Genomic DNA, 139,889 nt, shown 5'->3' on the forward strand with positions numbered 1-139,889 from the left:
TCCAGAAATGATGGGTTCCGGGAAACACAATGAAGGATGCGCTCAAGCTGCAGACTGAGAGGAAAATGTCACATCAGAACAGAGACTCAGAGCGCGGAGGGTGCAGCTCAGTGGTAGAGCACGTGCTTAGCATACACGAGGTCCTGGGTTCAGTCCCCGGTAGCTCCATTAAAATAAATAAGTAAATAAACAAACCTAATTACCTCGCTCCTAAAAAATTAAAAAATAAATAAAATATTAAAAAGTAATTTAAAAAAAGAACAGAGGATCAGAAAGATCAGTGAGGAGGAGGAGGAGCACGAGAAACTTTCTAAACAAGCCGAGGGGAAGGGCTGACGCTGCGCTGCACCTTTACCTGCCGACGACAGCTCTGTCAGAAAAAGACACCGCAACCATGGAACAAACTGCACGGAAAGGGATACACGAAGGAAACCGTCCTGAAGACAGATTTGCCTCTGCCTGGCCACCTGTGCACGAGGCAGAGGTTTGTGAGCTACGTCCTGATGAAAATGATGTTTTCAGGAAAAGAGAAAATTCTACCTGCATCCAAACAGGACAACAAACAGCTTCCCTGCAAAGGGCGTTAGGTCGGGCTACTCTTCATGTCTCCGCTGTAATATTATACTTTCAGAAGATGAAGTCTGCACACAGCTCTGGGCCGAAAAGCTCATTGTCTCGGGGAGGAAGTCTCAGTTAGAGGATCTTACTGTGAGCCTGGACAGCTGCCATCAGTCCGCCCCGAATCACAGAGGACCCAAAACTCCAGTGCCTTCCAGGGAAAGTCAGGAATAAAACAGGCAAGTCTTCGACACGTCAGGGACGTCCTAGCTAATCTGACGAAAGAATGAAAGGTGCAAACACTTGCAAAGAGAGAGCCCGAAGACCAAGCACAGGCTGTCCCCACAAAGAGAAACACCAGGTGAGATCTACACACCTGGGAAGATGCGCGACCTCGTAAGACAGGAGGGAAGTGCAAAGGATGAGGTTTCCAAAGGTCAACAGGACCAACCGCATCCTGGGCTGGCCGGGTGGAGGCCTACAGAGGCTCTCTGGGGGGCTCTGGGCGTGTGCGGCAGCGCTCAGGCCCGGCCCCTTCCCACCCCTCGGAAGCTGCTCCCTGGGAAGGCTCGTGCTCGGACGAAGAGGCACGAGCATGGTGTGGGGGAATTAAAAACCAGGAAAGAGCCACCGGCAAGGAGGCTATCAGCGTCCTGTCCCAGGCATCCTGCCCACCACAGCCACCCCGGCCAGGCGCCAGCCTCAACACACAAACCGGGCCCCGTGCCTCATCTGGCCCCACTGGGGTCCACATGGGGCAAGTGAGATCCTCTCTCCCCGGGGCTCGGAGCACAGTCCTGCCCTGCATTGGGGTCGTGCCCCACGCAGCCTCCCGGGAACTCCTGTGCGGCCACCCCCGTGGCCCGGCCGCTGTGCTCAGACCTCAGGCCCTCGCACTTGCTGCTCCCTGGTGTCCCCAGCACTCGCTGGGCAGAGAGCCTGACCATCCTGCACAAACAGCACAGCCTTCTCCCCTCCCCCTCCCCCTGGCAGCTCTGCGTCCCCTGCTTGGCTTTCCGTCCCAAGGCACTGACGCCCAAGGCACTGACGCTGCACACTGACGCGCCGAAGCTCTGAGCTGCTCCCGCTGTACCCCAGGGCCTGGCGCAGGCTGTGGAGGCATAAAACCGGGGACATCTGCACTGTGGAATACTATGTACCCCATTAAATAGAAAGGCACCAGAGACACTGATGTGGGAAGACTCCAGGGCATAAATGGACAAATCACAGAACAGCAAGTAACAATAAAAATGCCAGGCAGTGCGAGTGCGGCGCTCAGCACGCGCCGGCATGGCCCCAGGCCTGTTTCTGTGGATTTGCTTGCTCTCACTGTGCACAGCACTGGGGGCTGGTGCTGTGGCCAAGGACAGGACGGACATTGTTCCTGTCTTCATTGGAGAGGGGAAAACAGACTATCGACAAGGGAGTGGCATTGGAGTAGCGTCTAGCTCAGTAGGAGAACACGTCCTTAGCGTGCACGGGGTTCTGGGTTCAAGCCCCAGTCTCCCCACTAAAAAACTAAGTTGCAAGAAGGTGGTGGCACGTGTAGCAGGCTAACAGTGAATGCTATGAGAAGAAGGCAGAACACAGTCTCAGAGGTGTGAGAGTGGCTGGGCGTGACCTTTCGGGAAGGGTGGCCGCTGTGCAGATGACTCTTGACCTTGTACCTGACCCCATAAGGGGTGCTGACTCAGAGCCCCTTGCCCTCACTCTCCCCCAGGCTGGCAGCCCCCTGACCCTCCACAGCCGCCACCGGGCGCATGCCCATGTGGTCCTCCTGGCTAACACCTGAGGCTGTCTGGAGTTGCTGGCTCTGCCCGCCACATGTGACCCTGGATGAAGTACCACATCACAGGGTGGGTCCTAGATTCCCCAGCCGCTGTAAAGGGCCTGGGGAGGCAGGGGTCCCAGTGTACCCCCTGAGCTGGTGAGCTTTGATCATGGCACCTGGAGGGAGGGCAGGCCCCTCTCCATCCCTCCCTGGAAGGGACTGTTCTGGAGTTTTTTTTTTTTTTTTTTTTTTTTTGTCCTTCCTTCCTTTTTCTGTATGGTTTTTTTTGATGAGGTCCCAAGGGCCTGGGTGTCTGTGAAGCAGAGCGTCATCGCGTGGGTCCCAGCCTTCTCTTCCACACCTTCCTGTCCTTCACTCCAGCTGCCCTGGGAGCACACCTCCCAGTAAAGCACTAGCATTTAAGCCTTGGCCCACACTCTGCTTTTAAGAGAACCCAAACCAAGATAGATGAAGAGAGTGAGAGAACAGGCCAGGAGGATGCTGGAGGAATATTCCAGGCAGGAGGACAGCAAGTGCAAAGGTCCAGAGGCAGGCAGGTTTGAGGAAAATGGACAAGTCTGGAGCAGAGAGGGCGAGCCAGAGGCAGGAGGGTGATATGAGGGCAGAGCCAGGCCATGTGGCATGTCGCAGGGAAGAGCCAGGACTTGGGCTTTTTTCTGAGTGGGATGGGAAGGCTGCAGAGTTCCCTGCAGCAAGACTTGACTTACACTTTAGCGGGGTGACAGGGTCCAGGCAAGGTGGAGACTAGGAGGCCTCTCAGGGGCTCCTCTATGGTTTGCTAGAGCTGCCAAGGGGGCTGCCCAGGGTGCTGGGGACACGCCCTCACTCCTGTCCCCCAGCTCCCTGGACACCACCCGTCTCATCCCACAGTCCTCCCCAGACCAGCAGCCGGGCTGGTCCTTTCTGCTGAGTAAATTATGAAGGTGACAGGGCAGCGGCAGTGGCCAGAGGTCTGCTCAGACCCTGGACAGCGGGGGCTTTGGCAGGTTCTACCACTTCCTGACCGGGTGATCTTGGGCGAGTTCCTGCACCTCCTGGTGCCTTGTTTCCTCATCTGTAAGATGGGGCTAGAGCAGTACTCGCCTCCTCCTCGTTGCTAGGAGGGTTAAGTGTCTGGAATGCAGCAAGCATCCAGCAAAGGCTAGCTTTTACCATCACTGCCAATCACTAGAGGTAAACAGACAGGGTGACAAAAGGCAATTTTATTTATTTTCAAAAAGGAGATATTTCATTGTCATGAGAGCTGTCCCTGGCGGCCCCAGGCAATAAAGACATCCTGTGGAAGGAGGCATCACACTTTGCTTCCACGCACGCCTGGGGCTTGGGCTCAGCTCCCCGCAGGAGCTCCTGGTTTCTACCTGTCCTGGCCCCTGGGAGCCTGAGTAGGAGTCACCGAGCAGGGGTCACAAGATACCTTAGGTGGAAGGCAATTCTTTTTGCTAAGAGAGTAAAGCAATCATGGCAGAAACAGAAAAACCATCTGAACTTCATTATTCCAGAGACTGCGCCGACAGCTCTAATTGACCGACCTCATTTCGCCAAGTTGGCAAAATCAACGTGCCTGTCAAAGCAGACTTTGACTCCTGCCTTCCAGAAATGTTCACTGAGTGCCCACTCATGCCAGCACTGCCAGGGTCCTGCGGAAGCCTGGGGAACCTGGGTTTCCACCCAGGGGGTGGAGGTCCCTGTGAGCCCGGGGTCTGGGGCCCCTGGAGGGAAAGGTCAGCCCTACTGCAAAGGGGCTGCCGGGGAAGCCAGCGGGGGGGGGGGGGGGGGCTCTGGGTGTGAGCTTGTGTGCCTGCTGCCGGGGGCCCCATCTCAGCCACGTCTAAGACGTCCACACACTGGCCCTGCCCCCGGAAAATGGTCAGGAAGGGAGCTGAGCTCAGACTCTTGACTCCGGGCCCCTGACCACACCCTCGGTAGCGAGGGTTGCCCCGGCTGGACAGAGGAACACTTGGAAAGCGCGGTCCTGGATGAGCTCAGCGTCTGGGGTGGCTTCTCAACACTTTGGGAGGGGGAGGAAGTGAGTGGGGATGCGGAAGGAGAGGGACCAAGAGCAAAAACCATTTGAAGCTGGCTGATGGGTTCGTGACGTTGTCCTCTCTACTTTCACATATATTCATGGTTTTTATAATAAATGGTTAAAAAAAATTCAGAACAAAAACACAGCCACAGCCAGGACTGGTAAAGACTTCCCGCACTCAGTGCCCCTGAGTCCAAGATGGATGTACATTTCTCTGTGGAAAACAGTAATCAGTGCATGGTTCAATTACTTACGCAATCAATTTTTGGAAACAGAAGATAAGATACTTGCAAAAGTCCCAAATGGTAAAGTCTTAATGTACATCCGCAGACTGAACACACCCAGGTACTCAGCACCCAGCTTGGGAGGCAGAACACTGCCAGCCCCCAGGACCCTGGTGGTCTTCCCTGGCACCTCGCCACCCCCTGGGCACCGTCAGCCTGGCTTCTCACAGTCTAGTTAGTTCTGCCTGTTTCCAAACTTTATGTAACAGGATCTCACAGCGTGTACTTTGTTTCTGCAAGCCCTGGGTATCTTATCCCAAATATTATAACAGGGTTGCTAGTTCCTGGTAGGAGCCAATCCCCTGAGGCCAGCCTGCTGTAATCTGGAGAAAATGTTTGTCCTGCTAAATAAACACTGGCACTCTCCATGGAAACGGTTGGGTAACCGAGGAAAATGTGACTGCAGCCGTCCAAATATGGAAGGGAAGGTGGCTGGGGAGGGCGCGTCTCACCAAGGCCCGTTCAAGCACCCGCAACTCTGCCTTTAAAAACCTCGACTCTGGAAAAGCACAAGATTTAAAACAACGACAATGTGAAAACGTCAGCTTTCTGGCTTCAGCATCTGGGTGCCTGGGAGGAGCCCAGCTGTCATTCTTTTGTCATCCTGGGAAGAGCATGGGGGCTCTCAAGGCCTCCAGGGGCTGGCAGGGGTCCAGCCCTTGGCCTGGAGTCTGCTCCACCTTCAGAGCTGCCCACCTCTGATAACACAGCGGCCTTGCCCCTGGCCATGACCCATCCCCGTGACCCGTCCCTGCTCACCTGCTCACTTACTGCTTCTGGCTTGTCTAGACTTAGAAATACAGTAACAAACGTGTTACAGATGTGCCTACAAAGAGCACAGAGTTGAAATGAGGGTTTAAGGGAAAAGCTCAGGGGGCCACCCATTAGGGGCCCCTGTCCAGACTTCCCGGTTCTGTGGGTTGGCAGGGGGGCCAGCTTTCCACAGAGCAGGGGCACAGAGCCTCCGCAGAGCTGCCAGGTTGTGTGTTTGAAGTTAGCTTTGCCGAATACGGTAGTTTTCAGCATCACTCTTTCTTCTGACTAAATGCTGAGCAGTCCCGCCAGCCACTCAGTGACCTGCCAGAGCCTCTGATTTGCTGAGGTCTGGGGAGGTTACATCATCATTTAAAAACAGGCGTGCCCACCAGCATTTTTCTGAGAGTTAAGCGTGCATGAGAAATAGTACAAATGAGAGAAACTTTTCCTGTTTCCTTCTAAGTGCGGCAGACATGCCTCACAGGGTGACGCTGTGTGATCCAGAGGCAACTCGGAAACTTCTGTCTCCTGCGAAGGGGCCTGATCTGTAGAGTAACAGGAATCCAAAAAGATACGGACTGAAAGAGACCTCACAGAGCGCCTAACCCGAGCCCCCTGTACAGACAAGCCCAGGGTGGGAGCTGAGTCACCCAGCAGCAGCCTGCTGGCTGGTGACAGGCTTCCCCCTCCTCACCAGCACCCCAGCCCCCACAGAAAGCCAGGGCTGCGTTAGCTCTGCACCAGTGAATCACACCAAGATGACAGTGACAGATAACTGCGAACACCTACGGTACCACCCCTGTTGGCATAACACGTAGTTTCCTTTAAAAAAAAAAAAAAAGTCCCTTTCCTCATTTTACTCAGACGCCTTATAGAAAGTGACTAGCCTTGGATTTAAAAACTCAGTTTCCAGTTAAAGCCTTCAGCTGGAGTCCTGTTCCCTTCCCAGCCAAAGCAGCCCCGGGCCGGAAACTCCGGATAAGGGATGGGTATCTCCCCCTGGCAGCCAGAGAGAAGGCCAGTGGCCCTGCTGCATTAAAAGCGGGAGGCGAGAGGTATTCATGGAGCGGCTTCTGCCATGGTGCTGGTGCTCTTAACGTTTGGGGGACCTGAGGACCCTCCCCTCAAATTCCAGCCCGCTCAAGATTCAGCAGCATCCCATTTCAGACCTTAATAGAACCTCTGAAGCCCATCCAGACCCAGATCAAGACCTTCAGGATGATAGAAAGACCCTGAGGTACCCTGAGCCTGGGCCTGGCCCTGCCATGGGGTGTGCCCAGCAGGTGTCTGGGCCTCAGTTTCCTCATCTGTCAAGCTAAGCGGTTACCCTGGATGATTTCCAGGATACCTTCTGGCTCCCTATTTTCCTGTGAGTATGAATCAGCTTTCCAAACTGGTCTCTTTTGTGTAGGTTCCAGAAACCCTAGCAACTGAGTTGTCATCCCTTACTCTGGCCTTCCTGGAGGGGTTACTTGGCCACCACCCACCTCCTGGTTCTGTCCAGGACTGGCAGCCAAAGTACACCCCAGAAGGATAATCTGATTGCTGTATCACAAAGTTGGACCCCTTACCCCACAACTACTTCCACCCAACCTGGGGAGAGAGAATAAACACAGAGAGGTCCAGGGTCCAGGGTGGGCAAATGGACATCACGTTCTCAGGCCTGGCTTGGCCCTGCAGCTGTCTTGTCTCTCTGCTCACCCACTCTGGTGGACCCAAGGGCTGTCCAGGTAGGGCTCCTAGACCAGAGCCCAGCAGCAGCCCTTCCACGGCCGGAGACTTGGCTCTCTGGACTCAGAGCAGGACGCCAGCCCCCAAGGGGCCCTCCATGTTCTCAGGGACTGTGGCACTGACCCTCGGTTGCCTTGGCCTTTCCAGCCTTCCCCCGTGGGGGTGGGGGAAAAGGAGGGAGAAGAGGAAGGGTTCATAAAAGAAAATTATCTAAAGGACAGTCCAGTGTGGTGGTCACTTAATAGCTCTGTGATTTTAGACATGTGGCCTAATCTCTCTGGACCTCAGTTTCTTAGTCTGCAAAATGGGAGTAACAGTACCCCCCACCTCGCCCCCGCCCCAGCCCCAGGCCGGTGTCAAGACTAGAAGTCAAATGGTCCAGGAAGCTCTCGGAGAGCGCCTTCGAGGGCTAGAGGATCCACCGTCGCTGTCTGGAGCCCGTCCGCCGAGACTCCAGACTGCCCACCCGAGGACCGGGCCGGTGGGCGGCAGTTACGTAACCAGCCAGCCGGCGGCCGGACGCGGGTCCGCGCCCAGGCCGGCCCGCCCTGCCCGCCGCGCAGCGCCGCGCACTCACCGGAGCTGCGTCCTCGCCGGTCCGCCCGACCATCCGCGTGTAGCCCGCTGACCCCACGCCCGCCGCTTCCGCCGCCAAAAGCAGCGCGTAGCCGGCTGGGCCGCCCACCTCCGCCGCCGCCGCGGACTCGCCGCTGTCACATAGTGGAAAACGTGACCGCTCGCCGCGCCCGCCCCCAGCGCCCGCTATTGGCCGTGGTGCTGCCTCATCTGCATACCAAGGGGGCCGGGCCTGCAAGCGCCGCGCGTCCATTGGCTGCGGCGCCCATCGCTCTCTTTACATAAGACGCACATGGAACTCCATGTTCACTGCGTTGGTTTTTCAATGAAGAAGCGGCGCGGTCATGCCCCCCCCTCCTTGTCCCCCCGAGTGGTCCCTTCCACTTCCGGCCTCGGCGCCTTCCATTCAAGACAGCGCCCGTCTGCCGGTTCAGGGAGCGCGGAGTGGCGCGTACCACCGCGGGGCGGGGGAGCTGAGCGCGGGACGGGTAGTGCACCTCGGCCGGCCGGCCGCCGGGAAGCCGAACCCCCGCTGAAGCCGCGGCCCCGAGAGGCTGCCACTTGAGCAACCCGCCAGAGGCGGGCCCCCTACGGCCAAGGCCGCGGGGAACTCCCTGCAGACATCTTTCATTCATTCACTCGTTCACACTAATTCATTTACTCATTCTCATTCATTCATCCCTAGGCGCTGAAGCTGCTCAGGGCAACTAGACCAGGAGGCTCTTTAGGAGCTCCTGGTGCACGCCCACGCAGACCACCGAGATGGACACTTGACCCAGATCTGCCGGGACAGTTAGCTTCCAAGTGGCCTTTCTTATTTTTCAGACCTTATGTCTGAAAGTGTTGGTTCAGCAAATAGAGTCCTTGTTACTATGAGGATGTACAAAAGAAATAAATGATGTTGTCCCCTCCCCCAACCACATCATTAGGCAGAAAGAACCGTCTCATGAAAAGAGAACTTAGTCAAGTACTAAATTGGGCGGTGTGGATCATAAATTAACCAGGGCTAGAGTTATGCCCAGATGCTCCATGGAGGAGGCAGAACGTGAAGGGTGGGAAAGGCGTTTGGAAAAGGAGGGTTTGGAAAAAGAGGAGCCACAGAGACACATGAGCCAGATGTGGGGGTTCTGGGAGAGTGTTGTTCTCTGAGCACCTTGGCTGTGGCCAAATGTTCTTTCAGTAAGCATTGACTGGGGCATGTGAAGCCCCTGCCTTCTGTCTCAAGTGTCAGGAAAGAGTAGAACTTCCTCTCAGACCAGGTAGAGGGCCAAGACTTTCCTGTGGGCCACAGAACAGCCGGCAGGCTCCGAGGCAGCTCAGCTGCAGCGGGCTGAGACTGCGGGTCCGACAGGGGAGGTGAGACTGGTCGGGCTCTGAAGGGCTGAAGGGGTCTGTAGCATCTCCCTCCACTTGTCCATTCTCCCTGGGCTGTCCTGGGGGCTGAGGATGGGAGGGAAGGAAGACTTCCGATCTGGTGGCCTGCAGCAAACTAAGCTGCTAGTTTCCAAAGCCAAACCCACATTCAGGAATTCCTCTGTGCAAGACACTTCTTTCCCTCTCCTTGGCAAGGTGTGTGCAACATCGTGAGACACAGGTGCAAAGCGAGGCAATGCCATGTTCATCAGGACAGTCCTCACCACGTTGGTCCTGGCAGGCCTGCTTCTGGGCTCACACTTCTGGGTGAGAGGGGCCCCTCCCCCTGTTTCTCTGACATTGACACTCCCCGCCCCACTCCCTAATACACACATATACAAATGCCAAGCAAATCCAGGCCCATCTGCACCCTGCACACACCCAAAGGCCTTTGTTTCTTCACATACATTGACGTCAATGGTGAACTCCATTGTTCTGGAAATGAGAGAAATCAGACAGTTCATTCACACCACTAAGAGGTTCTCCTCCTGCTCAACTTTTCTTTGGTCTGGCTCCATATTCAGCCTTCAACCATATATCACATTTCCTCCCTAAATTTAGCCTTTCTATTTCCACCCATGAATCTGGTTAAAAAAAAATAGTGAAATCCATTATTTTAGAAATTATCAAATACTGTGGACCACTAGAACTCTCCGGAATCAAATCTATTTTCAGGGTCTCACGGCTGGTTTCTTCATTCTTGTTGTTGGAAACTTTCACTCAGTCCGCAAACATTTGTTGACCCGAGTGTTGGAGGGGAGGGTGCAAAAATGCATCTCGTTGGATCCTGCTCTTGTAAGGAGTTTGCAGTGCAGAAGAGGGTGATGAGGCAGGTCTGGAGACCATTTCATCTAAGATGGGTTGTAAGTCCCAGGACAGCAGGACAGACTTGGGCAGAAGCCTCCACCCCAGCTCCAGCAGGAGCAAACCCCTAGAACCAGGCCAAGCCCGTGATGACATCCTCACTGAGCCAAGGTGGTGGGTGAGCACGTGTGTGCATTAGTGCCTTCAGGTTGGAAGGAGAGGAATGAATCCTTTCCTGGTCAGTCTACACTGACCTGGAAATGTGTTGGGATTAGCTGTCACCTCTGGCACAGAACTCTTGGCACTGGGGAAGGCAGTTGTGGGGATGGTAAGCCAGGCAGGGCCCCCAGCTGCCTGGGGAAGGCTGTCTGTGGAAGGAGCTGGTCTCTGGTCTCAGCCTTCACCCCGCCTCCCAGCCAAGGCTGCTCTGCCTCAGCCCCCAGCCTGTTTCCTCCAATGGGCCTGACCCAGGTCGGCCCTGCCCACTCATGTCTGGGCCCTGCCCCAGGGTTCCCCTCTGCACCTTGGCTGCCGTGCCCTTGCCAGGACACCCTCTGGCTATCTTGTTCGCCCTTGCACTTGGTCAGCCAGCTGTTTACTGGGCAGCTATCATGTGCCAGCACCGTGCTGGCCACTGCGTTGTCCTCCCCTCATGGATCACGTGGTTGGTGAGTCTGCAAGCTGGGACCAGCTGGGAAGGCAAAGGGCAGGGGGCCAGGAGGAGACTTAGGTCTGTAAATGGGGAGAGGGCCATCGTGTCCTCTCTAAGGAGATGGTGGGGACACTGTCAATCTTTCTGGCTGCAGAGCCCCTTCCTGGGTCCAGGTACACTGGGGTTGAGGACGCCTGACTCTGACCCTGACCCTCCCTCTCCAGCCTCCCTTATGCCGGACGCTGGGCAGGGAGGCAGCTCCTGTCAGGGACAGCCGGCTCCCAGAGGTGGACCCAAGGGCCTGGGCAGCTGTCCAGGGTCTGAAGACACGGGTGAGGCAAGGCCCACCTGCCCCTCATGCTTGGGAAGTTCCCTGAACTGGGCAGTGCCAAGAGGGCTGGTGTTTTTCTCTGACTGTGAGATGGTCTGGGGACCAGTGTACAGTAGGTATCTTTATTGTGCTAGCCACCTACCGAGAGGGTTTTTTTTGGGGGGGGGGTAAATTTTTAAAATTGAAGTATTGATTTGTGGGGAGGGCGTTGTTTTTTAAACTAAATATAGATCCAGGGAAGGTTGTCCTTTGCTTTGGGGAGACCTGTTTGGGTTGTGTGTGTACACGCACATGTGTGCGCATGGCTGGGTTCACACCTCTGCCCCCAGGAAGTCATAGATAAGCCACACACGAGGGGAGCGCAGCCTCCATCTTTTTCACCTCATCCTGGAGAAGAGACTCCAGAAAGGAAATGAGGGCATCTGCACAGTGCGGCTTGGTCTGGAGCATTCGCCTCTGCATCTCCGTTGCCCCTTCACAAAAGACATCCTCATCATCACAGTCCTGATGGCGCAGGCGGCGAGGACCTCCAGTACAGTGTCAAACAGAAGTGACAGTGGACATCTTTGCCCAGTTCCCAACTGGAGAGAAAGTGCTCTCAAAATTTCACCATGAAGTATGATGTAAGCCTTAAATATTTAGTTTTTTATAGATGTCCTTTGTCATAGAAAGTGTCATATTATATTATTATTAATATCATTATTATTATCTATTGTATTATTACTATAAATAGTATTATTTATTATAGTTTGCTGAGAGTTTATCATACATAGGTGCAATGATTTTTAATCATAGCAATTATTATTTAAAATACCTCCTCTCAAAAAAGAACATGAGAAGGAACATGTGTATGTATATGGATGACTGAAACATGCTGTGCAACAGAAACGGATGCGGCATTGGAAACTGACTAAACTTTAATTAAAAAAAATTTTATAAATCTCTTCCCAAATAAATTGAATCTATTTTTGCAGATCTGCAAATAATTTAAATCACCATAACCTTGTCTCTATTATAAAATACTCTGTATAGACTTGATCACTGTGTTATTGTATCTTAAAACAAAAAATATAAATGAATAAAAACATTAGTGCCCAAGACTCTGCCTTTTTTATGTCATAAGTGTCCTCTTTGTTGCTGTAGGAATCCAATGGTTAAATGCGTACCCAACTGAATTCTCTTATTATCAGTTTTACAAATAAAAGGCATGGTTTCAAGTGAAGCCAAAAAAGCTGTTTGCTGTTGTGTCACTTGAGAAAGGATTAGAACCTCAGACTTCCTGGTCACGAGGCCATTAGAAGGTAACCCAAGGATTAACTGAGACGAAAACTGTATGTTGCCGAGGAAGAGGGAGGTGCCAGTGGGTCGGTTGAGTTTCCCTATCAGATTTTTGCCTTGGGACTTTGAGGGCTGATTTATGAGTCAGATGTTCTGGTCTCTGGAAGCTGGAGCCCCCTTCTAGAGCTTCTGGGCCACTAATTCCCCTCACTCTCCTGGAGAGGCCCAAAGAAAGACAGCTTGCCAGCAAGGTCCCTCATGTCCAAGGTGACCCTGATGTCCAAGCTGCCTCCTTGGCTGGCCTGCTGTCCAGCTGGTCTTCACGGCTGTGGACCTGGACCATGCCCTTGTCATCCCCTGCCTGGTGTGTGTCCCCCAGGCAGTCATCCAAGCATGGTTCTGCTAGCATCCCTGGGGTTGGTGCTCAGGGGTAGCCCAGCTGACACCCCCCCAAACATGGATATCCTGGGGCAGTGTCTGGAATGGGGGCCCTGCATGCTTTGGCCAAGAAGGCCCCTTCCTGTCAGGGTGTGTGATCCCTCAGGAGGCTGAGGTGGGCTCCACAAGCATGGATGGGCCTGGACCTCAGGATGCCCCTCACCCTGTGGACCAGCTACAATTTACACGCTCTTACTGTGTTGGCATCAGCCCTTTGCAGGCCTTCTCTTATTTAATCCTTATGACTCTGTGAGGCCCATATCCAGAGCCCCATGGGCCCTTTGCCAAAGGCACCCTGGACGTCATGACACATTAAGGAGCTGTGCAGGGCTGTGTCTGGCATCATCGAGGACAGACAAGCTTGTCTGCAGAGTGATCCTAGTGCCCCATCCCTGCAGAGCCTGGGAACGAGGCGACCGGAGTCCAAACCCCAATGTCCCTCTTGTCCCCAGAGCATCCTCCCCACCCCAACCCCCCGCTGTGCTGCGGCTGGCCAGGCACTCCCTGCGCCCTCTTGACCCCCCTCTAAATATCTAGATAGAGGCTCATGGGAGCAGGGATGGCTGGGGCGTGGGTCCCTCTCGCGGAACACCACCCGCCACTGGTCCACGCCGCTGTGACCCCGCGGCACCTCTTCTGGGTGGTGGCAGGGCCCTGAATCCCCTGGGCCTCTGCCTGTATGTTTTCCCTCCTGGAAGCTGGGTTTTATGTTTCAGCAGGTGTTTCAGCCATGCTGGTCCTTGCTCAGAGGCTTCTCCTTGGTGCCCATCATGAAAAACCGCCCCGTGTGCCTGGACCAAACCTGTATGGAAGCACAGAGGGCTTTGACTTCACTACTCTCAGGGTGGGCAGCAGCCCTTCTGACGTCATATGTGTGTCATAGATGCCGGGAAGGGGAGGGATGCTAGGCCTGGGGGCCCACGTGGTGCCCAGGAAAGGTTGCCATGGTAACCTCTTTCCAGGTTCTTCCCATGTCCCTCGGTGGGACCTCTGAGCAGAACTTACACTCATCAGTGGGTGGCTGGAGGCAAGAAAGAGCCAGCTCATCAGTTCCCCACCTTTGCCCCCTGGGAGTCAAAAATCCCAGGCCAGAGGAGTCCACAGGCCGAGCACGTGAGCCTGCTGACCGTCTTGTGTGTCTCACGAGCTTCATCGGGAAGCAGGGGTCACCATAGAAATGCCTCATCTTGCATTTTCTTCCCCCTGGCCTTTCTTCACTCCCTCTGCTCTGCTCTGCTCCAGGATTGTGTCGCCTGATGAAGTGTTAGTTCTTAAAGCCCTTTCCTCAGGCTCTGTTTCCTGGGGAACCTAAAGGAAGACCCTGGAGACTGAAATTGTTCTAGAAAGCGGACCCTCAGGGTTTCATTCTGGGATGGAACTGCCCGCCCGTCTTAAAGACACAGACACCCCGTTCCTGATGGTAAGTGGGATTGAAACAACCAGGGCCCAGCCATGACCTGTTTTGTATGGCCCTTGAGCTAAGATTGGGTTTTATGTTTTTTCAAAGGGAAAAAGGAAGAAAAAAAGGTGTGTATATTTTTAAAGGGAAAAAGGAGGGGAAAAAAGCCAAAGAATATGCTACAGAGATCACATGAGGCCCACAGAGCTTAGATGCCTTGTTATCTGGCCTTGTACAGAGGCTTGCTGAGCACTGGTAACAACCTATAGGCAGCGACATTGCACCTGCGTGGGCTTTTACCTGTGGTCAGTTACCATGGGGCACAGGCAGGGGGCAAGGCAGTGGGAGATGGAGCAGACGTGGGGGACAGCGGTGACAGTACCGACTGTGGGAAAGGGTGGCTCCTGATGTGGTGCTGGAGACCTTGGAAAAACAAAATGTAGGCTTAGGGCAGTTCACTGTCAAATTAAGGCAATCTCTGTGAGCCTGAGGGCCTCTTGGCAGCCCAGCAGATTCAACTCCCACAGCAACTGGGTAGACTGGTGGAAATCAGGCCTCAACTCTAACTATAAGGTCCCCAGAGCTACAAAGTTGGCCAAAGTCACAGCCCTGACAGGTCCCCTATGTCAAGGTCAGGAGTTCCGGGAAAGGGAGTGGTCCTGGGCCCCAGATGCAGGCAACTGGGTGGATGAGCTGAGAATTTCAAAGCGCCAAGTTTCCAGGAGTCTCCAAGTTGGCAAAAGCCATCCCTTCCCCCTTCCAGAGAGCAGATCCTCCCCTGGAGCAGGTGCCCTGCAAGGTGACGCCTGTTCTCCTCCAGTCCTGCTCTCCCCACGCCTCTTTGAGTCCAGGTCTGCAAGGAGGACCAGCTATCAGAGCTGGAGCAGGGAAGCCAAACTCGCCCCGGGAAGAACCAGCCCAGACACTGAAGGAGTGGCAGGCTGGGCTGACACGTGCCAGAGGGACCAGAAGGGACACATGTGGCAGTGGGTCTTCAGAGTGTTGGGGGAGGGGGAGGGGGTGGTGACCACAAGACTAGATTGGTGTTTAGAGAAGAATTCACTGGCCTGGGGCACTCGTCTGTGATTTAGAGCTTACTGTTTTGGCAAGAACACCAGGAACTGGTCTAAGCCTTCCTTGGGACGAGTCCAGGGGTGTACCAGTCAAAGTCTAACGGCGGCTCTCCGGGGGCTGGGGCGCTGTCGCGGCGTGACTCTCCCCACCGCGGCCAGTTTCAAGCTAGCAATGTGACTCTCTTGTGAAAGTGGCAATGCCTACCAAGGCCGAGCCGGGGAGGGAAAAGCGCCCCCCCATCCCGGACGCAGTCCAGCTGAGGGGCCAACATAGCCATTTCTTCAGAAAAAAGAGTTCGGATTTGCTCAGTTACGAGAAGTGGGCCTTCTGAAGTTCAACACCCAAAAGACTATTTTTCAGAGCTCTTCATTTAGAAGAGTTAAAAAGAGACAGTGGTTACTGAATAATCTCAATAAAGTGTCCACTGTGAAGGTATTTCTCAGGTGGTTAAACCCTCTGGCTTCCTGTGAGGAGTCTGCTGGAGGTCGGCTGGACTTGAACCGTGCGTCTTCAGACACTGTCGGCGGCAGGGACAGGCCAGTCCTCAGCCAGGCACTCCTGCTCTTCATGGCCATAAAACCCACTGTCAGCAGAAAGGAGGCTGCAAACGTTCCCGTCCCCTGAGGGAGGGCCCAAGCACTGTCGTCAGTCAGCAGGGCTCCAGGGAAGGCGAGCTGGCTGCTGGGTACCGTGTTCACCGCCGGGAGTGAGCGCTGTCCTCTGGGACGCCTCCTCCTGCCCCCGCCTCTCACATCTGAGTCTGGACAGCCAGAAGTCTGGGCTGACCTTGGTGTTCCAGCCTCAAATCTATTCCAGCCCTCAGGGTCAAAGATCAAGAGGAGGTCACTCGAAAGTCTCAGTGTCCCTGCCAGATCGTTCCTCTGTGGCGGGGGTAGCCATGGCCGGCAGGGGATGAGCTGTGCCCAAGCCCCCCACGCTTGATGTCGAGTATTGGCCTGAGAGATGTAGACTTCCAAACTATTGGGAGAAAAAATGTTTCACATTACAGATGAGGTGCATACGTTAATAGCCTACGTCTTAAGGGACGTGTATTTCTGTGAATGCATATGTAGAAGAAAAACAAAAGGAACATCAAAACTTTCACAGTGATTTTTCTCTGGGTTGTGCAATATGGAGGAATTTTTCCCTCATATTTTTCAGTGTTCTTCATATACTCTAAAAAAATTATTTATTACATGTTATATATAAATGTATACATAAATTCTAAATTCTATGTAACCTACATTTATATATTCTAATAAACATTTTTATAATTAGAAAAATAGATATAGTTTTAAATGTTATAAACTACTAAATAAAAATAAAAAATTAATTTTGAATAGGATTTTTAGTGTCAGTTTAAAATGACTTATTTATTTGGAAGTTTGAGATTTGCTAATGTTAGCCTTAAAAATAGATTTAAAAACCCCCAAGTTTCTTCTGTAGAGCACAGGGATCTATATTCAATATCGTGTAATAACCTTTAATGAAAAGGAATATGAAAACGAATATGCGTACGTATATGCATGACTGGGACATTGTGCTGTGCCCCAGAAATTGACACATTATAACTGACTATACTTTAATTTAAAAATATTGTAAAGAACCACTTAAATCAGAGGATCAACAATCAAAAAATAAAAAATAAATAAATTAAATAAAATGGCTTGTTTTGTAACCCTAGCAGAGATGAAGAATTGGGACCAGAGCAGTAAAAAGCAGAGACGCTGAATTCTTTACACTGTGAAGTTATTTTTAATCTGACTTCTATTCATTTCCCAGTTTTTGTCTTCAATAATTACACCCATAGGCGTCTCACGCAGTGTTGAACAACCACTGCTGGAGATTTACCAAGCTTCTATGTATCGTCCAAACCTTTTCAGAAATGATAAACAAATGAAAGAGCCTACAGAGCAACAGTCAGATGACAAAACAGAAACAAACACGGGAGGCCGGCGAACAGACACTGGGCAGGTGCAGCTCCAGTGCGGCAAACAAACAGCGGAGAAAGGAGCTGGGGGCTCTCTGGGGAGGCTGGACACACCTCATACGTTGGCGCTTCTAAGAGTCAGGCTGAGACACACAGGCTACAGAAAGGTCAAGAAAATAGAACGGTGAGCACGGCTACAGCGGTGAGCCCACAGGAAGCTGATGTGGCAGCACCGCGGGAAGCTGGCGCAGAGTTGGTGCTGGGGGGGTGTCTTATATGCACAACCGTATAAAACGCACATGCTGGTGGGGAGCGCAGGAGGGGAAGGGTGCAAGGAATATAATTCTGTATATGCAGAGTGAAAGTGGCTTCCTCTCTTGTTTTCCAAGTTCTGTTTTGCATGTACAGACAAATGGGGTGCTGACTCCTGTGCTGTCTTTCTCATCTAGATAAAAAAAAAAAAACCACTTGTAAGCATATTTAAAGACCTAGCACTGTTTACAACAGCCAGGACAAGGAAGCAACCTAAGTGTCCATTGACAAATGATTGGATAAAGAAGATGTGGCAAATACATACAATGGAATACTACTCAGCCATAAAAATAATGAAATAATGCAATTTGCTGCAACATGGATGGACCTGGAGATTATCATACTAAGTGAAGTCAGACAGAGAAAGACAAATATCATGTGATATTGCTTATATATGGAATCTAAAAAATAACACAAATGAACTTATTTACAAAATAGAAACAAACTCACAGACACAGAAAATAAACTTATGGTTACCAAAGGGAAAGGGGGGTATAAATTAGGAGTTTGGGATTAACAGATACATGCTACTATATATAAAATAAACAACAAGGACCTACTGTATAGTAAAGCTATATTCAAAATCTTCTAATAATGTAGAATGAAAAAGAATCCGAATAAGAACATATATACATGTATAACTGCATCACTTTTCTGTACACCTGAAACTAACACAACATTGTAAGTCAACTATACTTCAGTTAAAAAAGACCATGCACCTCTCATGAGCTGGATTTTGGACAGCTAAGTCAGAGATTTGGCGAGAGGCTCTTCCTGGAGCAGGGTGAGGGAGTGTGGGGGAGCCCTCAGGGTGGGAAGGTGGGTGGGGGCTCACCCCTGCTCTTGCCAACCGCCTGCTTATGGCTGGACCCCCCCGAGGCTTCAGCATGCCTCTGGGTCACTTTGCAGCCCCTTCCTCCTCCTTGAACCTGGGCTGCCTGCTCGTGCTCGTCCATCCGTGAAGACTAGGCATGGCCCCGGTGTATCTGGGTGAGAACATTGGCCCCAAAACAATGACGTCAGTCAGTGCGGGGCGCGGGCTGAACAGTATCTGTGGTCGCCTCCTGCAGAAAGTCCCCACCTGCCCCCAGCTCTCTCTTTCTGCGGGTTCCCGAGCCTCCCGCTCCAGTCCCCGACGTCCCCGCTCTGGTGCTCCTCTCCAGACTCACCACTCAGGACTCCAGAGTTCTTCGAAATTCAGAACTCACTGTCCAACTGCCCCTCCCGGGAAACGTTGGACGGTGTCCCTGCCTGGGATTAAGGAAGCATTTTTTTTTTTACTCTGAAGGACTAAAGTCTTGTTCCTTACCTTGGGCTCTAGGTTTAAGAGTGCTCTCAAGATCTGCTTGGAACTCATGCCCCTTTTTGCCAAGGATGAACTTCACCTCATCCCATCCAAGGGTTTTTGCTTTGGTTTTGTTTTACTCTTTTGTCCCCTACCCCCCCCCAATATCCTCCTCCCTCCCCCTCACTGTCCAGGTCACCAAGATTTCAGGTCACATCTGCACAACTCCAGAGATGCCCATCCTCGAAGACACCCTTCACGGGCCAGTAAAGGATCTCACCGCAGGCTTGCAGGTGGAGCTTCTGCTACTAGGATTGTCCCTCCAGGTCTGGAGGGTGCTCAGGCTGAGGCTGTGTGACACCTGCAAGAGCCAAGTCTGTCCTCGGTGGCCCTGGGCCCCAGCTGCATGGCCCAGGGTGACTGTGATTGTGTGTGTGTGTGTGTGTGTGCGCACGCGTGCACATGCGCCTGCATATACACTTACCATCAGGGACTAGCATCTTTCACCAGCATCAAAAGACTGACCCATTTTCGGTAACTGCCTTCTTGCCATCGATGAAGCCTTTGTTTGGTTTGTATGGGAGACCTGACACGCGTCTCCAGCTGGGCTGGGCTGTGTTTAAGAGAAGTGGTGAGGGCCTAGCAGGAGGGAAGGAAGCTCGGCCACGGCTCTCCTGTGAAATCTCTCCTCCTTTCTTTCTGGGAAATTTACGAGACTCTGGTTTCCTTTTCCTCAGGCATCATGTGAACCTCTCTTTAGACATAAAATCAACAGTGGACAAAGGAAACAGCCTGAAAGCACAACCCCCTGTCGGCTACTGGGAGCTGAGGCCTGTGAAAGCCCGCGTTCCCGGCCGGGGCGGGCGCCATGCAGGTACCAGCCTCAGTTCTTGCACACGGCCCGGCCCTGCATTGACAGGGAGCTTCGAGGAAAGACAAGTTGGGTGCACTCAGCACTTGCCTAGAGCCTACTAAGTCCCAGGAGGGAGAATTGTTTTCCGTTTGTTTGTAAAATTTCATTGCATGCACAATAAAAACAATTGCCTTAACTCAGGCTATTCCATGCTCCTCGTGCACTGGACCTCGATCTCAAGAGTAAGCCTGGCCGCATTTAATGGCTCCACTCGTTGATGCAGCCCTGCTTTCTTCCAGACGCCGGCACTGTGCCTGGAATTACCCGCCCTAAATTTATAACAGTTGTTGGGCACATATAACATTCATCTATTTGGATTGAACAAAGTGAATGGACCAGACTAACGTCTACATTGTTAGCCAAATATTGCCTGTCTGGAGAAACACATCCTGCCTGGACCTCTGTCTCAGTTTTTTGTTTGCCTTACAAGGAACATTGGTGGAATTGATATAAATGTTATCTTCCTGTTTCTCTGGCTTGTGCTATTTTTTTTTTATGGTGTTAATTTGATTTGAAGGCATATGCATCCGAGGGAAGGGAATACCAAGTCCTGTTCAGAGGGTGGTAAACAGGCTTGTTTGGAGGGACCAACTCGATGGACAAACTAAAGGAAAAAGAGAGGGTTGGTGGAGAGGGGGCAGTACAGACCAGGGGTTCAGCCTTTGGGGACATGGTAGGAGAGGGTCAAAGGCACATCTGGGGTCTGAAGATCAAAATGACCCCAAGGGTGTGGCCTGAGAAAGGGGCTGGGTGGGTGGGCTGTGGGGGCCGGCTGAGGGGGATGTTGGAGATCTCTCAGGGGACGTGACCCTGGGATCCTTTTTTTTTTTTTCACCTTATCCAAAAAAAGAAAAAACTGTTGTATATACTGTGCAGAACAGTGGCTAGAACTTCATAATTCATGTAGCCCAATTTATAGCATGTTTAAAAGGTTATTTAAGGGGGAAGGGTATATATAGCTCAGGGGTAGAGCGTGTGCTTAGCATGCACAAGGTCCTAGGTTCAATCCCCAGTATCTCCATTAGATAAAAACAAACATAAATGAATAAATCTAATTATCTACCCCCAAAACCCAGAAACATAATTTAAAAATTAAACAAAAAGGATTTTTTAAAAAAGTTTATTTAAAAAAAAATTCAATAATGTTTCCAAAAGTTCCCAATCGTTTCTGCTTGGGGAGGTTAGACATCACATCGGGACCCACCTCCTGCTGGTCACTCCTTTTCTTTCCTGCTGGTCTTCTGGCACAGAGAGCCTGAAGTGACTGGTAACAGGCATGACTTACAGTTTTACTGTGCACCCTGGTGGAAGTGGTCTCCATCTGGAGACCTTTCAAATGCTGGATGGAGATAGTGCCCCCTGCTGGACTCCCACCCCTCTTCACCACTGGGGAAAGTCTTCCCAGTTGGAGTAATCACTTCTGCACCAGGCCCTCAGTTCTCCCTTGGACACCAATCAGAGGGATTTCCGTTCAGGGGGCTGTGGGTGACTCAGCTTCAAAATCTCAGACCACTCTTGATAGCAATTACGTTAGGTGGAGGTCCCTGAGAAAGTGGGTTTATATCCCCAACTCGACCTGTCCTTGACCGTGGACCTAGGGAGGAGGGTGTGATGTAGGCCCCCTTGGTTGCATCTCCCCAGAGAGGAACTTAGCAGGAAGCCAACAAGGATGATACTCCTTGTGGAGCCGGCTTTGGTTCGAGAAACATCCGGGTGGCCGACCAAAGCATCCACTACGGTGGTCTAAGTCTTCGGCTCATTCAGCTGAGATTCAGCGTGTGCCTCAAGGAGACAGCAGAATTGGCTCCTGTCTTCCTGGATCTTGCGTGCTAGTGGGGAGGAGACATTGTAAAACCGGTTAGACAATTCTCATTTAAGTGCGACCAGGAGGAAGCTAACGGGGAGCCATGCGTGGGCTGCCTGACGAGGCATCACGAGGTGCAGGTCAGGGGAAACCCCCGGGGAGGGACCCATGTGTCAGTGGGGGTGGACTACAGGGCTCAGGGCGGGTCGGCTGGCATTGTTCAGGTGGGAGACTCAGTTACTGTGCAATTCAAACAGAGGCTGTGCTTAAACTCCTCTCTGAGGCCTGGTTGGTGTGGCTTCGGCTGCAAGCTTTCTGGAGGGGCTGGGCACAGAGGTGGGGCAGGTGGAGAGGAGGGCTGAACTTTCTCAGGACTTGGCACCTGCCCGCCTGCCCTCCTGCTGACACTTACTCCAGCGGAAAGCTCTAAGTCCATGTGTGCACCTTGTCCTCAATTTCTGGAAAACAGTGACTGACTCTGGACTCTGGAGTTAACCAGACTTTTCTGGAAAGGGCTTGCTTGGTAACAGCAGGTGATTCTTGCCCTTTATTTGAGAACCAGCCCCTCTGTTCAAATAAGACAAAAGCCACGGACTCCCTGCTCCAGGAAAGTGCCATTAAACACTTTCATGTTTTCATGATTTAAGGGCACTCCATCAGACGCCCGGGTCCCAGGAGACCCTGGTTTAAGGGAACACTGGCGAAACGGGGCCCCGCCCTGACTCTTCTGCGGGGGCTTGTCCTTGAGGACAGGCACCGGACAGGCTTTGAGCTCATTTAGTCCAAAGCCCTCACTTTCCTGGCGAAACAGATGAGACTATAAAGGCCAGAACTGATCAAGGGCATGCAGTTGGTTACAGGTGAAGCCTGCGCACGGGGACAGCTCGCTGCTGATTCGGGGAACTCACCGCAGCGCCAGTAAACTTGTACATGATCCTGATAGAGGCGGTTATACGTGAATGGGGTGCAAAGGGGCGTGCAGGACGTCTACCCGCCAGGCACCGGTATTGTGGCTTTGCCTAAGTGGGGGTGTCCTCTGACAACTTTTAACTTGTTTTTGATTGACACGTTGTTATTTATCGAGAAGTAAATCTAAATTGCGACGAGGCGTACACAAACAGGAGACCTTCCTGCACTGTTGGCAGGAGTGTAAATGGGAGCAGCCACTATGGAGAACAGCACAGAGGTTCTTTAAAAAATGAAAAATAGAGTTACTATATGGCCCAGCAATCTCACCCTGGGCATATATTTGGAGATAAATCTAAATTTGAAAAGATAAACGCACTCCAATGTTTATTGCAGCACATTTTACAATAACCAAGACGTGGAAGCAACCTAAATGTCCATTGACAGATGACTGGATAAAGAAGTTGTGGTATATATATATACAATGGGATACTACTCAGCCAGCAAAAGGAATGAAATAATGTCATTTGCAGCAACATGGATGGACCTAGAGATTATCACACTAAGTGAAGTCAGACAGAGAAAGACAAATATATGGTATCACTTATATGCAGAATCTAAAAAAGTGACACAAACTTATTTACAAAACAGAAAGAGACTCACAGACACAGAAAACAAACTTATGGTTCCCGGGGTGGGAAGGGGGAAAGGAGGGATAAAGTGAGTATTTGGGATTGGTAAATACAAACTACTATGTACAGAATAGATACACAACACGTCCTACTGTACAGCACAGGGAGCTGTGTTCAAGGGCTTGTAGCACCCTACAATGAGAAAGATGTGAAAAGAATATGTGTGTATGTGTGTATCTGCACCACCATGCTGTACACCAGAAACTAGCACAATGTGGTAGATCAGCTCTCCTTCAATTTAAAACTAGGGGGAAAAATAAGCAGAAGAAAAGCCTCCTCATCCTGACTCCAAGGGCATCTCTGAAAGCTTGAAGCTGCTGGGCTCACTCACACACTCAGACGCACCTGCATAAGTAGACGTGTAACATCCATGGGCCATATTTTCTACAGAACGTTATAGTTTGAGTTTTTAAATTTAAACCTGTGGTAGAAGCAAACCATATTATTAAGAGCCCTTAGGAAAGAGCGATTTTTATAAGAGCACAATCTATTCAGCATTCGGCAAGAAGCTATGGAGCGTCGTAAGCGTCTGGCAATGTTGATGGTACAAGGGAATTGGGGGCGAGCAAATCAACCAGGCCCCTGTGCTCATGGAATTCACCTTCTGGGGGTGACCGGGGTTGGGAGAGGAGACAGAAAACAAAAAGGCAAATATGAATAAAAATTACTTCCAGAGAGTGGTAAGTACTTCGAAGAAGATACAGATAACAGACTGGAGAATTCAGATGTGATTTGCTTTTGACATCTCTGAGGCTGTCACATGTGAGCTGAGACCCAAATGATGGCAAGGATGCCGCCAAATGGAGATCTGAGGGACCAGTGTTATTCAGCTGAAGGGACCAGCAAGTGCAAGGGTTCTGAGGCAGAAATAATCGTAGCAAGTTTATGTAGAAGATAGAAGGCTTTGTCTTCTTTTTCTCCAGGCTCGCATGGAGAGGAGGGGATGAGGCCTTCTAGGCAGGACCCTCAGGTTTCGCAGAACGATGTCAATTACCTTGTGGCATATAGCAAGGTGCTTGGCTGGCCAGAGATTGATGCCTGCCCTTCGGGCCTGTTGGAGAGCCTGGGCTGTTGGGGACAGAGGCTGTCCTCAGGCTCTGGCCACTTCTCTATCCCCCAGTACTTGCCTCCCCGTCCTTCCCTCAGGCTGACCTACATCCTGGGCTCCTCGCAGATGTGAGCTCAGGCTGGGCCACTGCAGCCTCTCTGCGCCTTTGTCTCTAGGAATGTTTGCCTCTCAGGCAAGGGGAGTAGGGCCTGGAAGCCACCTGGCTTTGTGGACTTTCTCTCCTGGGGTGAGTCATGGCCACGGTTCTATCATCCATTCATTCAGAAACTGCTGATTTCAAAAGCATCTCCTGCCAGGCTTTTATGTTTCCAATACTTTCTTCTCTGTGCTTTTCTCTAGTTATTTAATCAATCATCTTTTTTTATGTGAATGACTCTTTTTTGTGTGTTCTCTGCCTTTTCCTCTTATTCTTTCATGACTCTGGGGAGCTTAGGGGGAATTCAGGCTACAGACTCCCCACCTCCGGCAGCCAGCTCCCCAGAACTAGAGGCTGCAGGCTGGCCTCTTCGCCACCCTACCCAGGGCCCCCTGCCCCCCTTCTCCTGAGGACCTGGTTCCAGGTCTTGCAGTCAGGAATCCTCAGCTGCATCTGCTGGTTCTGCTCTCCCAGGCCCCAGAATGCCTGCCTACCCACCCTCCGTGTCGAGGCTGTGGATTTGCTTAGGGGCAGCGGTATGGATGTGACCTGCAGGGACTCATGTCCCAGACTGGTCCTCAATGGGGTCCGGCGACTCTGCTTCCTTGTTCCCTATCTTCCCAGATCTCAGACCCTCTCTCATGGCCCTGCGGTCCCCTCGGGCCTCCACTGGGCCTCTTCAGTCTAGAAGGCCCCCTGCTCTCCCCAGGTTGCGGGAGAAACTGGAGCCAGGATTCTCCCTCGTGTGGCACTGGCTGGGTCCTTGCTGGAACCTCAGGGCCAGAGGGCTCTTTACAGCCATGCCTACATCCGCCACCACTCACGGACAACCCAGTCACTGGCCACAGCTACTCTGGCTGCGCTGGGCCCAGAGGATTCCGCTTGGTGTGACCTTTCTGGGCAGGAAACTGGGGAGTGTCTGTTGAGAAGGCAGGGTCCTTGGGGTCAGAGGCCAGGGGCAGTGACCTCCCCGAGTTCCTCCTCCACCCCTGCTCAGGTCAACCCCAGCCTGTGTTCAAAGCTCAGAACAGGGTGTTCCTATTGGGAGCTGCTGGGCCCCCGGTTGGCCACGTGAACACTTGGAGGAAGAGGTCTCGGTGGGACACTCCAGCTCTTGGACACCACAGCAGCCTCGGCATCAGTGCAGCCCCTGAGGGGCCTTCTTGGCCACCTTATGCCAGTAAAGTCCCCTTCCCTCTCTCCCTAACACCTGGAGGGCAGGGAGCTGGTGCCTCCTTGTCTAAGGGCTTAATCACCTCAGAGCTTTGGGTCAAACTTCATGCACGAAGGGCCCACCATGAAGAAGTACACAGTCTCACTATGGCCCCCTTTTTAAAAGACTTTCGAGGGGCCTGAGGTGGGGTCGGGTGGTGGGCGGAAGGGGAAGGAAAGGAGTTAACATCGCTCGCCATTGCAAATGTGAAGTATTACTTTCAACGTGGGTGGGGATGCTCAGAAACAACAAGGCAGCTGGGAAACTATTTAAATCTTCTTTATGGGGTTTGATGAACTGTTTAAGAATTAATGTTTATTTTTGGGAAGCAGGATATGTGGGTGATAAAGATAAGTGTAGGGGCGACCAGGAGAGTAACAGGAGCCTGGGAGCCCTGGAAGGAGCCTGTTTCACAGTGTCCACCATCACCCTGGACTGTTCCAAGGGACCAAAGTGCCGAAGGCCACAGTGGGCTGTCCTGCCAAGGTCCTGAGTTGTGAATCTGGACAGGAGAACCCAGATTCTGGGAGAAAAAAGGGATGGATGGGAAGACGAACACTCCCATGGGTAGAGAGTGGGATTTCCAGAAAGGAAGATTTGATAAGTCAGTGGTCAGAAGATGGAGGTGCGCTGGCTGAGGGGTGGACCTGGATGCTCAGAAGCAGGGTTACTAACTGAGGCCCACGCAGGAGGGGATCTCTCTTAGGGTACAAGTTTCTGGGGGCTTTCTTCCCCAAGGACCATGGAATAGGTCTATACAGGGAGTGTTGTCAGATTCCTTCCCTCATTGATTGTCACCTCCAGACTTCTCCCAGCCTCTCAGTAAAGTCTCTCACAGCCAGCCCACCTGCACGGCAGAGTGCAGAAAGAAGCGAGGTTGACACTGCTGAAAGGAGGTGGCCCTGGCTGTTCACCTGGCCTCTGGCTAGGTACCCAATGCTCACATGGTCCCAGATGCAGTTAGCAGCAGAGAGAGTGATGGTCCCAGGAGCACTGAACAGCAGTGGATGCTGGGGAGGTTGCCTTCTAGAAGGTACGTAGTCCTGCATGAAATCCCCAGAGCCCAGATGGTTCTCAGCACATAGCAGTGATTCAGTAAATGCCTGAATGATACTTTATGGGCTATCTTCACCAAATATATATGAATGTCCAAAAAGTACAAATGCTCAAGAAAAATATTCAACATCAGTAATCAACAGAGAAATGCAAATTCAAACCATAATAAGATATCAATACATACCTACTAGAATGACTAAAATTAAAAAGACTGACATCTCAGGTGTTGGCAGGGATATGGAGCCACTGGGAATCTCATATACTGTTGGTGGGAATGAAAAATGGTGCAGACACTTTAAAAACAGTATGGTAGTATCCTGTAAAGTTACGTATATTCTTATCATACAAGCAGCAATCCTATCCCTAGGTATTTATCCAAGGGAAATGAAAACTTATGTTCATCCAGAGACTTGTATGTGAATGGTCTTAGTAGTGTTATTCATAAATAATAAAAAAAAAAACCCGAAAGCAGGTCCAATGTCCATCAACTGGTGAACAGACAACAAAATTGTACTAGAGAATACTACTCAGCTCCAAAAAGGGAGGACACATGGAGGAATCTCTAAACATTACAAGAGAAAGAATTACACACAAAAGACGATGCACTGTATGATTCCACTTACATGAAACTCTAGAAAAGGCATGATTATAAAGACAGAAGGCATATCAGTAGTTGCCTGGGGCTGGGGTGGGGGAGGAGCTGAATTGCAAATGAACAGGAAAAATGTTTTAGGGTACAAGAACTGTTCTGTATCTTAACTGTGGTGGTGGTGGTAACATAATTGTATATTATCACCAAAATGCATCAGGCTGTGCACTTAAAATGGCTGAATTTTACTGTATGTCAATAATAATGAAATACAAGTCTTAAGTTAAAAACCCTTCACATCTAGATACATCATGGGAAAAAACACACAAAAAATAAGAGCATTGAAAACGATAAAAATGAATGTACATAAAAGTTATAAAGGTACCCATTAGAAGAACTAAAGCTTCAACATTGCCAGAAGGATCTGCAGTGAGCCTGTGCCTGGCGGCTGGAAGGCCTGTGGGACAGAACCACAGACGCCTGGCAGCACAAGGGCGCGGCGTCGTCCTGGTTACACAGCCCCGGCGCATCACTTGGTCCTCATCGCCCTGGGAGTTAGGGCGGCTGACACGTATTATCCCTGTTTTACAGGAACCGAAACAGAGTATTAGAGAAAAGGCGTTACTCGCCCAAGAAGCCATATTAAGTTACACACAGGATAGGTTTCTAGTCCGTGTCTTTCGAAAAAACTTAGTTCAGTCCCTTGACATCTGTGAGCCAGGCGGCAAGAATCTGGGAAGCTGCGCTGCTGCGAGCCAGCCCTCGGGCGCCGTCCTCCAGCGCGGGCGCACATCCTTCTCCCGCGGCTGCAGCGAGGGGAAGGAACCGGGCGCCGTCCTTCCGCGGGGAGGCGGAGGCAGCGCCGCCACAGACGCGCCCGTGTGCGCGCGCAGCCGGGCAGGGGGCGGGCGCCGCGGCGCGTCCGTTGCTAAGGCCGCGCCGCCCAGGCGACCGGGGGCCGCGGCCCCGCGCACGCGCCTTGGCGCACTCCGGTGCACTGTGGGATGGAAACGCGAGCGGCGCGTCGAGGCCGGAGCGGGCGGCGGCGGCGAGGCCGGCGGCGGCCGGGGAGCGGGGCTTAGGCTCGGGGGCCGGCCGGGCTCGGGCGGCGCCGCCATGAACGCGGCGGTGGTGAAGCGGACTCAGGAGGCTCTGGGGAAGGTGATTCGGAAGCCGCCGCTGACGGAGAAGCTGCTGAACAAGCCCCCGTTCCGCTACCTGCACGACATCATCACGGAGGTGGGCGCCGGGCCGGGGCAGGGGTCCGGGTGCGGGTCGCGGGCCCCGGCCGAGTACGGATCGGGACCAGGGTGTGGGCCAGGGTCCTGGTGTGCGGTCCGGGTGCGGGCTGAGGTGCGGGCCTCGGTCGGGGTGCGGGCCAGGGGTCAGGGACCATGTGGCGTTGGGGTGCGGGCCAGGGATTAGGGCCCATGTGGGGTCGGGGTGCCGGGCGGGGTTCGGGTGTGGGTCGCGATAAGGTTGTGGGCGACAGTCCGGGTGCCGGCTGTAGTGCGGGTCCAGGTCCGGGTCGGGGGTCAGTGTCGCTGTGGGAGTCGAGGGCCCCGGTGGGGGTCGGGGGTCGGGGGTCGGCAGTCAAGATCAGGTCTGGCGTCAGGGTCTGACCTAGCGTGGCTGAGCGCGGCCCCTGCCCTAGGAGCTTGGCCTGGCGGGACCGATGACCCGGCCAGATTCTGCGGTGCCACTGTTCACACTCCTGCGCTCACCTTCTCACCATATGCATGGGCTGTTTCTCCCAGGGAGTCGCCCAGTCCCTTAGGGAACATTCTTATTTCTTTCCAGCCTACCCATTTATCTCTTAGAGATCTTCTACTCTGCTTGGCAGAGCTGTTTCTGTGATTTTTTTCCCCCCTGCAGTGTCTTGCAGATGAAGAGTGCTAGGAAATCCTGGAAGAATGAAATTATTCTTTTTTAATACCACCCCACCACCCGCCAAATTTCCTGCCACTTGTTCCTCATAGTGGTCACCACATATTGGATGCTTAATATACTTGGGGGTGAATTTATTGAAGGTGTTTGTACGGGGACCTGAAAAAGAAAAAAACTATAAAAAAGCAGGTTAGTGTTTGCTGATGAACAGCAGAGCCTGCCTTGAGATTGGTGGTAACTTTCCCCCACGGGATGGTGAGTTCCTGAGTGATGCAGAGCATCACTTGTTTGTTGACATATCCTAGGTGAGCCGCACTGGGCACGTCCACAGAGGGTGCACAGCAAACATTCATTGCTGAGCGGACTTTGCCAAGGCTCCTGTAACTCAGGGTGGCAGCAGCCATTTCCATGGTGTGCCTGAGTGCGATGTTGACCTTCGGAGCGCAGCCATGCTCTGTGGGAATTAGGAATCAGTTTGAACTTGCAGGTGTTTGGGGCTCCTACTCTCGCCCCATGTTGGTCCTTAAATTTCACTTCTCACTCTTTCCAACAGGTTCGGCGTCTTACTCTCCCTCACAAACTTTGCTTTACTCATTTTTTTTTGCCATCTCAGCTTGTAACGTGTGTCTCTCTGTGTTAAAAACCTTGGTGGTGCTTACAGATCTCTAGAATCCCGCCCACATCCCAAGGGCTGTCTTGACTGGCCTCCTCCTCCTAGGCCAGTGCAGCACCTACACCTCCCTGGGCAGTGTTTGGGGAAGAGACTGCTGTGTGGAGAGCCTGCTGGGAGCTGGGCCTTGAGCTGCAGCGCCTCGGCCCTGTGCAGCAGGCAGGTAGCATCCTCCCAGGAGGATCAAGTCACTTAGCTAGGAGGTGAGTGGCCGACTACCATGATTGCTGCCCCAGCCTCATACTTTTATTCCCTGTGTGAGTCTTGTCTCCTCACTGAAAGGGAGAGCCAGGAAGGAGGCGGGAGGGGCATACCTCATCCTGTGGGTCTTGGTGTGGCCTTGAGCTCATGGTGGCTGCTGTTCCCACCTCCTGAAGGGTCAGAAGGAAGAGGAACATTCAGGCAGGAATGATTTGGTTGGCCAGGCAGCCAGGTTGTGGAGAAGGAGTTTGGGTTCTCAACCAGGATCCACTGTTCTGCTCTTCCCCCCACAGGTTTTTCCTAATCTAATGTCAAAATTAATTATTCTACCTGTGTAAAGATCAGCGCAGTAATTGCCGCGCACCTGGTAAAGGTGTTAGGGTGACTGCCGTATTGGAGAGCACTTCCAGGTAATCTGTGAAGATCCGCTTGTGAACATTCTCTGCTGCCTGAGTATTGTGCTCAGATCGCCATGTTAGTATTTTAGCTACTGCTAAACCAACTCGGCCTCTTTCATAAATTGAAGAATTGATTCTGTGAAATTAATGTCTCTTGTTGCTTAAAATTATTGCTCACAGCTTTAACTGCCAGCACACTGGAAAAATGTTAAAAGGAGCAAAATGAAAAAGTTTCAGGAATGTTAAATGAAGGATACTGTTAATATTCCTCCTGTTTTATCAGAAAAAATAATACCACAGCTGTTAAGTAGTTTGATGAGGAATGAAATCTAGCTTAATTGATAGCTAGCCGTATCTTGGTCTCAGAGGAGAAGCCCAATATAAGGGCGATACTGTCTTTTCTTTTTTTCTTTTAATGCATCTTATGGTAACAAATACTCTTTACATCTGACCCAGGACACACATATAGGAATAGTCAGCCTTACTGCATACAGTGCAGTGTAATATTTTCTTTTCTGTTTCATGAAAAAAAAAAAGCTTATTGCTACCGATTACATGGAGTTTATAGTGACCTACCACATTTTGAAAGCCTCTGGTCCGAGAGAACCCAGGGCCCTGGCCGTGTCTAGGGGTGGCGAGGAGCAGAGAACATCACCCCAAAAGCTGGACCGAGGGGTATTGGAAGATCCAGGTTGATGGAGGAGAGGGAGAGATCGGGGGAGGACAGAAGTGATGCAGCCAGAGCACCCACCAGTCCCAGGAAGTGAGCAGCACCGAGGTGGGGAGAAGCCCAGGCTGAGAAGCCCCTCCTCCCCAGATGCATGCCCTGCACTGCCCTGAGTGCCCCTGTAAGCCGCCGCTCCTGCTTTCGGACCTCTCGGGGCCTCCTCGTGGTCCTTAGGCTAAGTCCTTATTCCTGAATGGCTTCGAAGGCCATCTGGGTTGGGCCCTACTGACTCTCTGGTCTCAGGCTCTTGTCCAGACTTGTTCTGGTCCCTTGACAAGGACCGTCTTGGCCCCAGACCTTGTGGGGACTGATTCTTTTGTTGGCATGTGCTTCCTCGAAACCTGCCCCCCTGATTCCCCCTCTCCTGTGAGCTTCTGGTCTCAGTTTAGGTACGGTTTCTCCCGGGAAGTGCTCCCTGACACCCCCAGGCCCCTCCTGCACTTGGGTTAGGGGTGATCCTGTGCTCCCTCAGCGCCTGTCGGGGCCATAGCGTTGACCTGTCCTCACTGCCGGACTGCCTTCTGTGAGGACTAGGCGGGGCTTTGCACGGGACGAGGCCTCGCATGCGGTATAGACACTCAGTTGTTCGTTGAGTGAGTGAGTGGCATCCTGGGTGTGGACAGAGGCTGACAGCCCTTCGTGTGGGGCGGTGGTGAGCAAGCTGTCCCGTGGGGTGCTGACCACGGTGTTGCTTTGTCTCTTGAAGGTGATTAGGACGACCGGTTTCATGAAGGGCCTCTACACGGATGCGGAGATGAAGTCCGATAACGTTAAGGTAGGTGTAAGCGTCCTCCCCTCGGGGGCGGGGTTTTGTGAGCTGTGCTCTGTGGCAGCGCGGGTGGCAGCGCAGGTCGGCTGGTGTGTGGCTGGAACACCAGGCTGGTTACCCCTGGAATCTCTGTGCCCCTCCCTCATTTCCTGTTCTCATTTGCAGCAACTGCATATCATGCTAATCTCATCCTGGAGGAATGGAACTAACGTTTCAAAGGTTAATGCTAGCCCAGCACCTAAAATTAAAAGCCTTATTGAACTTTTTTTTCTAAGTTGTTTTAAAAAGAGTCAGTATTTCTAAATTTGTCCTACATCTAAAAATAGCTGTTTATCTAGACAGGAACTGTGCCTGTTGAACATACTGAGGATAACGCAAACTCTTTTGCAAGTATTTTAGTATTTGTGTTTTAAATGGAAATCTTTCAGGATAAAGATGCAAAAATTAGCTTCCTTCAGAAGGCCATAGACGTGGTGGTAATGGTCTCTGGAGAGCCACTGTCGGCAAAGCCAGCTCGGATTGTGGCGGGGCACGAGCCTGAAAGAACCAACGAGCTGCTGCAGAGAATCGGGAAGTGCTGTCTCGGCAAGGTAGCGCCCCCGCCCGCCCGGGGCTGGGAACTGCCGGCTGCAGGGGGAGGACCGCCAGACCGGGAGGGCGGGCCCCCTAACGTGGCGGGAGGGGTTTAAGGACGGGGTTCTAACCCTGGGCTTGGAGTCGGCTCCCACCTCTTCTGGAGCCTCGTAGTTTAAAACCGTAAAGTGAAGCAGGTGAGGGTCGTTATGCACAAGATCTGCAGACTGTGAGTATAAAGCAGGGGCCCCATGGCGCCTTGCCTGGTCTGGGAGGCTGGAGGCCGCGTGCCCGGCCTTCCAAGCCCTTGTTCCTTCTCCTTTTGGGCCTCCTTTCAGGGCAGGCCTCCAGCAGGGCCCGGGTGGCCGGAGGAGCTGCTTTTCTTCATCTTTGGGCTTCTGGGATGTCCCTCTTTTCTGCCTGCCTTTCCAGCCTCGGGGTCGCTTCCCTCCCTCCTCCCCTCCCTCCTCCCTCCCCCCCATTCCTCCCTCCCCAGCTGCTTGTTTGCAGAGCTGGGCCGCCTCCAAAGAAATCCAGTTTCACTTGTGCGGGGACCGGTTTTATTGCTTCCCAAGACGCTCACCGTGGGCTAGAATCTTGGCTTCTCTGGCCTCTCAGCCCAGCCAGGGCCATTGGAGAGGGTTGTCCCAGAGCCTGCTTTCTCTGTGGGCTGGGAGCAGCACCCTAGGGGAGCAGAGCTGGACATTTATCAAGGCATACAGCCCTGTGGCCCTGACCGGTGGTGGGCTGGGGGCTCACCTTCGATGTTACCAAAATGGCAAACGTGGGTTTCAACTCGCATGGCAGCCGTGGGAGGTGGGGAGTGGAGTCGGACTGGCTCCCAGGAGGCCTCGAGAGCACCTCGCCTTGGGCTGGGTCCAAGCTTTGGTTACGCTGAAGCTGATTTTGCCACTGTGCTGGCCTCTGTCCCCAGCCCCCACCCCCGGGTCCTTCCCGTTGCTCATCTTTCTAAAAAGCAAATCTGACTTGTCTTCCTGCAGATTCCTTTGCCCCCAGGCCTGTAGCGGCTCACGAGGCCCCTGGAGGCCGGCTGCTGCCTCCTGTGCTCTCTCCTCTGGCCCCTCCTCCGGCCCCTCCTCTGGTCCTCTCCTCCGGCCCCTCCTCTTTCCCCTCCTCCGGCCCCTCCTCCGGCCCCTCCTCCGGCCCCTCCTCTGGTCCTCTCCTCTGTCCCCTCCTCTGGTCCTCTCCTCCGGCCCCTCCTCTTTCCCCTCCTCCGGCCCCTCCTCCGGCCCCTCCTCCAGCCCCTCCTCTGGTCCTCTCCTCTGTCCTCTCCTCTGGTCCTCTCCTCTGGTCCTCTCCTCTTTCCCCTCCTCCGGCCCCTCCTCCGGCCCCTCCTCTGTCCCCTCCTCTGGTCCTTTTCCCTCATCTCCCACGTGCACCCGCACCGCGAGCGCTCCCTACCAGTCCTGCTTCCAAACTCATGGGTCGAGCTGCCACCTCTGCAGCCCTGTGGGACTGGCTGCTCTTCCTGGAGCCCCTTCATGACAGCACACTGGCTTTTGATGGTTGTATTTGGGCGTCTTGCCCGGTGTGCAGCGTGTCCTTGGCCCGCAGTCTGGTGCCTGGCGTGTAGCGGTCACTCGGCGCGTGCTCACAGGATGAGTGACTGAGTGGACAAGGGAGATTCCTGACCAGAGGTGTTCGGAGGCCCGGATGGCAGTCAGGGAGGCTGCAGAAGGGACTTCTGCTTGTGATGGGACCTGAGTGAGATCATTCCATGAGGCTTTTTCAGTGCTGGGCCTCTGTGACCCTGTGCAAAATGTCAGGCATTTGTAGGGTTGTGTGGGTCAGCTTTGGTGTCCTTTAACAACACACAGCCACACTTGACAACTTGAGGGAGATCGAAGCAGGCTGCGTGAAACTTGGGTGGACTCTGCTGCTAATGACTGGAGTGCAGAGGGGGCAGTTACAGGAGATGCTGTGACAACATTTCCTTTTAACGTTTTATCCTTTAAATTTCATCGATAGACAATGAACCCATTTAATGAGCTGTCTTTGATTATTGACACTCGTATTTGTTAACTGTACCAATTTCATCATCATCTTGCATTTTATTTTCTCACGTTGGGACAAGCTCTCCAGTGACGATGCGGTGAAGAGAGTGTTAGCCAGAGAGAAGGGGGACACGAAACGAAGGCCCTCCCTCACATCGAAACCTCAAGAACTGGATAATAAGAACGCAAGGGAAGAAGAGCCCAGAGTCCATAAAGACAAAGAGGTGAATGCAAGTTACACGCGTCCGAAAATGAAATAACGAGGCTTTTTGCGGTTCAGGTAGATGTTTATTAGTGATATTATTATTTGGCTTTCTTTCCCCCCAGGATAGAAGAAATTCTGAAGTCAACGAGAGAAGTACCAGCAGAGAGGGAAAACAGAAGGAGGAAGTGGGAGGAGAGAGCAAGCCGAGAGAGAGGGACCGGGACAAGGAGAAGGCCAGGGAGAGTGACCGGGAGCGACAGAGGGAGCCCGAGAGAGACAAGATCCGCGAAGGGGAGAGAGAGAGAGCCAAGACCCGGGCCAGGCCGGAGAGGGACAGGGACAGAGGCAACAGAGACCGGGACAAGGACGCGGACCGGGAGAGGGAGCGGAAGAATGAGGCAGGAAGGGAGAAAGAGCGGTGGAAAGACCGGGAGAGAGAGCGTGAGCGAGACAAGGGCAGGGACCGGGACAGGGACCGGGACCGGGACCAGCGGAGGGTGAGAAATGGGGAGCACGCCCGGGACCCCGACAGGGAGAAGAGCCACGAGCATGAGAAACCAGAGAAAAAGGTGAGTCCTGTTTGAAAACCTGGCCTGTAACGAGGAAGAGCTTGTGTTGTGCCGGAAAATGACTTTGGTCCTCGTTGTGTGATCAGGGAACTGAATTTCTTTGTCACCAATTTAAAGCTATGACAGTCTTGGATTCCTGGCAGAAACCCAGAGAGAGATAGCAGCTTCTGCCGGGTCCCGTGAGCGCTCCCGCATTTCCTGCCTGTGCCGCGCACATGTCTCGGGTGTGTTTCTGAGGACGGGGAGCGGTGTTAACAGGCAGCCCCGGTGGAGGTGGCTCTCAGGGCCTGGGCCTGGCTGTGTTTATTAAGGATTGGGGCTGCTTTTGAAGTCTCTGAGGCCTTAGCAGAAAAGTACAATAAGACCTCAGTTAACTGAATTTTGTTTAATTAAATTTTCAAGTAAGTTTAGGATTGTCCAAGAAATCCTTTTGGTTTCCGACAGCGTTTTCTAAATGTGCAGGTTATTTTGGACTCGCATAGATAGGATAAGTCTCTTGTCAGGGCTGGCACTACAGACACCCGGTCTCGTGGGACATCATGTAACTGTAAAGTGTCCTGGGAAGGTCACAGAAATCTGCTGGTCTCTAGCTGCTGGAAAGGAGGACGCCGAGGTCTGGAAAGGTTCACGGTCTGCCCCCGTGAGGCGGCCAGACGGTGAGGGGCCAGGCCTGGGCCCTTCCCTGCTGCCCAGGCAGCCCGCTCGTTCTGTGGCCTTGCGTGGCAGGTGTGCGGCCCCAGGAGGTGAGTGGGCCCGCTCCAGGGCGTTCCTGGGGGATGCCGGGGTTCCGAGTAGTGATGCTGACCCAGCCCGGTACCTTCATGGTTAAGTCATGAGGACACTGAGTCGCTGGACTGTGGAGCAGGTGCCTCTGCTTTTCAGTCCTCACGGAGGAGGAGCTCAGTGCTTGTAGCTCTTCTGCTCCTTGCATCGAGAGGTGTCTGAGTTAAGGTGTGAGGCTTTCTAACGGGCTGACTTAACGTGTTCACACTTTCCGCTTGGCTTGTTTTGAGAGCGCTTTCCTGATGCAGCGTCTGAAGCCTTTGCTCATGAGGAACCACTCCATCCAGAAGTTGCCCCACGCTCAGAAGCTGGGGGCAGGGCGTTTTCTCTGGGTGTCGGAGGGTTCTTTTCCCGCCTTCCCTCGTTTCCAGGCTCCCTGCGTGTCACCGGAATGGGTCGGAGGAGTCTGGCCTGGCGTAGGCGTCCCGTGTGCCTGGGAAACACTCTCCCCAGGGTTTCCTGCGAGGCCCCGCCTCTGCCGCCCTTGACCCCCTAGTCTGCCCTGAGGGGATGCGGCCTTGGAAGGGCCTTTGGGGTCCAGGCAGCGTAGCAACCACAGGGGTTGGGGCTGGAGTGGGATGTGCTCCTGCAGGGGGTGTTGTCCTCTTGTTGGTCACTGTCAGAGAACGTGGCTTGATGTGTTTTCAGACTTGAGTAATTCTAGAGTTTGAAAAAAAATTTTTTTTTTCTTCCTTATAGTCATCAAGTGCAGGAGAGATGTCTAAAAAGTTGTCAGATGGATCTTTTAAAGACTCCAAAGTTGAACCAGAGGTAAACTTTATAATTTTAAGAGAAGTAGCTGGGATAGTAACTGGTGTCCACGGAGACAGGGAGGAGCGCGTGCGTGGGTCCGTCTCTGTTGTGCCGTGAAAGTGATGATTTAAATGGGTTACTGCCTATGAAATAGACGGGTGTGTTTATCCTCTGTTTCTGTGGTGGTTCCCTGGTCTCCTTGTGCCTTTATCTGACAAGTCTGCGTGGTGTAGAGATGGAGGGTGCAGGTGGCACTTAGGATGAGTCTGGGAGGGGATTAAGTCACCAGGCAGGCCGGGAAGGGAGGGCCAGCTGGAGCGACCCCTGCAAGCTCTGCCTGGCCTGGGTGGGACCCTCAGGGTGTCTCCTGTGGCTGGGCCCTGCTGGGGAGGTTAGACTCACCCCAGCTTCATCCGGCTTGCATTTCAGAAAGCGAAGACGGGCAAGGAGTGGAGCGGAGGCTGGCGGCTGTTTGGGGACCCTCGTGGCTGCTGCGAGGTGTCGGGGTGGCAGCTGCGCCCTGGTGGGGGGCGGGGCCTGCTGTTTTCTCTGATTTTTGCGCTGTTTAAGCACATTGTGTGCGTTTTCACTCTCGGAGCTGTTTGCAAACGCACGTAAGTAATTAAGGCCCTTGCAGTGGACCTTGTTGAGTCCTTACAAACGTGCCCGAGAGAACAGCGATTCTCAAGGTATGGCCGGTGGGTTGCTGGCCTTTGCTGGGCTGTACAGAAAAGCGGAAATCTAAATTTAGAAAGAAAGAGGCTTTAGATTTCTTCTAATTCGCTCTCAGGTCTTGAGTGCTTAGCTGCACCAGGTTGGTAACAGTCACCCCGTTTGAAGGTGGATGTGAATGTGTTTCCTGCTTATTCTTCCTATAGCAGAGCTTGGATAATAAATCTGCTCATGGTATTGCTTGTGGTGCATCAATTGATTTTTTTTCATTCTCTTTTCTTTAAGACTGAGGTTTCCACTAGAGCATCCAGGTCAGTGACAACAAAGACTTCAAAACGGCGATCCAAAAATTCAGTGGAAGGTACTGGAAAATCTATCATATAAGTAGCTGAAAGTGTAGATATTAGATTCTTTGCCTTAATCACAATATCTGGTAGGAAAAAGCTTCTGTGGCTCCGAAACAGATTTGCCGTGGGAAGGAGTGAACGAAGGCTGTGTGAAAATGACGATGTGTGGCTCACACACATGTGCACACGCCTGCACACGTGTGTGTGCTCACAACACCAGGGCCAGAGTAGCCCCTCTTTTAGATCTGTGTTACAACCTAAAAGATGTGACTGAATTCTGACTTTCCAGCAGCATTTATCAGCTGTCCGTGTTTCACCGACTTTCTTCTGACTGGGTAGCTAAATTCAACGCTGCTGCAGGGTGGGCCCATCAGGAGCGTCAGGCTCTTAGACGGATGGTGTTTATTTAAGATGCAGCACAAGTTATCACTGGGAATCTGAATTCAAACGGGCCTGGCCTGGGGCTCGCCCAGGGCTGGCCCCTCATGCTTACAGATCAGTAAGTGGGGAAAGGGTGTCGGCCCACCGCGGGGCAGGACAGCTGGAGGCTCTCCGTGGGAGCAGGGAGTTGCTGTGAATGGGCAGTAGGGGGTTCTGAAAAATTTTCCTTCTCCTAAATTGTACCTGTTAAAGAAGTAGTTGGAATTCTTCATTTGAAAGTTTAACCTAGATGGTTAAGTTCCACGCTTTGACAACAATAAATGCTGTAATGAACATTTTTTGTGCCAGAAACTCTCTCTCTCTTTTGGGCGATCTCTTGGAATAGGTCCCCAGAAGTGTAGTTACTGGCACAAAGGGCACAGCCGTGTTCAGGGGTTAGCTGCAGAGCACCACCACCTGTCCCCTGTCCCCCGCACCCTCTCCCGGGATTTGTTTTAAAGGCTTGCTGATTTTGACAGATGGAAAACACTAGGAGTCTGAGTCCTTAAACTGCACTAGGTCCCTCTACATTAAGGGCATCTGCCAACTTTAAAATAAGTGTTTGTTTCTTATATTTTTTCCGTTTTTTTCTTACTGTATTTGGTTTCTGGCTTGCCTAGGTGTTTAATTTTTATGGACTGTAAGGTGCCAGTCTTTTACATATATATATATTTTTGGCAGTTTGTCCAGAGATTTGAGAGATGAAGATTTGTGTTTTCTCAAGCGTTTTTATATTTAATCTTTTTGGTTATCTCTCATTTTAATTCATGGTGTAAAATGAGGCTCAGAGTTTATTCATGGTTTCAGGATAGCCCACCATCCCCCCCTAGTCAGCTGCTGGTGGCTCCCTTCCCTCCTGCCCTGTGACCACCCCCCCCCCGTGCCTTTTGGAGTCTGGAGTCTGGTTTGTTTGTTTTTGTCTTTATTTCACTGTTCCTGTTTTACTGCTTGTTCTCTGTCATTTTTCTTTTCAAAAAAACTTCTAAGCCATTTTTTTTGCTTACTCTTCCATATATATTTTACAGTCACTTCATGAGCCCACGAATCCCACCTCCCACAGAGCAAACAGACTTACTGGGGTGCGCTTGGACTTGGGTTAAACTTAGGCGTTTGTTGTTCTGGGAAGTCGGGTTCCCCTACTTTCAGGTTACACAGGGGTCCCCTCCTCTCCCGGGAGGACGTGTGTGCTGGTGCTGGGGAGTGTCTCTCAGTCAAGGGTTGCTCAGGTGTTTGTTTTGTTTTTTGGAAATGGTGTCTTTCTTCCACTCATTTATTTTTAGTGATTATTGTTGGAATGTAGAAGCTGTATTGATTTTTGTAGCTGTACCTTAAATCTAGCATTATTTTGAATCTTAAACCATAATAGTTCTGCTGATTTTTTTTTTCTAAGCCAACAGTTGTATCATCTGCTTTTGTTTTCTAATAACTCGGGATGTTCGCGTCTGAGTTACTGGTGAGCCTGTGCTGTAGCATTCCTTTTGTACAGTCTTGAAGAGCTCTGATTATTGCAGATTGCTAGATTTGTGACATTAAGATTTACTGAGCTGTCAACAAACTGGTGAACTCTTTTCTCCCCTGCTGCTCATTGAGCACTGACCTCACCCCGGGTCCCCCACCCTGTCATGCTGCCCTGCTTCAGTGGGTGGCATCTGGGGACATGTCCAGTGCCCGGGAGGTGTGAGAGATGCAGGCCTTTGTGTTCCCACCACAGAGATAAGCCTGTGTTCACCAGAGAGGGGGGTGCCACGTTTGTTAGACGTGCTTAGACTCTTAAAGCCCTTCTAGAATCTCTGTGGGATCCACAAAACATTCTACACGAGAATATGGTAATTTGTGCTCATTCTTAACTAGTGTGCTGTAGCAGAACTAAAGCACTTCGAGTCAGTGAGTGATTTTAATTTCACGTGTTTGATGCTATGCAGCGTTACAGATTAAGTTTAATGCGTATTTTCATTGTGCAATTTCATGTCAGGAAGAAGGGACTCTAGAACCAGTGAAAATAGTCTCTCCCCTGAAAAAGAGCTTGACTCTTCCTCCAGTAAAGCTAAGAAGGAACGCGCGGCAAAGCAGCTCGGTAAGACTGAGCAGCCCCGCTGGGGGCCGCGAGTGAGTGTTACACGAGGGTTGGGCCCTTGAGCTGCCAGGTCCTTTGCTTCCGTTTGATCCCTGCATGGATGGAGCTGTGGGGCGGGGCGGCCAAGACGCGGCCCTCCCGGATGCGGGGCCCAGGCTCTCGGGCTGGAGGGGAGCAGGGGCCCTGTGGTCCCAGCTGCAGGGCTGCTGTCCCCAGCCGTGTGCAGACTTCAGTCCGACATGGCCCATCTGAACTTTCTTCCCTTTGTCCTGCACATGTTTGTGGAGCCCCCGCCCCACGGAGAGGTGGTCTAGAGGGAGCACCTGGCCGACACGTTAGTTAGCGATGAGGCTTTTGAAAGAAAATGAAGCCAAGAGAAGTGGTGGGTGGGTTGCAGGCAGGGAGGGGATGTCTGGACAGAGTTGACTGGGATCAAGGAGCACGTGACCTGCGGGTGTGCAGGAGCAGCCAGAGGCCCTGTGCTGGGGACAGGCTTGCCTGTTCAAGTGACGGGAAGCCCGGTGGTGAGGCTGGAGCAGGGAGGGGGGAGGGAGAGGAGAGGGGGTTACAGGAGGGGGCAGCTGGACTTGCGGTGCCCCGTCTGCCGGGCATCTTTTGCAGTAAGTGAAGTCCCTGGAGTAAGTGAAGTTAAAACTGGAGGGGCAGGGATGGAGGCCAGAGAGCGGTTAGGTGGCTGGTGTGGCATCAGTTGAGAGGCCCTGACGGCTGGGACCCAGGTGTCACTGGTGAGACGATTGGGGGTAGGATGTTTTTTTGGAAGGGATGACAGGTGTGCTGATGGATTGGCTGGCACCAGTTAGAGAGGGGAGGAATCAAAAGTAGGATTAGTTTTGGGGCAGGATCTGATGCTTTTGTGGTGTCATTTATTGAAGTGCGGATGGCTTCAGGAGGTTGTTGATTGGGTGGCAGTGCCAGGAATTCTGTTGTAGATGCACTAATTTCAAGATGCCTGTGAAACAATCAAGTAGAGGTGTTGGGACAACAGGCTGGTTTGTGGGCCTGGAGTTCAGGGAGAGAGTTGGGGAGACTGAAGTTAAAAATGAAAAAATTGGGAGTTCTCAGCATACGACTTTCATACAGTAATTAATCTGGGGGAGCATGGAGCCCAGGATTTGAGGGCCGGACAGGAGGAGGCTCTGGCAAAGGAGACAGAAGCCAACATGTGGGAGGAGAGTTTGGGGTACAGGTGTTCCAAGCGCCAACAGAAGAGGGAGGGGTCTTGTCTTTTGAGAAGCGGTCCCGTGGAGGCTGAGAATTGACTGTTGAATTGACAGAACAGTTAGTTGATGACGCTGGTATCAACCCTGGTTAATCCCAACCAAAGCAACCAAATGCAAAAACTTCGGCAATATTTAACCTGTTGTTAACTATTTTATGTCAGGAAAAAAGGAGGATAATATTGCAACTAAAATTTTAGACTCCATAGTGTCTGGATTAAGTAATGAACCAGATCAGGAAGCTACAGCTTCAGAAATAGGTAAGAAAAATATATTCTTTAGTTTAAATTCCTCACCACTTTGATACGAAACATGTACGTCTCAGTGTGGTCATAGTTGTTTTTTGTTATTCTAAGCACTGTAATGTTCATCAGAATTTTTTTGTACTGAAGAGCAAAAATGACTTGATGTTCTGTTTGCTTTAATTTGCTAAGTTTTATGATAAAGACGATTAACTCAGCTTTAAGTGAACTTTTATAGGCCTTTCTATGTGTAATGTTTTTGTGTCGAAATCAAAATGCTTTATTTATCTTGCTACTGGAATTTTCCAAAGTGATGTGGATAGTTAGAGAAATTATCTTTCAGTTCTCTAGCCTGCTCTGCTGTGTTCTACTAAGAAGATGCACCACGTAAGGGTTTTCAGGTGCTTGCTCGTGGTGCCGGGGGACGTTGTCCCTGAGCACACCCTTTTACACGTGCGGCTGCAGTGTTACGTATGGGCATGTCCCTGCCCTGGGACACCGTGCGGTTAGATGTGTGTTTGCAATTTCAGTGGGATAATCCGAGATTGTAGCTGTAGTCTTCTGTGATGTCTGACTAAGTCCTTCAGAACGATTGCAATTCTTGAGTGACGCTTAAGGGAAAATATAGTGTAAATCTTGACTTCAGGGAAAGATAAAGCTTTTCCAGGCTGAAGTTGCCACATGTCTATCTGGTTTTTAAAAATGGTGTAAGCGCAGCTGGAATGACAAGCACATCTCAGCGTGTGGGGGGTGATCAGGGTTATTAGCTGATTTATTAATTAATCACGGAGGCGCTGGGATTGCGCCCAGGACCTCGTGCACGCTAAGCGCGTGCTCTGCCGCTGAGCCACGCCCCCCCAGCACGGCTTCTGTGCTCAGGTCTTCCCTTCACCGGTTTCCGCTTTTCTGAGGGGCTGAGTTTGCGAGCCTTCTGCTCCGCCGTTGATTGGGCCAGCGCCGTCTGAAGGGTGACCCGTGGCGCTGCTGCTGCAGGCGGGTCAGCTCGGCGCCTGCTCTAGGTCCGCGCGGGCTGGGGCGGCCGCGCGCGGGCTGCCTGGGCTGGAGCCGGGTGGCTTCTTGCCTCCGGAACCTCTCTTCTCCGAGGCCGCGCACATCGCCGTTCAGCCACATCTTGAGATCGTTCGTTCATTTCTGCGGGAGCTTTTCTCAGGCCTTGGCAGGCTCCTGTCGGGGGGCGGCGGGGCAGCCCTGGGCTGCAGGAGACGGGTGGGCGCTGGTGAAGGCTCGGGCGAGGGGCGCCCGGGGGACGCGCCGCCCCTTGCTCCCCAGACCCGCTCGCCGTGCTGTGTTGTCTGAGCCGGCGGAGATTCCTGCCTTGACGGTAAATGAGACGGTGTTGGTGAAGTGGCTGGTTTGTCACCGGTCATTTTAGTTTACGGCGGGGTGAGTGGGCGCTCATTCTGAGATGGTGCGATGAATTTAAAATGAATTGAGATAGTTCTTTGGACGTGTTAGCACTTTCTAGATCTTTGTCTACAAGTCTGAAAATGACAGAAGCTGTGATCCTCAGGGGGGCTCTGCAGAGTGAGTCGGACGCCTCGTGCCAGCTGGTGGCCTTGAGCAGAGTCCTTTAGGCTGGCTGTCCCTGGGTGCCCAAGTGACCCCGGCCCTCCTTTCCCTCTCCGCAGACCCTACTTCCTGAGTCCTGTCACTGCACGCACCCTAGGTCCCTGTCACCGCAGATGTCCTCTTTCCTGCAGTCACTGAACTTCTGGAATTCAGGGCTTGCCGGCAGCTGTTGGGGCCCCTTAACTTCTCAGATTGATTGTGATTCCCGATCCAGTGCCATCGCGCCTGGTGGACGAGCCTTCCCGGCCGGCCCGCGACGCTGTCAGGAGGACTCGCCGTTTCAGGTGTACTGAAGAATTCAACGAGGAATTTCTTTCTTTTTCAAAACGTGAATTCTGTCTTGCCCCGCTCGCACTGTAAGGCAGGCTGTCAGAAGTCCCGTTCTTTCTGCCGCTGCCAGGTTTCCTGGAACACGACACTGTCCCTCTGTTCGGCTTGGGTTCCCTCATTTCATTTTGTTTTATTGTTTAGACATTTTTATTGTGAAAAATATGGAAGAGCAGAAAGAACAGAATGACTAACACTCGTGTACCTTTCACCGAGTTTCAGTGGTTCTAGTATCTTCTTGTATTTGCTTCATCTGTAGTGATACACTTTTATGAACAATTTCACAGTATGTTAGAAACATCTTAATACTTGACCTCTAAATAATTCTATCTAAATAGTTCATGCAGCTGAAAAAAATAAAAAAGATACTATTGTTGTACTGAACAGAATTATCTTTCCCTGAGAGCGTCTGAAACCCAGGCTGTGTTCTAATTGTCCCCAAAATGTAGTTTTTTTAAAAACCAAGATCTGGTTAAGATGAACACATTGTATGTTTATTATTATTATTATTATTCTTTTTGTCCTTTTAGCTTCTTTGAATGTGGACCCCCCCCCCTTTGCTCTAGCACGGTGACGCTCTTCAGAGGTGAGGTCGCTGGTCTTGTGCAGTGTTACCTCTTCTCTGCCAATTGTTTCCTTGTGGTGTCATTTAATTTATGACACCCCTCTACCCCACCCCAGCCCCGCATTTCCATTAGCTCTAAAGCCCTGATGGGATTCAGGTTGAAGAGGTGGCTTTGCCTTCACCCCTGCGTTGGTGCTGCTGGCCCTGCGGCTTGTGCCCCTCAGGGTGCACTTGGTGTCTCTGTGTCCCATGGTGTGATGCGAGGGTCCATCACCAGGCCAGGGAGACCCCTCATTTTAACCCCGGTTATTTGCATTTACACTTAGATGCGGTCAGCAACTCTGCGCGGCTGAACTTTGCACAGAACCCCAGCGGAATGGCCAGGTGCTTGTGCTGCGCCCAGGGCCTGTTTCAGGGGTAGTAACAAATGTTCAAACGACCGTCACAGGCCTCTCAAAAAAAAATAAAGAACTTTGAGGAGATAGACTTGTGCAGAGTGTCACCGGTCTCCTTGAGCCATAGAAGCGATGTGCCTGTGACTCACTGTGCTGGTGGGTCCTGCGTGGCATAGGAGACGTCTGACACTTCCAAGCACTGTGTGACAACTGACAGCTACCGGGGCGCTTCCTTCTAACCTTGCACACCTGCAGCTGCTGGGCTTGTGATTGCTTGTCGGTCTGTTTGTCTGAGAACCTGACGGTGTTTCAGACGGGAACTTGGGCTGCTGTCTGTGGGATATCCTAAGTAATTAACTGCTTCAGTCGGGCTGTTTAAGTTGGCATCATTTTTATAGATCGAAAAAAATTTCCCTAGAAGATAACGTTGTCTGTTTTATGTGGCTCCATTACATAAAATAAAGCAGTTCTTTGACAGTTAATGACAGTTTAATTCTGACGTAAACTAGTTCTTTGAGTACTTTTAAGAAATTGTAAGATTGTGTTTCAGGAAGGGGAACATTTTCCCAATTTTATTTTAGTTTTGTCTCCTGACTCATTTTAGAGAGTTGCAGGGTGGGGGGGGGTCCTTAAGTCACAGGTCAAGTTTCCACCCTGGATCCTGCCACAGTTCAAAATCTGTTCGTCCACCATCCTTCCTCTTGTTTTTCATAGGAAAAATATTCTATTTCTCAGGCATTAGAATTTTTTCTATTTTTATAAACATTTGCAGTTCAGTCAGTAATCGACATGCAAGGCTTTGGGAGCTTTCACCATGTCTCCGACTGTGTCCTAAGCCAGAAATCTTTTTCCTTTTCCTCCTGCTTTCCTGAGGTTGTAACCTGCTTGCAGCTCATCAGCTCCCAGGCCAGGCTGTCATGGGAAGACGAGGGGAGGCTGGCAGTGTCGATGGTTCTGGGAATGCGGGGCCAGTCTGCCTTGGCTGAGTGGGCCGGGGCCTGCTCACTGGGCGCCCCTTCCCTCTCCTGATCCCAAAGCCACGCCTGGGAGGAATGTTCTGGATGCCTGGTCACCTGGGTTGGGGGGAGCAGAGATAAGCCAGTGCTTGAGTTAACACAGCCTGCAGTGTCCGTCTTAATGACCCATTTTAACTGTCTTACGTCAGGAACGAAAGAAGCTAAAACTAACTCAGCTAGTGTTTCAGACGATAATTCGACTAGTCTGTGGCGTGACAGCACTGAGCCGGAACCCGCAGTGAAGCCCAGAGGTAAGAAGGCCCCGCCGGCCTCTCCCTTCCCGGGGGGTGACCCACAGCCCCCACCGGCACCTCTTGCCCGAAGGCCTGGCGCGGCCGCAGGTCCCGGGGTCTTTGACCCATGTGGAGTCTGGCCCCTCGTTCTTCGCGCCTTCAGGACTGAACGTGGCAGATGGCGCTCTTCTTACACAAACCAGAGTAGAACGTTCTTGTCACTGCCTGGTGGCAGCAGGCGCCCGTGTCCCCGGTGTGCTCCCTGAGACCAGGCAGCAGAGCCCCAGAAGTCGGAGCTGACCCAAAACCAGTTGCAGGCCCTACTGGGGTCCTGGAGGCCGAACTGAACACCCCCTAGATTTCATGTTCAAAGAGGACTTTTAAGCAGCTCAAAGTGCTGTCATGACCATGACTTTTCTGTCTGTAATGTTCTGTGAGGTCTTAAATCATACCTCAGTGGGATTCTGCTTTCAGCATAATTTCCCCAGCATTCTAAAAAAATCGTGGTTAACATATACATCCAGCCTTTGCTTTTTAAGGCCCTGGAGCTCCTACCAGGCTTGGCGGGGTGCCAGCGCCTCCTGGCTGGCTCAGTATCTTGCACCCCAGCCCCAGGGCTGGTGCCAGTGGCCACAGCTGGACCCAGCCTGGGGTGATGGGACTGGGGCAACAGGGCGTGTGGCCCGGTGAGGGCCAAGGTTTGTCCGTTTGTTCAAACAGGAAATATTTGTTGAAGGCCTACTGTGTGCGGGGCCCTAAGGCAGCGAGGGCATCAATGAGCAGAGGCCAAGCTGGAGAGCGGTACCATGTCTGGGATGGAGGATGATGCACCTGGGGGCACCTGGAGAGCCCTGGTGTAGGTGGAGGGGTGGGAGTTGGGGCCGGTGGCCATGTTTAGGAAGTTTAGCAGCAGGAAGCTGGTGACATTTTTAGGATAAGTGTCTTAATCATATATTTAGATCCTGTTAATTTGGGCGGCTTAGCAAGCGGAGAGGAGTGGCCTGGACTGCAGTGGAGTGCTGGGCAGGGGAGGAGCTTCGACAGTTGAGGCTGAGCTTGGAGAGGGGGTTGCTGGCACTGACTGATGGCAGGTGGGGAGCCTGGCTGTGGGTGCGCTCCCCTGGACGAGGGAAGAGGGTGAAGAGGGTGAAGAGCGCCTTGGCTCCAGGGTGTGGGAGGAGTCTGAGCTGGTGAAGGGTCTGAGGTGCAGAGCTAGAGGGCCGAGCATCCGTGAGGAAGGAGTCGGTCGTGCGGGGGGCCCGAGGGGCTGGGGACCGATCGGTGAAGTGTGTGGCTACTGTGGGTACTGGCCCTGGGCATCTGCCTTGGGACTCGGTTCCCCCATCTCTCAGTAAACTTTCTGAGCTCCGCCTGCACCCCTCATCTGGCCCCAGCACGGATGGTGTGGGCTTTGAAGGGAGATCGGGGGTTTGGAGCCCAGGGCCCCTGGCCGCACAGTGACTCGCATGCGCTGTAGGGGAGGGTCTCTCTTCCTCCTGGGCAACTGCCCCGCATCTTCTCGCCGTCCCTCCAGGGATGCTGCCCGGAGCCACGTCCTCCAGGCCTGTTCTCTGCTGTGTCCCTCTGGGGATGCCTATGTTCCCTACAGACAGGGTCCTGGAGGGCCTGTTGGCTCCTAAGCATGGCCCACTTTAGTGCAGTGTTTGTGGCTGACTGTAGCATCCCATAGGCCACAGGAAACTCTCAGGGTCCTCCTGCCTACAGGCAGACTCGGGTGTTGGAGGGGCGCTCTTTACTGAGCCCACAGGTGCGTCCTCAGGGCCACTGGGCCCATCCCTATAGGCGTGTCTGGAGGTGGCCAGGGCGACCCCCAACAGTCCTGGGCTCTGACCTGAATCCATGGAGTCTTGGCCAGTCTGCAGGTGTAACACTCAGACTGTCCACCCCACCCCATCAGTGCACCCGCCTGTCTATGTGGCCATGTTGGTCACTTTGGTGCCACAGAGCAGCCCGGGAGAGAAGGGCCCGGGGAGGAATGCCAGGGCAGCCCAGTGCGGCTTGAGAAGCTTTCTTCCTGTTTAGGAGCCGATGGAAAAATACTGCCGAGTCACGTGAGCTGGGCTGTTGTTGGTTTTGCAGTCTTAGCAACGCTGGAGGCCTGTGCGTGGTTCCCTCGCTCGACCCTCGCGCTCAGGTCCCTGCTGCTGCCTGTCTGCGCCCTTCCTCCTCCTCTGTGCTGTGCGCTCTTCTCATCCCGTTTCCTGTCCTCATGTAACAGCCTTCCACGATTCAGTGTTGTCTGTTCTTTGTCTTTTTCTCTTTGAAGCGATGATGGTAGGAAATGAGAAAAAAGCCTGTGAGGAAGTGAGCGTTTTCCCTTACAGACATCCACAATGATTGAATGTGTGTTTTCCTCTGATCCTCTTGTGCTCATTTAATATGCTGAGCTTTACTAACCCAGAGGTTGATTTTCTGATGTACCTTTTTTTTTTTTAAGGTGACTCCCCTAGTGATGCAGGTAAGGGTGACTTCAAGTAAGTGTGTTTGGTATAAACTGTGTGGGTATAGGTAGTAACAGGCACGCTCAGAATTATGTTTTACAAATTGTATCAGTGAAGGTAACTTAAGGAAACATAAGTACGCCAATTTAAAATTTGTCATACTTTGTTTCAAAAGAATACATTTCTGGTTTTTCTCCAGAGTATAAAATATTTCCGATAATCAAATTCTGATTTATTTTCACTGTTTTTTTTAAGGTATAAAGCCCTTTTACTTAGTAAATTTAATTTTCTTAATAGTTTGGGCTTACTATTTAGTGATTAAATCTTTTTATCAAAATGGAGAAAACTTTAGTCAGGTTATAAAAAGAATATGGTACAGAGCCAAAGCAAAAAACTTTAAAAATGCAGAAAAATATGAAGAAGAAAGTGCAAAGCACTGGTAATCCCACTGCTCGTGACTTGAGTGAATGTCCTCCTGGAGCCCATCGGTGGGCACGTAATTACTAGATGTAATACTTGTAGGCTATACATATATTAGAAGGATGGCATTGTTTAGACAAGGGTCTCACAGGCGACGACGCTGCAGTTTGCTGAAGCTTCGTCATGTGTCGCTGTTGTGACCATGGCAGGCGAGCATCTTGACACGTGTTTATACGTGGTAGTTTCTTTCCTTAGGCTGTATTTCCTTCAAGTTAGTTTGCCGACTTGCTAGACCTGCCTTTTCAATTCTGTTTCTTAAGAAGTTGAGCCAGTTTGTATTTCCAGGATGTGAGTGTGCCCTTTCCCCCAAATCTCCCCCAAATTTAGATATTAAGTGTCTGTTCTATTTTCATCAGAATAATAGAGGAAAACAGGCTCATGTGTGTCTGCAGTGATTTGACTGTTGTCTTCTCAGATGTTTACTAGCTGTCTGTTTCTTTCTTTGCAAATTGCTGATTGGCCCGTCCTTGGTGCAGAAGGAGAAGCTGGACCTCCTGGCCAGGAGAATTGTGAGGGGTTGGAGAGCTCGGAGCCAGCCGGCGAGCTCCCGTCTGCGGCCAGGTCCGTGTGCTCTCATCCTGCGCCCTGCCCCGCTCTGTGCCCGCCTCAGCTTACGTGATGCTAGAGCGTAATCGTGAGGAGACATTTGTGCAAAGAGAGCAAAAATGCTTTATTTAATTTTCTTGTACCTGAGGTATAACTAACCACACGAAGAATGTTTTAGGGATTATGGGAAATTTATAATGAAGGCTAAATTTTTTCGTGGTTTGAGTCCTGATGGTTACATTATTACACTTTTGCACCGTAACGTTAATGAGAATGTAAGATTAAAAGATGTGTCAGGCTGCTGGAACGTTCTTAATATTCTGTAGACTACATCCTAACTGGCATATTGATGGTGGCCTGGAAATTAGTGTTAACATTAACCTGGGTTTTCTTCTGTCCACTTTGAAATGTGCAAGTGTTTTATATCCCTTTTTTGGTTTTTGAATATATGGGTTTAGACGAATACCTCGGCCTGGGAGCGCAAGGCCAGCACCTCCCCGGGTGAGACGGCAGGAGAGCTCAGAGGCGCTGACGACAGACAGGTGAGGCCCTCGCATCGCTGTGCCCCGAGGGGCGGGGCTTCCCCTGTGCAGGTGCAGTAGGAGTTAGTACCTTGGCAGAGGGCAGCTGGCAGTGGTAGGGGGATGCTCTGCGGTGGGTGACAGTAGGCAGGGCAGTTCCCTCAGGTGGCCACTGGAGGCATGAGAGAGTTTTGGATGGAGACGGTCACCTGGGGCACCAGGACAGGGGAAGAGGAGGTGAGGGTGAGGGGGCTGGGCAGGGATGTCGGTCGATGACAGTGACTAGCAGCCAGGTGAGGGGCCTTGAGGGGGCTGCTGTGTTCCTCAGAGAGACCAAGGCACAGGGGTCTGGGCAGCCCTGGCCAGCAGGGCCACCAGTGCTACTCTTGCCCTGAGGTTTGCCACTTAGGAGACTGGGTCCCCCCTAGTGAGGGGCTGCAGGTGAACGACTGGTCTCCCAGGGAGCCCAGCGGGGAAGAGGATCAGCTCAGAGGGTGTTTGTCAGGTAGAGGCGTGGGGCTGGGGGTTGGGGCTGGGGTCTCGGGCAGAGGGCAGGGCTCACAAAGACCCAGGCTTGGGGGCCTTCAGCAGGCTTCATGATTCCAGACTTCACCTCAGCTCTGGCCTGTATTCTGAGTGGTCCTAGAGATGGTTTATGGTTAGACTTCTCTCATGTAGCTTCAGACGGAGTCCCAGGTGCGTGGGGTTGATGAGAACGTGTGGCCAGTGGAGCACTTCTCACTTAATCCAGTTTCTTTTTATTTAGGGCAGGGAGCGGTAAAACCGTGTCAAATGTGATTATAGATTCACAGAACTCTGACAACGAGGACGATGATCAGTTTGTGGTGGAGGCCGTCCCCCAGCTTTCTGAGATGTCAGAACCAGAAACGGTTAGTTAGCTGGGGGGTATGCTTTTACGATTACACTCAAACAGCATTGGAATGAATACTCCGACTTTCAGATTTATGTAGACAAAAATTTCCTCTAATTTTCCACTTAGTTTTCTGCCCTCTTTAATTTTGTCATTCCTCTGATGAGATCCAGGCAAGCATGATTTTGAGAATTCAGCAGACCTGAATCTCCTTTTTCTCCTTTGGTCCTGCTCAGGTACAAGCAGTGGAATTAGAAGAAGATGAGAAGCATGGTGAGTTGTGGGCCTGTGTGCACGCATGTGTCTGCTCCGTGTGTTCTAAAAGGGTCTGGTGAGATGAGCTTTGTGTGCCGGGCTTTGGCCAGGGGTCCGAGGAGCATGAGTAGGACGGCAGGGCCTGGCTCCTCCTGGGTGTGTGGGCTTATTCTAGGGGCCGAGGGTGCTGCTGGGGCCCAGGACCCTGTGGTCAGCTGTGAGCAGCTGTGTGGATGACGTTACATCTTATCTGCGCGACCAGGTTGTGGGATTGGGTGAAAGTTCTGCAATGTTGTTTTCTTCCCAAGCACAGTGTCTTCTTTTATTTTAAACATTTATAAAAGCAGAGAGAGTGGTGTCAGGAACCCCTGCCCTCCCTGTAGCTTCTGCAGCGATCGGTCGTCTTGTTTTATCTAAGTCTCCACCCCCGTGACCCCATCTCCCCAGATGGCTTTCAAGCCCCGCAGAGCATCATTTCTTCTGTAAAGACGTTCTTTTTAAAAAACATAACCATAATTCCATTGTTTGTAAAAAAAGCAGCCATTCCTTAATATCATCAAATGCCTGTATTTTTCTATTTTTTTTTTAAACTGAAGTGTAGTTGATTCACAATGTTTTGTAAATTTCTGGTGTACAGCAAAGTGATTCAGTTATATATTTATATATATATTCTTTTTCAGGTTCTTTTCCGTTATAGGTTATTTTGTGTGTTTTTTTCTAGTTTGAGTCAGAATCCAAATACGGTCCCTGCATTTGCAGTTGGTTGGTTTACCTCTGAATGCTCTTCTACCTGTAGGCCCCCTCCCACCCCTTACGCCCTATAATTTACTTGTTGGAGAGGCTGGTCAGTTGTCCTGTAGAGTTTCTCAGGTTGGGTCCTGCTTATCACACCCAGTGTTCCTGTAAATTGGCTCTAGGGGCTTGATCAGGTGTTTTGGGCAAGAACACTTGGCAGGTGGGGTTGGTGCCTCATCGCACCTGCTTGTCTGTGTGCGTGGACGGCAGCCTCGGTCTGTTATTTCACGGGGCTTGTGGGACGGTGACATTCCCGTTCCGCCCCCTCCCCCGGCACATTCTGGTTGGCAGTCTCCAAGGGGTGAAGCTTCCCCTCCCAGGTGTTTCCCATTCCAGGGCGCAGCTCCACGCCTCCCCTTTGTTGATCAGTTTTCACAGTAGTGCGTTAGTTTCCCCGCACCTCTGCCCTCCCAGGTGACTGATGAGGGCGGCGGCATGGCGGTGGTGGTTTTGATGTCTGTGATGTCATGGTTGTAACACACTTGATGTGTCCCATTTCAGTCCACCTCAGTTTAATCGTTAATGGTCTGCTGTCCAGTATTTGACCGTGGGAGCTGTGCTCGTGCTACCTTCTGGGGGCCTTTAGACACATCCCAGTAGCTTCCTTGTCTCTGCTCTGACAGGTGTTTCAGGCTCGTTTTGTGTGTTTCCTGCCCCAGATCTCCAGGGAGGCTGGCTGCACCTTGCTTCTGGGTTAGTCATTGTTTCTAGGGGTTTTAGTTTTTCATAAGAAAGTAGATCCTGAGTTCGTACTGGTATTTCCAATTCAGATTTACATTGTGGAGTTCTTCCTAAGTTCCTTGATTTTTACACGTTCAGCTCTGTCTCATGCCAAAAATCTTTTCCCAGCAACATCAGCCTTTGTTTCTTCATCCTACGTTGTGCACACACAGCAGTTTCAGAGCCGTACTACCCGTGATTAACAGCAATGTGATTACTGAAAACACGTCAGGGAGTTTGTGGTAGGCCTGCTTGCCTTCCTGTTCTCAGCGTATGTCCCACTGGGGATGCAGAGCCAGTGACTCTTTTACAGTTGCGAAAAAAGTCTCTTCCATTAGGTTATGCATGCCAGTGTGATATTGCTAAGTGTATAGCTTCATTTTGTTTTCAATTTTTAGGCTTTGAAATTTTGATTTAATTTTATTTTATTTATGTAAAATATTCACATGATTCCAGGGTCAGATGTATGAAAGTCTGTTCTGAGATGCAGGGCTCCCACCCGATTCCACTCTACACTCCGTCCCTCCATAGGTATCAGTAAAAACATGTCTTAAACTTCCATTTAAAAAAATACAAGTGAATACGTGTGAACTTGTGTGCACACATGTGAGCGCGCATGTATGAGCGTGTGTGTGAGCATTTACCAGTATCTGCACTTGTCTCCGTCTTGCCTTTTTAACTTGGCAGCGTGTGCCGGTATTCATGCCGTAGCACGGCGGGGACAGAGTCTTGCTCCCTGTCCGTGGCTGCGTCCTCTTCTGCACGTGGACTGTACCGTAGTCAGGCAGCCAGTTTCATAGTGACGCATACATGCGTAAAATAGTATTTTAAAGAAAATAGTTTTTCATATGCTGTTTACCCTCTGGGTAATCCTTTTTTTAAAAAAAAATGTTGATGAATCTTGCCCCAATATAGAAAAAGTATTAATACTTAGTCTACAATAGATTGAAAAAATTACTTCAGTCTTATATGAAGTAAAGATTACTTGGAGCTATTTCAGAATAGAAAGAGGAAGAATAAGAACTGAGTGTTCCTTCCCCACCCTCACCCCCCACCCCCGCCACATTTAGAAGAGGATGGCTTCTTAGGGCAGAGAACTGCTTTAATATAAACCACTGATTTCCAACAGGAGGACTTGTCAAAAAAATTCTGGAGACTAAGAAGGACTATGAGAAGTTGCAGCAGTCACCCCAACCTGGAGAGAAGGTAACAGCACAATTTCTGTGAACACAGGCGTTTAGCAGTCGGCTTCACACTTACTTTTAAAGATGAGAAGTGTCTTTCAAATGTTGTGATAATCAGTAATGTCTGTTCACATATTTACCAGCCTCCCCCACTGCCCATCCCGCCCCCTGGTTGGGAGGATAGAGGACTCGGGGCTTTTTCTGTGTTTGTTGCTGCCTGACACCCACGTCCAGTCCTGTCCTGCGTGGGCAGTGGCCTCATTTGGGGGCTTAGGGGTCAGGGCCAAAGGCCTGTTCTGCTCTGACCCCATGCTGACCCCTTCCTCCTGGTCTGCCCCTTCTCCCTGCTTGCAGAGAGGCAGGCTGTCTGCATGGGTCTGGGGAAGTTGTAAATACCTGTGCCGTCAGACCTGGGCCCCTAGCCATCCTCCTCACAGGTGTGTGATGTGCTTTGTGGGGACCCACGGCCTGCACCAGCCACCACCCTTGGGCACGTGACCTGCTGGCCAGGTAGTGAGACTCAGATGCCGCCGCTAGGTTTTTGTTTTAGCCGCCTGGAAAAAAGACTACATCTGTATTTTTTGGGTTTTGAACAGAACTTTCTTGGTTAGTTAACTAACCAAGAATTTATCAATAACCAACAGTTCCAATAAGTTTTGTATACACACTCTCACACAAATATCTTTTTTCCCCCAGTTGAGTTAATGGTTGTTTATTTTCCATAATTCTGCTTAAAATATCCTGGTTTGTCCTGAAACGTCTTCAGGACCGAAATCCCTCCTGATGAGAGCTGTATGAGAAAGGACCGCTAGAGGGAGCCCTTTCACAGCAGTGACAGGAGAACGGTGTTGCTGAGGCTCTGCTCACAGCACCACCACCGCTCTGCTGAGAGGAGAAAATGCTTTTCTGGTCTGTTGTGTGTTGCTGTGGAATTTTAATATGTTATAGTCCTTTTCATTTGCCTGAGGAGTTGTCCCAGTGTCCCTGGAAATGTTTCTGCGACTCTGTCGGAAACCTCTAGTGTGTGCCTCCCAGCTGTTACTATAGGTAACCTTTGAAGCTTCAGTTGGTTTAAATTTTACAGCTGTTTTTTATGCAGCGCGCACTAGGCCTGTGTTTCAAAGTTTCCTCTGAAGAGTAAATTTCAGATTAGTAGATGTTTTGACTTCAGAAGATAGAAGGGAAAAAAAGGTTCTTGTTTGGTGAACATTTACTGTTTTAAAAATGTATAGTTCGTGCTTTAAAATCAGGGTGATGTGTATTACAGTTGGGCAGGAAAAATGAGCAAGTTTCTCTGCTTTTTCTTCTTTAGTATGTTGTAAACATCAGATCTCTAACTTATTGGTCTTCTAAAAACCTTTTAATTACTTTTTTTAAATAAAAGAAATTCAAATGTATAGGAAAAGCTGTCCTCGCCCCAGTCCTGTTCTCACGGGGGCGACCACTGCGATGATACCATGTGGTCCTTACTTTCCTGTGTATTGAGCTTTGCTTTACAAGCTTGTAACCTTATCCTTTCGTTGGTACACTGCACGTTGCTTTCTTCAGGAAGTATTATATTCTTGAGACCCCCTGATTGATAGCTGTAGACCTAGTGTGTTCTAAAATTTTAATTGATGAATGATTTCCCATTGTTATTGATCAGATTCCTTTCCTGATGGACATTGAGGATCCTCAGCCTTCTGCTGTTATAAACAGCACTTCTGTGGGCTCTTGTACGTGTGTCTTGGCACAGATGTCTCTCTCAAGCAGCAGCCAGCAAACGCTTTCTGTACAAGTCCAAGTGCGGCAAGCTTCGGCGCTGTGGGTCTCTATGCTTCTCAGTCCTGCTGATGTGCCTGCGAGCGGCTGCAGCGTGGACGCTGGCCAGCCTCCTCTGAGCCGGTCACCCTCCTCTGAGCTGGTCACCCCACCTCCGTGCTGGCCAGCCCTCCTCTGAGCCAGTCACCCTCCTCTGTACCAGTCACCCCTCCCTCCTCTGTGCCGGTCACCCCACCTCTATGCTGGTCACCCCTTCTCTGTCTCTCTCGCTGGTTCTGCCTCTCCTTGCTCTTTTTTTAGTATTAGAGCCTCTATGTTGCTGGCTTTTCTGTTCTCTCAGCTGGTCCTTTCTGTTTGTTTATTTCACCAAGGCACTTTCCTTAGTGAGTATATTTCATTTTTTTATTTCTTTTTGAGTTCATTATGGTAATTAATATTTGAATCAGTTAGTATTAGGCATACTTGTGGGTGGGGGGAAAATCTGAAATAATAGTGACTTAAATGCTGTAGAAAGTGCTTTAATTAGCTCTTGAGTCTGGAGGTGGTAGAAATCCAGACCCTTCTGCCTCATCCTCCCGGTGCATGACTTCCATTCCTCAGGGCACCACATGGGCCACGAAGGCTGTCAGCTCCAGCCTTCACGACTTGTGTTCCAGTCAGCAGGAAGGAGGAAAGGGGAAGTAGGGGAAGGGTACAGCCCTTCTCTTTTAGGCTATTTAATGGGAGTGGTGCACACCACTCTGCTTACATTATATTGGCCAGATCTTTGTCGCTAAGGGGACTCTGATGTTACATCTTTATTCCAGGCATCCATTTGCTCAGCTAACAATCAGAGGTTCCATTAATACAGACTAGAACTTGCCAAGCTTTCTCACTGCCTGGTACGGTCACAAAATGGTATTTGCAAGGCACACAGGTAAGTGGTGGAGGCCTCCTGGCTGGCTAGGGGTCGAGGTTTCTGGAGCCAGCACACCTACCACATGTGGGCTGTGCATGGTGGCAGGCAGCGTTGCTCTGGGAAGGGAGAGCGGAAGCAGGGGCGACCAGCAGTAGCTTCCGCAAGGCTTCCCTAGGAAATTGTTCATTTCATTTTACATTTTACGAAGTCATGGCAAAAAGATGCTTCAAGATACTTTTGTGATTTACAAAGTATATCTCTAGTTATAGTTGTCCTTTTCTTCCAAAAATTTTGTCTTTTTCCCCTTGATAAATCTCTGAAAAAAATCTATTGAAACAGATGCTCCCAGCAAACAGGCAGCGTTTAGTTTTGTAGATCCTCACTTTTGTTTCCATCTCACAGATCTGTGTGCTTCATTTTTCTTCATTTCTTTGAGTGTTTACTTTTTCTAGCCTCTTGAGTAAAAAACACTTAGCTCATTTATTTTTAGTGTTTATCATTTTAAACAAATATATTTAAGACTATACAGCTCTCTTTAGGCATGCTTCATCCTTAAATTTAAATTTTTTAATATTAAAAATTCCTTGAGTTTTAATATAAATTACTTGGTTGTTATTTCTTCTGTAACTTGTGGGCTATTTAGGAGTCTAGCTTTTTAGCTTTCAAACGTAAGAGTTTTTTTTTTTAATTTATCAAATTTATTTTTTATTACGGATATTGTTACAGCAGAATATAAAAATTAAATGATAAAAATTTCTTCTAAGAGTACAATTTAACTTCATCTTTAAAAGGTCATCTATTTTTTAAAAAACTATACATACTCAGGTAAAAAAAGACTCTAAACTTATGACTTAGAATTAAACTCTAGAAATAAATGCTATGGCCATCTTAAAGTTTATATTGACAAACTGCATACATTTTCAAATTATAATGCAATATTTGTACACATCATAACTATATATACACTTCACTTACATTGCTGATATATGATAGTTACCCAAACTGTCTTGAGAAATGAGGCTTAATATAGATTCAAACTAAGTGGAAGATCAGTCTCAATTACAATATTTCTTTCACAACTAATAAGAGATAATCCAGACATTGACTGAATATAAAAAAAGCCCCATGCTTCGTGGTGTGTTCTGGGAGTTCCAATATATTTTAGATGAGAGATGTTGACCACGAAGGAGCTCACTGCTGTGCTCACTGGTGAAGCTGGAGGGACTCTGGTCCAGAGGAGGGGACTGCCCTCCATCCACTGGCCTCGGTGCAGCTCAGGCGGAGACCTGACTGAGTGAGAGAAGGCAGCCTGACCGCTTGGGAGGCCTGCGTGGAGGGGAGGGAACAACTCGGCTTTAACACTAGGGCCCACTCCTGGGAAAGGGGCCATCCGGACTTGGTGCTCGGTCCCCTGGCTGGTGTGTAAAACCCCTTGTGATGTGCTGGTTCTCGTGACCTCCTCCAGGAACATGAGCACGTTCAGCGTCTCCGCCATCTCTTCTCGTATAGACTGCAGGGGTCTCTCTCTCTTCAGTTCTTGGGTGAGAAAACTGATTTCCTTCCTCGAGCCAGGTTGGCCGTCATCAGCTCTCTGTAGGTGTCAGCGAGGCTGGGTGTGTTTCGTGGCTCCTTCTTTAGCCCGGTGTCCTTTATAGTTGTCTCCATCCTGGCACACTCCTGTTTAGCCACACGAAGCTTGTCGATGTGGTGGCATTTCTCCTCAGTCTGTGCAGCTAGTGTTTTTGCCAGTTGCTTTTCATGTCTTCCATTAAGTTGACTTCTAACAGACTGAATAAGTCTGAAAGTAAGACATCGAGCAATAAATAAGCTGAGGACAGGCGGACTCAGTACTGCCTCCCATTGGAGGCTCTGGAACATGAGCTGAAAACACAGGCCTCTGGGCAGCAGCAACACCAGGACCGCACTGAGCGTCCTAAGGATCAGCCCAAAGCCAAGCTCCACAGAGGACAGCAGCCCCTCCATGGCACTGGCCCACCCTGGGCTCTGCCCAGTTACCATGGAGCCACCAGCCACAACAAGCCCTGGGGGACACCCCAACATTCCACCTGAAACCCAACCAGCGGCTGACATCCTGGATTGGTCAGTTATCTGGTCAGTGTCAGTGGAGAGAAGGGGGAGTTGTCAGAGAAGAGGGTTGTAACTAAAATGTCATTTCCTCCATTATTGTCTAATGGTAATTTTTTCTTTCCTCTTCATTTTATTTTGTTTTATTTTATTGAGCTATAGTCAGTTTACAGTGTCGTGTCAATTTCATACCTCTTTTTGTGTTTGTATCTGTATACAATAAAAATATAGTGAAATGTGTCAATGTAAAGTTTATGATTTCACAAATCTTTCAAATTCCTAACCCTCGACAGTATCGGAAAAGTCCGTGTATGAACCATATGTTTGAATCACATCCATTAACACAGAATGTATGCCCTCTGTCACATTTCAGTTGAAATACACACACTCTCACGACAGCATCCATCAGTTTGATGGTGGCTGAACTTGATAAAAGTGAAAAAAAATCACAATTTATGCTTTGATGTCTCTTTTGCTCTAAGTCATGTTTTTAGAGCTACATGTTTTTGTTTGAATATGCCATTCGTTCTGTTTGTAGGGCTGAATAATTTGACCTGGTAAGATTATATCCATATCCAAATATTAATCCATTCTCTTAATAATGGCCATTTGGGCGAGTTCAAGGGTAGGCTATTATGAATAAATGTATGTGTAAATATAAATATATATATATATATGCATGCATCTTTTTTTTAAATATCTGTTTTCATGTACCCTGTGAGACGAATGCCTGGGAGCAGCTCTGTGGGGTAGACCTGTGCTAAATACTCGTTTTGAAAGAGGTTTCTTGAGGTATAATTTACATGCCATAAATTTACTCATTTAAATACAAAATTCTTTGATGTTTGTGTGTGTGAATGTGGAAAGTTGTGTCTCCCTCACAATCCCATTTTAGAACATTTCTATCACGGGAAAGAAAGGTTTCTCAATCCACACTTTTCTTTATCGGCCTCATTTGACACAGTCGGTCTCTCGTTCCCTCTGACATGCTTCCGTGGTGTGGACTGCAGTTCACGGCGTTCTACCATTTTTATAATTGTTTCTGTTGTTGGTTTCTGTGTTTTTGTGGACTCACTGGCCTTTCCTTCTGTGACTGCTGATGGTTTCTACTTTTCTTCCAAACCCTTTAGCATTAGTTTGACTCGGGAATTAGTTCTTCTTTTTTTTTTTTTCATAGTTTGCATTAGGGTTCACTCTTGATGTTGTAGGTTTTGACAAACACATAATGACATGTAGCTACTATAGTATCATACAGAATAATTTCAATGCCCTAAAAGTCCTTTGTGCTCAATCTATTCATTCCTCCCTCCCTCCCCACCCCTCCAAACCCCTGGAACCATGATCTTTTTATTGTTTCTGTAGCGGTACCTTTTCCAGAATGCCATTTGGTTGGAATTGTGCAGTTTGTAGCCTCTTCAGACTGGCTCCTTTCATTTAGTAATGTCTTTTAAGTTTCTTCCATGTCTTTCATGGCTTGATAGATTTTTTTTTTTTTGGCTGCACATATATCTTTTAACTTACATATATGTACCGTTCATTGTTTCTAAGAATGTTTAGAGATTTAGCTTTTTAAACTTATATAGTTATCAAAGGAATAAAGCCAACCACAAAATAAGAATTAACTCAAAAAGATACCTACACCCTGCTATTAACAGCAACATTATTTATAATTGCCAAGATATGGAAGCATCCTAAGTGCACATCAGTAGTTGAATAGATAATGGAGATGCAGCATATGTGTAATGGAACACAGCTCACCCATAAAAAAGGATATTTGCGGCCCTTCATTTACTTTTTATTTTCACTTCAAAAACCAGAATTTTATAATTGGCAGAGACATTTCCATTACCTCAAAAACAACAAAATACCTAGAAATAAACCTAACCAAGGAGGTTACCTATATTCTGAAAACTGAAATGACACAAAGAAATGGAAAGCTTTCTTGTGCTCTGGGACTGGAAGAATCAGCACTATCACAGAGGCCACGCTGCCCAGAGCAACCCACAGCTCCACTGCAGCCCCCAGCAAAGTGCTCGCGACGCTCCTCACAGAACCAGGACAAACAAGTCCACAGTTTATAAGGAGCCACAGAAGACCCCGAACAGCCAAAACAATTTTTTGTAGGTCTCTCTTTTTTTCCCTTCTTTTTGTTCTCTTGCGGTTTGGTGACTAGAGGAGGTCCTTTAACATTTGTTGTAAAGCTGGTTTGGTGGTGCTGAAATCTTTTAGCTTTTGTTTATCTGTGAAGCTTTTGATTTCTCCGTCGAGTCTGAACGAGAGCCTGGCTGTTAGAGTGTTCTTGGTTGTAAGTTTCCCCCTTACATCACTTTAAATATATCGTGCCGCTCCCTTCTGGCCTGCAGAGTTTCTGCTGAAAAGTCAGCTGAAAACCTTGTGGGAGCTCCCTTGTATGTTATTCGTTGCTTTTCTCCTGCTAATTTTAATATTTTCTCTTTATCCTTAATGGTTGTCAGTTTGGTGACTGTGTGCCTTGGTGTGCTCCTCTTTGGGTTGGTCCTGTGTGGAAATCTCTGCGCTTCCAGGACTTGGGCGACTGTGTCCTCTCCCAAGTTGGGGAAGTTTTTGGTGATTATCTCTCCAAAAGTTCTCTCAGGTCCTTTCTCTTTCTTCTCTTTCTGGGACCCCTGTAATGCGAATATTAGAGCGCTTCATGTTGTCCCAGAGTTCTCTTAAACTATCCTCGTTCCTTTTTATTCGTTTTTCTGTTTTCTGTTCTGAAGTAGTGATTTCCACTAATCTGTCTTCCAGCTCACTGATCTGTTCTTCTGCCTCGTTCAGTCTATTCTTGGTTCCTTCTAGTGGACTGTTCATTTCAGTGAGTTTATTCTTCAGCTCTGTTTGAGTATTCTTTACATTTTCCAACTCTGCTAAAAACTTCACCCTGTGCATCTATACTGCTCTCGAGTTCCCTGAACATCTTGGCCATCATTACTTTAAACTCTGTCTCAGATGAATTGCCTGTCTCCTCATCACTTATTTCTTCTTCTGGGATTTTAGCTCGTGCTTTGGCCTGGGAGATACTCCTCCCCCAGGATACACCTCATATCGTCTGTCATTCAATGTGTGTGTGGACTCCTTCCACAGGCTTTGGGACTGTTGTTTTCTTTCTGGTATCTGCCCCTGGTGGGTGAGGCTGGACTAGAGGCTTATGCAGGTTTCCTGGAGGAGGAGCCAGTGCCTGCCCACTGCTGGGTGCAGCTTGGTCCTGGACCTCTGGTGGGTAGGGCTGTGTCTAGAGAGAGGCCTTTGTGGCTTAAGTCTGCTGATGGGTGGGGCTAGGTCTTGGTGCTAATGATCCCATCAAGATGTCAGCCTCCAGGAAAGCTCATGTAGATGAACACTCCTGGAATGTCCGCCACCAGCTTTTACGTCCCCCGGGTGAGCCACAGCCACCCCCCACGTCCCCAGGTGACCCTCCAGATCCAGCAGGCAGGCCTGGCCCAGGTTCCTATGAAATCACTGCCTCTGTCCTTGGACCTGGTGCATGTGAGTTTCCGTGTATGCTTCTCAAGTGAATGGAGTCTCCGTTTCACCCAGTCCCATGGGGCTCCCGGAGCCAAGCCCCCCTGGCCTTCAAAACCAGATGTCCTGGGGTCTCCTCTTCCCAATGCCAGGACCTCAGCTGGGGAGCCTGACGTGGGGCTCAAAGCTTCACTCCTGTGGGAGGGCCTCTGCGACTGAACAAATCTTTATCTTGTGGGTCACCCACCCAGGGAGGTATGGGAGGTATGGGGCCCAGTTATATCACGAGCACGCCCCTCCTACCGTCCTGCTATGGTTCCCTCTGTATGTTTCCAGTTGCAGAAGATCTGTTTTGCTAGGTTCCAGTCTTTTTTCGATGGTTGTTTAGCATTCAGTTGTGGTTTCATTGCAGTCGCAAGGAGAGGCCCAAACGTAAGAGTTTCTTAAAAAGGTTTTTTTTTTAAACAATAGCTAATATAATTGCATGGTCAAAGAATATGGTCTGTGTGATGTTGCTTCTTTGGAATTGAGACTTTGTTTGTGGCCTGGTTTGTGGTCATTTTTTATAAATGTTTCAGAGTGCTCGCAGAGTACGTCTTCTTTCTGTGTTTGGGGTCCAGGCTTCAGCGCACCCTGCCGATCTCACGGACGGGCGACTGGAAGACTGTGCGCTCAAAGCATGTCGGCCGTACCTGTCTGTGGGCGTTCTTGATTTACACATACTAATCATAATAGTAATGGTTTCTCTTCTCTTTAGAGATTCAAACGGCAGATGTTTGCTCTGCTCTCACGTAAACTGTCGTGTGCCCTTAGTTGCAGTGCTGTTTATTTTTTTGGAGGGAAGCATTTTTGCCAGTGCTAAGGAGATACATATTTGTAATCTGGGCATCTCTCCAGCTTGTCTTTGAAGTTGTGTTGGAAGAAAGGCCATTTCTCATTGTGCTAATGGACTTGAGGAATACATTATGGAATAAATATGTGAGTCAGATTGCTCTGAGCGCTTTCTTCATCCTCCTGACCGACTTGCTCTCTTTTCAAGAGGAAATATAAACTTTGTTAATAGTAAGATATAACTCCTGCCAAGCATTTTTTCCTTCATATTTATGAAATTTTTAAAACAACCAGAAAAGCAGTTTTATTACAGTGTTTCTTATGCTTTAAAAATACTTGCCTTTTAAGCTTTTAAATGAAAATGCTTTGGAGTAATAGCCAGCAGTGTCAAAGATGGTTCACGCACTTTAAAGATTTCTCACTCCTGATTTTTCTGTCTCCTTTTATATAGTCTTCTCTTGTTTTTTTTTTTTTTTTATCCATTTTGTATCTGTGCTAAGTGAATGTAAATGTCAGTGCTTTTTCTTTTCATTCGAATTCTTTATTTTGAAGTAGGCTCTCTCAGAGTATTTCTCTTTGTAGACTCCTTTCTCTTCGTTTATTTAAAGTTTCTGTGACTTCGCTCTCTTCATCTTCTAGGTCATGTAAACTGCGCTTTCCCTGGGACGGCTAGAGGTCATACATCTGTCCAGGTGACAGCCTGGGCGTGTGTGGAACTTGACCTGCAGGTGTGTGTTTTGCTGCCCTGCTGAAGGGACGCTGCCACAGGGGCCAGCGTAGCAGCCACACATCATGCGATGAGAGGTTGTGTCTTAAATTATGAAGCCCTTACTGGGGAATATGAGAAACTTTTGTATCTTGGAATGCCTCTTGGTGGATAAAAGGACCTTATCACAAACATGTTAGGTGCTAATTATGGTAAATGGAATACAGCTGATAGTGACTGGCTGCGTGCTTACGCGAGAGGGATCTCGGCTGTAGTCTCTCTTCCTTTGGTGATCTGAATAGAGCTTTGAGTTATTTCTTACTTTGGTGGCTAGATGGTGCAATTTCATCACAAAGTCCTTAACCCCGTTAGAAAAATGCTATTGCAAACCCCCCCCTTCACTTAAATCCTGTACCTGGCAGATGCGTTTGTCGTTCAGACGTTTGTGGTCCCAGTATTATTAGATGCTCTGTCACTAGGAATATTGTTCCCGTTTAAATTGCTGTGAAAAAAATGGGACAGGACATGTGCTGTGGCGTTTCTCCTCTGGTGAGACTTCAGTAGCTGAACTCAGGGACCACGTGACTGATTTAATCACGAGGAGCTCTGGGGGGAGTTATTTGTTTTTATTTTTGTTTATTTTTAGGAAATAAGGTGATAGTTTTATGTTCCCAAGAAGTGCAGTGCTTTCTGGCACGCAGGCTGGGGATTTTAGGTTTTGGATGTAACATTAAATTTGTCCCCACCAAATTATCAACAATGTCAGTTAAAAATATTTACAGATCACTTAAAAATATTTGCAGATATATTGCACGGATATATTATAGCCCACAAAAATGGTTTGGAAACCATCAAAGCATTGTGTGTAGTGATGAGGACATAGGCCTTGTCTGTGTGGCCTGCGGTGTGGTTTGCGATGTGGATCCGGGAACTTCACCTGAAACCATACATGCGGCTTAGGAATTTGGATTATAAGAATGTGATCAGCTATGGGCTTATAAACATTTGCACACTGAATAGCTATCTTCTATTGAACACGTCTGTTCAGCGAATGTTGATGGGACAAACAAGCATTTTATTTTTATTCGAAGAGTCGACATTCGTATCGTCTTCATCACTTTCCTAGGTTTTAGTCGGTTTTGTCCTGCGAAGTAATTTTGGCCTTAATTCCATCAATACCCTGTTCTGTGCTTTGCATAAAAAATATCTTTATTTACTTTGATGATTTTGACAGCCTAGGTCTGTAGGTGTAAACTCAGTTACCAGGTAGCATGGACCCTGGTGTTTAAATCATGCTGACTGTGGCACATTATGCGGGTTGGAGGGGACCACAGGTGGATGTCAACTGATAAGAATTAGGATTCGGATTGAATTTAATCAGACGTGCAGGAGGTGGTCTGGAGAACAGGAAGTAGAAGAATACGGGGCTTTGTCACAAGTTACAGGAGCGCAGCTGCCAGCGGCGGTGGCCTCCATCAGCAGGGGTGCCGTCTCCGGCTGCCCGTGGCTGGGGGGTAATTCTCACGAGTTGGAGGGGGCACAAGGACTGGAGAGCATCCATGGGACATCACAAAATTGTTTACTGAGAAAAAAGAACATTGGAAATCAAGGCTCGCCAGGAGTGGCGGGGAATGACCTGTCTGAGCGCCTTGGCCGGCCTGCCGGGCAAGTCCAGCTTGTCCTCCCGGCACAGAGCAGTGTAGCCGGGCGGGTCCTTGGGGGTCCATCTCCCAGGGGGACCGGGGCTCCGTGGGGACAGGCAAGGGGAGCCACGTGCTCCGCACCGCCTCCCGCAGTCTCGCCACGTGCTCGAGCACAGCCCTCTGGACCTGTGGGTTCTGAATCCGTGGAGTCAGCCAACCTCAGAGGGATGGTATCTGGAGGAAAAAAATTCCAGAAAATTCCAGAAAGCAAAACTTGAATTTCCTGCACTGGCTGCTGTTAACATGGCATTTACACTGTATCGCGTATTATAAATGATCCTGAGATGATTTAGAGTCTACAGGATGATGTGCCTCAGTTATATGCAAATACCTGGCCACCTTATGTAAGGGATTTGAGTGCCCGCAGATTTTGGTGTCCGTGGGGATCTGGACCCACCCCCCAGATACGGCGGGGTGACGGTACTGCTTTCGTGTAGTGCACTCCAGATTACAAACAAAATGTGATATGAAAGTTTTACTTGTTAGGTTTTGAAGCTGAGGAGGAATTTCTGTGTGTTATTATTTTGGGTGCCAATTAGGTTTCCAGGGAGCTTGAGAAAGTTTTATTGTATTTACTGTTACAAGTAGAGTCACTGTGGTGAAAAATGATAATTAGGTTGTAATAGTGACGGCTAAACAAAGCAAAGCAAATACTTCTAAACAATCTTAAAAGTTACTTTTGAAGAAGAGCAGGTTTGGAAGCAGATCAAACATTCAAAGTCGGGAGGGCCCCCTGTGAGGACTTTCAGGTACCTCAGAGATCGCTGATTGGACTGTTCCACGTGAGAAGGAGTGTGTGTCCTGGTCTCCCTGCCAGGGCCCCTCCGCTCTGCCCCTCCGGTTGGCCTTGGCTCACTGGGCAGCCCTCGAGGGGTGAAGCCGGCTCAGGTTCCAGGAGGAAGGCCTTCTCGAAGCCTGCCCTAGGGGGGCAGCAGTAGGAGCCACGTCCCTGAGTTCGGGCGCGTCTGTGTGTGCCAGGCCCCGAGCCACGTGCCTGGGTGTGTGGCATTGGTCTTACACTTACCGAAAGTTGTGTGTCCAGCACAAAGAGGCTTCCCCCACACACTTTGAGAACAAGTCATCAACATCACTTCTGAATACTTGCCTGAGTAATTTCTGCGCACAAAGACATTCTCCGTCACTGTGACAGGGCCACCCGACTTGGGAAGGAGCTCGGGGACACTGTCCCCCTCGTTACCATCTTGGGTGGGAGTCGCCCAGAACTGAGGCCGTGCTCTTTTCCTGCGCCCTGTCATGTGACACATACTGTAACTCGCCCCTTTTCCGCTGGTGCTCCTGGGACCTCTTGGTTAGGGTGGTGCCTGCCAGGCTTCTTCGCTGCAGGCTGCTCCTGCTCTCTCTGTGATGAATACTGCTTTGTGGGGAAGTGCTTTGAAGCCACGTAAGCATCCTGTTCTTCGCTGATGTCACCTTAATCCTTTATGTATGTCACTACAGGCTGTTGGATTCCAGTTTCATTCTGTCACTGTTTTAATGCTCAAATTGCCTCTGATGTGGCCAGTGGGCTCCTTGAAATTGGCTTCTGTGTCCTTTCTATCTGCCTCTGTCATCCTTTGAGCTCTTCCTTCCTCTCTTGCTCACCAAGATGTTGCAGGTCTCTTGTGTACCTTCCGTGCCTCAGCCCTGGCATGAGCCATTTCTCCTGGGTCCTTTCAGTGGAGAATGGTGTTGAGAAACCAAGATCTGCTCACTGGATGTGCTCACTGCTTTTGAAGTGTTTCCGCTTTGAGGCCCTTCCAGTGCTCAGACCTCGGAAAGAAGCCACGTGTGTGTGTGCACGTGTGAACACTGCAGGGTTCATTTCAGTCTTGTGTGTGTGTCCAACAAAGTGAAACCTGGCTTGCTTATCCTTTACAGGTGAACTTATAACATGAATCCCCCAGGGGTGTCACCAGTCTCCCGTTGCTGCTGTTACCCTGGCCTGCGTGGGCGCCCTCTTCACCGACCTTGGGCTGCAGCAGCCCTCGCCAGAGCACTGGGGTGACCCCCCCTGCAGCCGAGCTCCCGCCCCTCTGGGACCAGGCTGTTTCCCTGCATGGGCGCCCCCTGCACCCTGCACTGGCTGCTGCCCCTTCCCCTCTGACCCCCCCACCCGGGTGCAGGTGCTTTCCCTGCTCCACCCACCTCACGGCTTCGGGGCCTGAGGACCCCTTGCTGACTTGCCCTTGGGAGGGAATTTCAGAAGGTGAAGACCAGTCTCATTTCCCGCTCCTGTGGCCTGATGTGTGTAGTACATGGCGTAACTGATCGTTAGCTGTTGACTGACTGAATTTCAGACCTCACTGAACAAAAGTTGGAAGAGAAGGAGGGAGACGGGAGGGAGGAGTGATAAACCAGGAGGAGCACTTTGGGTGGCGCTTCAGCCCCTCCGCTGAAGCCCCCGGTGCAGAGGCCTGGGCGGGCACAGCCCTGTCTCTCTGTGGTTTTCTGCCACAGCTTGGAAATTTGTAGTTTGGCCAGTAATACAGATTTCCAAGTACAGTGTGATAGGACTGAAGCTTAAATAGCTTTCTGACCTAGATTAATGTAATGCTGAATATAAAAATACGCTTTTTTAGAGGTGCTTTGGTATTTTCACGAAAGCAAGAAGCTTAACCTGCGGTGAGCCTGCACTTAAAAGGGCTTCTATGTTCTGGGTAAAGAGAGAACTCATAATATTGGCAGTATTGCTGGGATCAAGCTTTAAAAAAAAATCCAAAAAACTGAAAAAGTATTCTATAGGTACATTGTAGGGCGAGAAACAGTAGGTTCTTTTCAAAGGAACCAGAGTCAGATTTCCCTTTCCACTTCTCAGCAGCTGTGTGTGCCTGGAGAAAATGGAGTGGTAGCTACGGCGCTTGGAGAGAAGCAGACTGACCCAAGATTTTCATTATTTAGTCAGGATGGTGTCTCATATGTGGAAATATTTAAAGACATACCCGGATAATGCAGATAATAAAAAAAAATGCTACTCTTGGATCCTTCTTGGAAAAAAAAGATTACCTACAGTCTGTCTGGACAACTAAGGGGTCAAAAAGCCGACAGCAGCAAGCAGCCCCAGCCTACACCCGGGGGGCGGGGGACGGGGGACCCGGCCAGCGCAGGGGCCGCTCGTGGGACGTGCGTCTGGGCGACACCCGGGGGGCGGGGGACGGGGGACCCGGCCAGCGCAGGGGCCGCTCGTGGGACGTGCGTCTGGGCGACTGCGGTGCGCTGCGCGTGTGAAACGCACAGCGGGCTAGAAGCCTGGAAGGAAAAGAAGACACAAAATACCCTGTTAGTAGTTTTTATAAAGACTACCTGTTGAAACACTATTTTGGATATGTTGAGTTAAGTAAAACTTACTGAAATTAACTTCACCTATTTCTTTTTCCTTTTTTAATGAAACTAGTTAAATTGAAAATGTTAAATTATATATGTGGCTCACATGTTTCTATTGGGCAGTATTAGTATGAACAAAATAAATTAAAATTGAGCATTAAAACCAGTTAAGCAAACAGAATTTGGTATAACTGTCACTACAGAGTTGAATGCAAAAGTCCTAAACCAGTTTTCAAAAAATCAGTTTTATAGAAAAATAACACAGTAATAGATCATAGGGGTAGAGGGCTCAGGGGAGGTAAAACCACATTAAAATCATCATTTATTCAAAACTTTTTCTCTTGTCTTTCTCTAAGGTGTCTTTTGATTACTTATGCTTAATTTTAATCTAGTCAGATTTCTCAGTCTTTTACCATTAGAGCTTTTTGTGTCTTAGTTAAATTCTTCTCTATTCTAAGGTCAGAAAGATAATTTATTCTTTTTAAAAATGTAAAGCTTTGTTTTGACATTTGAGCCCTCATCCACCTGGAGCTGATTTTCCTGTGTTGTGCCGAGCTGCGTCTCCCCCCGGTTTTTCCTCCCCTCCACACTGCTCTGCGATGCTGCCTCTGCCAGGTGGGGAGGACCTTGTGCGTGGGGCCCTCCGCTGGGTTCCCTGCAGCGGAGGTTAGCACACCTTTCCTGTGAAGGGCCAGGTGGGAGATGCTTGGGGCTGGGACAGCCATGGGCCAGTACTCACTGCGGCCCTTGTGGTGCGGGAGCCGCGTAGACAACACGCAGGTGTGTGTGGCTGGTCTCCAGCACACCTTTATTTATGGACACCGAAATGTGAGCTTTATAGGACTTTCGTGTGTGTCACAAAATATTATTCTCTAAATATTTTCTCAACTATTTAAAAAAGTAAAAACTATTCTTAGCTCAGGGGCTGTAGGAAAAACAGGCGATGGGCCAGCCTGCAGGCTGGAGGCTGCAGTCTCACCGGCCCTGTCTTTTGGGCAATGGTTGAGGCGACCATGTATTAATAGAATTCCTAATGTTGAGCAATTCTTACTTTCCTAAAATAACCTTTGTTTGGTCATAGACTATTATTTATCCAATGCAAAATTATATTCAATTTACTAACATTTAAAAATAGCTTATATCTATGCTCAGGTGACATTAACCTGGAGTTTTCGTGCACATGTGAGTGTCTGCGTGTTGTCATTACGTGTTGGAGTCAAGATTCTGTTGGTTTTATAAAATTTACTTTTTCCTGTGCCCTAGAACAGTGTAACAGAGGAGTGATCTGGTTGCAGGAGGTCTGACGGAAACTTGAGGCTGGGTGCCCTTCCTCCCTCTTGGACAGAGGTCAGTCCCCTCTGGGGGCTCGCCTCCCCAGGGCTGCTGGTCAGAAGCAGGCAGTGTCCTCACTTCTTATTCGAGGACAACTTGAGAACCAGTGGCTGGGAGCTCACAGGGTTCCGGGGTCGGTGGCCACTGACATCCTGGGTTCCTGTGCTCTTGCCTGCAGGGCACGTAGTAGGAGGCCTGGGTGGTGGGTCCTCCTCCTCCACACAGGACTCAGCTTGCTGCTTCCGCCTGGGAAGCCCTGGGGCCAAGGCTGGGTGCAGCTGCCCTCTGCACTCGCTCCTCGGCGGCTATCCATGGAGAAGAGGTCAGCAGCGCTTGTTGGTGCAAATTTAGGGGCTTGTTTCCCCCTGGCTCAGCCTCCCCGCCCTCCCCCTCCCCCATCTGTGCGGGGGCCACAGTTAGCCGGGGCCCGGTGGGCCCCAGCGGACCCGTCACAGACAACCCCATGGCACACAGTCCGAGACCTTGCTTGTCCCTACTCAGGTTGCCTCTTCAGAGGGGACTTCCCGGCTACACTGGTCCTCCATCCAACCACCACCCGTCTGACCCGACTTTATTTTCTTCATGGCATCAACCGCTAACTGAAGTTGTAGATGTACTTGCAGCCTGAATTGGACACGGAGGAGCCCAGCTGAAGCACAGCCTCGTGGCGTCTGCCTCGGTGTGTGTGGGGCGCCCCCTGCAGGCTCTTCCCTCAGCCTCACCCCTCTAGGGCGTCTGGGACCCGACTGCCCTTTGTTTGAATTTCCCTTTGCACTTCCTTGGGCACACTCCTTACGTTCATCATTCATTCTGAGAAATTTATTTTCTGCTGAAGACCTCTGATATCCTGGCTACTTCTACTTACAGGTTCGAGTGTTTATTTTTTCTCCAGTTCACGTGCCAACCATGGAATTCAGTGGGTTTCATATTGCCCATTGACTGTCTTTTAGGATTAATGGTTAACTTGGGTGTGATTATTTTATCTGGTATTTCTAGAGCTATTAAATATGGTAAGAATTTAGAAGGCTAAATACTTAAAAAAAAAACTCGAGCTAGAATTATAGGGAAATTTTAGAGCAATAGACTCAATAGAAAATGATAAGTATTTTAGCAAGGCATTAAAAATAGCAAATTCAGTTAGTTAAGAGAGGGATGGAAAGGAAAAGCAAAACAATTTAATAGTCCTAATGGTCATTTCCAGAGATGATAGTGACAAGAGAAAATCACTTGTAAGGTGTATTATTAAACTCAGGCTCGTGTGCTCCGGTGCCTACAGCATGGAAGGTGATTAGAAAATGCAAGGCAAGTGAACTTTAGAACCTCGTGTCCTTCGAAATTTGCTCAAGGTCCACCTGCCCAGAGCAGTCTGTGCATGAGACCCGTCCAGAGAGTTTCTGTTAAATATCCGTGCTGGGCTTGCCCCAGATCCATAGGTCGATCTTTGGGCAGGATCCCGGCATGGGTATGTTTAAAAAGTTCCCCAGGTGACTCCAGTGCACAGCCAGCAGTGAGATGGTTCCTTAGAGCTTCTGCTCCAGGTTGTCGCTGTTCTTGGGAGAACGAAGCAGGAAGCTGCTTAACTTGTACTGCTGGTTCCTACGCACAAGGACGGATCATATCAAACCCTCAGAAGAGCTGGGTCTTAATGCCTGGGGAGGAGGGAGCCTGTCTGCTCCCCGCCCCTGGGTGGCAGCAGTGTCCTCTTGGACCTGGTTCATTTGTGCAGGGAGCTGTGGAGCAGTGGGGTTGGGCAGATCTGGAAGCGTCTTCCTAACCAATAGGAAACACGCACAGTTGCCTGCCCGGTGGCCTGCAAGCGTGCCAGCTAGAGCTTCCTCCTCTTGCTGACGTGCGAGGCGTGGGCCTGTTCACGGGGTGCGTCTGCCCAGGTGCTGTGTCAGGAGCAGGGACTGTTGCTTGTTGGCGCCGACTCCGAGCTTACCCTCTTACCTCGTGGCTCTGCCCCCTGCCCCAAGGTGAGATCATCCTAAGAGTGTATTATAAGAAATGCCTGGACATACCTTTGTAATCTTTGAGCTCCTGAAAAATCCAAGTGACAAGCAGAGAATGGTAAGGAGACTAGAGAAATGTGAGGAGTAATGAAAATGACATAAGAGGATGTTAATAACTTTGAAATTCATTGAGATTTATTAGTTGATGCTTAAATGTGCGTGCTGGAGCCTTGGAGATGCACGCATGGAGCAGGGGCCCTTCCTGGGGTGTCTTCCCTGGATTTGAGTTCCCCGGACTGCTTGATGCCGGTTTTCTCAGTCTGATGAGCCTGGTGCCTCTGGCTCTCTGAGGGAACTCCCAGAGTCGTTGGTCCTGTTTACAAAGTGGTCACTGGTTTTCTCACCACAGTGCCAGGACTCAGCAGGATGCTTGGTATGTTTTCGGAATTCTGTTGCTGTGGAACTTCTGGGCCAGGTGGGGCATCTTGAGCCCAGGAGTTTCTCTCCTTCTGTCCTGTTAGTACTTGCTTACTATATTTAGGTGCCCAGTGTTGGGGCATATGTATTTATGATTGTTATCATCGCTTGATGAATTGACCCCTTTATCATTATATAATGCTCTTTTTTGGTCTCTTACAGGGTTTGACTTAAAGTCTGTTTTGTCTGATAACAAGCATAGATCCCCCTGGTCTCTTTTGCTTCCTATTTCTGTGAAATATCTTTTCCCACCCCTTCGCTTAGAGGCTCTGTGCTTTTAAAGCTGGAGTGAGGTTCTTGTCAACAGCAGATACTTGAGCCTTGTTTTTCAGTCTACTCGGCTGCTCTGGGCCTGCCCCCCTGGCTTTATTGAGATGTAGCTGACACACAGCCCTGTGTGCTTCTAAGGGGCACCACACAGTGATTCGGCTGAAATATATTGTGAGACCATTACCAGAGGGAGTTCACACCGTCACTTCACAAAGACGCAGAAAAGGAAGACATTTTCCCCTGTGATGGGAACTCTTAGGATCGTCTGTCCTGACAACTTCCATGTACTCTGTATAGCAGTGTTAGCTGTAGTTGTCATGTGGCGCATCCCGTTCCTTGTGCTCACCTGTCTTGCAACTGGAAGTCCATGTCGTCGGACCACCTTCCTCCCAGCTCCTCTCCCCTCACCCCCCCACCTCTGGTAACCACAAGTCTGACCTCTTTTTATGAGGTTTTTTTTTGAGGTTCCAGATATACGTGATAGCATATATAATATTTGTCTTTCTCTGTCTGTCATATTTCACTTAACATAATTACCACAGGGTCCATCTGTGTTGTTGCAAATGGCAGGGTTTCTTCCTTTTACATGGCTGAGTAATGTTCCACTGTCTATATGTGTGTGTGTGTGTGTGTGTATGTGTGTATCACAACATCTTTATCCATTTGTCTGTCGATGGACACTCAGATTGTTTCTGTGTCTTGGCTGTTGTAAATAGTGCTGCTGTAAACATCGAAGTGCATGTATCTTTTCAAACTAGAATTTTTGTCTTTTCCAGATATATGCCCAGGAGTGGGATTGCTGGATCCACTCTGTGTCTTTTGATTGGGGAATTTAATCCATTTACATGTAGAGTAATTATTGATAGGTAAGGACTGTTGTTTCTGGCTGTCTTGTCGCTCCTGTTTCCACCTGCCTTTGTGAATTCATGGTTTTCCATAGTGGAATGCCTAGATTCTCTTCACTTTATTTTGTCTCTTTACTGAAGGTCTTTGCTTCGTGGTTGTGAGGCTTACATAAAACATCTTGCAGGTGTAACAGTCTGGTTTGCACTGATAACAGCTTACCTTCAATTGCATACAAATACTCTATCCTTTTGCTCCCCCTTTTTATGTTTTTGATTTTATGATCTACCTCTTTTACGTGATGTACCATCATATTACAGTATTAGAATATTTTGAACTTGACTGTATTCTTCCTTTACCAGTGTGTTGTAATGTTCTTATGTTTTCATGTTACTAATTAGCATCCTGAAGAACTCCTTTCAGCATTTCTTGTGAGGCAGGTCTAGTGGTGATGAACTCCCTCAGCTTTTGCTTGTCTGGGAAGTCTCAATCTCTCCTTCATTTCTGAAGGACAGCTCTGCTGGATAGAGTGTTCTTGGTTGGCAGTTTTTTCTCCAAGCTCTGTGAACATTTTGCCCCACTCTTTCTTGGCCTGTGAGGTTTTTGCTGATAAATCTGCTGATTGCTTTATGGGAAAGCTGGAAGTTATAAGCTGCTTTTCTTTCTTTGTCTTTGATTTTTGACAGTTTTATTATACTGTGTCTTAGAGAAGATCCCCTTAGGTTGAGTTTGTGTGGTGAGCGATGAGCTTCATGCACGTGGATGTCCAGGTCGCGTCCAGATTTGGGGCGTCCTCAGCCATTTTTTCTGTAAATAAGCTTTCTGCCCCTTCTCTTTCTTTTCTCCTGGGAGCCCAGTAACTCGTAGGCTGCTTCTCCTAATGGTTTCCAGTGGTCGCGGGGGCTTTCTTCACTTTCTCACTCTCTTCCCCCCGGGCTGGGTAATTTCTGAGGTCTTGTCGTCCTCTTTGCAGATTCTTCTCCCGCTTGAGCCGCTCTGCTGTTGACGCTCTGTCCTAGTTTTCATTTCATTCATTGTAGCCTTCAGCTGCAGAACCTGTCTGGTTCTTTTTAAAAAATGACTTCTGTCTCTGTCGCACTTCTCATTGTTCCATGTGTTATTTTCCTGATTCGTTGAGTTGTGTTTTCTTGCAGCTCATCGAACTTTAAAATCACTTTTCTGGCTTCTTTAGCAGGTAAATCGCAGATCCCCCTGTCTTTGGAGTCGGTCACTGGAAGGCTTTTGTGATCCTTTGGTAATGTCGTGCTTTCTTGATTTTTCATGCACCTTGAGTCTTATGTTGCTGAATTCACATTTGAGGTTGCAGTCGCTTCCTCCAGTCTTTACTGACTGATTTGGGAGAGAAATGTCTCCGTCAGCCCTGCTAGGGCTTCCAAGGCTTCCGCACATGTCCTGAGGCGACGCCTGGCCCGGGCTTCTCGCTCCCTCTTGGGGCAGAATTCCTGAGCTCAGATGCCTTCTCTGGCTCCTGCAGGTGCCAGGCTGGGTGCTGACAGCCTCCCTATCTTTTCCCGAGGGCAGAGCTAATGCTGAAGGTTGTGGTCTCTCCCTGCCTGCAGACTCAGGCTGGCTTTCTGCTCACCGGCCGTCTGTCAGAACTCCCTCTGACCACCGTGGGCATTGCACACGGGGAGCCAGCCACAGGCTGGGAGTGTGCGTGGGTGAGGCACGCTGAGTGACGGGGCGCCCGTGGGCCAGCCGGAGGATCCGTGGGTGGCAGTCTTACAAATAAAATATCTTATCTCAAATAATCTAATTTTTTTGAAAGCATGTATTTTATTAAATGATTAATAGTGAAATAGAGTACACCCTAGGGTTGAAAACTCTGTCCCGGGTTGATGAGTATGTATTTATCTATTTCTGTAATCGTCAGTGTTTCTCCTTCATTTGTGCTGCCACATCCAGAAAGAGCCAGTTGTTTCAGTTAAAGAAAAAACTCGAATCAGTTGTTGTAGCATCCTGTAAACTTAGCTTGCTTACCTTATGCTTAACCAAGAAATTGTTCTTGAACCAAATAAACCACTGGTAAGTGTTACCTCTTAAGAATAAATGGTACCTATAAAATTCAGCATCCATTGTGACTAAAACCTGGCACTGAACTAGGGACACACTGGTGCTTCCTGACCACAGGAGGGGCCGCCAGAGCGCGGCGGCGGCGGCGGCGGCGGCGGCGGCGGCGGCGGCGGCGGCGGCGGCGGCGGCGGCGGCGGCGGCGGCGGCGAGGGGCTGTGGGCATCTCCCCGGGACTCAGGAGCAAGGACGAGAAATGGAGCCCTGCTCAGCTCCTTGGGCGGGCCCAGCCAGTGCAGGAGAAAATGAGGCTTACTTCCAGAAAGGAGGAGGCGGGGTCGTCATCATTTGAAGGTGACAGCAGTCTATCAAGTCAATCAACCCCCTAAAGGTTAAAACTATTAAAAAAATTTATGAGATGGTTAGTGACAAAGCCAATACACCAAAGTGGGTGTTCTCCCTGTGTGTCAGCAATAGCCAGTTGGAGACAGTGTGTCTCAAGTTCCCCCTCAGACCCGGAAACAAAAGCGTGCATTTAACAAGAATTTACAGTAAGTGTATTGAGAAGCCACAGAATTTTACCAAGAAATATAAAAGGCCTGGGAAAAGTCTAGAGAGACATTGTCTTTCTGGATCGAAACTCAATGAGAGAGAAAATTTCTCTCAAATTGTAAATTTAATGCAATTGCAATAAACGTTCAGTGGTTGTTTTGGAATTTGGCAAAGAATATTCTGAAGTTTATCTGAAAGAATAGATGTGTGAGAATAGTCTTTTATAAAAATGTTGGAAGGGACTAGCTCTAGGCCTGTGATGCTGTGTTCTTATTTACTTTCGTGCTCTAAGTAGAGAAGGGATCATTTTAGCAGAGAATTGAGTCTTGCATTTCCCTGTTGCTTGCTTTGATAGTGCCCAGATGATCAGTTCTCTGTGTGATGAGCTTAAAATTATCTCCGTTTTTCAGGTCGGTCAGAATGGCCAGTGCGAAGGTGTGTCTCCTCTGCTCTGTTCACTGGCCTTTGGGCCCAGCTGCAGGGACGCCACGGGGCCTCATGCCGAGCCTCCTCACTCTTCCTTTACACACGGTTCCCGGGAGTCCCTTGTTCCTTTCCGGGGATGCGAATGTTCGTAGAAGTAGCTAACATTGAATGATCTTTTGATTTCCTCTGCGCCGGGTGCTAAGTCGCTCCTTGTATGCTCTGTTTCTCCTACAGAAGTTACCCGTCGGGTATCCTTCCCCATGGACAATGTGATAATTATAACAACAGCTGACATGAGAGAGCGCGTGTTGTCACTGAGGAGCTGCAGGCGTCACTTTATTTAACCCTCCCGATAATTTATGAGAGAGGTGTTATCCCCATTCCCTAGGTCAGGAGACTGAGGCACAAGAGTTGCTTTGTCCAAGGTTACGGAGACAGTGAGTCCCAGCGGCGGGGTGTCGCCCCTCATCTGTCTGGCCCCAGGCTGGGCAGTTAACCTCACAGTATGTAGCTTCTCACATGGACTTTCTCAGAGCTTCCTGCGCTGTTTATGTCTTATCTGTAGTTGCTGCACGAGCAGATTTTACCATCAGGAAGGTTTCCTTCTAACAGGATGCCCCTGACTTGGGGCAGCGGTTTTCTTTCTGCTGCCAGGGTTCAGCGGGTGTGACCTGCGCTTGTCGGATGGTAGAAATGCCGTGGGAGTCGGTGTTATAACTGAGACGTAAAATACTGGCTGATGAAGATTATTTGATGTAGTCGGTACAAAGCATTCTGCAAACGCGCGTGACACGTGTCACGGTTGGAGGCGCTGTGCCGTTGGACGCAGCGGTGCCACCACTTGTTGCCCACCTGGAGGAGCCTGAGCCTGGTGCCCTGGGACAGATGCGTGAGGCGATTCAAGGTTGCACTGTTTGTGGTAGCCCCAGACCAGGAGTGCCCGTGCCCGTCAGCGGCGTGAAATACCCGTCCAGCAGCGCGAACGAGCCGACACACGTGCCTGTAACCACTGCCGATTCCTGAGCACGGTGCTGAGCCGACGGGGCAGACCCGCGGCCGTGCCCCCCGCGATCCCAGCGTCCCCTGTCGGCGGGACGGGCACGCGGGTCGGCCAGCAGCGGAGCCCGTCACGCTCACCTGGACTCGGTCACCGAGGTCGGCAGCCTGACTGCGACCTCGGGCGCTGGGGACCCGGGCGCGGTTTGCTTTCCTGACCCAGGTGATGGCTGCAGTTGTCACTTCATCAGTTTGTTAAACTGTCCACTCCTGTCTTAGGTGCTTTTTTGTATGTGTGTAAACCGTTCAAGTGCTTGGTTACAGACCGTTTCACTGTGTGTTCAGGACGCCCAGGGTGACCCACACTGGAGACGCACGCGTGGGTTACTGAGAGGTTTGACGGCGGAGTCTTCCCGGGTGAACAGGCCCCTCAGAGATCCTGTCGGCCTCTGCTCTGCCCGTGTAGCCTGGACGCGGGCGTTCCTGGGCTTCTGGCAGCGGGTCTATAGATCGCTTCCTGAGGCCGCAGGAGAGGATGCTGTTTACAGCAGATACTCGCACTCTTGGATTTACTGTCCACCCTCCCAGGGAACCAGGCTTCTGTTTACTGGGTTTGCTGCTGGAGGCTGGGGCCCCGCATGGGGGTGTTCGTGCCCCGAGGACCTGCGGCAGGTGCGGCTGTGGGCAGGTGCCACCAGCTCCCTGTGGAACCTGAGTCCTGCTTCTGAGAGGCTGCTGGCAGTTACTGAGGGTCAGTCAGGCTTTTCAACATTATTTTAATAAAAGGAATAGTCCCTTTTCCTCCCAAAGCATTGCAATTGAAACATAAAGAAACAGACCTCTCAGGTCAATAGTTTTTATGTGTATGTGTTGTAATGAATAATTATACATTTAGAAGTCACTGTGAACATCAGTGCCCACGTTTCTGGAGACAAGTGTGTGTGTGGTAAATGTGAATAATTCAGGTCCCCCAAGTAAGTCGCTGCTCACCTGGAAAATCTTGGGAAATCGCTGCTTCTGAAGCGCACGTGAGAGGCGGCCAGCCCAATGCCAGCCCAATGCTGAAGCTCATGCCTGAGGCCTTCCCGCTGGAAACCAGCTGAGTCGATGGCCTGCAGCCTCAGGGGGAAGGCCAGCGGGGTAGGAGGCAGGAGGCGCAGGAGGGCGAACCTGTGTCCCTGTGACGCACACACAGCTGCCACCCCCTGGGTCACCTGCAGGAACTGACGTCGTGGCCAGGGTCCCCAGCGTGACCTAGTGATTTCAGATCTAGTTTCGTGGACGCACCTCCGCGTGCTTCTGCCCGTGCGCCGGATGCCCAGCGCGCCTGCCGGGCGGGGCTGTTTATGGAGGGTCACTGTGTGCGAGGTGCGGAGGTGCTTATTTTGTATTATCCCATTTAATCTCACCTGCAGGATAAATATTATTATTTCCACTTTACTGTGAGGAAGCCGAGGTGCACAGAGGTCGAGCTGAGCTCCTGAGGCTGTGAAGTGAGGAGGCGGTGAGGCTGGGCTGGCGGGCTTGTCCCTGCGGAGCACGCGTTCCCGACCGCAGGTGCTCCGGGTTCTGGGGGGTTGGGTGCGGTTTTCTATAGTGACGTAGTTTCATTACTTTTCGGTCTTCTGTTTTCAGAAATAAAGCCTATTTCATGGGACTGAGTCCTGTGTGGTGAGCATGGTGGTAGATTCTCAAATTTTGCTGTACATACTAAGTTTGTAAAATGAGGGTTTATCATGGCTGTGTTTGCAGGGAAGTCGCTGGCGCGCAGGACGAGCCGTGCGTAAAGCGGAGCCTGCTGTCATGGGGTGCGCTCTCTAAAGCACACGGTCAGAGCTTGACTTCCCACCCCACCCGCTGCTCCAGTTTAAATGAAAGTCTGAAAAATGCCAGAATTTAGGTAATTTTGCAGCAGCGTGTTTGCAGCAACACTAAAAGCTTCTCCTGACTATCATAATCTTAGCCCAAATGTATCTTGTTTTAAATTCTTAGCCTCTTAAAAGTAAAATGAAAAACTTTAAGATTAGTGTTCCAGATTCTATGTGGTTCTGTGGCACAGAAATATGAAGGGGTTTGGCAGATGACACCTTAGTGTCTTCATCCACATTGTGACTTGCCAATTTTATAAGACATTTATGTATGTTAGTCTCCACCCTAAGTTCTATACCCTAAACAGTTTTGTGTTAGAGTCAACACGATACCAAATACATATGAATTACTTAATCATTGTGAATGGGTTTAAACAGAATTTAAAATTTATCAACTAAGTCAGTCAACATTATAAAGACAATACAGTTTTTCCTGGAAAGTAGTTTATTATTATACCAATTCTTTTAGTTATTTAGCATTTTATTTTAAAGGCATTTTTATAGCCACTACCTTTTTTTCTCTAATTAAACTTATTTTAAGATAATGGTAGATTCTGATGCAGTTGTAAGAAATAATAGAGAGATCCCAGGGACATTTGACTCAGTTTTCCCACTGCTAACATCCTGCAGAACCGAGTACGGTATCACAGCCAGAATATGACCTTGACACAGTCAAGATACAGAACTTCTCCATCATCACAAGGGTCCCTCTTGTTGCCCTTCTATAACCACACCCACTGCCTGTCTGCCAGCCCACTTCGTCCTGAACCCCTGACAGCCACTAATCTGTTCTCTGTTTTTATAATTTTATCATTTTAAGAACGTTATAAATGGAATCATGCAGCACATAAAGTTTGAGATTGGTAGCTGTCACTCAGCAAAGCTCTCTGGAGGTCTGTCCGGGTTGCTGTGTGACTCGGCAGTCCATTCCTTTTCGTCACCAAGTAGTATTCCACAATATGAAGGTAGTCTCGTTTATTTAGCTCTTCACCTGTTAAAGGGCACCTGGTTGTCGAGCTTTTGGCCGCTTTGAATAAAGATTGTACAAGCAAACCTATGCAGGTTCTTACGTGAGCGTGGCTTCACTGCTCTGGAATAAGCGCCCAGCAATGCGACTACTTGGTTGTATGACAGTTGCGCGTTTAGTTTTTAAAGAAACAGCCAAACTAGTTTCCAGAGCACCTGTGCCATTTTACATTCCCACCAGCCACAAGTGAGGGGTACAGTTTCCCTACATCCTTACCAGCATTTGGTGTGGTCACTGCTTTTTGTTTTAGCCATTCTGATAGGTGTGGAGTGATATCTCACGTGGTTCTAGTTTGCATTTCCTTAGTAGGTAGTGATTTTGAACATCTTTTCATGTGACTGTTGGCCATCTATGTATCTTTGGTGAAATGTCTTTTTTTGGCCAATTTTCTAATTTTTTTGAATTTATTATTTTTTAATTGAAGTATAGTTGATTTACAGTGTTCTGCTAGTTGCAGGTGTACAGTAAACTGATTCCGTCTTATACACACACACACATATTCTTTTTTCAGATTTTTTTCCATTGTAGGTTATTAGAAGATACTGAATATTGTTCCCTGTACTATATGGTAGGTCCTTATTGTTTATCTGTTTTGTGTATAGTAGTTTGTATCTGCTAATCCTGAGCTCCTAATTTATCCCTCTCCACCCCTTTCCCCTTTGGTAACCAAAATTATGTTTTCTATTTCTGAGTATGTTTCTATTTTATAAATAAGTTCATTTGTATCATTTTTTTTAGATTCTACATATAAGTGATATCATATGATATTTATCTTTTTCTCTCTGACTTACTTCACTTAGTATGATCATCTCTAGATCCATCCACGTTGCTGCAAATTACAGTATTTCGTTCTTTTTTATGGCCAAGTAGCATTCCATTGTATATACATTGCCACATCTTTATCCAGTCATCTGTTGATGGACATTTAGGCTGTTTCCATGTCTTGGCTATTGTAAATAGTGCTGCTATGAGCATTGGGGTGCAGGTGTCTTTTCAAATGACGGCATGGGAGTCGTATCTTCTCCAGATATATGCCCGGGAGTGGGACTGCTGGGTCATGTGGTACCTCTATTTTTAGTTTTTAAAGGAACTTCCGTACTGTTTTCCATAGGGGCTGCACCAATTACACCCCCACCAGCAGTGCAGGAGGGCGCCCTTCTCTCCACACCCTCTCCAGCATTTGTCCTTTGCACACTTTTTGATGATGGCCATTCTGACTGCTGTGAGGTGATGCCTCACTGTAGTTTTGATTTGCATTTCTCTGATAATTAGCTGTGTAGAGCATCTTTTCATGTGCCTGTTGGCCATCTGTGTGTCTTCCTTGGAGAAATGTCTGTTTAGGTCTTCTGCTCACTTTTTGATTGGGTTTTATTTTTTATATTAAGCTGTATGAGTTGTTTGTATGTTTTGGAAATTAAGCCTTTGTATGTCGCTTCATTTGCAAATATCTTCTCCCATTTCATAGGTTATCTTTTCATTTTCTTTATGATTCCCTTTGCTGTGAAAAACCTTGCAAGTTTGATTAGGTCCCATTTGTTTATTTTTGCTTTTATGCCTTTTGCTTTGGGAGGCCGGGCTAAGAAGTCTTCACTGTGATTTATGTCAGAGAATGTTTTGCCCGTGTTCTCTGCTGGGAGTTTTATGGTGTCGTGTCTTACGTGTAAGGCTTTAAGCCACTTGGAGCTTGTTTCTGTGTGTGGTCTCATTTTCTGATCGGATTATTTGCCGTTTTGCCGTTTACCGTTGGCTTTTGAGAGTTTTGATATTCTAGACACCGGCCCTTTGTCCGATCTGTGTTTTGAGCATGCGTTCTCTCGCTCTCTAGTTTGTCTTCCGCCCACTCAGCAGGGTCTCTTGTGCAGCGGACTTAATTGTGAAAGAGTCCACTTACAGTTTTCCCTTTAGGGGATCACGCTTTTGATGTCAAATCTGAGAAATCTTTGGCCCCAGATCCCAAGGATTTTCTTCCAACTTCTTTTCCTAAAAGTTTTATAGTTCTATGCTTTATATTTAAGTCTGTGATCCATTCTGAGTTGATTTTTGTATGAGGTGTGGGACATAGGTCAAGCAAGGTTCATTTTCTCCCCCCGTGGCCGTCCAGGGGCTCCCACGCCGTGTATGCTGAAAGGCTGTGTTTCCTCGGCTGGATCGCTTGGTACCTGTGTCAGAAGCCAGGGGGCGTGTTTGTGAGGATCTGTTTCTGGATTCTCTGTTCTGTTCCACTGGCCTGGGCGTCCACCCTGCCAGCACCACTGTCTTGATTACTGTAGCCGAATGATAAGACCTGGAAGTGGGTAGCCTGATTCCGCCCTCTCATTTCTTCTTTTTCAGAGTGTTTTAGCCATGCTGGTTCCTTTGCCTTTCTGTATACATTTTAGTCTAATCGTGTCCATATCTGCAGTTTGGGATTTGGGCAGGAGTTGTGTTAAACTTGTACATCAATTTGGGCAGAAGTGACGTCTTTACTACGTTGAATCTTGCAGTGGACAAGCACGGTTTGGCTCTCGTTTAGACCCTCCTTGACTTATTTCATCCGCTTTGTGTGGTTTTCAGTGTACAAGTTACATACATATTTTGTTAGATTTACACCTAGCATTTCTCTTTTTTTAAGCAACTATAAATGGCATTGTATTTTTAATTTTTGTATTTATGTGTTTGTTGCCAGCAAATGGAAACAAAATTGGTTTTTGTAGGTTTATCTTGTATCCCGCAGCCTTGCAGCACTCACTCACTAGTTCTGTGAGTTCTGCCTGTTACTTCTAGTCCTGTTTGACACTGTGTGTCAGGCATTATGTTAAGGCTTCCCATGTGTTTGCCAAAGGCCAGGAGGTGGTGGAACTATGATCTTGACACATAAATTACTAATTCACTTCATCTGTTCATTTGGGAGATACTTACGGTGTCTACAGTCTGAAATATTCCTGCCCTCCTGGGGTCTGCAGTCTGAAACTGGAATTAGACATGACACAAGTGGTTATGCAACGTAATAAAGCAAGTGTAAAAATAAAACAAGAAGTTGATTAATTATGACTTAGCGCATCTGACTCATGCTGTAAGTGGGTAAAACAGGGGCATTCAGCCAGCCCGTGTGGCGTGGGTGCGCCGGGGGGGCTTCTGACACGGTGTTTATCCTCCCAGGAAAGGTTTCCCAGTTGAAACTGCTTGTTGATTCTGACATCAATTTTTGAAACTCAAGAGATGTCTGTATCAAAATCTCACATGAAGAGAACTCTAAATATTGCTTGTCAAGGAGCCCTGGAGCTCCTGGCCGAAACTGGATGAGGTTCCCACCTCTGTATCCTCATCGCCTTCACCTGCTGCTGTGTGCGCCCTTCCCCCGTGGCCCTGCGCCGCAGCCCCCGGCCAGCCCTCACCAGCCTGGCTGCTGCCCTGGGGGTCTGCCAGCCACGCCCTCTGCACCCTCCGCGTCCACCTCCCCAGCCCCTGCTTCTAGTGCGGGTTGCTTTCCTCCTTGGCAAACTGGGTTTCAGCGTTTGAGGTGGAAAAGGTGGGGTATTCAGGGAGCGAAGTGCAGGGTCAGGGCCCCTTTCTGCCAGGCTGCTGGGGAAAGTCATCATGGTCCTTGAGCTTCTGTAGTAACAACCGCGGTAAGTGGTCAGTTGGGAAATAACATCCTGCCGTAGAGAAGTGTGGCCCTCGGACAGCCCTCCAGGAGCAGCCTCTGGCCGGCACTGCTGACCTGCGCACCCGGCTGGGCCCCACGGCCACAGAGCTGAGACAGCGTCCTGGCCCGGGGGTCCTGAGCCGGCTCTGTCCCCACCCCCGCGCCGTCCTGCCTTAGAGTGAGGGGGTTTCTCTCTCTTCGTCCCTCCCCACTGACTATAGGACAAGTTGCTGGTCTTTGAGTCGGCGTGGAAGAAGGAGAAGGACATAGTCTCCAAGGAGATAGAGAGGCTCCGTGTGTCCACCCAGACCCTGTGCCGCAGCGCGCTCCCGCTGGGCAAGATCATGGACTACATCCAGGAGGACGTGGACGCCATGCAGAACGAGCTGCAGCTGTGGCGCGCCGAGAACACGCAGCACGCTGAGGCCCTGAAGAAGGAGCAGAGGTAGGGGGGTGCGGGGCGGGGGGGCGCGGGGCCTGGGGAGAGAGCTCCCTGGAAACCACTCCCTCTCGGCCCTCTCTTACCTCCTCCCTGGAAGGAAGCACGCTTCTTTTTCATTCAGATCATATCGTGCATTTCTTCGTAGCAATTAGAAAAGATCTGCAGTCATTGTTCAAAAACAAAATAGGGGAGGGTGTCGCTTGGTGGTAGAGCGTGTGCTTAGCATGCGCAAGGCCCTAGGTTCAATCCTCAGCACCTCCATTAAAAATAAATTAAATAAAAACCTAATTACCTCCCCCACACCCCCCAAAGAAGACTGATTAAATAAAAAACAAAGTAGATTTAGACATTTAAAAAGATAGGAACCTTTGCAATTTGGATACCATAGTTTCTCTCAGTCTTATCGAAATCGCCCAAATTTTGTAAGTGTTTGTAATTTGAAAGTATTTTAATTTTGTGCTCTAAAAGAAATGCTGGTGAACCCATTTTAAAGAGGATGCCATAACAGAAATGTGATGGCCCCTAAAAAGAGATTTATTTTAGGAAAGTGTTTGATATTCTCTATTTTTAATCAGTGAATCTGTGGCGCATGTAACTATATCACCTGTTAACAGTTTGTTTTAGAAAACACTCGATTGGACTCAATGATACAGCTCTAAGTCCATATAATTAAAAGCACATTATGGTGAAGGTCTACTCTTTATTAGTCTGCTTATTCTTAAAAAGTCCCCTAAATAAGTGTTAAAATATACAGCTTGACAGAAGTAGAAAGTCACAGAGAGCTTTCGGTGCCTCTTCTGGCATGATCGTTTGTTAGCACTTCTTAAATTTTGATTTAAGGTGTTAAAAAATGCCACCGCAGACGTTTCTTCCTTACGAAACCTGATTTTGCTTTATGGTATGATGGTTGGAAACTATCTCTGTTTTTTGCTGTATTTTATTCTGTATTTATATGCTTTATGAACCCTAAAGGGAGAGGTTACTTCTGGCCTCAGCTTTCCCAAGTAATTTCTAGACTTTTCCTAGCATTTAACGCAGGAACTGAAGGGCCTCCTGACTTGTCTTGAACACGTGAGGCAGAAGGGCCTCAGCTGGAAGCCCCTGGAGCTGGTGAGCCTCTCCTGGAGGCCGGGTTCCTGCGAGGAAAGTGGGGGCCCTGCGAGGAAGGCGGGGCTCGTGGTGTCGATGGCCCCCGGGCTCTCGGCAGCATACGTGAACTAGGGACTTTCAGCCCCTCCTTTAAGAGTGTTAACCTCCTTTGTATACATTTCATGTTCGACTTGACTTTTGCTTGTGGCAGGGATTGTGAAAATAAACAGATTTTTCCCAGGTGTGAAGATTTTTCCCCTTTGTATCATTATCCTGGTATGTTCATGTTCTTACCCTTGTTCTTTGGATGCAATGAATGATTTACTCTCATTGTCTTTCACCGTTTTATTAAGAAGCAAATCTAAACAGAAAGACCCTTACGCACCCCTGCTTTTGTCTCCCGCCAGCATCACAGACGCTGCGGTGGAGCCGTTGAAGGCGGAGCTGGCGGAGCTGGAGCAGCTGGTTAGAGACCAGCAGGACAGGATCTGCGCTGTGAAGGCCAACGTTCTAAAGAATGAAGAGAAAATTCAGAAAATGGTGTACAGTATCAATTTGAGTTCCAGAAGGTGAAAGCTCCAAGTTGCAAAGACTAACGATCGTCCTCAGTCGGAAAGTGCCAGGAGCCGGGGACGCCGTGACTCCTCGAGTTCCCGTCTGAGGAGGACGAACCGTTGACGACGTTCCCCAGCGAGCTGCAGAGCTTCGCAGCGCCAGGCGTATTCGGTGTGCGAGAGGCCGCGTCTCCTCCCGTCCTCCAGCTGGAGCCCTCGCTAGTTATAAATAGCTCTTCAAAATGCCCGTGTGAGGAGTTTCTTTACAACTTGCCTGTTCTTTATGTTTCTGCGGAGGCCTGTTCTGTTCATTCTGAACCAGAATTCTCTCGCAGGTAAGTGGTGCTGGCACGCCAAGGCAGGAGTCCTCGATTTCAGTCTCTGGCCGGGGGACAGGACTTCCGGAAGCCAAGCACTGAGTGAAGGATGGCTGTCCTTTCTGATGCGAACGTCGTAAATAGAATGAGGCCTGAAAAGGAATGAGTTGTATTTTTAGCTCCTTCCCACTTGAGAAGGGTTGATATCAGCCCATATAAGGTACATGTGAACTCTTAATCTCTTTGTAATTGCAGACACTTCTTTATGTAATTTTCTTACTGGTCCCTATTATCTTTTGCTTATGTTTCCAGCCCTTAAAGTTCATGAATTTCAAAAGGAGGTTTCATAATGGCCTTCATGGACATTGGGCATGAGATTGTCGCAGGCTGTATCCTCACTGTCTTCAGCATTTTGCCCATGGGTCTCCCCCGGGCCTATGAGTGTAGCTGGCGGGCGTCCTGGTTCCCGCGGGAGGAGGGGCTTGCTCGCCGGGGGCGTCGGCATCATGCCTTTCCCTTGCGCAGGCGTAAGCACCTGTGCACCTGAGAGACAGGTAGCTTAGGGGAAACCGCAAAGGAAGACTTAAAAGAATGCACCGATTTACAAAGTTTTTTGATGTTACTATTTTTTTGGAAGTTGTTTTTTAAAGCAGAAGTTTTTTTGTTAATTGTTTATATTTAGTTTTTCACTACGTATGATACTGTAAATACTTACTAAAATCTTAAATTTGTGTATAAAGGATTTCACAGTTTGGAGACATACTTACGGGTCTTAAGGTCTGGTTCCTGATACTTTTATTGCTAGATACCGTATTTATTATGTAACCCAAGGTGTGCCATCTTAAGTGTTAGAATTGCCTAAGAACGTGTTGTTTCCTCAAAAGACAAGCACAGGAGGCATGGTTAGGTTTTTCTTAGAGTAATTTCCAAAACAAATCCCTTACAAAGATAGTTGTAGGGTTTTCTAGGCTGAGTACGTTCAAGACCAGATCGTAAGATCTGCCGTGTTGAAGAGCTGGCTTTCCCGCTTTCCTGTGGTGCCCACGACGGTCTGTCTGGTCAGATGATCCCAAATGCACTTCAGGGGGAGAGGAGGACCCAGCCCTCTGCGCACCTTTTCGTGTCTGTGTCTCTTTTCTCCTGGCTGGAATGACTTCGCTGCAGCCCCACAGGGAGCCTGTTTCACTTCAGGTTAAGATGTCTGCCTTTTATAAATTTGTACATAAGACTAGAATTTTTATGTTGCAAAAAAATTGCATACATTGTATGTGAGTAAAATTTTGTATGAAGTAGTCTATCAAATTGTATCATAAAATTTATTTTTCTTTTATACATAAATCATTAAAAATAATCACATATTTTTTCTATTAAGTGTATGGGTTGTACAGTTCAGTTCACACCTGGAAAAAAGCATTTATAAGCATTTGGATTTTTTGTATTTTCAAATGTGTGCAGTTTGTTTTCCTTCGAAGAAAGTTCAGGGAAATTTATCTTCGCTCATATTGTGACACCCCTTTTCTGTTTGAAGGTTTATAAGACAGGCAAGCATTTGTCAGAAGTTTTAGGATCATTCATGAAGCTTTAGAAAGTCTCCGTGTGGTCACTGCTGTGTCTCATCAGAGATGCATCAAGTCCTGATGGTATTGTTTTGATAAAATACACAAATGGGATTATTCAGTTTTCCCCTCTACTTTGGTTTATATGTTTTCAGGAAGTACTGAAGTCATACTTTAGAAATTTCAGTTTAAAAGTTGAGCTGATGCTAATTTATATTTAAAAGAAATGGCATCAACCTTTGAAAACACTGACATTTCAGACTAGCATTTGTGCTTCCCACCTTGACAGTCACACTTGTTTTCTAGCGATGTTAAAAATCAGTACTAACTGGAATCTGTGAAGAGAGATGATGTTTTCTACTGACACTGAGTGCAATTCAGGATTTTGAGGGTCTGGAACTTTTCTGTTGACAAGTGCGCCTAAAATGCACCCGCCTTCTTCCCCGAGCCTCCCTGAGCGGCCCACGCTGTGTCTGCTGGCGTGGCGGCGGTGCGCGGTGCACGAGTGGGAGGGCAGGCGGTGGGACCTTTGACAGATTTTGAATAAGCGGCTTGAGGTCAGCAGTCTCGGGCTCGGACTGACCAGCTGGCTTGAGCTTCCAGCAGCATCGGGCTCCAGGGAGGCACGTGCCAGGTGCCACCGTGCAGGAGGGATTCCCACTCCCGGCTCAGGGTGCTCTGGTCCACACCCTGAGAAGCGGAGGTTGTTCCCCACCCCCGCCGTCCTGCCTCCCTGGGGCCCACCTCTGCCCGCCCTGTGCGCCTCCCGCAGAGGCTGGTGCAGAACAGCAGGCGCGGGAGGGCGAGTCCTAGAGCCGGCACCCCCACGGCACCCCCACCCGTCCGGTGCCCGGCGTGAGCCCTTGCCCCGGGGCGCTGAGCGCAGCTCTGTCCTGTGATGCACTTTGTTAATAGAAGCTCTTGTGCTTGTCTGCACAGTGTCTGGTAAGAGCAGTCATGCCGGCTTTACAGGAGGGTGGCCGGAGCCCCTGGAGGCCCCCTTGCTCCTTGCATGCGTTTTCACAGAGGGAGCGTGGGAGGGCTGGTTTTCAATTGAGAGGGAACAGGCATTTAAATGGCTTTTTAAACTGTAACACTGGTCTTCAAGTCCACATTTAAAGCTGAGTTCCAGATTGATTATCAGCTTCTTAAACCATGCAAGGTGGTCTTTCTGGTAAGAAAATGGGGTTCAGGAGAAAGTGAAGTCTATAAATCAGGGGAGGCTGCCCCGGCCAGACGGGCTTTGTGATCAAGTGTGCGGTCGAGGTGCCTACTCCCCCCGCGAGGCTCCCGGCGCCCTGGCCCTGCCCCTACTGCTGCCGGCACAGCACGCCCCGCGGTTGTGGGGTCCCCTTGCCACCGCCCCCAGTGAGTCGGGCACCTCGGGGGGCATCCTGCCTGCACCAGTTTTCTGCCGCGGACTGTCAGCTCATTCACAGCATCTGCTGTGTTCTCCGCTGCCCTCTCAGGTTTCCTGTTCTATTCTCAGGAAAACTTTTTGCATGACTATCACCACAACTTAACAAACCAAAAAACCCACCTAAGTCTGCCATTTAAAATCATCATCAAAGCCAGTGTTTTGCTAGGTGACGCCAGCAGGTGCACGCTGGGGCTCACTTGCTAGACTCCGCCGTGACCGCTGGTGTGCGGGGCTTATTGCCTCCTGTATGCGGGGCTGCGTCTCTCTCGGAAGAGGCCTCGGGTCCTGATCTGCTCAGGACAGTGGCGGCCGTGCCTTTTTATGAGGCATGATTATTAATTCACCCCCCACCCCCCACCACACACACACACACACACACACACACACACACACACACTTGCAGTCATATCCTGGTTTGGATGACAAACAACTGGGTCCCTCTCCCTATTTGACACCTATGAGTGGTGGCACGTGGCTCTGAAGGGACAATGGGGCCCCTCTGAACGAGAGGAGAGCTGTGTGGGCCCCACCGCCGCCTCAGCTCCGCCACCACGGCGAGGTGAGAGAGCCCGGCGGGGGCTTGCAGGGTGCGTCCAGCACCACGAGAAGGTTTCTGTTTCCCCGGGGCGAGACGTGGAAGCGTGTCTTGGATTTGCGTTGGAGGACCTTCCCCAAGGCTCCTCTGAACTGGCGTTGCCCGGAAGGGAACCCCAGCTGGGCCTGTTGGACATCATTCCAGCGGTTTGGATGGAGCTGCAGGAAGTGGGTCTGTGCAGTGTGCAGCGGGTGTGAACACGGCTGGGCAGGCAGAGGCACTGAAGGATTTTCTCAGGACATGGAAAGATGAAGCCAGGCTGGTCCCCACTTGAGAGGAGCAGGAGGAGGAACCCCAATGGTGCGCGTGCGTGCAGCCCAACACCTGGGTCAGGACGCGACAGGCACCTGGGCGGTCTCCGGTGAAGTGGGCCCAACGCCACCCTTCCCTCCAAAGCCGAGCGGAGGCCCCGAGGACACTCCTTGTTTGGGTGGCCCTGCTCCCTGTTGCTGGCCCCAGTGGTTCCCAGCCTTGTGCAGTCACTGACCAGTTTGCATCGTTTCCTACGTGTGCAAGTGTGTCTGGGGATGGCCGCCCAGGAGTGAGGTTGTGGGGTCGCTGGGTGAACGCGGGCACCTCAGCTGCGAGGCGCTGGTGGTGGGCTGTGTGCGGTTGGGTCTCCCACCAGCAAACGGGCCTTGTTGCCAGATGCTTGTAGCCTGGCTTTGGGGGGCACTGTCTGTGGTTTGATTCACCCCGTCTCCTGTGGCGCTGTCCTGGGGCGTGGGCGTCTCGGCGCATCCCTGCAGAGCCCCGAGGGCAGGATATCTTTGTCTCGCAGGGAATGGGGGAGAAGCTTCCCAGAGGAGGTGTTGCCCTCCCGCTACACAGCGGCTGCTGCTCTGTCTCGGGTCCACACCTCGAGGGACACTTGCTGAAAACCTGCCCAGTGCCTTCTGGGAGGTTGTGGAGAACCCCCACGGGAGGGCGGCCCCGGGCGGCCCTCTCTCTCTGCCGGGACGGCCTGCCCGCTGGGTTCTGGGCCAGTGGTTGTCCTGTGGCCCCAGCCCACTGCTCAAGAAAAGGCTCAGGCCTGTGCAGCTTTTTCCTGGTGAGAGTGAGTCCCAGGTGAAGCAGGCGCTCTCCCTCGGCCCCTCCCGACGGCTGGCTCCTGGGCCTCCCTCGAACTGCAGGCGGAAAGGCCCCTGAGGACAAAGTTGGGCCCAGGCGCTGACGGGCGTCCATCACCAGTCTCCCTGGTGTCCCCGGACTGCACCACGGCGTTTCGAAGGTCCCGCAGCAGCAGTGAGGGGCAGGTGGGCCGTAGCTGACGCCCGCGGGTGGCGTGCTGGCCTGGGGGGCACACCCCACTGACCGTGGGGTTGTGGGTGGGACGCGCTCCACGACTCTGACCTCTCACCTCGGGGAAGCAGGGGGCGGGGGCTCGAGCCTGTTCTCATCCCCGCTGGCGGAGGAGGGCCGGGGCGCAGGGCCAGACCCCACCTCCCTGGTGACCTCTGCCCTGGTCTCACCTGGTGACAGGTTCTGTTCCTTCCCTTAAACCCGCAGGTGAAGGCAAGAAACCTGGCGGGAAGGAGGCCACGAGGCCTGGGGAGAGCTCGGAGTCTGGGTCGGTGTGGCCTGACACCAGCCCCACCTCTGGGCGTCAGGTTCACCGTGGATGGGGTCACCCCTCAGCATCGGGGGCTTCTCAAGAGTGTTCTCGCTCACGTGGGGGGTCCTGGGGCCCTTGTTCACCTCCCTTAATTCTTCAGGGCTGGTTGATGTGTCCCCATCTTGGCGGAGGGCCTCACATCTCATTCCCGACTCATGGATAGAAGCCACTTACTGAATGTGCCGCAGACACACAGTTAAGTCCAGAGACGCTTCCTCCTCCGTGTTTGGATGGCTCTCATCTTCCTGTGAGAGAAACCCCTGCGGGGAGGTCTTATGGAAAGGTGCGCCCAGGCCTCGGTCCTGAGGACAGACAGGACTGGACACGAAAGGCATGGCTTTGCCTGGGCCTGCTGGCCACTGCGGGGAGGCCCTGAGAGATACCCGCCAGGGGCTTGTGGTTCCAAAGCCAGGTGTGGGACCTCTTAGGGCTCAGGGGCCTGACAGTTCTAGGAAGTACTGTTTGTTTTCACAAAGTGCATAAAAGCCTCCTGGCCTGGGCAGGGAGAAGGCAGCGCCACCCTCGCAAGCTCCGGGCTTCCCCAAGCAGAGAAGTGCCCACCTTGCCTGGTGGGCAGACACGGGGCCAGGCGGGCCCTGGTCTCCCTGGGCCCTGGCGGTTTTCCTGGTCCTGAGCCACAGGGAGTGTGGAGGAGTGGGTCACAGGCAAGGATGGGTGCTGGGCCCCCGCCCCGACCTGGGACCAGACTCCAGTGAGGATGGTGGGGTGCGTGTGTCCAGTTCTGCTTGGGGACCCTTAGCTACCCCTGCCCGGGAGATGGAGGACCGGTGCCCAGGAGGGTGGGCGAGAGTGCAGCACGGAGAAGCCCTGCCGGAGACCCCGCAGAGCCAGGGCGGTGGGCCGGACTCCCAGACCGCCCCTCTGCAGGGCCGGGGAGGAGGCAGGCTGGGAGCATGGTGGGGGCAGAGCACGTGGGACGGTGCAGACCTCAGGGACGTAAGTTGACCTTTCTCCCCCAAATCTGTAAAGTGAACAGTAAAAAAAAAAAAAAAAAAAAAGTCCAAATGACATTACTGAAGAAATTGAAGCTGATAATATGCTGTGAAGCTACAGCAATGAAAACAAAGTGGCGCTGGTGTAGGAAACAGAAATTAGCCAACGAAACAGCACGGGAGCCCCCGTCAGAGGCACACACACACATCTGGGAGTTCTAATTCCCGATAAATGTGATGTTTCACAGCAGAAGTATTTCAGATTGTTGTCCCAGTAAGTGGCACTGGAACGCACGGTCAGCCGTACGGCTGAAATACCACGTACAGAAGTAAATCCCAGAACGAAAGGAGTTCAGAAGATACGAGGAAACTAGAAGAAAATAATTGAAGACGCTTTCATATTTACAATATTTATAAATATGTCTATATTACTGATTGACAGACTTATTATGCTATTTATACATTTGTTGTCTATGATAATTCCATTTTGTGAGAGGCAACGTTTTGTGTAGGAATATATTCCTATAAATGCATTCATACATTTGAATATATTTTAGCACTGACCATGCCCTAGTGCTTTATTCCTATACAATAGGTTGCCTCTCACAAAATAAGACTATTTTGGATGAAGAACAACTTCCTAAAAAAGACATTTTCAGAAGCCAGAAGTGAAAAGAAAAATTACAGTTAGCTCTACAAAAAATAAAATTCCCCATATAGCCAAGCAAAAGCAAATGCCTCTCTGGGAGAAATATTTGCCCTGTCTCAAACAGAGTTAATGTTCAAAAGAGGCAAAGGCTTTTTAATTAATAAGAAAAATACTTAATAAGAAAAATAGACAAGTAAGATGATGGAAAATAAAGTCAGTTCGTGGAAGATACCAGTGATCAGGTAGCCAAAAACCAATGTTTGACGTTGTCATCAGGGGATTATGGGGCAGAGAGCTTAGGAGTCCAGGCTGGAGAGCACGACCTAGGCTGGAACCCCAGCAAGTCGGGGTATCCTGCCCTCAGCCCGAGGATGGCTCATTTATTAGCTGGTGTCTGGGCAAGTGACCTCAAATTTCTGCCTTACTTTCCCATGTGTTTATTGGGTTAATCCACATGGGAGCTACCAATAATTGGCACATGGTGTGCTCTGTGTAAGTGTTGACTAGTATTCATGTAATTAAGTCAGTATCCCAGGGGCAAGTTTTCGACTGGCAAAAGCTGAAAAGATTAATAATACACAGTGTGGTTGAGGATGTGGTGGGTAAATTGCTCAATATTTTTAGAGAGGGTTTTGGAAGCGCTTCTCAAAATGAAAGCAGGAGTATTTTGCTAACAGAGAAAGCTGGAGCAGGGAGATGACCACTGTCTTCAAGTAAAAGGTCTGGAGAGGGGAGGAACCTTCAAATAAAAGGTTCTCTGTGTCCCTAGGACAGAGCTGTGGGTGGGACATACAGGGAGATGAGACTTTGGCCCCGTATAAGGAGGGAGTCTCCATGCAGACAGAGCGGTCTGTGGGTGATGTGGGTAGAGAGCCCCCTGTCTCAGGAGGTATGCAAGCAGAGGCTGGTTGACCACTTCTCAGGGATGCCGTGGAGGGTTTCACTGGATGCTCCCTCTGCTCCTTCAGACCTTGCCTACTCCCAACAAGGAATGAACTGTCCCATTACCCCAGATCTCACCCCACCCTCTACCTGCTGACTCCTCCAGCCTAGGCAGGGGTGACCTTCAGGAGCCCCCTGCAGGCTGAGCCGAGCTGTGGTTCCTGCTCACCTGATGGGCCCCCAGGCCCCTCTCATTGCTCAAAGTTTGCCTGGAGAAGCCTCACCTTGCCTCCCCCATCCCATGCCCCTGGCCAGGAGGTGAATGTCACCGTTCTCTCCTGAAAAGAAAGTGCCCTAGAAAATGGGGTGGGAGGTGGCGTGCAGGCAGCCTCAGTGGGATGTGACATCTCTCAGGACAGGTACCAGGGCAGCTGCATTTGCCACTTCTTCTCCTTCACTGTCCAGCAGCCCGAGACCTTTCCAAGGTTTTCCAAAATTTTCCCTTAAACCCCAGGCAGAGCTGCTGCGATCGGTGCCTGGCGCCAGCCCTCTGGGTCGGCTGCAGCTGCCCTGCGGCTTTCCAGGGCTTGGCATTCCCTCTGTTACGGAATCCCCTTCCACTCTTCTGCCAGAGCGTCAGGCAAAAAGAGCCCTCTCAGCGTGAAATTGTTTACAAAGATCCTTCGCTCCTGCCTTCCCACCTGAGCCTCTGTGGGGCCAGGAGTCAGGCCTTAGCTACCCATTCTACAGCTGAGAAAGCTGAGGCTGTGAGAGCAGGTCACAGGCCTCTGCCAGGTCTCAGTTCCAGGCACGCTGTCCAGCTGCCTTCGGGGTCACCAGATTGAGGTCGAGTTTCGGAGCGTGAGGCCGGCCCGAGGGTCAAGGGGAGCAGGCAGCTCAGGGCGGGGCTGCTGACCGCTGGGCGGAGGACACATCACCTGCCAATCCCTGGGGTGGGTTCCCGCTTGCTTGTTCTGTCGTCTGGGTGGGCACACAGCTAAGAAAAGGGGAGTCAGTGAGTTCTAGGAACCCCTGTTTGTTCGGGCTGGTGCCCAGGTCTGCAGGGTGAGGTCCTCTAGCTGGCTGCAGTGGCTGCAGGTCCCCTGCCCTGCCTCTGAGACCGTGGAACCTTGTCCAACGCCCGAGGATACCGGTCCGCAGGACACCCCCCCGCACCCCCACCTCAATCCCCCCACACCGCAGGTGCAGAGCCAGGGCCCTCGGCACTTTCAGGCGCCCGCAAAAGTGTTTTACTCTCTTTTATAATGAAAAGAAAAAAAAATTAACTTTCAGATCAGAGTAAACGTTCGAATATGTAATGTTGCTACACGGCCTCTTCAGCAGTGTGGCTGCAAAATGTGATTGTTAATATGTTTTTGTGAGAGAAGGGCCCACAAAGGCACAAGGGCCGCTTGCCGCTGGGGCTCACACCCGTCCTGTCCCTGGGGGGGGGCTGGACCCACCACCAAGGTGACCTCACTCCCCACCCCACCTGGACGGCCCGGGAGCCGAGCCCGAGGCCTTCCGGTGGGTTTTCCATTTCCAGGGATTACAGCTCTTTAGGGAAAGCGTCTTTGGGGCAGTTTCAATGTAAACACCGGGATGCATTTAAAAATAGAACTTGCAAATAGAAACTCTTAAAGCATGGCTTTTAGGCAGGCATTAAAGGCATTCGGAGAGCTGCAAATCCAGACCTCGTATCAGCACGGGGACCCCGTAAGGAGGCTTCCCACCCCAGCGGCTGCTCCTGCCCCAATGACAGCACAGACCCCGGGCAGGACCTGTGGGCCAGCCTGCATCCCTGCACAAGCCTCCCTCCCATCACCTGTAAAACTGCACACCCACCTCAGTGTTCCCCCCATTTTCACACCTGCCAAAACAACCATTTGTGGCTTTAAAATAAAACTCCTAGACTTCTTAGCAACGGAATGAGAAGGTCACAGTTTATAAAGAGCGGAGCGGTCTCTGGAGTGAGCTGGCCGGTGTTGCCCTCACTGTCCCCCCAGGGGCCCTGCCTGTGGGCACCTCCCGGCCTCCAAAGCCCCCTCCCGGACACGGGCGCCTGAGGGCACAGGCTGAGAGGGCAGGGCGGCCTGAAGCTGCTCGCACCAGCGATCGATTGCTGCGCCTTTGGGAGCTCTGAGCCCTTGTATCAAAAACAAAGGTAGTGGCTCCCGGAAACTCACCCCTTCTTAAGTGTTTTATCACTTTCTACTTTCATCCGAGCCTGGGAGGCCGTCTGAGCTGTGGAAACACGATCGTGTGCTAAATCTCTTCCCGACTCAATTCGGTTCAATCACTGCTGGCCGAGGTTGGAGTATTTACCCCAGGGGAAACTGGCAAATTTGACAGAGTGAAAGTGCTAACAAAGTACATGTATCTGCAGCCGTGACATCGTGAATAACTCAAAAAATTGAGGACATTCCTTCCAGGATTCAAAAACGGCTGTTCAGTTCAGCAAAACAACCACTCGTCTCATTGCCAGACACCCGCTGCTCCTCTGCAGCAACCTGTGGTCCCTCTTTCCTCCTCTTTGCTAAAATAAATGAGAGGATTAACCAAAGTTCAGGTCAGAACTGTGCTTGTTTGTCAGTTGCAACCGTGGGTTGTCTGTGAGTACAAGAGTTCAGCAAAAATCAGCGAAAGCGTTCTGTGAGAGTCAGTTACCTACGTATGGAGTTGATAACAAAGGGTACTGTCTGTCTTGTTGTTTGTCAGTTGTGTGCTGCAGTATTTATATCACTAATAGTTTGAGAACCCATTGTTCTGTTTTGTATCACCGTTAGTATTTGTAACTCCCCTCCCTCAGAGCCAGGGAGGAGGTGTCTTTCAGCTGGGCCTCTGGTTCTGACTGGCAGCCGGGGCCCGCGGGCCCCCTTAAAGTTCTGGGCCTCATTCCTGCGGGGGGCAGAGGGATTTGGGCCCCTGGAAAAGTAAGAGGCCTCCACCGCAGGGCGGGTCTAGAAATCCCTTCTCAGCACCAGCAACAGGGGTGGGGGGCTGGGGGGTGTCCTTCCTTCCCAGATCCTTCCAGCCCAGGGTCCGCAGGTCCTGTTCCTGCGGGTCCCCAGGCCCTTGTGAGGGGCGGTTGGCTGGCTCGGGGGCTGCGGCAGGAGCGCCCGGGAGGCGTGTCGATTGCTTTCTAAATGACTGCACCTGCCCGGCTTCCTGACAAAATAACCTCTTGAGGTTACAGCTCCTTCGGGCTCTGTTTTCTGGAACAGGCACACACAGGGGCTTTTGACGTAGCCTCCTCTGTCTTGATTTTGTGGGTTCCGGGGCACGTAGGTGCTTCCCCAGGTCTGGCACAGTCGGCTGGGGCTCCGGCATCAGAGAAGGGCCAGAGGACTGGGCGAACGTTGCAGACAGAGCAGAATTCACCTCATCACCTCCAGGGGCAGACCCAGGCTGCCCCTACCTGGGGTCCCGCCCGTGGCATCCGTCACCTGGGAGGCAGGGCGTGGAGGGAGGGGTCCTTCCCTGGCCACACAGTGCCCTGCAGTTCCTCCTGCAGCAGCAGAGTGGACCCAAAGGTGGGTGCTGGGGGTCTGGGGCTCCCTGTGCCCCGCCCACACAGCTCCCGCTGCCTTCGTCTCAACGACCTTCATTGTTTTAAACTTCCACTTACTTAGTTCACATTCGTTCAGTTAGAAAACTGCATCAAGAAGGAAATTAGCACGACGTATGAGCCCGCCTCCCAAGGCGCGGCTCAGACGCTGGTTGCTGGCGTGTGTCTGCTTTGTCATCTTGACAATTTGTTTTTACAATCTCCCCTCTTTTTCATGTGTAGGTAACACACGCACAGCCGCACGCATGTTCACGCTGTTGGGACTACGTGGCTTCCTTGGTGCGCGGTGTCGACCTCTTACTTTCAGTAAATGACGCAACTGTACTTCCCCCTTGTCACTGTGCTCCCTTAACCCGAGATTTAATAGCTGACGACTATTTCATTGAATAGACGCTTCACTTCGGTTCAGTTGCAAATGTCCTCATTCCAGACTGATTTATTCTTTGGCCTGCCGCCAAGTATGTGCCCCCCCCTCCTTTATCTTTTTGATCTTGGTTTGACTGCATCACGGGAGGGGAAGGGACCGCCGAGTCGGCCTTGAGCTGTGGAGGCTGCCTTATGACCTAGCATGTGACCAATTTCGTAAAATTTCAGAGAATTTTTTTCACAATTTATCTCTTTATTGAGCTTAACAAACAGCATTTTGACACATCATCATCCCCACCTTTTTTCTTATTGTGGCAAAATACACGTAATGTAAAATTTACCACGTTAACCATTTTTAAGTGCACATTTCTGTGGCCTTAAGCACATTCGCACTGCTGTGCAGCCGTCCCCACCATCTGTCTCCAGATCTTCTTCATCTTCCCAAATGGAGACCCTGTCCCCGTCAAACGCTTTCCCCGGTGCCCCTCCCCGAGCCCCTGGCAACGCCCAGCCTGCTTTCTGTCTCCATGAATTGGACGGCTCTAGGGACCTCACGTAGGTGGAGTCACACAATATTTGTCTTTCTGTGGCTGGCTTATTTCACTGAGAACCATGCCCTCAAGGGTCATCCATGCATGAGCACGGGTCAGCATCTCACTTATTTTTAAGGCTGAATAGTATTCTGCTCTAAGGATGGGCCACATTTTGTTTACCCGTTTGCCTTGTCAGTGGACACCTGGGCTGCTTTCGCCTTTTGGCTACTGTGAATAGTGCTGCCATGAACGTGGGTGTGCAAATACCTATTTGCATACTTGCTTTCCGTTCTTTTGGATACACACACAGCATCGGAACTGCTGGGCCACGTGGCAGTCCCGCCACGCTGTTTTCTGCGCCAGCTGCATCGTGCCACCTTCCCACCAGCAGTGCACAGGGCTCCAGAATTTCCCCGCAACCTCGCCCACACTTGTTATTTTCATGTTATTTTGAAAGGACTCTGTACTTTCAAATTGTTGAGTGCAATGTTATATCTATGTATGCTCATTCTGTCAAACGTATTGAGTATTTTGTCCAAATCCGTACCCTTATGGGTGTTTTTCCTACCTGATTCATCACTTACTGAGAGAGGTGTTTTGTCTGAAGTCTCCCACTCACTGTGATGACTAATTGATTTCTCCTTGATACATTTTTTCATCCTTTGCTTTTAAATCTATCTGAATTCTTGTATTTTAACTGTGTCTCTTGTAAACATTCAGTTGCGTAGCCTTTGTTTTTATCTAGGGAATTTATTCCATTTAGATTTATTATTCTATCTTATTAAGTGGTCTCTATTTTCCCCACTTTTGGGTGGTGTTTTTTTTTTTTTTTTTGGCCTAATTTTAGAAAAAGAAAAATGTTTATTCTCTTTTTCTTAGAGCTGTGTGGGTCGGAAGTTCTGCATTATATGGATCTTATTTTAATTTACTAGCTTAACTACTTTAATACTTACAGTTCACAAAGTCTAAGATTGATCAGTATCTTTACTTTCTTCCAATAATACAAGGACGACTCCAACGTAAGTGCTATATCATCTGGCATTTTATTTTCATCCTGGTTTTTAGCTCACAAAGCAAATGTTTTGTTGCTGTTTAGGCAGCCAAGGTTTGTCAAAATTATTCACATATTTACCAGTATCTGCTCACCATTACTTCTTGCATCTCAGACCTTCCGTCTGGGATCATTTCCTTCTTTCTAAAACTGGTCTTTGAGAATTTCCTTTAAGGGGCCCGTGATGCAGCAGGCAGAATTGTGTGGAAATAACCCTGCAAACTCACGAAAGCTGGTCTGGAGAGGGAGTCAGTGGGAATGACCCCGCCCCCACCCGCCCTGCCTTCTTTCCACGGGGGGCGGGCTGCATGCCCACTCTCCCCCAGCGTCCCAGGCCACGACATCGCCATCTCCAGGGCTCTTGGCAGCCTTCTCGGGACCCCTGTCTTTGTAAAAAGTTGTGCTCAAAGTGGGACTTAAACTAAACAGACTTCCTCTAGGAAACACACACAATCACACTGCTGCGAAAGTTGCTTTTATGGACATTTCCCTGAGAAATATTTCTCTCTGGAAAAATAAATTCACAGGATGTAATTAAAGCCATTATGTGTGTATGTTGGCCTGGGCACTTCTTAAGTGCTTCACCAAATGGGCCACCGAATAAAGAAATGAAGGCGGGCTTTGTTCATGTCTAGTAACAATGACCTTTATTAATTGTAACCCAGGGTGTTCTTCTGGTACTTTATGGATTCAGAAGTAGCCTGTCATTGGGCCCTTGTGCAGGGCAGGCGCCCTTGGTCCTGACCCTGGTGTGACCGACCGCTGCAGGGAAAAGCAGAGAGGGCGACGTTGGTGTCACCTGGATGAAGCTGACCATCTCAGTGTCCACAGACGGTTGAATGGCATGTGTTTTCTGGCTTTCGACTTCTGAGAAAATAAAAGAAATTCACTTGTCTTCAAACATCGGGGAAATTAATTTCTGAAAACGAAAGTGACCAAAGTAATGTGCTTCGAGCAGCGCGGCTAAGACGAGCTGTGTGCTTGGTTGTCTGCTTTGGCCACCTTCCCGCTCTCCTTTTTCCAGTTCTTCAGGGAACTCCTCCTTCACTCCAGGCCCTGGCAGAGGACCCAGCCATGGGCTTGCACCAGTCCTTGTGGTGGGCACATGGCCCAGCAGGACAGTGAGAGTATACTCCGGGATCGATAGGTGATGTGGACTGGGAGGTTTGTCCTGCAGTTACTAAGCTAGGAGCTTGAAGGCCTGTGGTGACGCAACACAGAAGAAACTGTCATGGTGGAGGCTGCACACAGAGGAAAGCAAGTCTAGAGATGGATGATACCTAGGGCCAGACTTTGAGCTCCTGGATCCAGCTGTTCCTGAAGACCATCCCATCCGTGACATCTCATTCTCTAGATGTCTTGGTGAGTGTGATGGTTCACTTTTATATGTCATCTTGGCTAGGTCATGGTGCAGGTTATTGGATCAAACACCCATCTGAGTCTTGCTGTGAAGGTATTTTATAAATGGAATTAGCATCCATAATCAGTTGACTTTAATCAGTCGAAGACCTCAAACCAAAAACAGGTTTCCCTGAGAAAAAGGAATTCTGCCTCAAGACTGCAGTGTAGAAACCTTGTCTGAGTTTCCAGGTTGCTAGCCTGCCCTCCAAATTTTGGACTCAAGACTAGAGTAGAGCATCAACTCTTGCCTGAGTTTCTGGGCTGACAGCCTGGGTTTCAGGCTTGCCAGCCTTCACAATCATGGGAACCAACTCCTTGTTCCCAGAGCAGACTCGAAGGCAAGGATGTGTGTGCAAGTGATTTATTAAGGCAGTGCTCTGGGGAGAGGAGCAGGGAGTGGCTGCGGGACATGGAAGGGGCCCTGGAGCGTGAATCCCACCAAAGCTTGCCCTGCATCAGGCAAGGGACAGAACTCGCAGGCTCTTCTGTCTCACCTCCCGGCCCAGAGCCGCCGGGCGCCCGCAGCATCTGCTCCCACAGGCCCACAGGCTCTTTTTTTTTTTCTTACTGATTTGAGTAGAGCCTCTTCTGACAAACCATCCACTCACTGTGTGCGTGAGGGGAACCTCCTTATCTACAGACCATGGTCAAGGCTTTTAATTACCCCGGTGGCCGGACTCTGCCGGTCAGTGCGGCCGTTAGAGCGCAGCCTTGGAGCAGGGGCTCCTGGGCCAGAGGAACCTGCCTGCGGCCGACTGGCTGGCCAGGGCTCTGTCCCCAGGATGTGACCTGAGAGACCCAAGGGGGAGGCGGATGCCTGAGCTGGTCACTGGTCATGCAGGGTCAGGCTGGAATTTCTAACGCAGTGAGACTGATGGCCGAGGCAGAAGCTGAGAGAGAGCCAAGGAGGTCCCTCTGGTCCCTCTGCAGAGAGAGGGATGGGCAAACGCACAGGGACAGGCCAAGGGGAGAGACTGGTGAGAGGAGGGGGACAGAGAGGGAGAGGCAGGGTCAGAGAAGCACCGAGGTCCAGGGAAAGGGTGGGAGACAGGGAAGGGGGAGAGAGAGAAAGAGAGAGCGAGAGGGAATTACCCCAAAATAGCTGCAGCAAAGGTGTCTGGCCTCCATCTCACAGCCTTTCTGTGACTGGGACCTTGACAATCCTCTGCAGAGAGACGTGTGGGGCCCTCGTTGGCCCTTTGAACCCGAGCAGACCTTTGTAACTTCTTTGACCATAGAATGCAGTAGGGGTTACGTTCACAGCTTCCAAGTGTCATAGGACACGCATCCCCCTGACTCTCTCCCCCATCCCGGTGCTCCCACTGGAATCCAGCCGCCAGGTTGTGAGGAACACAGACCACATGGGGAGGCCACGTATGGGTGTCTTACTGGCAGCGCCAGCGAGGCCTCCAGCATCACCTGTGAGCATGTCCCTTCAGACGACCCCGCCCCAGCCTTGGGGCTCCTGGCAGAGGTCTTGACGCTGTGAAGCAGACAAGCTGTCCTGCTGCGCCCGTCCAGACTCCTGCCGCACAGAAATGGGGGGTGACAGGAGGACACCTGAGGACTGTTGTCTGAAGCTCCTGTTGGCTTGCCTGGCCATAGGTGCCCGGGGTGGGGGTGGGGCGCAGAGGAAGAGGTGGCATCAGAGAGAGACACAGGGACAGGCTCGGCACAGCAGGTCGAGGAGAGAAGCAGAGAGTCAGAGAGGCTTCCAGTTCAGGCTGGCCTTTCTAGGTCGGCTCCACCTGATGCTCTGGCCACCCCGTGTCCCCAGACCAAACCAAAGCCTCCCTGGGCCTGAACCAGCTTCCCTGGACGTCTGGTCTGGGTTCGCCTTGCCACCTGACCACCTCTTGCAGGACCAACTCTTACCTCCCAGGGATGCAGGCACCGTCCAGGGCTGGACGTGGCAGCTGCAGCCCCACGAAGGCCGATGTCTTCTATCTTTTCGGCTGGTGTGGTGGACTGAGGTCACCTGGGTCTCCCTGGAGTCCCCCATCCTTCCCCTCTACTAGCTCCTGCACAGAGCGGCCAGCGTGGCCCTGTCCAAACCCAGGGCTGATCACCGCGCTGCCTGCTGAAAGCCTGTGGGGTGCCTGACACAGGACAGGGCCTCACCTCCGGGGACTGTCCGGTCCCTTGGCTATGATGCCTCTGCTCTCTTTGTGGTTAGCATCTTGAGTCCAGCAGAAGCCGCCCCTCCCTGGCCCCACCCTGTCCTTCCGGGCCCAGTACTCAGTGTGACTGCATGAGAAACAGTTACAAACTGGGAGGCTTAAAACACCAGAAATGTATTCTTGCTCAGTTTGGGAGCAGAAGCCTGAAATCAAGGTGTCAGCAGGGCCACGCTCCCTCTGGAGGCTCTCGAGAAGGTCCCTCTTGTCTCTTCCAGCTTCTGGTGGCCCCAGGTCCTTAGCTTGTGGCCCTGTTCCTCCCAGGCCCTGTCTCCCCACATGACCTTCTCCCTGTGTCGGAGTCTCAGATCTCCTTCCTTTCAAATCCAGAAATACCTGTCCTTGGATTTAGGGCCACTCTGATCCAGGATGGTTGAGACCATTAGCTTAATGACATCTGCAAAAGCCCTTTTCCCAGATCAGGTCCTGCTCACAGGCTGCAGGGACTAGGAGGTGGGGCTCCCTTCTGAGGGAGCCATTCACCCCACTCCCTGGACCCCAGGCTCCACGGGCCGAGTCCGTCTGCCTCAGCCTGTGCCCTGCCCCAGGCGCCATGCTTGGCCTGGTGGCTGTCACTTCCGGCTGATGAGTGACTCGAGCCATTTGTTCAGTATCAAGGCCCGGCGAGCTGCTGTGAGCAACTTGAAATATCCGTCCGAGCAGACGCGGCTTTCGAGGAAGCGCCGTGTCTGCCAGGACAGATAAGAGCGCCTTGCGCAGCTGCGAGGTGAGAAAAGCTGGAAGCCCGGGGTGCGCGGGTGGCGGCTGGCGGGGGGGGGGGGGAGCCCAGGCGCCCGGCTGGCCTGGTGAGCTGAGGGTGGGGACGGAGGTGCCTGGTGTGCAGACGCTGGCTTCGGAGGGAGCCTTGGTTGCTTCAAGAGGAGGGGAGGTTGGCACATGTGCTGTAAAGGGCCCCAGACGCCCAGCTCAGGACCAGACAGGGGTTTCTCAGTCCGAGGTGCAGGGCGGGAGGGAGGGAAGGGGAAGCAGGGAGGCGTGGAGCAATCCCCAGGGGTGGGGAGGGTCCCGCTCACTCTCATTTTAAAACTGAGGTCTTGCGTCCTGGAACAAACTGAGGCAAACTGGGATGGCTGGCCTAGGGAGGAGGCACGACTCTCTAAGAACCTGCTGCTGCTGCTGTGAGTCACTGCTCCCCGGGGGACACAGATTCAGGCCTCTCCCACCTCTGGGGGCCTGGGGCCCAGATTTCCTGCCCTGAGCCCCCTCGCCCCCGTGACGGGTGCACAGCAGGTGCCCTGTGTGGGTCTCGGATGGAGGACGGAGCAGGCCCCGGTGGAGGACACCTGGTGTCATCAGGGCTGTGGCTTCCTGACACACACCCAGAGCTCAGACGTGTGCGGGGACCCGCATGAGAGAGGGCTCCCCAAGTCCCAGCCGGCGTGCAGGATGGAGGCGAGCTCCCCTCCAGGATGGGGTGTGGGGGCGGGCCTGGCCACTGTCTGGCTCCTGGCCCCCTCAGCAGAGCGGTGCTGTCCTGGGAGCAGGCAGCTGAGTCTGTTTTGTTCCGAGGCTCTCTCCGCATGGGAAGTGCCTGGCACTTTCTGAGGAATCTTGTATCTTTACAATAACCCTGCAAGCCAGGTGTCCTCAGCCCCATTTTACAGGAGACCACGGCCTGGAGGAGCTGATCACTTGGCCGGAAGGACATGGCCTCCGGGACCCCAGGCTCTGCTCCCTTTCTCAGAGGACAGACAGCTCTGCTGATACCAACCCCATGGAGAGGGGGCGGGGTCTGCAGAGCAGGGCTGGTCAAGCGTTTCCAGGGTGATGCGGGAGTGAGGGCTGCCCTTGGAAGGTAAACATGAGTCGTGGCCCTACATCAACCTTGGAGGCCAAGGGCAGGGAGAGGAGGGGGCAGAGGAGGGCAAAGGAGATCTCCAAATGAGGAGTGAGGCCGGAGGTGCCTGGGAGGAGATACCCAAACACAGGCCCACGGGGCGCAGGACCTGGAGCATGGCTCATTTCCCACCCTGTGGGGTGGCTGTCTCTGGCCTCTTCCCGGAGCTGGGCTGTGGGGGTCAAGCTGCCAGCAGCACCAGGACCCCCAAGCTAGGGCAGGAGCCCCCACCATCTGCAGCTGTGGGGCTCAGGCTTCTAGCCCTGCCAAGACCTGCAGTGTTTCCAGAGGAGGCCCCCGGCTCCCTGCAGAGGGCAGGGAACGAGGGGCTGGTTAAGAGGAGGCTTCCCAGCCCCTTCGCAGACCTCCTGAGCCAGAAAGCTACTGCTGGACATTTTTTTTGCTACAAAAATTATGCTTAATGGGCAGCACTGTAGCTAAGTCTCTCACACATCTGATTATTTCCCTAGAATACATGCTCAGCAGAGGAATTTCTGGTCAAGGATGATGAACATCTTAACCCAAACTATCCTCCAGAAAGATGAGGCTATAATCACTCCAAGGAAGGCTCTTGTGGGGACACTGGGGTTTTATTTTGGGGACACAGATGGGTGGGCTCCTGGTGGGCTGGCCTGAGCTGTCAGATGGCAACAGGAGAGGATGAGGGATTTTGGGGTGGGAGGAAGTGATGGGGGTGGGAAAATGCCAGGGTGCCCCTGGGACTTGGAGGGGGGCAGAGACAGCTCCCCGCTCTGCCTGAGGTGGCACTGGCCATGTGTCCATCCAGAGCTGGTGTGCCCCGAGACAGAGACTGGCGTGTGGGTTATGTGATCTGAATGAATTCTGTCTCTAGCATTCACTCGCTTCCCTCTGTTGGCGGGTGTTCTGTGCTTAAAGGGCCCCGGGGAGAAGGTGAAGCCTGAGGAACACAGCTGCAGGGCTGGGTGGTCCTGGGTTTGAGTCCTCGGGGGCCCCTGTGTCTGGTGGGCACCGAACTAAGCCTCCCTGATCTCAGGGTCCTGAAAAACGGGGTGAGGTCTAGTGCCACTTCTGCTGGTGTTGGGGGCACTGCCCCCCACCGAGAGCAACTAGGAGGAGGGCGTGGGGTGCCGCTGACCTAGATGTGCTTCAGGTCCTTCTAGAGAAGAGACAGGATCCCCAGGGCAACATGAGAGCCAGGCGCAGGCAGGGAGTGGCCCTCTGCTCAGGCCACTTAACCCCTTGCACTGCAGCCAAAGCCAGCTGGGACCAGGGCTCTCAACCGGCTATATTAGAACTGCTTGGAAGCCCCCAAATCCTGATGTGCAGCCCACACCCTAGACCAGCTGCATCAGCATCTCTGGAGTGGGGGTGGGGTCAGGCTTGCGGTTTTTTTTTTTTTTTTATAATTATGGTTAGATATCCCTAATAACTTTACCATTTTAATCTTACGCGTACAGTTCAGCAGTAAGTACATTAGCATCATCGTGCAACCATTCTCCAACTTTATCATCTTCCCAAACTGAAACTCCGTGCCCGTCAAACAACTAACTCCTCACTTCCAGTCCCCGACCCATGCGCCGCCATCTACTTTCTGTCTCTATGAATGTGACTATTCTAGGAGCCTCATGAGCAGAATCAGTGTTAGTCTTTCTGTGACTGGCTTCCTTCAGTGAGCGTAACACCCCAAGGGTCAGGCATGCTGTAGTACACGTCAGAATTTCCTTCCCCTTTAAGGCTGAATAATGTCCCACCATATGGCTAGACCACACTGTTTAGCCGTTCATCGCTGATGCACACCTGGGTTGTTTCCCGGTGTCTGTGTGTTTCAGGCTCCCAGGCCCCACGTGCAGGTCTGGTGCAGGTGGGCGGGGCACGTCCCCGGCTCTGGGCACTGCAGCGCTGGGGGCGGCACTCCGCTCCTTCAGGCCAGTGGTGCTCTCTGCCCTTATCAAATCCAAACAGAGCTGCAGGAGGCCCCTCCCCCCCACGCTCCACCTCCACGCCCGCGGGCCCATCTGCCCTGCAGCCCAGCTGGTGCCCCCAGTGCATCTGAGCATCCTCCTGGGGACACCAGTTCCCGTCAGCGTGGCTCTCCTTACTCCAGCCTAGTCCTTACAACACAAGGCAGGCCTGCGGGTCACGCACATGATTGTTGGGGTGGGGGTGGGGTCCCCTGCTGTAGCTTTAATTCCTCCACCTCGAAAGCTTGGAACCCGCTCTTCACCTGTTCTCAGTGTCCCCTCCCTGCCCGTCTGCTGGAGCCCTCCTTCACCTCGTGCAAAAGCCTTCTCTCTACTGCGTGGGGCGCATGGAAGGAGCCAAAGGAATCCATGCTTACAAACCAAAACTCAGTACAAGTGGTTTGACAACATTTTAACGAGTGTGCAAGTTATTCCTTTGTTCACGAATTTATTCAATAAACGCTTTGTGTTTTGACAGATCTTCATGGAAGGAATTTTGGGGGAGCCGTCACCTAATACCACAGTAATATACGCCCAGCCCGGCGGTGCCTCTCCAACAGAACTTGTTGCAAGGAACAGAGCTGTAAGTACGCGCACCTTCGCGGCCACGCTCTCCCGGGGCTGCTCCTGGAAAACACCAGAGCTGAGCCATTGCTGCCGGGTGCGGGCCTCCTTTCGCCGGCACTCCCACCAGACGCCCGCCCCATCAGCCTGGATCTCTCGGGATTCGAACCCGCATGCCAACCTCCGGCGGCCCCGCCGGCGTACTCCAGGCAGAAGGCCACGCCCTTTCAGCGGGGGCGGGGCCGGCCCGCCAACCAGAGTCCTCAGGGCATGCAAATTAGGCCCCGCCCTCCAGGTGAGCGAGTTTTTCCAGACTTCTCAGTTTCTTCTGCGGAGAAAAACAGCCTTGGCGGGGGCCCGACGGCGCGCGCCCCCAAGAGCCTGCACCCTCTGCCCCCGAGCACGCGACCCCGACAGCGCGCGACCCGGCGCGGGCGTGGGTTCGTCCTCCCGCCGGGAGGAGAACCGTGAGGTGGAGGCCCGGGCGCCCGGCAAGAGACACCAGCAGCCCCTGAGGGAAGCGCGCCCGCCGGAAGCCGCGCCCCCGACGCAGCCCACCTGCCGAAGGCGCCGGAAGTGGTTGCGGCCGCGCTGCTTCCGGTCGGCGCCGCCGGGGAGGGGGCGGGCTGCTGACGGGCCGAAGGCCGGAGCGCCCATGGCGGAGGGCGGCGGGCGGGCCGGACCGGGGTCCGCAGGTAACGTGGGCTTGGCCGCCGGGCCATGGGGCCGTGAGGGGCGGGGGCCGAGGCGGCTGCGCCCGGGCCGGGCCCTGCGTCTGGGCCCGCGGCCGGCCAGGCCCGGAGCCGCGCCCCGCTGCCGCGGGTCGGGTCGGCGCGGCTCGCCGTGTTCCTCTCGGCTTCGCGCCGATTTCCTCTCCTGTGGAACTTGCACTGTGACTGCCCGCCCGTTAGCCTGTAGGGGTTCGCTGGGTCCCGAACTGTGGAAACAGGACCTCCGCCAGCTCCGAGCACACCCGTCCGGAAGGCCCCCGGAGGGCCGCCCTCGGGAGGGCGGGTGCCTTTGCTGCGGCCGGTGCATCCCCTCCCCCAGGCATAGGCGAGGGACGCGATAACGCCTCCCCAGCGAGCTGTCGGTGACACAGCATGTCCAGCGGCCCTTGCCCCCCGGCGGAGGAGGCAGTCCTGACATAGTTTGGTTTAGGCGGCTGGAAAGGCTCACAGCCGCTGCCCACAGCAGCCTTCTGACTAAGGGTCTCCACCTTGAGGTAGTCCTACTACGCAAATGTGAGTTTGCGGGGAAAGTGCGTTTGCCCGCGTTGGGGAGAGGCTTCCTCTTAACGTGTGTGTGTGTGAATTTGCCCTGTTACACGCACATCTGTGTCTCTGGAGAAGAGATACCCCACCAAAGTTAATTACTCTAACTCTTAAATATGCCGTAATTTAAGCTGTAAGGTTGACTTGGAGACCCGTGCAAGTAGCGTTTTTTCATCTATCCATCCAGCCCTCCCTCCATCTATTCATTCAGCAAACATTTACTGAGGACCTACCATTGGCTGAACCTTACTGGGGCTGGAGATACCCCAGTGAACAAAAATAAGCCAGACAAAGCCCCTTCCATCCTGGGCTTTGGTTGGTATTGACTTTCATCCCAGGGACAGCCAGGACCTTGGGTCCAGGCCATCATTTCATGTGAGACTGAGGGATGGACTGAGAGGTGTTCAGTGGCAGAAGGAGGACTGACAGCTGCTTCTCAGTATGGAGGAGAGTCTCGTGGCAGGAAGACTGAGTCTGCCTTACATCCAGGTGCTCTTTTTAACACCCAGGCAATAGTGGTTATTTAGCAAGTTGCAGGCCTGGGAGTAGAGGAGCCACAATTAAAGCTTAAGTGCTATGTTGGGAAGTTGTGTTGTTGGAGAAGCTGGTCAGAAAAATGCAAACTTGAAATTGTCTTGGATCTGGAGCTGGGGGAGAGGAGGCTGTGCTGAGCTGGGCCAGGTGGTGGGTTGAAGAGGGGCCAGCAAAGGGAGGCCTCGAGGGCAACTTAGCAAAAGTTTCACGGCGACCGCTTTCCTGGCAGTCTCCTTCCACCTTCTGAATCTTACTCACTCCTACTTGGAACTTTTGCACTCTGTGGAGTGAAACTGTAGGGTAGCCACAGTGGAGGCTCACTACCGAAGGCAGATTGGCATAGTGGCCCTGCCCTGTGGATCTGCTGCAGGTCTGGTTGTGGGGTTAGCTCGAGTCACCCATGTGTTTCTGAACTCTTGTTCCCCTGCTCATCTGCCTGTGGCCCTTGTGTCTTACCTCTATCAAGGAACTGTAAATCCCAGAGTCTGGGGAAGCTTACTTACCACCTCGGTTGTACTGTGGCTCAGCTTCGTTTGTATACAGTAGGCACTCAAAAGAGATTTGATTTGAATGTAAAAAACAGCTTCAGCGTTGACAAGAGTCCACCCATGGAAGGGTGTGTTTTAAACTGTGCTTGGTCACACTCGAGGGCGGTGTGTTTCCATGGGGACTGAATGAATGCAGTCTAAGCTCCTGCTCTTCCCTGTGTCCCTGTGTGCTTGGTTATGTCTGTAAAACTCTTAATTATCTTGAGCTATTTTGGGCTCTAGTGTGAGGTGGGGAACTCAATTACAGCTGACCCTCGAGCAACACAGGGTTATGGGTGCCGACCCTCCGCACAGTCACAGGTCCCTGTCCTTGGAGTTGTCCCTCCGTGTTCACAGCTCTGTGTCAAAGGACTCAGCGAACTGCAGGTTGTGTAGGACTGTCGTGTGTACTTAGTGAGAAACATCTGTGTGTAAACAGACCTCGTAGTTTGGACCATGTTACTCAGGGGTCAGCTGTAGTTATCTCATTGTACACATTTGTTGACCACAGGTGACCCTTAAACAACTCGGGGTCGATCTGCACGTAAGTTTTCGGCAGTCCTCCACATCTGAAGTCCCTGGGCATCCACGGATTGAACCAGCCACAGGCTGTGCAGCATTGTAGTGTTTATTATTGAAAAGTATCTGCATATGAGTGTCTCCTGCAGATCAAACCTGCATTGTTCAGGGGTCACCAGTACTTGCTGTAGTCCATTCAGGATACTGAACAGAATTCCACAGACCGGGCGGCTCGTCTACAGCAGAAACGTACTTCTCATGGCTCTGGTGGCTGAGAAGTCTGAGACCAGGGCGCCGGCACATTCAGCGTCCGGTGGGGACCTGCTTCCTGCTTCACAGGCTGCCGCCTTCTTGCTCTGTCCTCATGTGGTGGAGGGGCCGGGGAGCTATCCAGGGTCTCTTCTGTTAAGGGCTCTAATCCCATTCACGGAGGCTCCAGTCTCATGACCTAATCACCTACTCAGGTCCTGCCTCTTAACACATCGCCTTGGGCTTAGGACTCCAACATTCTTGGCACACAGACATTCAGCTTATAGCAGCTGCTCCTGCCCTTCCTCGCTGATTTCCATGCCCCTTTCTGGAATGTTGAGCTATTTATAATAAGCTCTTTTCTGGGCAGTTAATTGTTTGATTTATTTATCTTTTTATTCTGAAGAGAGATAATAATGTCTATTTACTAGTAAGGTAGCCTCTTCTCATAGATGTACTAAAAAAAAGTTACTCTTATTTATATTTCCAAATAAACTTTTAGAATATTTTTGTCACACTTCATGTAAAAACCTGAAAGAGATTTGTTAAACATCTTAATTTATTTGGTATCATTTAGCATTTTTCTAGCGTGGATTCTCATCCCAGCACATGGTGTGGTTTTCATCATTTATTTATTTATTTTTACTTTCTTTTCTTTGTTTTCCAGTTTTCCAGTCTTCATCATATAGGGCTGGCTTTCTATTTGTATGCAGATATTTAAATTTTTTTCCTTTTTACTGAGGTGCAGCTTGTATTCAGTAAAGTGCACCTACCTTAGCTTACAGTCAGATGTGTCCCTCTCGCAGACTCCCCCGTGGCGTGGCCATTACCCAGATCAGCACGGTAGAGTCATTCACGTTGCCAGTAGTAGTGTTATTTTGGCTGTTGAATTCTGCCAAATTCGTGTCTTTTTGTAATGTAGGAGATGGTTATATGGTTTTTCCCAGTATTAAAACATTTTTGCAATAGAATGATTTTATGGTGATTTTTTGATACGTATTTAAAATTTCACTTTGCTAATATTTTATTTAGAATCTTTTTTATTCTTAAGTAGTTTTGGCTCGTTATTCCCCACCCCACCAACGTTTTTATAGTTGTCAGATTTGGTGTCAGTAATGTGCTATCTTCATTAAGGCAGACTTCCTGTATTTTTCTGTGCTCTGGAAGTTTCTGGAGCATGGGAATGATTTGTTCTTGAGAGTAGCTGGGAGAGGAAGGGCTCGCTGCCAGCGCCCCTTTCGTTAGGCATTGGTTAGGTTTGCCTGAGCTGACAGGTGCCCCTCTCTTCAGCGCAGGTCCTAATCTGAAGGAGTGGCTGAGGGAGCAGTTTTGTGACCATCCGCTGGAGCACTGTGAGGACACGCGGCTCCATGACGCGGCCTACGTGGGGGACCTCCAGACCCTCAGGACCCTGCTGCAAGAGGAAAGCTACCGGAGGTGAGCAGCGCGGCCCTGGGCCGGCCCTGTGCTTGGTCCCCTGTGGGTCTGCACGAAGCTAAGACTGATCCGGGAGGGAGGCATGGCCGTCTCGGGTTCACTGGTGAAGACCCCGATGCTTGCCAGTGTTAGAGGACAGGGCAGAGGTGACTGAGGGACTCATGCTCAGACTTGTAGGAGATCGCCAGGTAGTGCGGGCGGGAGACCCGAGTTCAAGTCCATCCTGTCATTGAAGTTTACATTCTCCAGCAACTCCTGCTGCTCTCTGGGTGTCATCTTCCGTGATGGGTACCTCTTCTGGCTCTTTATCCTAAGCTGTATCCGTAAATTCTCCTTCCTTAATTATCTTCATTGTCATCCCCCTGTGGGTCCAGATGTCCTGACATACCAAACCTGTACACTGTCCCTGACACACTCTCCTCTGGCTTCTCGGGTTCTCAGTCACCTGCCTCCAGGGCTTGGGGCTCAGGCCAGCTGTCTCATCCCCATGGGAGAAGCTGGGTGCCCACCTTCTTGTTCCTTTTGTTGACGATGCCCTGCCTGTCGCCTTGCCAGATCCTGCGAGTTCCTCCAAACTGGCTCAAGCGTTGGAATCTTTTACTTCTCCCCACTTGAGACACCTGCGGGAGCACAGAGAGCCTTCCTGCTCCCTGTGTGTCTAGGATGGGCACCCCAAACAGATGTGGAGCTCACCTGGAACCAGAAACTCCTCTGGGCTTTTTCTGTTTCTGTTTCCCCTTCAGGGTTGGCTGGCAGTGAGCTGATAGAAGAAATGCCTGTGTATTGATACTAAAACTAATGCCACTTTTGTGGATAGTTCCCAGAAGAAGTACTTCTAACACTACAGGAATAGATTTCTTTCTTCTTTCCCTTCTAGTGTTTTAGCACTGTTTCATCAGAACAGCTATTCCTGTTTAAATTCCAGAAAGGATTGTCATACAGAGAAATTAAAATTAGATAGATTGTGTGTGAATATTTATTTATTTATTTTAAATTGAGTTACAGTCAGTTTACAATGTTGTGTCAATTTCTGGTGTCCACAATTTTTCAGTCATACATGAACATACATATATTCATTTTCATATTCTTTTTCACCTTGAGCTACTACAAGATGTTGAATATATTTCCCTGTGCTGTACAGTATAAACTTGTTTATCTATTCTATATATACCTGTCAGTATCTGCAAATCTCGAACTCTCAGTCTGTCCTTTCCCACCCCCATCGCCAACCACAAATCTGTATTCTATGTCTGTGAGTCTGTTTCTGTTTTATATATAAGTTCATTTGTCTTTTTTTTTTTCAGTTCTACATATGAATGATATCATATGGTATTTTTCTTTTTCTTTCCTGCTTACTTCACTTAGAATAACATTCTCCAGGGACATCCATGTTGCTGCAAATGGCATTATGTTGTCATTTTTTAATGGCTGAGTAGTATTCCACTGTCTGAATATACCACAACTTCTTTATCCAGTCATCTGTCGGACATTTAGGTTGTTTCCATGCCTTGGCTATTGTAAATAGTGCTGCTATGAACATTGGGGTGCAGGTATCTTTTTGAAGTAGGGTTCCTTCTGGATATATGCCCAGGAGTGGGATTGCTGGATTATATGGTAAGTCTATTTTTAGTCTTTTGAGGAATCTCCATACTGCTTTCCACAATGGCTGCACCAAACTATATTCCCACTAACAGTGTAGAAGGGTTCCCTTTTCTCCACAGCCTCTCCAGCATTTTTCGTTTGTGGACTTTTGAATAATGGCCATTCTGACTGGTATGAGGTGATACCTCACTGTAGTTTTGATTTGTGTTTCTCTGATAAATAGTGATATTGAGCATTTTTTCATGTGCGTATTTGTCATTCGTATGTCTTCATTGGAGAATTGCTTGTTTAGGTCTTCTGCCTGTGTGTAAATATTTAATATGAATGACTCAAGTTTAAAGGAAACCTTAAGTTTTCAGTTATACAGTAGAACAAAGTAGAGCTCAGCTAGGTCTTAGACCAAGTATTTTCCTATAGCTGTTTCAGGTACTTTTTTTCTTCTTATCCTTGGGTTCAGTGAATCTCTGGTTTCTTAATATTTTTCTGTTGCTCTGTTTCTTTGGTGTTGAGTCCTTGGAGCGTTCCTTGGCCTCCTTGGCCAGTGGAAGCAAGTTCACAGCTGAAGGAGGAACCGGGACCCACTGTGTATTTCAGGCAGTTCGAGATCTTAGCCCTAGTGCTCAGCAGTCTACCTGTGCCTCGAGTTTCCTCATCTGTAGCGCGGGGCTCTCACTTTATCTCTTGCTTGCGGCAGGCATGGATCCAGCAGGGTAAGTATGTGAAAGCAGTTCAGGAAACAGAGCACATTGGATGCGTTAGTAAAGCAGAGGTTGCCCTCCGACTCTGTGCTTCAAAGCCCCCGCGTGGGGGGAGGCAGAGCAGCTGGTGGGTCCCCGGCACCCCCCACAGCCTGGCTCCCCGGTGTTCTCTCCTAGCCGCATCAACGAGAAGTCTGTCTGGTGCTGTGGCTGGCTCCCCTGCACACCCCTGCGCATTGCAGCCACTGCAGGCCACGGGAACTGCGTGGACTTCCTGATCCGGAAGGGGGCCGAGGTGGATCTGGTGGACGTGAAGGGACAGACGGCTCTGTACGTAGCTGTGGTGAATGGGCACCTGGAGAGTGCCCAGATCCTCCTCGAGGCTGGTGCCGACCCCAATGGAAGCCGGCACCATCGCAGCACCCCTGTGTACCACGCCTCTCGCGTGGGCAGGGCGGACATCCTGAAGGCCCTCATCAGGTCAGTACTGCACAGGCTGGCCACCATCGCCCTGAGAGGGCCACCACCGGGGACGTGCCAGGTCTGCTGGTTCCCCAGCCCCGTTCTTATTCCTTACTCTCTGTATTTGCTTTTCCCTCTCTCTCTCCAATTAGACTTGTTAGAGGATTTGTCTGTTTTCTTAGTCTTTTCAAAGAGCTGCTGCTTAGCTTTATCAGTTCTCTTATTTTTCTGCTTACTGAAGAATTTCTATTTTCATCTTGATTTTTTCCCGTTTTTCTCAATTTTATCTCCCCCCCCCCCCCCCAACTTTTTGAGTTGAACGCTTACTCATTTTTTTCTTGATCGGTAACGTAAACTTTCAAGGTTGCTGATTTCTGTGCCCGTAGCTTTGGCTATGTCTGCTGAGCTTTTTCCTCATTTTTAAATAGGTATGATTGAAACTGATTTCCTCCTACAGTTATGGAGGAAAAAGTTTTAATAAGAACTTCTGTGACCTTCTGATTTTACTGTACTGTGCTCAGATAATACGAACCGTATAATTTCCATGTTGAAGTTTCTTTGATTAAAAAAAAATCTTTTTTAAAATGTCAGACTACATTGTTGTGGGTGCTTGTAACAAAGTACACGACCATGGGTGTTTTGTTTGCATATTACAAACCTCACTTAACGTTTTGCAGATTCCCTCTCTTGTTTTTTACATTTTTAACCGTTGGATCTGCCCAAAATTCAGAGAAATCTATAAATCTCCAGTCTCTGCTGTGATTTATCAGCTTCCCCTTGTATTTCTAATAATTTTGCTTAACACGTTTTGATGCTAATTCGGCTCATAGAAGTTCTTGCTTGGGGATTATGCCCTTTATCAAAACAAAAGGGAACCATTGGTTTCACTGAGGGCTCTTTGATGCAGCATTCTGTAACGTTTAGTTTTAATCTTAATGGGTCGACGTAATTCTTCACTTTTACTGTTTGACTGTCTGGGAGTTTTTTTAATACAGTTAGCTTCATCGCCATAGCTGATGTCAGATCTATTTTTGTTTTCTTTGTTTCTTGACTGTACCTTTATTTTTTGTCTGTGTTCTATGATCTGCGTTTTCTTTGCTTTCCCTTTTTATTATTTTAGATGGTTTATCGTCTTATTTTAATGGTCCTAATGGTTACCTTTTAAAAAATTTGAACCAGATTGCATTTTCATTCCTGTGTCTGCAATGACTTTTTTCTACCAAAGATGCTTTTTCCCTCCCTTCCTCTCTGGAGGCTGTCGGTTCTGCGGTTGGACCGAGTGCAGTTTAGGTAGCTGATTGTCAGTGCTGGGAAGGATCATAGCCGTTGAGGTGGTCTGACAAGCCCGGACCTGGCATTTCCCCCTGCCCAGTGCAGAACATAGATTTTAAATTAGGTGCTGAGGATGAATTTATTACATCAAAAGGTTTTATGGAATGGCTATGGACTTGGCTATTGGAAAGATAGGTGAAGGTTAATATGGTGGTTTTATTAGAGGGTGATAAAGATGTGATGCTTTTTTCCCCTTCTTTTTAAGGATTTTTAGCCTGATAATCTATGCCACCTCAGTCTTGTATCTTTGCATCTTGGAGATTGTAAGTCATCAGTTTGGAAATGGTTTTCAGTAGGGTCAATCCATGAAATTTCATCTTGGTCCAGAAATCCCATTGGGCATTTCAGTCAATTCATGATGCGCAACTGCTTTGAATTAACTGCAGGCTTGACTTTCAGAAGTACACATACAGATGTCCTTCTTGAGAAAACATTAGTGAGGCTTCTTATTCTCCCGCTGGAGCACAGGACATTACTTTTATAATGAGGTACCAAGAACATATATTATTCTATTGAAAGGTTTTCTGTATTCTAAATTACCAGATAATTGACTTTTGGAAAATAGGGTTAAATTACTGAACAGATAATATAATCTAAATATAATCTAAACTCAACTCTTGCCTTCCCTAAGTCATTGACCCCTGTAGGCAGGGCTCTGCTTTGTTGTGATTTGCTGTTCCTCTGCAGGTAACCTCCACTTTGTTACTTCTGATTTCCCTTGATATATATTGCTGATTTTTTTTTAAACAGTGAGGAGTGGTATTTCTGTATGTGCAAAAGTTATACTGATTTATGGAGTTGTCCCAGTGGTTCCTTGCCAGTGATGTTAAAAGCAGTAGGGGAATTTTGGAAAATACTCAGGATTAAAATTAACTGGACCCCATCCAGTAGATTTTTATGAGTGGTTGAAGGGCTGTCTTTCCCACAGCTCAGCTAATACCAGATTGTCATTCCGCCCAAAATTACAAACATTTTGGAAGACACATTGCTAAGAATAAAGAGGGGAAAAAAAAATCACTGCTTGAAATCTAGTTCTTTTAATTGGTTGAGTGTATGAAGTGAAATACTAGTTTCTGCTTGGTTTGGTATGAGTTTTAGAATGTTCCTCTCGTCACTCCTGGAGTATCTTGGAGAATGGGTGATACTTGTATTTGCAGTGTGTGGTGATGCTGTGTGGCATCGGCGGGGAAGCAGGTTGTTGTGTGAGCTCCCTGGTTGGTGTGCCCATCCTTCCTCTTCTTCAGGTCTGTGCTGCTGGGAGGCAGGGTGTCAGTTCTAGGGGGAAGTTCCTTTGGATACTTGGAACAGTGCTGAAGAGACAGGTGATATAACGTGATTGCTGGCTGTGAGTGTTGGCCAGCCATTTTTATTAAGGCCTGGAAAACAGTGCTCTTCCCTCTGCCTGGACGCCTGCATGTCAGGCCCCATCATCACTTGCTACGCGTTGTCATTTCCTAGTCCAGATGAAGTATGTGATGACAAGATTTGTGAGGCATTGCAGGTTGTAGGGCAGTGGGCACTCAAGTAAACAGGTGCCGGCTGTCTGATGTTTACTTAGACTGGAGTCAGGTAACGCACCTTGGGCCGTGGCCTCACGGAAGTGAGGCTGTGCTGTTCTCGTTACAGCCTATCAGGTTGCACAGGATTTCAGTTGGTCCCAATGCTGTTGATGTTCACTCTGATCTTTTGATTAAGATGGTGTCTGCTAGGTTTCTCTCTTACAAAGCTCTTCTTTTTCCTTCTGTAATTAGTAAATATTTGGTGGATAGGTACTTTGCAACCATGTATATCTCCTATCTATTCCTCATCAGGATTTTAATTTATCCATTTATGTATGTTAGACTCATAGTTTCCTGTGGAGTTACAATCCATTATTATTGTTACTTATTTTGATGCTCAAACCATCTCAGATTTGGCTAGAGGGAGCCCCATCACGCCAGCTCTGTGCCCGTTTGCTGCGTCCCCATCATTCTCTGAGTGGTTCCTTTATCAAGATATTCTAGACTCATATGCACTTTACCTGATTCAGCCCTGGAATTAGTGATTCCTCCAGTGACTTTCCACGGAAAGTGGTGTTTGAAGACCAAGATCTGGACACGAGGGTGCTTATGGCTTATGAGACGCCGCTGTTCTCAGGCCCTGCTGTTGGGCGGAGCTGAGGCCGCGTGCACATGTTGCTGGCTACGTTTCTGTATCAGTTGTACGGTGACAGTTGAAGCATTCGCCCCGATGCCTCTAATCCAGCCCAACACCACAGGGGTCATCCTATTTTCTCTCTTTCCTAATTTATTATTCTTTTCCGACATTGAGAGACGTGGTTCCCCTTACTTTTAATGTACTCATTTTGCCAACCCTCCGTGTGTAAGCAGCCTCCTGTGCTGCCGCCCCTGTGCAGGCGGCGTCCTTCGCAGGCACCCTCTTTTGGCCAGGACTCGGATACCCTGGGCCAGGCTGCCCTCCCTGCTGTGGTCAGGGGCCCTGCTTAGAGTAAAATGACCCAATGAGTAGTGTGTGCTTGGCCTGGGAGAACTCTAAATGCCTGATAGAAAGCCATATATTTGGGCGTCCCTGAGGGCAGTGACAAGAGCAGGTCCCTTGAGGGACGCCGCAGGTTGTCATTTAGTGATTGGCTCTGGTGGAGAATGAGGCTTCCTGGTCAGGCGGCTCCTGCACCTGCCCCGTGTGAGAGTCAGCCTCACTCCTGGGCTGTCTCTGGGAGTCAGAAGGCGAGCAGTCCGGGACCACTGTGGAGGTTAGCTCAGGGCCCGGGGGAGTGCCCCCACCCCAGGGGGCTGCATGGAGCTGCCCTGCTGTGCTTCCTGTCTTAGTCTTTCTAGATGACTCTGATGCAGGGAGTGGTCTGGCTACTCTGGAGGTTCTGTTCAGTCTGCCTGAAAAGAAGAGCCATCCTGGCCGGCAGAGCACGACGGCACCAGCTGGACACACAGCTGGGTTGCACTGTTTTTTCCTTTCACTTTTTAGGGATTGCTATTTATTTAATTTTTACAATGTATATTTACATGGTTCCGAAGCCCAATCTATAAAACAAAGTATATAAAAAGAAGTCTTGCTTCTGTCCTTGACTGCTCGTCCTTGCCCTATAGATAACGACTTAAAAACTTCTGTGGTTTATCCTCCCGTTGTTAGAAAGTGAGCAGAACTGTGTATGTATCTAGGTGCGTGTCATGTACATATTCATGTTGCAGCCTCCTCCCCAGGAGAAACACTAGCGTACTTCATGCTCATGGTCCTGCTTTTCTCACTTAAACGGTGGGTCCTGGAGGTCACTCCAGAGCACTGCTAGCACTGCGCCCGTTCCTTCTCAGTGGTACCGGGCACCTTCATGTGGATGGACCACAGTTCATTCAGCCAGTCCCCTCTTGATGAACCTGGGGGTTGTCTCCTGCCTTCAGCTGTTACGAAAATGTTTTAATGAATTGCCTTGCATATGCATCTTTTCAGAGTTTTGCAGGTGTATCTTGGGAATAGATTCCAAGAAGTGTGACTGATGAGTCAGAGGTAAATGCTGTCGCCAGATTTCCCTCTGCGGGGATTGCTCCATTTTGCATGGCCCCCAGAAATGAATAACACTTCCTCTTTCTTTAAAGCCTGGTCAATAAACTTTCGGATTTTCCCCAATCTGATAGGTGAGAAGTGGTATCTCCCTGCAGTTTTAATTTGTATTTCTGTTATGAGTGAGGCTGAGCCTCCTTCCGTGTGGTTAAGAGCCCCTTGCCTGTGTCTGTATCCATCCCTGGCTCACTTGTCTGTAGGGCTACTGATCTTTTCCTTTTAGGAGATCTTTATGTATTAAGGATATTAACCCTATGTAATATTTCCCCCAATTTTTCACTTATTGTTTTACTTTACTTAAGCTGTTTTTTTTTTTTTTTTTTTTTTTGCTGTGCCAAGGTTTTTCTTTAATTTTCATGTTAAAAATTTTTGCTTTTACATCTTTTCCTGTCTGATCTTACAAATGAACTTCATAATCAACTCATGGTAGCTCCACAGTATTTTTACTTATTTGTATTTATAATCAACTCATCTAGTTTTAGGAAAAGTTTTTTCATTTATATAATAAACTTAGGGAAAAGTGACATCTTAAGGATGTTGAGTCTTCATATCCAAGACTGTGGTGTGTGTCCTTCTATGTTCGTAGGTCTACTTTTGTAACTTTAAGTGGGGTTTTATAATTCTCCTCTTGCAGATGTTTACATTTACTGTTAAGCTTATGCTTAGATATCTCACTTTAAAATTTATTTTGCTATCAGAAATGAGGTCTTTTCATTTTTATTTTTGAATTTGTTTCTGTTTGTATACATGTAGGCTGTTGGTTTCACAAATTGCTACTTTAATAAATTGATTGCTTGTTAATTGTATTTTCATTAATTATTTAGGGCTTTCCAGACATAGTCATATGCTCTGAAAATAGGAAAAGTTTTACCTCTTCCTTTCCAGTCTTAATCAGCTAATTGCTTTCTCTTGTCTATTTGCACTAATACTTTAGAAAGAAAAAAAAAATGCCTTTAAAAGTAGTGGGCCTGCGAGTGGGAGAGTGTGTCTTGCTCCTGGCGGAGTTGCTAGCCTTTCCCCCCTCGCAGGTGAGCTCCTAACTTCTGGGTTGAGGAAATATTTTTTATCATGTTAAGGAAATATCCATCACTTTCTGTTTTATTAAATATTTTAAAATATGCATAAGTGTTGAGTTTTGTCCTAGGCCTTTTTTGCATCTGTAGAGATAATCATGGATTTTCCCCTTAGTTCTATGAATATGATGGATTATGTTAATAGTTTCTAATACAGACACTACCCTTGCATCCTTGGAGCACCCCCATGAGGTCATTGTATAGTGCTTTCTTAATGTTTTGGGATTCTCTTTGCTAACATTTTATTGAAGGTTGTTAAGTTAATACTCATAAGTGTAATTACTTGGTGGTTTTTCTTTACGATGTGGCCTCTCTCAGGTTTTGGGATTATTGTTTTGTCAATTTCATTAGATGAATTTGGAAGTTTTCCTTCTTTTTCTTTGCTCTGAAATGGTTGAAATACCCGTGGAATTATCGGATCTTCAAAGGTTTGCAAGAAATCCCCGATGAGTTACTTGTTGTGAGCACATTCCAAGCTTCCGTGGAGTTCAGACCTGTCTCCTTAGGGTGCTGCAGGGATCTGTTGCCTGCGGTTAGCCTCCGGCAAGGTCTGACTGTCCGTGTCTCCCCGCAGGTATGGGGCCGATGTAGATGTCAACCACCACCTGACTCCCGACATTCAGCCCCCCTTCTCCCGGCGCCTCACCTCCTTGGTGGTCTGCCCCTTGTACATCAGCGCGGCCTACCACAACCTCCAGTGCTTCAAGCTGCTCCTCCAGGCTGGGGCAAACCCTGACTTCAACTGCAACGGTCCTGTCAACACGCAGGGCTTCTGCAGGGGCTCCCCCGGGTGCGTCATGGATGCGGTCCTGCGTCACGGCTGCGAGGCGGCCTTCGTTAGCCTGCTCGTAGAGTTCGGAGCCAACCTGAACCTGGTGAAGTGGGAATCCTTGGGCCCAGAGTCGAGAGGCAGAAGGAAGGTGGACCCCGAGGCACTGCAGGTCTTCAAAGAGGCCAGAAGTAAGTGGCCTTAGTTCAGCTCTGATTGACGGTCTCTTTAGGTCAGTTGAATGAACCAAGTTGTAACAGTTAAGAAAAAAAAAATCTCCCGCTAAGTGCTTGGTCAAAACCTTCAGTTAGGACTAAGAATTTTCTAGAATGGTCTTCCAGATTAGTCTTCTCTTTTTAAATTCCTAGACACTAAGCGTTGATACCAAGAAATATATAAAAGTACATGTTCTCAAAGTTCCTAGAATTGTATTATCTTTACCCCTTAGCTCTGCTTTGTAATCCCAGATTCTTTCACTCATATATTTATGGCTTTTAAGTATTGGCTTTACAACAAATTGCAAGCCCTTCCTTCTCGAGGGCTCCTCACTTCCCTTTCTTGAGTTCCACTCAAATACCGTCATTTTGGATTGCGTGCTAAGTCTCATTTTTGTTAGAATAAAGCCTACAGCTTGCTTGTTTATAAAGAACGATTCTGGAAATGAATGAAATTGATGGCTGGGGGTTTGTGGTGATCCATGCCTTGGTCTTGTTGTTGTCCTCTCTGTGGGACTCAGAAGCCAACCATGGGCCCTCTCTGTGACCTGCCCTCACCCGGCTCCAGTACTGCCTGGGTCTGAGGGCATCTGAGTGCCAGCCTTTTCCCCAGTCCCTTACCTCTTGCAGAACTTCTGTTTGTTGTGTTCTTGTTCCTGGATTTCCGTAACCCCATCAGTAGACTTGCCCCTGCTGAGCTTTCCCAGAAGAGCTGGTTAGTGTCAGTGGAGCCATGCAGGTGGAGGTAAGCTGCCTGCGTCCATGCCTTTTGCACGAGGCAGAGTTGTGGCTGGGCTTTTTTGACCCAGAGCAAAATTGTCAGCCTGCCCTCTCATGTATTGCTCGGCCCGTCTCCCCAGACCCTCTTGGAGCTTCTGGGATTACCAAGAGCAGAGGCTGACAGAGCGTAAGGGTCTGTGTTTCACACTTGTCGGGGTCAGCTCTTATCTCCCTGTCAAGGGAATTAAACATAGTCAAGGACGTGCTGTTACAGTGAGCAGATGCCCCAGAAAATGAAGATCTCAGCCTTCCTGCAGCCGGGGGTGCCGCTGAGGCCTCTCCTACCAGAGCCCGCTCTCCTCTAACGTGGGGAAGTTGGCAGCGAGCAGCAGTGCAGGGCCACCTGTTGTCAGAGCCAGCTTCGGTCCTTCCAGTCGGGAGAGGAACTCAGTTAACCACCTTCCTCTGTCTCTCCCTTTCCTCCCACGGCTTCCAGGTGTCCCCAGGACCTTGTTGAGTCTGTGCCGTGTGGCCGTGAGAAGAGCGCTCGGCAAGTACCGGCTCCACCTGATCCCCTCACTGCCTCTGCCGGACGCTGTCAAGAGGTTTCTGCTCTACGAGTAGAGGAGTAGAGCGCAGGGGCGGCGGTGAGGACGAGGGCGCCGCTGCGGAGAGCATGGACTCCGACTCGTGCCCCTGGGAGCCGCATCCTGGGCTGCTGGCTAGGTCCTGTTCGGCTTTGGTAAAGCAGAATCAGCCTTGTTCTCGTGGACTGTAATCCCATCTCAGGTGCTTGGGGCTTTGGATGGTCCTTGGGTCAGTACCAGCTGAGAGGCTCATACAAAACTTAATTTTGTTCTTCCTCAATATCTGTGTTTTGGATTTGCGCTGTTGAGCATTAATGAAATGGGCCTTGAAACGAGGACAAGTTCGGGCTGAGGTTGGAGGCCTGCTGATACCCTAGCGGGGAGAACTAGCACTTTCCAGAACTGTGCTTCTGTGTTTGCCTCTCAATTTAATGGTTGGATTAAAGGGAGTTTGGTATAAAAGTACAGTACAGAGATGCAGCTTGTGAACTTGCTAGTCTGTTCCCCCTGCTCCTGGGGTAGACATTTGACTTTTATCATATACACAGGCTTTCCTCGCCACTTCAGTGTTCCTCTCCTTGTGGTGGGAGTGTCAAATTGTCTTCATTCAGGGATGGTTTCCTACCCACGTGGGTTGGCCTTATTATCCCAAAGTCAAGGCCTGCGTTTCTTCACAGTCTCTTTAGGTAACGCTCAGAGTTCGGCAGCGCTGCACCTGTTCTGACTCCTACCTGTGCCTAGCATCACGCCAGCGGGTCTCATGAGTCCTCTGCCATCTCACTTTGCGGAGCTTCCGGACGGGTGGTTGGTTTTAGGAGGCCCGCGCTGAACTAGCCAGTAGTTGACTGCCTACATTTGGACCAAGGACCGTCCATCAGCATTCACTGCCAGCTCTAACCAGTCCCTGCACGTCCCAGACAGGGGAAGAGCGAGCCCTCTTCGGGATGGTTCTAAGCGCTCAGTCGCTTGGTGTCCGGTGGACAAAACGTCTGGTGTTTGGTTGATTGCTCTTCACTCTTTTGGACCTGATGTCTGGATCGCTGGTCCTGGAACCTAAGGAAGGGGATAGCAGTGAGGTCAGAAGGCTTCCCTGGGCCTGCTGGGGGTGGTGGTGAGTGAGAGGACTGAGCGCTGGCGAGCCGGGCTGTGGGCAGGGCTCCCTCCCTCCCTGGGCTGTGCAGCCAGGTGTGGGCTGTGTCTGCAGGTGGGCCAGCAGCTGCCTCTTTAGAGCTCCTGTTTCCAGGGAAACCACGTTTGGGGTTTGAGGCCTCAGGATCGTTGTGTTGGATCCATGGTGATTCTGACCTTTAGAAGTGTTTAGAAATGGGCAGATTACAAATCTATGTTTAAATTTTCTTCAGTGAGAGAAATCTAATTTGTAACAGTTGTGCTAATTATATGGGTTTATTTATTAACATCATTATGTGTCTTTGCCGACCAGACAGGCAGTGTCTGGTCACCATCTTCTGTGACTTCAGGATGGCATTCTAAACCCCACCTCATGTGTCATGTGGACTTGTGCTGGAAAGCCAGGCTGCCCGGTATATGCACGTTTGAGATCCGAGGAGAGAAGAGTCATTGGTGATTCAGGGGAAGATGCAGCCGCTGGAGGCCGCGGTGTGGGTGTGGGACAGCTTCTGAGGCCCAGGGTTGGAGAACGGGGAGCCTGGGGTGCGGCCCTGAGGTGGTCGGGAGGGGCTCCCCACACTAGGAGGGGAGTTGGGGCTGGCCGACGTGCACCATTGCAGCCAGAGCCAGTGCTGCAGGGGCTTCTGCCCAGAGGGGGTTCAGTGTGTTCCCTGTGGCACTCGTGGTGGGACCAGACCCACAGCGAGGAGGGGGGCTGTGGCTGGGGCAGGAGCTGCAGGGAGGCAGGGCTCTCCCTGGATGTAGGGAAGGTTCGAGCCACTCATAGGTGGACTGGGCCGCTGGAGGGGCTTCAGGTCCCTGGAGGTGTGTAAGTGGTGGCTTGTCACCTTGGTCGGGCTGGGAGAGGAGGGTGGGGAGTGGTGGTTAGTTCACCGTAATTCCTGTACCTCTTCTGCTGCCCTTTGGCTTCGGTTCCTTTCAGGGGAGCCAAGCTGTAGACTCGTAGGATGCTTTGGGTGTGCACTGCTGGGTATTTTCTGTAGGAGCCTGGGTAGGAGAGCGGCTCTCTTCTCAGACTTTGTGGAGAGCAGCATCTGGGAATGCTGGCGGTGCAGGGGGCCCAGCCCTGTCAGGGCCGCCCTGGGCGGTGCAGAGGCGAGGACGCCGGGCTGGTCCAGCAGAGCAGCCGTCAGGCTCCTCCGCCCAGCGAAGCAGGGCTTGTTTCCCGGGGATGGGACCGTCTTTCCAGGGTCTCTCTGGAAGGAACGGCCTGAGCTCGTCCTCACTGTGGGGCTTTGCCCAGGGCTGGCCGGGAGGTGGTGGGACTGGCGAGAGGGTGAGCCGGGGACTGGGGCCCCTTGGTGTGTCCCCAGAGCATGCTGTGCTCGGGGCTGGTCTGCAGGGGCCGGGCCTCAGCTCTCCCTTAGCAGAGACAGGTTGGCTTTCTCCTTGTCCAGCCAGCCGTAGGGATTGTTTTTCAGAATCCCAGCGACTTTGAGGTTCAGCCTCTAGTTTGAAATTTCATAGCTGCCAAACATGAATCTGAAAATAGAATAGATAGCTGCTTAGGGCCGTTCTTGTTCTGAGTGACTTCACTGTGGCTCCCTTTTCCTTTTGTTGCAGAGATGGGGTTCAGAATAGGAAGGAGTAACTCTCTCCATCAGAGCACTTTATAAAAATCATGTTTCTCAGCTGCGGGCTGCCGACGTCTCATGTGGCAAGGAAATGTGGTACCTGGTGAGGCTGTCGCCCCAGAGCACTCCCCAGGGAGGGGCATGATGGACCAGTGGGAAGGAACCCGCGTGTCCCCCCAGCCGGCTCCCATGAGTGTCCTGACTGTTGCCACTGCTGGGGTGCCTGCCAGCTGTTGAACAGAGTCCTGTGCTCTGGGCCTTGGCTGCTGTGCACAGGTGGGCGGGGGTTGGCGTGCAGTGGGGGCGGCGTTGATACCTCTGAGAATTCAGCTTTGGCATCCTGGGTGGGGTTTTTTGAGTATGTTTCCACAGCCCATCAATGTCCTACATATCTGTGCCTTCTCATGTGACTTACGTTATTGGCATATCTGCTTATTTATGCCCTGCCTTGTCACAGAAAGGCTTTAAGGCTGCGATGCTTAGTTTTGATGCTCTCTTTTACCATTTGGTAAGTTTAGTCAATGTGCACTGGTAAACAGGTAATTTTAAGAAGAAAGGACAATGAGCAGTTTTCTGCTGTTGACTGCATTTCTGTTATCAGGCCTAAGTGCTGTCATTCGTTTCTTCCCCTTTCCTCCATGAATTAATTCTTCAAATAGAAGGTTCCTGCAGAGGTAGAGAGCAGGGAACAGGTTAGGACTGAGCAAAGGGAGACCGGCCTTAGAGGTCAGCGCGCTCTGCTCCGCGTGCTTCGAGCAGGGCCCGTGGGCAGTGGGTGCTGCCCTCCTTGTCAGGGCGGGGTCCGGCCCTGCCTTTCCCACGGGGCTTTTCTGAGGACACTGGAGAACGTCTGTGAAAGCACTCTGCACTCGAGCCGTCCCTGTGACATGTAAACTGCTGTCCTGTGACTGTCATCCCTCGTCTAAGTGGATGTGCCTTCAAGGCCATGATGGTGCTGGAACAGCCCGTGCTCTTGGTGGTCCGCGTGGCCTCGTGCCCAGGGGCAGCAGGAGTCACGGGGACCAAGGGCGTGCACCTTCTGTGCACGTCAGAAGTGTGAGGACATGTGTGAGATAATACAGGAAGTCAAGTCTGTTCAATTTAAAGGGTTGCCTTTTGTTCTGAGATTATGGCCTTCCTAGTTGAGGTTGATAAAATGTCCTTTTCTGTAAGGAAGGTGGTAATAGAGGGCAATATTTTTATTTTTAAAAATGCTCTTGGTTGCAGAATAAAATGTTGGCTGCCCTTTGTTAAACCCCAGAATTTCTTTTTAAGTTTGCCAGTCTCTAAAATCCAGCCTCGGGGACCCACAGTCTAGCCATAGGGTACGTTTATTTGCTGAGAAGTCCCTCTCGGAGCCGTAAAGTAGCCTGTATACTGCTGAAGGGTATCCCAGACTTTGCTCTACCTGGTGGTCCAAGAACAGCACTGAGAGCAGTGTGTGAGGTGTGGGAAGTGTGTGCTTGTGTCCCAGAGACCGCAGAGCAAATGTCCCCGTGGCAGTGGGCCTCCGGCCACCCCGAAACCTTGAGGGACACTCTTGGGAAGTTAGTGCAGCCTTCCCAGTGAGACTGCCCCTGCCGTCAGGCCTGGGCACCCGAGGCGCCCCGAATGTTGGCGATGGCGCTAGTGCTGGGTCTCCTGGCGCAGGGGCTGCAGCCTTCTGCTTCTGTGCCCTTGGCCACCTGCTCAGCACTCAGTGACCAGTCCTGAGTGGTCTGGGTTCCCCGCCAGCCCCGATACCCCTCCTGGAGGTGCCTCATTTGGCCACTGACCCCCCTCTCCCTCGCTCACCGTGTCTCACCTCCCTTGTCGCCCCCACCCCCAGCCTGACTCACTTGATGTGGAATAAAGTAACTGACATGCACACCCAAATGGTGAGTGGGATCATGTCCTAGGAGAATTCCATGGGAAGGACACGTGGATTTTGAAGTACAGTGATGTTCGGAATACACACCATGAATTCTAGGGAGACAGTCAGGTGGAGAAGGGAGTTAGGGAGACGAGTGACTTCTGTTGCCTTCACGTGTAATTGCTCAGTATTTGAAATGCCTGGGGAGTGTTTTTTTTTTTTTTATTTCTTGGATTTCAGATCTCTACCAAGGACCATTCGCGTGTGCTTAAGTCCATTTGAGTGTGGTACTTGTGAACATGGCTGTCCTGTGTGTGTAAAATCAGTGTGCTGCTGTAATTCAGCCAGCAGTGCCCCACTCTGCCCCGCGGTGTTTGCACAGCTCCCGCTGCTTCTCCTTGGTGTTGGGCACGTGAGGTGTGACATGCACCGGGGCCCACGTGCCTGCACATGTGCTGAAGGGAATGCTGACCGTCAGCCCTCAGTTTTTCCTTTCTCCTTTGGTAACGACCGCGTGCTTACCTGCAGCTGCCGGGACCGTGACTGTTCCCACACTCGTGCCTGGTTAAGAGCTTTCAAAAATACGATGGACATCTTTGATATGCTATTGTAACTTTAATAAATGCTTTTCCCTCTGTAATTCCCCCCAGTTGCCTTACTTTTGTGGACTGTTTATCGCAATGGATAGAGGTCGGTCATGTGAAATCTTTGCATGTGCATTCAGGTAGAGGCCGCTAGCTCGCTGGAAGGTTTCTAATGATTTGGAGAGAAGGGCTTATCTAAAACAGGGGTTTTAAATGCTCTAAGGAGGCACCCAAAATGTTGCACAGGTTTAAATGGATGGGTGAGCCTGTTTCACTTAGTGGGGTTTCTAGTTTGAAAAGAATGTTCCCCTAAATGTGTTTGAAATACATGGCTTTCACTCAAAGTGACGTGTCCCTCCAGTGCTGTGTCTGGTGGGGAGGTGGTGGAGACTGGGCGGGACCACTGTTTCTGGGCCCCTGCTATATGCGACTTATTTTGACAGGGGGAGGGTGAGGTGTGAAGCTTTGGGATGAACTGAGGAATGAATGAACTAAATAAAGACATTTATCTCTCAGCAACTAGCAACTCCCTAGCATCTTCTGTATTTGCTATTTCAGATATTTTCTTCATTCTTCACACTGATTCCCAACTCCCTACTCCCATATGTACACCTCTCCTGCTCCACTGAAAAGTGGCCTCACCTTCTTGTACTTCAGAGCCAGCTGCATATGTATGGCAGAGATTGCTAGTTTTCCTTCACTCTCCGTCGTCTCTCTGTGTGATAATAGAACCCACAGCTTTAGCTGGAGACTGGAATTCCCTGAATAAGGTCTTCATTTCCCAGACTTCTTACAGCTACATGTGGTCGTTTACCACAGCTCCTCCCTGAAACCCCATTAAAATTAGGGGGAATTTTAATTTTTTTAAAAGTATAAATCCACTAAGGTGACTGTAAATAGCAACAAAATTTTGGAAACGCCAGAGGATAGGTAAATGGTTACTGACTTCGAAAGCACCTGAGACGCTGTAAGAAAGAAATGAAGACATCTGAGAATCCGGTTTTATCGCAAAGCTCCCAGAGGCTCTGGAACTGGCAGTTCCAGGTACCTCCATAAGTGGATGTGAAGAAGGCTGAAAGCAGGAGGACTGGCTGAGAGCCAGTTTAGGAAGCAGTTACAACTCCCCTCCGCCCGCTTGGGCCGTTGGCCCTGCCCCAGCCCAGTGGGAGCCTGAAAGGAGGCATGACGTCAGCCTTCAGTGTGTAAAATCCTCAGCTCAGGAAACAGGCTGAGTCCTCCTTCCTGGGGAGTCTCACCAGCCAGAAGGGAGTAAGGGTGCCAGTGCCAGATGTGCCAGAGAAGGTCACACACACGGAGCAGTGGATTCCAATAAATTAAGGAGAACTCTGAGAAGGACGGCTGTAAGTCTCCAGATTACAAGGATCAGCCTTGTACTAACACGCTGGAAGAAGAAAGACCCTTGCCATGGCACGTACTGTGTAATTTCAGAACCCTGGGGAGGAGAGGTTCTATAACTTCTGGAGAGAATAAACAGGACACATACACTGTATCAGCAATGAAAATGGCTTTGGAATTCTCAGATGCCACATGGGACAGTAGAGGAATTTGGACCTTTCAGAATTCTGAAGGAAATACATATAAAAGTCAAGCTAAAGATTTGTAGTTTCTCTTGGAATTTACGTTCCACACACCCTTTCTTAGGAAACTACTAGAGCATTGTACTCTTCCAGAGTGAGGGAGTAAACAAAGGAGAAAACCTGGTGTTCAGGAAATGTGGCTCCAACACAAAGGCAAGGTGACTCCCAGGAACGCAGTGAAAGCTTCCAGGGTGGCAGCTGTGCGTCAGGCCAGAAGACACAGGATTGAGATCAGATGGGAGGAGGCTGAGGCTCCAGAGAAGATGTCTCAATTATTAGAATACCTGTTGTCTCTGAGCATACTTAGGAGTTGGGGTTGATTTATTGGCAAGTGCTTAGGAACCAAGGGACACAACTCCAAGGAAAACGAAAGGCTGAGCAAGAAAGAAAAAGTTACCACAGTGACACTAGATGTCTCAGCTACGACTAGTATTTACATCAGTGAACCACCTTAAAGCGCTTTTGGGGATGGAGGGTGGGGAGGTGTGTGTGAGTGAAAGCGAAATAACGAACAGAATTCATTACAAGCAACGGAGGGCGGCAACAAAGCCAGAAGTTGCTTCTTTCAAAACAAAATTTATAACACCTCCAGAGAGACAAGACGAAAAGGGCATAGGAATCACACTAAAAGGGCAATTTCACAGGTCATGTAAAAAAAGGCTATATTAGAAACAACTTCAAGGTAGTAAATGTGCAAGTTTAGAGGGAATGGATACATTCCTAGGAAAATAGAACTTACCTAATTTAAAAGGAGGTGCTCAGACAGCCACCAGGGCAGCCAGTGCCCTTCAGGAAGTGGAAGTCGAGTACTTGTCCGGAATCTTGGCGCGTCTCCTTTAAGGAACTGAAGTCCCGCCCCGGGTGGAAACGCAATTCCTCTGCGGCCATTCTGTTTACGTCACAACGGTGTCGGGCCAATGAAGACCCAGGAGTTGGGTGTTCTTGTGCGTGTGGACGACGTGGGGGCGGGACTTCCGGAGCTGTCTGCCTGGGATCTCGGCGGTTCTGGGGTCAGTCCTGATCTGCCGGCGCGGAGAGCTGGGTGGGGCCCGAGCAGGATTCCGGGCTGGGGCTCCCGGGGGCAGGGCCGCGCGCTCTCTGAGGAGGTGGCCACGTGCTTATCCTGGAGGAGTGGCTCGTGGATGAGGCTCGGGCCCTGCTGTGTGGAGACTGACGCGGGCGCACTTCGCACTTGCGGCCCCCGGGGTGGTGGACATGGAGCGGAGGGCGAGGCACCTTCCGAGCAGGGCGTTTTCGTAAGAGTCTCAGGGTAGGGCTCCGGTGCAGGTCTGTGCAGCCAGAGGCCCATTCCGTGGCATGTGTGGCTCAGGCTCGAAGACGTTTTGGTCCTGGCTGAGAACAGGGAGCCATCGCGGGCAGAAACTACAGTGGAGAGGGGTGTGGGAGAGGCTTCGGCTTCAGCTTTCCCCAGCTCCGAAGCAGCACAGCCGAGAGAAACCCTGCAGAAGTGGGCGGGGCAGGGCCTTGTGAAGCGCCATGGAGCCCACGTAGGAGTTGGGGTTGATTTATTGACAAGTACAGCCACGCCCTTAGTGTGCAGGGAGGACCGGTTCCTCGCCGTCCCGGGCCTCCTCCAGCACCGGGCCATTCACAGTGGGCCGCAGGCGGAGAGACCTTTCACACGGGGAAGTACAGCAGATGTGAAGGAGCCGCGGGCAGCCACACTGGAGGAAGGCCTGAGTGCAGTTAACGTGGGAAATTCTTTGCCACAACGCCAACCTCATTCAGCACCAGAGAATCAACCGTGGAGGTGGAGAAGAGCCTTACGGGTGCAGCCACCGTTGGAAGGGTGCATTCAGCAAAGGACACACATTTGTTTGGCATCAGAAACTTCACAACACAAAGGCCTAGTGAGTGCAGTAAATATCAGACAACCTTTGGCCATACCTGTGAGCTCATTCAGCATCAGAAAGTTTATACTTTGAATGCATGGAATGAAAACATTTTGACAAAGCTCTGCCCTGATTTGGCACTGGAAGGGTTGCAACCCAGAAATACGAGTACAGCAAACACGGGAAACCTGCCAAAACCTCCAACTGGTGTTGCACAAAAGCCCGTTAAGTATGACCAGTGTGAGAAAGCCTTAAGCTTCAGGGCCATCCTCGTTCAGCCCTAGCAGATTCACACTCAAGAGGAAGACTTTCCACCAAAGAGACTTCCTCGTTCGGCACCAGAAGGTTCACTGTAGAGAAAGGCCTAAGAGTGCAGCCAAAGTGAGAAAACCTCCAGTCAGAGGCCTCACCTTGTAAGGCATCAGAGAAAGGCTTTAAGTGTGTGGGGAACGTGCATTCTCCCTGTTCAGCATAACAGATGGTGTGCCAGAGACCAGCTCTGAGAGTAGCCTCTGTTGAGGATGCTGTCGGCTGAAGTTGGACTTCATACGATCAGGCACCCACACGGGATATTCCTAATGAGTACTAGGTGTGTGAGAAGCTTTCGGGAGCCACATGGCACTTTCTGACCTGCCCAGGGCCTTTGCCAGAATTCTCTCTCTGCCAATGCCAGTGGTAGAAGTCATCTCACCATTCTGCCAGCTGGGAGGGACTCGTAAACTGCTTATTCCAGTCCCTGGCGGGACCCACGGGCAGCCGGGGCCCATTGATGGGCCTTCATCGCTTCCTGATGAGTTAGGGTGTAGGTATGACCCAGCTGTGGCTAGGAGGATCGCTGGGGTCTTTCTGTGGCTTTCAGAGATGGTTTACCTTTTTTTAAGGGACGTTGTTGGCCTCGTGTGACTCTTGATGGATTTGTCCAGCTTCCAAGTCAAACTTCCAAGGGGACTGCCTGCTGTGCTCCTCTGGAGCCCCATCGTCTCCCTTGAAATCAGAGAGCCCATCCCAGGGGTGGCACCTCCACCATCATACCTGCCCGCCAAGGACAGCAGTCCTGAGGCTGTTCCTGGATGTGAATGCTCCTCTGACTAATGAGTTCTCAGTGCCCAGGTGAAAGGAATGTCTTCCAGGACTTCGTGAAGTGTGTGGCTGGGAGGTAGGTGTGCAGGGCACACATGGTAAATCCACTCCGACCTTACCTCCCTGTGCCTTGGGATGCCCTCCTCCGTGCGTCTCAGCCTTGTTAAGTGTAGACTGTTTTCGAGTATAAGTTTCAGACAATTAGATGTGTTGCTTAGAAACACCTCTAGCTGCTCAGTGAGTACAGTAAATCTGGAGTCTGGAAACTTCTCCATCATTAATAAATTTGGTCTGATCTAGTGGTATGTTCCACCTTCCTTGGTCTAACACCCTTAGAATCCGCTTCACACATGTTTCCCATATTTCTTATGTATACTCCTGATATATATTAGAGAAGTCTTGCTCATTTTCTAGGTGTGTAAGCTCTTCTTCCTGAAGTGTGGTGCAACTCCTGTCCCTCTGGAGCATGCTGTGATTCGACCTTAGTCATGTGGTTGTGGTGGGTCTTGAGAGAGGGTATCCCCTTTCAAGGCATCTTCCCTTGGCGAGGTTGTCACAGGATTTTCAAGCAGAGAAAGAATAATTTTCCAAGACACTGTGGCCAAGATGCTTCTACTGGTGAGAGAGGCTTAGAATGACTTCGCACTTCAAGATGATCGGTTTCCCTGGGTCTAACCAAATGTTCCCGCTCCTGGTTTCATGCTCCCACCTTTCCCAGCCAATGCCTGACTTTCCCCTGAGATACTGGTGAGACTGTGAACTCCACGTTGTTGTTCACCAGCAATACAATTAACTTTTCTGTATGATTTTTAGGAATATCAATCCTGTGACTGCAAGAAAAGAGCTTCATTTAGGGCTGTCATTGAAGTATTCTGGTTCTCACTTGTCCTGAGTTGAGTCACCACGACTTGTCATTTTCTCTCTGTATGCACTCTAGTGCACTCAAGAGACTATCCCATACTGTGTCCCTGTAGTCATCCTTACCACCATAAAAAAAAAAGTTCAGTAGCCACTGGGGCTCGAGGTCACTGGCTTCAGACAGCACTTCATCACAAGCAACCGAAGACGAGTGTGATTAGTTCTGATGCCGGTGTGCCTGCAGGCCACGGGTACTGAGCGTTTCCCGCTGGCCATGAGCACAGCACTTGTTAAGCTTGAGATTCCAACAGATCAGTTCCCAAACGCCATCTTTGCAAGTCTGTCTCCTGTGGGCACTCCTGGTACCAGTTCTGTATCAGTCAGGGTCCAGTCCAACAGGCAGTAACCACACAATAATTTGAGCAAGGAAGATTTGATGTAAAGAATTATTAACTACTTCCAGGGAGAAAGAAGAGGATTCTAAGGGATACCCTGAGGGGGAGTACCCAAGGAAGACTAAATAAGGAAGGGAGGAGGCCTCCTTAAGGCTGGACTGAGACCTGGTTGGAGATGCTGCTGTTCTAGCTCAACAGACAGACGGCGGAGAAGTTTTCCAGGTTGATCTGGACCAGAGATGGTCCATGTTTGTTCATCCAAGACTGATGGGCAAGAACGCTGAGCTGGCGGAAGGTGGGACCCCCATCCCCGGAACCCACACCCCTGGCAGTGGGATGCCTACGGAAGTGGGATGGCTACTTAATTCACCTGGGAGCTGCCCGGGGTGAAGGGAGGTGCTGTCAACTTTGCTTAGAAGCCCACTGGGGTGTGGCTGGGCTTGCTGGTGAGCTGCTGAGAGCCCCTCGATGGGGGTGCCCTTGAACTCCCTGGAGGCTGGCTGGGGTACCTGCAGAACTTGCGGGAAGCTGCTCACAGGGGTGCCATGGACCGCTCCACCAGGAAGTCATCTCAGGTGCCCTGAAGCTCACTGGGCTCCACTGGCTACACAGCACTCCAGTCAAGCACCGTGGGAACCAGAGGAAGGAAGGCGCCCAGGACCAGGGAGAGAGGCTTCCTCCTCCAGCATCCCTCCAGCTCCCCCACCAGCAGAGCCTGGCGCCACGGCGGCTGGCCGGGAAGAACCCGTCTGGCTTCCGAAGCAGGACAGTGAAAAGCGGAGTCAGGGCTGAGAGGCGACACGTTCACAACTGGCACGGCTAAACTCCTTTTATGAAGTTAAAACAACCTTGATGACAAAACCCAGCAAAGACGGTGGGAGAAAAGAAATAGTTCTGGCCTGCCTCACATATGCATGGATGCGGAATCCTAAAGAAAAGTCAGAAAACTGGATTTAGCGACTTACAAACTCTAATGCGGTAAGACCAGCTTGGGCTTGTACCGGGAGGCTCTCCACCGGAATTTGTTGTTTTCTTTGTTGATGTGGGGCTGTCACCAGGCTGTGACCAGGTGACCTTCTCATCAATGAAATGCAGCCTCCAGGTGAAAACTTCCAAGGAGAGAGCTCGCAGGCCTCCTCCTGTTTGCTTTCCCCTCTGCTTTCTGTGCAGACGACCTGCCCCTTAGGGAACGGGGAGTTACCGGGTAGACGGTCGGCGTGTCGGGAGAAGAGCTGCTTGCCAGTCAGACTTCCATCCTGGGCTGTTAAACAGGCGATAAAACGTTTTGAGCTGGTGCACACTTTGGGATATGTGTGTGTGTTTTAGTCTTCTCTAATGATATCTGCGTTATAAGATAAATTTTATAGTTAATCGTATTTATGGATTAAGGGATAAAAATTCTATGATCATATTAACAGATGGAGAAGAAACTGTTTAATTAAAAATCCCTGCCAGCGAGGAGTGGGAGGGACTGCCTTGACTCTGATACAGGTTATTTATAAAGAGCCCACAGCAGGCATTGCAACTACTGGCGAAAAATGTAATGCTTTGCTTTTGAGTTGGGTCCACTAAGGTAATTAACAACAAAAAAAAATCATTTGATATAAGGATTAGAAAGGTGGAAACAACTTGTTATTTGACAATAGAAATGTAGAAAATCTAGAAGTATTTACAGATACGTTTTTAGATTAATAAATTTATAAAGTTGTTGAATACATGGTCAGCTATAATACCAATTGCGTTCTGTGGGCCAAAACCAGAAAATTAGAATATTCCAAGTGTTCCTTGGAACATCCCTGCTGTTTCAGAAGGAGCGAGAGCCAAGCTGTGGTGAGAGGTGGGGTGAGGCGGCTGAGCACTGAGGGGCCCGGGGCCTGGGAGCTCAAGCCTCCCGGTGTGTAAAACCCAAATGGAGCTCCAGGCGTGTGGGATAGAACCGCACTTGGCGTGCGAGTGACGGCCTGGGTGGGCAGCTGGAGGACAGACCTTGAAAAGCCTGGGGGTGACCCTGCTGACTTCAGCTGGCTCCCACCCCGCTACCCGTGGCTGTGGAAATACAGGGAAGACTGCAGCCCCGTGCCCTGTACATGGCAGGGGCTCAGAGAGTGTTGTGGAGGAAGGAAAGAACCTGCTACACAGGACGTGGGTGGGAGCCCCTCCGTCCCTCGCATCACCTCCTGCCCTCCCTCGCCTCTGCTCTCCCCATGTCCACCTCCGGGCGCTCCTGCACCAGCGGGACGGCGGCCTGGCTCATGTCCTGCCTCCAGTCTGCTCTGCTCCGTCCTCCCCCTCGGCTGGCTGGAAGGAGCTTCCCTGAATGTGGCTCCACCTCCCACCTGCCGTGTACATTTCGTCATCTCCAGCTCTTGGTGGCCCCGCTGCCTGTCCCCCTCCCCCATGCCCCTTCCCTCAGACTGTGCTGGAAACCCTCAGGGATGCCCCCATCCCCTTTCAGATGCCACTTCTGCTGGGAAGCCTTCCCTTCCCTCCCAGCCAAGTGGTACCCCCACCCTGTGCTCCGCAAGGCCTACGCTCCCGCCCCCAAACGTTTGTTGTAAGGGTCTGAGTACAGGTTTGTGGTCTGCGTGTCCCCGGGGGTTGGAATGCCTGCTCTGAATGTGGGTAGACCAGGGTGGGGGTGAGTGTGCTACCAACCCCCAGCTGCTCTCTGCCTTGCAGTGGCTCTAAAGCTTTCCATTTCTTCTGTCGGGCCCCTAGGAGCAGGTAATTTTTACCCTTATGAATGAAAGCATAAAACAGTCCCCAGACTTCCTAATCTATGGAAATGAGGCATTTCTGAGCAAGGATGTTATTTACTGTTCAAGATGTGACAGTGTGAGCTGGTGGGCCCCGCGGCGGGTTCTTGCCAAGAGGGACGAGGTTCCAGGGTAGGTATGGTCTGCTCTGGGGGTGGGGGGAGCCTCTGTGCTGTAGACGCTGACGGTCAAGCCCCACGGGGCTGCCTGACAGCACAGGACGCCCCGTGGATCATGAACTTTAGATAAACAATGAATGGTTTTTAGTATAACAATGTCCCATGTAATGTTTAAATTTACCTGGGCACCCTGTAGTTTTAGTTGTTAAATCTGGATTTGTTAATTCTATTTGGAATAAACTTGGGGATAAAATTAGTTTTTATGAATCTGTAATTATGTCAGTGGGAAATCTGACTTACAAAACAGGGATGGTGAATATTTTGAGAAGCAGGTCAAGTAATCAGAGAGACATTGTTTTTTATTTATGAAACCTGAATGAAACTCTTCTAAATTAGCTTCAAAAAAATCAAAAAGTATCAGCTATTTCCAGGTGCTCACCATCCACGCATATGATGATGGTAACTGTTGAAAAGGCCTGAAATAACATGCATGTTTCACAAAACGTTTTCCTAAAGCCCGGTATATCGTGTCTGCCCATATTTTCACCTTTTCTGTTGTGGGGTTTTCCCTCCTGATGTTCCAAGATCCTTCTTTTATCATTTCCTTTCCATTTCAAGATCTTCTTTTAGTCATTTCTTCAGGGCAGGTCTGCTGGCGACGGATTTGCTTTGTTTTCCTTCATCTAAGAGTGTCTTGGTTTCTCCTTCATTTTTGAAGGGTGTTTTCACTGATGGTTTTGTTCAGCTCTGGACACATGCTGTCCCACTTCCTCTGGCCTCTGTGGTCTCTGATGAGAAGTCACGTCGCTCAGAGCTGCCTTTTCTCGTCTCTGTAAGGTGTTCCTCTCTTGCCACCGTCAAGATTTTTCCTTTGTCCTTGGTTTTCAGGAGTTTCATTATGGTGTGTCTTGGTGCAGATTTCTTTGGGTTAATCCTTTTTGGTGTTTGCTTGGCTTCTTGAATCTGTACCTGTGTGCTCCTTGGCCCAGTTTGGGGCAAGTTTCAGCCATGGTGTCTCTGAGGCGCTGCCAGCCCTGCCCTCTGTCCAGGGCCACGACGACACGAGTGCTGCGCCTTTTGCTGTAGTCCCGCAGGCCCTGAGGCTCCGTGATTTTTTTTCCTGTTGATAAGCTTGGTGATTTCCATTGTTCTCTCTTCCAGTTCACCAGTTACACCCTCTGCCTTCTCTGTTCTGCTGTGGAGCCATCCAGTGAGTTAAAAAAACGAGAAACAAAAACCTTTGGTTATATTTTTCAGTGCTAAAGTTTCCATAAGTTTCTTCTTTGTATCTTCTGCTTCTTTGGTTTGTATCTTCTGCTTCTTTTCATTTATTTCAAGCGCGTTTACGATCCCTTGTTTAAGCGTTGTGATGGCTGCTGTAAAATCCTTGTCTGGGAATTCCAGCACATGTATCGTTGGTGTTGGCATCTGTTGACCATCTTTTCTCATTTGAGTTGGGATTTTCCTGCTTTGTGGCATGACTAGTGATTTTCAGTTGTATCTCACACATTTCAGGTGTTCAGGATTTTACCTAAATCTGTTTTAGCAGGCAACCTCTGACACGTCATCACTGGGAGAAGGAAGTGTGGCCTTATTACTGTCAGGTGCCGTGAAAGTCCAGGTTCCCCTCTTGGCCCCTGTTGAGACCCTGAGGGATGGAGAGGATGTCTTCCCCTCAGCCGCAGGGGGCTGGGGCACAGGGTACTTCCCTCATTAACACCGGGCAGTGCAGGGAGTCCTGACTCTCCACTAGCCCCCCTCTGACCCCACCCTGGCGGATGTGGGTTGTCGCTGATTTCCACTAGACTAAGTCCATACCGTAGCTCAGCAGCCCTTCCAGGGGAGGCCCTAAAGCCAGTGTTCCCTTGTCACTGACACTTAGAAAGACCTTAGACTTCAAGCATTATCTTAACCTTCATAGAAAATGAAATGAAAAACAAAAGCTGTAGCTTTCCAGAGCCAGGATGGACAAGCAGAGGCCACTGGGGGCCAGTCACAGTGCCTGGGTCCTGTGCGGTCTTCACGGAGGAGACAAACACGCCTGCCCTGAGGTGAGTCTTCCTGTGGGTGGAGAGCCTGCAGGGAGGTGCTGGGGGCTCTGGGTCTGGCGCCAGCTGGGACTCGAGTCTTGGGGGGGTTGTGGTCTGGGGCTGGTTTTCCTCATTTGTGAGCCAGGAGGAGGGACCGTCTCTGGTGAATGGCATTCCCCATTCTTGTCTGTGATGACAAAAATCAAAATTGTGGAGGGAGGGCTCACAGAAGTGGGGAAACTGAATTGACTGGCGGTCAGCACATGGGGAGTTTGTGGGGCAGTTTGTGTGGGAGTCTGAATCCAGTTTTCACGAGTAACGGGACAGAATGAAATTGTGGGGATCAGCCCATCACAGGCACATTGCCAGTGTCGAAATAATTAGCATTTCCCCTCACAGGCCCTTAAAATCGAAATCAACTTTACATGTCATCCAGCTGTGACACTGGCCTGTCACGGGGCGCCTTGGGGCAGGGGTCCCTGGGGAGGGCTCGCACCTTGTCCTCTGGGCGGGGCCCTGACTTTGTCCCAGGCAGGCCCAGAGAGGACGCAGCCTCCCTGCGTCTTCACACACCAGAGCCGGTGCTGAGCACTCAGAGCCTCTCTGGGAACTGTAAGATCACAAAAGCCCAGGAAAGACAGTGCTGGTCACCCACGGGGGAAGAAGGTGCAACTGGTGTGGGTGGACGGAGGGTTTTCAGGTACTTTGGTGAAAGGAGACTTTGAGTCCTTTCACCTGAGTAAGAAAGTTCAGAAACAAAGAGCCGTCAGTGGGGAGCAGGAGTGAGTGCTTCCCTAATGAAGGAGTCAGCAGTGATGACAGCTCAGTCACTTCCCTGTCCCTTGGGCGGGGCGTTCGGGGGCTGGGCCAGCGCTGCCAACCTGGCTTCCAGCAGGCTTTTTTTTTTTAAATGGAGTTACTGGGGATTGAACCCAGGACCCTGTGCATGCTAAGTGCAGGTTCTACCACTGAGCTCTGCCCTCCTCCTCCAGGCTCGCTCTTTAGGCAAGAAAAAAAAAATTTCTCAGCAATCAGTCCCCCAAAAATTCATCAGTCTCTCTAGGATTTGAATCAGCTCTGGCAGCCGGGCGAGGTGTGGGCTGGGGAGGAGGTCGGGGAGGGGCCAAGCAGATTTGGGCCCATGTGTGAAATACCCTGGAGAAGGACAACTTCGGCCCCAGCGCCTGCTCCAGTTGTAATCCAGACCGCAGCCAAGGTTCTGACAAGTTA

At 50.4% G+C, this 139,889-nt stretch overlaps 3 protein-coding genes and 2 long non-coding RNA genes across 11 annotated transcripts in view; 3 read left to right on the forward strand and 2 right to left on the reverse strand.

Moving 5' to 3' along the window:
* The window catches only part of PER2 (period circadian regulator 2), a 41,695-nt gene extending 33,825 nt beyond the window's left edge, over positions 1–7,870 (reverse strand). For both annotated transcript variants that reach the window (XM_031452534.2, XM_031452533.2), the window contains exon 1: positions 7,725–7,870. In XM_031452534.2, coding sequence (XP_031308394.2) covers positions 7,725–7,757 — 33 coding nt within the window. In that variant the 5' untranslated portion in view covers positions 7,758–7,870. The remainder of the gene's footprint in view (positions 1–7,724) is intronic.
* A 5,910-nt stretch (positions 7,871–13,780) lies between these two features.
* LOC135321237 (uncharacterized) lies at positions 13,781–20,021 on the forward strand. Its single transcript, XR_010380797.1, has 2 exons — positions 13,781–14,059; positions 19,377–20,021. It is a non-coding gene; the product is annotated as an uncharacterized LOC135321237 (long non-coding RNA).
* An 8,034-nt stretch (positions 20,022–28,055) lies between these two features.
* Positions 28,056–87,480, forward strand: TRAF3IP1 (TRAF3 interacting protein 1). 5 transcript variants are annotated; one of them, XM_031452543.2, is made up of 17 exons: positions 28,056–28,256; positions 31,607–31,675; positions 32,098–32,259; positions 34,338–34,481; positions 34,585–35,031; positions 36,514–36,585; positions 37,525–37,600; positions 41,483–41,578; positions 45,603–45,704; positions 48,145–48,165; positions 49,105–49,189; positions 49,633–49,716; positions 50,462–50,585; positions 50,803–50,839; positions 53,466–53,542; positions 83,929–84,152; positions 85,646–87,480. In XM_031452543.2, the coding sequence occupies exons 1-17, from the start codon at positions 28,134–28,136 to the stop codon at positions 85,809–85,811; spliced, it is 2,109 nt and encodes a 702-aa protein (XP_031308403.2). In that variant the 5' UTR covers positions 28,056–28,133; the 3' UTR covers positions 85,812–87,480. The 5 variants fall into 5 exon arrangements, with proteins under 5 accessions (XP_031308403.2, XP_031308397.2, XP_031308398.2 ...); XM_031452537.2 differs by lacking the exon at positions 41,483–41,578 and having other exon boundaries at positions 28,057–28,256; XM_031452538.2 differs by lacking the exons at positions 41,483–41,578; positions 48,145–48,165 and having other exon boundaries at positions 28,057–28,256.
* Positions 87,481–103,463: 15,983 nt separating this feature from the next.
* ASB1 (ankyrin repeat and SOCS box containing 1) lies at positions 103,464–128,026 on the forward strand. Of its 2 annotated transcripts, XM_064485325.1 has the most exons (6): positions 103,464–103,602; positions 107,155–107,535; positions 111,639–111,780; positions 114,258–114,560; positions 121,095–121,480; positions 122,721–128,026. In XM_064485325.1, the coding sequence occupies exons 2-6, from the start codon at positions 107,511–107,513 to the stop codon at positions 122,846–122,848; spliced, it is 984 nt and encodes a 327-aa protein (XP_064341395.1). In that variant the 5' UTR covers positions 103,464–103,602; positions 107,155–107,510; the 3' UTR covers positions 122,849–128,026. The 2 variants fall into 2 exon arrangements, with proteins under 2 accessions (XP_064341395.1, XP_064341394.1); XM_064485324.1 differs by lacking the exons at positions 103,464–103,602; positions 107,155–107,535 and adding an exon at positions 107,575–107,935.
* On the reverse strand, positions 107,105–107,865 carry LOC135321179 (uncharacterized). Its single transcript, XR_010380749.1, has 2 exons — positions 107,799–107,865; positions 107,105–107,568 (listed from the first exon to the last, which is right to left on the reverse strand). It is a non-coding gene; the product is annotated as an uncharacterized LOC135321179 (long non-coding RNA).
* Positions 128,027–139,889: the final 11,863 nt, after the last annotated feature.

Source organism: Camelus dromedarius, chromosome 4 (assembly GCF_036321535.1).
Source record: "Camelus dromedarius isolate mCamDro1 chromosome 4, mCamDro1.pat, whole genome shotgun sequence".
Taxonomy (NCBI): domain Eukaryota; kingdom Metazoa; phylum Chordata; class Mammalia; order Artiodactyla; family Camelidae; genus Camelus; species Camelus dromedarius.

What these genes read in the sequence shown, in the direction of transcription:
- TRAF3IP1 (XM_031452543.2), top strand. Translation starts at nt 28,134, where the DNA reads ATGAACGCGGCGGTGGTGAAGCGGACTCAGGAGGCTCTGGGGAAGGTG. An exon ending in GAGCTCCCGTCTGCGGCCAG is followed by an intron (nt 49,190 to 49,632) that starts GTCCGTGTGCTC and finishes ATATGGGTTTAG; the next exon opens with ACGAATACCTCGGCCTGGGA. An exon ending in GCCCTGAAGAAGGAGCAGAG is followed by an intron (nt 84,153 to 85,645) that starts GTAGGGGGGTGC and finishes GTCTCCCGCCAG; the next exon opens with CATCACAGACGCTGCGGTGG.
- ASB1 (XM_064485324.1), top strand. Translation starts at nt 107,896, where the DNA reads ATGGCGGAGGGCGGCGGGCGGGCCGGACCGGGGTCCGCAG. An exon ending in GGCCGGACCGGGGTCCGCAG is followed by an intron (nt 107,936 to 111,638) that starts GTAACGTGGGCT and finishes TCTTCAGCGCAG; the next exon opens with GTCCTAATCTGAAGGAGTGG. An exon ending in ATCCTGAAGGCCCTCATCAG is followed by an intron (nt 114,561 to 121,094) that starts GTCAGTACTGCA and finishes GTCTCCCCGCAG; the next exon opens with GTATGGGGCCGATGTAGATG.